This window comes from Phyllobates terribilis, unplaced genomic scaffold (genome assembly GCF_046119375.1).
Source record: "Phyllobates terribilis strain yellow unplaced genomic scaffold, ASM4611937v1 Scaffold_321__1_contigs__length_2177432, whole genome shotgun sequence".
NCBI classification, from domain to species: Eukaryota; Metazoa; Chordata; class Amphibia; order Anura; family Dendrobatidae; genus Phyllobates; species Phyllobates terribilis.
The window spans coordinates 94,947-225,000 of NW_027363081.1; the positions used below are offsets into that span (position 1 = coordinate 94,947).

Here is a 130,054-nt window from a genome sequence, read left to right on the forward strand (position 1 = left end):
CGGGGACTCCTTAGGACGGCGCGCGTGGCCCCTTTAAGAGAGGGGGAGCGCGCGCGCGCTCTAACCACAGGGACTGGGAAGCAGCGCGCGCTGCCAGCAGAGCGGGAGGAAGCCGCCAGGCACAGAGCGGAGAGGTGAGGGGAACGGCGTCCCTGCCTAGCAGGAGGCAGGGACGCCGACGCTACACTGGCCTTATCAGCAAAATCCTCAATGAAATCCCTAGAATAGTTTACAAGACCCAAAAAATGTCACAATGCCTTGTGTGTGGTTGGGATTGGGAAAGAAGCGATTGCCTCTATTCTTTCCTGCAATGGCGGTCTTTTTCCTGAACTTAACAATACTCCCAGAAACCTGACCTCAGTCTGCATCAATTTGATCTTTTTAGTGTTAAATTTCAACCCTGCATCATACAACAGTTCAAACATTTCTGTCAAAAGAGAAACATGTGACTCCTTATCCTCAGTAGACAACAGAATATCATCCACATATAGCAGTATGCAATCAGGCCTAGAAAATCTGGATAATACCTTTACCAACATCTGATGACAAACACTAGATGACAAATGTGCTCCTTGCGGTAACCTGCAAAACAGATATTGCTCATCCAAGAAAGTAAATGCAAACTTGTACTGACAGCTCTTTTCAAGAGGTATACTGAAAAAAAAACATTACTGATGTCTAGTACAGAGAAATATTTTACCTTTGCCATCATGTCATGAGTATCAGCGACAATAGGAGCAACGTTGGGAGTATGTTTATTAAACATCCGCAAATCCAATATCATTCGATATGTACCATCAGATTTCAATACACACCATAAAGGATTGTTACTTACAGAGTTAGCCTTAGGTATGACACCTTGAGCTAGCAATTCCTGTATGATCTTAGACATAGAACCAATTGAATCTGGAGGCAATTTATACTGACACTGTGGAGGAGGATCACGTCCTTCTACATTCACAATTACATCCTTCATTGTACCCACCTCATTCCTGAACTGAGCCCAAAGAGAAGGAAAGCATTGTACAATTTCAGTCACTACCTCATCACCACCAGTTTCAGGCAATAAATGATCTGATGACACAACATCATTCAAGCAAATACTTCCAACATGGCTAAATTCACTAGGGTCAATGACTACAGGTTTACGTCCATTAGAATCTTTCCAGATCACTGGATTCCCTAGATCAATTACCCATCCGAATCTCTGCATAAAATCTATGCCAAGTATATTCTCAGAATCACAACAATACCAAATATCAATTCCTGTTTTGAAAGAACCTGGTATTTCCAACACAACATTGGGAACGAGCTTTGCTTTTGTTTTTCCTTTTCCACTGAATCTGATAATATTACAACTTGGAGATTCTGGTTTTACCATCAAATCAAGGTTAGCAAGACTTAATTGTGCCCATTTATCAATAAGAAACACAGCACTTTGTTCTGCCAAAATCACACTGAGAAATGGTCTTCCACAGTCATCCAATATAACTCGAGTCACAAATTCCAATGGATGGGGTGTGGGAGCGTTCTTTGCTAGTCAGAGAGATGGAGGAGATGGGAGCAGACCAGTGTCCTTTTTAAAAGCACTGCCCCTGGAATCTGACTCCTGGTAGACTCCATGCTAGATAAGGAGGGAGTCACTGACTGTGGTGGCCCCTCCCCGGGCCGTGGCGATTGGTGACCCCCCTTCGCTGCCCCTTACTGACCAGTGATCCTAAAGCACCCGGAAGGGTCCAATGAAGCGAAAGGGACGGCTGCTACAAGCTGTCCCATGGATACATAAACACCGGGACATCCCACGTTACTTCCTTTCTTTGTTGGTCCCGGAGTCGAACGTCCCACCCACCCTCCCTGATATGAAGACTGCAAGAAGGACAATCATAAACTTTTCAAGTCACAGCGGCCTGAAATGGAAAGGACATGTTGGAAAGTTATTCTTGTTGGCCAACTTTCCGGTGAGGAGACACAGGGCATGCAGCAACAAGCGGAATTATTTTTGGAAATAAAATGCCTTTCTAATGGAATGAGTATAAAGAGTTAATAAAGCTGTGACCGATCCTCACCCATCCAGTTGTAAGAGTTACATTATTGTATTGTTAAGGAAGGGGTGGCGTTAGGGGGGCTGAGCATCTGGTTTTGGTTGGGGGTCCCCACATTCTTCACTGTCATCACTCTGATCTGTCCGAATAATGGAGCTTATGGTGACTGTGTTTGTGTATTGTCAGTGTGAGGGGATGTGGGAAAATGGAATGGAGGGGCGGAAGGTTTGATGGATGATTTTGGTATGAGTCCGTTTTTCCTTCCAAGCTTAACTGTTCCTGGTGTACCTGCCTCTGATTCTGCTCTTCAAAATTTCCTGCACTGCTGCTTCAAGTGTCCAGGTATACCACAAAAATAACAATTAATATTGTTCCTTTGTGTGATCCTTTTACCTCTATGTTCAGTGCAATCTCTGTTCCTAGATGTTAATATGGGTTTAGGATTTGGTTGAGTTTGCTCTGATGTCAGTTGTTTATCTTTTTCCTCATGAACTACAGCTATTTTTGCCTTGACCTGGTTCTGCTTATCGCTCATAAAAGCGATAACACGGCAATGTATGAAATATAGAGCTGTCTTCGTGTTAAGCTTTCCTTCTTTGTTTTTAAAAGTATAGTAAATTGGACAGAGCTGCTTTCAAGGACTGTTATTTCCAATTAAAATACTTTCTTTCTTAGGCAATGTTAGCCACCCATTTCTTCTGGGGGTGTAATAAAGTACTTGTTGCTTCAGGGGCCGTCACAGACTGTAGTGGGCCCCTGTGCAAGAAATTTTTGGGGGCCCCCCCCTGCCCTTCATAAGGCAACAAAGTTATGTAAACATAACCCCCCCATGTGCATCTCTCACCCCCCCATGTGCAGCTCTCATCCCCCCCATGTGCAGCTCACCCCCCGTGCATCTCTCATCCCCCTCCGTTCTCTCACCCCCCCGTGCATCTCTCACCCCTCCCCCGTGCATCTCTCACCCCTCCCCCGTGCATCTCTCACCCCCCGTGCATCTCTCACCACCCCCGTGCATCTCTCACCCCTCCCCCGTGCATCTCTCACCCCCCGTGCATCTCTCACCACCCCCGTGCATCTCTCACCCCTCCCCCGTGCATCTCTCACCCCCCCGTGCATCTCTCACCCCCCCGTGCATCTCTCACCCCTCCCCCGTGCATCTCTCACCCCCCCGTGCATCTCTCACCCCCCCGTGCATCTCTCACCCCCCGTGCATCTCTCACCCCCCCGTGCATTTCTCACCCCCCCCGTGCATCTCTCACCCCCCCGTGCATCTCTCACCCCCCCGTGCATCTCTCATCCCCCCGTGCATCTCTCACCCCCCGTGCATCTCTCACCCCCCCGTGCATCTCTCACCCCCCTCGTGCATCTCTCACCCCCCCGTGCATCTCTCACCCCACCTCGTGCATCTCTCACCCCCCCTGCATCTCTCACCCCCCCGTGCATCTCTCATCCCCCCGTGCATCTCTCATCCCCCCCGTGCATCTCTCATCCCCCCCATGTGCATCTCTCATCTCTCCCCTCCCCCCATGTGCATCTTCATCTCTCCCCTCCCCCATGTGCATCTCTCATCTCTCCCCCCCCCCCCATGTGCATCTCCCATTCCCCCCACTCCTAGTTACTTGTATTTAAAAAAAACAAAAAACTTGTTATACTTACCCCCATGCGATCCCTGCAGAATCCTGGCGCTCGTCCAAATCGCTGACACCAGGTTCTCCTGCCTTCCTGTCATGTGACGGCGCCGTCACATGACCGGAAGTCAGAGGAATCATGAAGGCGCTGCCGCAGCAGCGCAGCGCTGAGATGTCCTGGACCCGGCGCTTAGCATGGGGCCGGGGGGCCCCATGAGGAGAGAGACGCACAAGAGGGGGGCTCCGAGGGGGCCCCTACCGGCCGGGCCCCATACTGGAGTCAGAGCAGTCATGCCCTGATGGCGGCCCTGCTGGAGGGGCCCCCTCTCCCTCGGGGCCCCCGTTCAATGAACCGGCTGCACGGGCGGTAGTTCCGCCCCTGTGTTGCTTGGGGTCTGAGGGCAGACTAGAATTATACACTCAGACACTGGCTGTCTGTTATTTTATTTCTCCGATGCATCTTATTTATTTATTTAATTTGAACCAAAAATGGCAGATTTGGAGATAATTATCTCAATCTAAATTCTTGGAAGGGCTACCACGACAGTGTCTAACCCCAGCGTATGATACAGAGAGCAGCACTAACAGAATTGGTGCTGCCGGCAGTCCTCGGTGACACTGTCAGTGTCACTGGCAGTCACCAACAAAATGGCTCCACACTGTGATCCTAAATTTCATCCTCTCTTATCCTTTTACAAACACCCAGAAAGGGAGGAGAGGAGTGACATCACACACATGTACAGTGTCCAGTTTAGGACATGATCAGATATCAAAATCAAACATCAGAATGAAATACCCTGTCTGTCAAGTGATTCTGACTAGTGACTTTAAGTGGCTTTAACAACTGTAATAATAATAATAAAAAAAAAGTCACTGTTCGCTGATGGGACTTGAGCCCAAAATTCTGTGTCCAGAAACCAGTGCACTAACCACTGAGATATTACCTCAGTTGAAGAAACCTAACAGTTATATTTGGTTATATGATCTTCAGTGCAAACCTGATTGAAACTCATTGGGACTTATGCACAGACTGCAAGCAAGACAAATTCAAATGATGTGTGATTCTGATGTGTAAGTCTGATGTGTGACTTACTTCAAACTTCAGAATCACAATGACTTTTAGTCATCCTGAGTATTTTCATGGTTGATCTCATAAAACAAGACAGGATAGCTCAATGGTAAGGCATCAGCCTCTGAAGCTACAGTATAATGGCTCAAATCCTATTAGGAATATTATTATTTCATTATTATTAGAGTTGTAAAAGTCACTTGTCAGTCATGGTATTTAGCCTCAAACTGACATCAGAATGATATTTGATTTTGATATCCTAAAATGGACACTGTACTACAGAGACCCCTGTACAGGAATATTAGGGCTCCAGCGACATCACATCTATTATACAGAGAATAGCGCTATCTCCATAGCTCTGTACACAAGAACATAGAGCTCAGACAAAGTCCTCATATTCAGCAGCTTCTATTTTACTCCAACCCTCTTTACAGAAACAAGAGACGTCCAAGCGCAGTTTTACCGAGTGTCCAGAGTCAGTTCTTCTACAGTCTGATAAAGAGCCGCGGTGTCTCCGACCGAACCTGGGGAGTATACAGCTGTATACAGCATACACACGGCTCCGCTCCATACACACATGGCTCAGCTGCATACACACACGCCCCCGCTCCGTATACCTCGTACATACTCGGCTCTGCTCCGTACACCTCATACACACACGGCTCTGTACACACACGGCTCTGCTCCGTACACCTCGTACACACATGACTCTGTACACACACGGCTCTGCTCCATACACCTCGTACACACGCGGCTCCACTCCGTGCACCTCGTACACACACGGCTCCGCTCCATACACCTCGTACACACGCGGCTCCACTCCGTGCACCTCGTACACATACGGCTCCTCTCCGTACACACGCGCCTCCGCTCCGTACACCTCGTACACACAAGGCTCCGCTCCGTACACCTTGTACACGCGCAGCTCCGCCCCTTACACCTTGTACACGCTCGGCTCTGCCCCGTACGCCTCGTACACGCGCGGCTCCACCCCGTACGCCTCGTACACGTGCGGCTCCGACCATACGCCTCGTACACGCGCGGCTCCGCTCCGCACGCCTCAGATACGTGCGGCTCCGCTCCGTACACCTCGTACACGCGCGGCTCCGCTCCGTACACACGCGGCTTCGTACACCTCGCACACACGGCTCCGCTCCGTACACCTCGTACACGCGCAGCTCTGCTCCATACACCTCGTAAACGCGCGGCTCCGCTCCGTACACCTTGTACACACGCTGCTCCGTACACCTTGTACACACACGGCTCAGCTCCGTACACCTCGTACACACGAGGCTCCGCTCCGTACACCTCGTACACACGGCTCCGCTCCGTAAACCTCGTACACACGCAGCTCCACTCCGTACACACGGCTCCGCTCCGTAAACCTCGTACACACCCGGCTGCACTCCGTACACCTCGTACACGTGCGGCTCTGCTCCGTACGCCTCGTACACACGGCTCCACTCCGTAAACCTCGTACACACCCGGCTGCGCTCCGTACTCCTCGTACACGCGCGGCTCCGCTCCGTACGCCTCGTACACACGGCTCCGCTCCGAACGCTTCGTACACACGGCTCCGCTCCGTACGCCTCATACACATGCGGCTCCGATCCGTACACCTCGTACACGCGCGGCTCCGCTCCGTACACCTCGTACACATGCGGCTCCGCTCCGTACACCTCATACACACGAGGCTCCGCTCCGTACACACGGCTCCGCTCCGTACACACGGCTCCGCTCCGTAAACCTCGTACACACCCGGCTGCACTCCGTACACCTCGTACACGTGCGGCTCCGCTCCGTACACCTCGTACACGCGCGGCTCCGCTCCGTACACCTCGCACACATGGCTCCGCTCCGTACACCTCGTACACGTGCGACTCCGCTCCGTACGCCTCGTACACGCGCGGCTCCGCTCCGTACGCCTCGTACACGCACGGCTCCGGTCCATACGCCTCGTTCACGCGTGGTTCCGCTCCGTACGCCTCGTACACGCGCGGCTCCGCTCCGAACGCCTCGTACACGCACGGCTCCGCTCCGTACGCCTCGTTCACGCGCGGCTCCTCTCCGTACGCCTCGTACAAGCGCGGCTCCGCTCCGTACGCCTCGTACACGCGCGTCTCCGCTCCGTACGCCTCGTACACACACGGCTCCGCTCCGTACACCTCGTACACACGCGGCTCCGCTCCGTACACCTCGTACACACACATCCACACTGTAAACCCCTCCTGACCCCACACATAAACTTCAGCTCATCCAGCACCATGACAACCAGCACAGCAGAGTCCTGCATCCACTGAGGCCCCTGATCATGTGACCCCTGACTCCTCCCCTCCTGTGACCTCATCACAGCTCCTGTGCGCACAGAGCAGCCATATATGTGGTGGCAGCTCTGCAGGTGGAGGTATGTGGAGACCCCATTACTGGGCGCAGGGGGCATTAACCCCTTCAACACGGAGACTTTTGGGGTCTTGTGTTGCCCCTTTATAAGAATCATAAGGTTTTTGTTCTGTTTCCTGTAATAGATACATACGACCCAACTATGGAGACAGGAAGGGAGGAAACGTATTGTTCTCATAGTACAGGACCCCTTTACTGGCCCTGCAGTGTAATGCCCCCTTTATGCCCCTTATGTATTATGTATGATGCCCCCACACAGTGTAATGCCCCCATTATGCCCCTTATACAGTATATATGATGTCCCCACATAGTGTAATGCCCACATAGTGTAATGCACCCATTATGTACCTTATGTGAGATGTATGATACCCACACACAGTGTAATGCCCCCATTATGCCCCTTATGCAGGATGTATGATGCCCACACACAGTGTAATGCCCCCATTATGCCACTTATGCAGGATGTACTGTATGATGCCCCCACACAGTATAATGTTCCCGCAGTATCGCCTGAGGTCCTGTAGTTGGAATAATCCCTCTGGAAAATGGGTTTCCCTCTGCCTGCTCCCCTACATATAGACCCTCGAGCATGTACACATGCATGTAGGGGAGCAGGCCTTACTAGATATTGAGGCTTTGTACAGTAATATACCGCATGAGGATGGTATCAGAGGAGTAAGACATTTCTTGAAATCGAGATTAATAGAGTGTAGCAGACATAATGACTTCATGGAGGATCTTCTAAAATTCACTCTTACTCATAACTTCTTTCTTTTTGACAGGAAGTACTTCCACCAGCTCAGGGGTACTGCGATGGGGAGCCTCTGTGCCCCCCTCATATGCTAACATTCCTGGACTGGTGGGAGGAAAACACAATATTCATAGATGATCATAAGTGATGGCATTCATATATTGGGGTATGACATAGATATATTGACGACATTTTTATCATCTGGTCAGGAACGAGTGAAAAGTTTCTTGAATTTGTCAAGGAACTCAATATCCATAGAGTGGGCCTGAGATTTATATCAGAGTTTAAATATTACCAGTTGCCTTTCTTGCATATACTAATCAAGATTGAAAGGGATGGGACCGTAGGGACACTCATCTACCATAAACCTACAAGCACTAATAAACTATTGAAGTGGGATAACCACCACCCCATCCCCATAAAAAGAGGAATACCCAAGGGCCAATTTTTATAGTTGAGAAGAAACTGCTCTAATGTCACAGATTTTAATATACAGGCAATAGACATGAACACCAGATTCATGGAAAAAGGTATCCACAGTACATTTTGGATTCCACACGATTGTTTGCAGAAAATCGGGAGAGACAGACACTCCTACATACCTAACCAAGAGAGCAAGAAAAATATGGGATAACACAAGTAATAGGAACTTACGAGAATCAGAGTGACAATATCTTTAATATTCTCAGAAAACCCTGACCAACCTGGACCTGAGGGTGCTGCGTGATTTACTCCCACAATAACTTTCAGAAGGGTCGGTCAATTAGAGACCGTTTAGTGCATAGTTTCTATAAAAACCTGCAACCAAGGAGACATGGCTAGATAGAAGAGTCTGCGGTTTCTTTAAATGTGGATAAAGTTGTACATGTAATTGGATGAGACCATGTAAATCTTCTTCGAGTTCCTCTACAGGTGAAACCTTTCTCCAGAGGGATTATTCCAGCTGTAAAACCTCAGGACTTTTATATATGGCCACATGCACCTGTCCCCTAGATTATGTATGCATGACCAAGAGGCAGTCTAGGGGGAGGGGGCATTTGGGTAATATATGCCATGGTCAGGACACCCCAATTAGTGCACATCGAGGTGAAACCAGAAACATCTCCTTTTCTATCATTGCGATGGTTAAACACAGTGTCAGAGGAGGTGATCACAATAGATGTATCCTCAAAAAGGAAAGTGAGTGGATTTCCAGACTGGATTGACGAGCCCCTAAGGGACTCGATGAGCAAATTTCCTATGCCTGTTTTGTGTGAATACATCCATATTCTGAATTACACTTTTTGATTTTATACTCTACCCATTTCTACTCAGTTCCCTGTGAATCGGGTTCACATATTGTTTTACTTCATCAAGATATCTGAGCTTCTATATCAGAATTATTTCTTATCAGTTATATCCCAATTATACTATTTAGTAACTAACAAGTGTGGTGATCATTGTATATCTCCAATTATGTAATAAGGGTCAGATTTGGCCATTTAGGAATATACTGTGGGCCACCATCCCATATTTTATGTAGTGATAAAGTAGATCTACATGCCTATTGCATGATGAGAGGATGTGCAATACTTGTTTTTAGTCTCCCATGATGCTGATCTCAGAGACAGGACTTTTCTATATGGGAGGAATGCAATCCAGATTCAGTATGCGTCCGGATACATCTGGACATGCACAATCGCAGACAATGACCCTAGATGCTCTCTGGCATGGAATGCATAACTTGGGTCATGCGCAGTGAAGGGTACGTCGCAGCAATCAGTTTATCTGCCATTAAACTTTGTAGCACGTCACTTCCGGACGTGCACACTAGGAGATGGACATTATCGGACCTCTCGCGCATGAGAAGAAGCTCAAGCGCAGTACATTATTGTAGACAAGACTCCATTCTGTATATCCTATGACAATTCACTTCTAGGAAAGGGAATGGGTCTCCTAGTCTGTGGAGGGGTTTTGGATGAAGTGGGATTTTTAAACATGGACACCTGGCTATTAGACACACTATGCTAAACATCATGAATTAACATCCCTGAATCAAGTCTCCTGATGAACCTGTTGGGGAAACCCATTGAGGTGGATTGTTGAAACGTTCTCTGAAGAGTACCATACCCTTTCCTTTACATATACCTTGAGACATACGTGGTCCTATTTAATGTATCAGTGTTTTTTTTATATATACACTGCTCAAAAAAATAAAGGGAACACTTAAACAACAGAATATAACTCCAAGTAAATAAAACTTCTGTGAAATCAAACTGTCCACTTAGGAAGCAACACTGATTGACAATCAATTTCACATGCTGTTGTGCAAATGGAATAGACAATAGATATAAATTATTGGCAATTATCAAGACACCCTCAATAAAGGAGTGGTTCTGCAGGTGGGACCACAGACCACACCTCAGTACCAATGCTTTCTGGCTGATGTTTTGGTCACTTTTGAATGTTGGTTGTGCTTTCACACTCGTGGTAGCATCAGACGGACTCTACAACCCACAGAAGTTGCTCAGGTAGTGCAGCTCATCCAGGATGGCACATCAATGCGAGCTGTGGCAAGAAGGTTTGCTGTGTCTGTCAGCGTAGTGTCCAGAGGCTGGAGGCGCTACCAGGAGACAGGCCAGTACACCAGGAGACGTGGAGGGGGCCGTAGGAGGGCAACAACCCAGCAGCAGGACCGCTACCTCCACCTTTGTGCAAGGAGGAACAGGAGGAGCACTGCCAGAGCCCTGGAAAATGACCTCCAGCAGGCCACAAATATGCATGTGTCTGCACAAACGGTTAGAAACCGACTCCATGAGGGTGGTACGAGGGCCCGACTTCCACAGATGGGGGTTGTGCTCACAACCCAACACCGTGCAGCAGGACACTTGGCATTTGCCACAGAACACCAGGATTGGCAAAGTCACCACTGGCGCCCTGTGCTCTTCACAGATGAAAGCAGGTTCACACTGAGCACATGTGACAGATGTGAAAGAGTCTGGAGACGCCGTGGAGAGCAATCTGCTGCCTGCAACATCCTTCAGCATGACCGGTTTGACTGTGGGTCAGTAATGGTGTGGGGTGGCATTTCTTTGGAGGGCCACACAGCCCTCCATGTGCTCGCAAAAGGTAGCCTGACTGCCTTTAGGTACCGAGATGAGATCCTCAGACCCCTTGTGAGACCATATGCTGGTGCGGTTGGCCCTGGGTTCCTACTAATGCAGGACAATGCCAGACCTCATGTGGCTGGAGTGTGTCAGTAGTTCCTGCAAGATGAAGGCATTGAAGCTATGGACTGGCCCGTCGGTCCCCAGACCTGAATCCGATTGAGCACATCTGGGACATCATGTCTCGCTCCATCCACCAACGTCACGTTGCACCACAGACTGTCCAGGAGTTTAGTCCAGGTCTGGGAGGAGATCCCACAGGAGACCATCCGCAACTTCATCAGGAGCTTGCTCAGGCGTTGTAGGGAGGTCACATAGGAACGTGGAGGCCACACACAATACTGAGCCTCATTTTGACTTGTTTTAAGGACATTATGTCAAAGTTGGATCAGCCTGTAGTGTGTTTTTCCACTTTAATTTTGGGGGTGACTCCAAATCCAGGCCTCCATTGGTTAATAAATCAGATTTCCATTGATGATTTTTGTGTGATTTTGTTGTCAGCACATTCAACTTTGTACAGAACAAAGTATTCAATGAGAATATTTCATTCATTCAGATCTAGGATGTGTTATTTGAGTGTTCCCTTTATTTTTTTGTGTATATCAAGGTTATCTAGGGCTTCTGAGGGACAGCCACCGGTGAGTGGGGATGCTATTGTCATCTCGTAGGGTGCCAAACTCTGCACTTAGGCTGTAACAGCTTTGTTTAGGTACAGGATAGGGTAAGCCATTCAGCTTGTAGTTTTGCTAGTTTTAAGTATATATATGTTGTTAGTCCAGTTTTTAGTGCATATATTTTAATTTGGGGGGCGGAGGTTTCCCACAGTACTGCTCATTAGACACATAATTTTGTACCACCCATCTCACAGACTACCCCACGGCAATTAATAAAAACTCAGCACCTTTCTTGGTGCAGATACTAATGAACCCAGAATCTATGAGATATTTACCACACAATAGTTGGATAGGCAAAGGCATATCATCCATAGTGGCAGCCCATGTAGCCACTATAATGCCGGTGAATTGAGAGGGCTCGGTGTGGGTCAGCAACGGGCACCCTCTCCTTCCCAATCATCAAAATTTCAGCTATATACACATTCCCGTGACGGTAATACATTGAATAGGTTAATGAATCAGGAAATCGAAAGCTCACTGATCCATCATTCAGCATTCGCCTGTGAATCTGAGTCTCTGTGCACTGCAGGCACAATGATGTCACTACATCACACCTGTAGTATGGAGCCTCAGTACTCACACTGCACAGACCGGAACGGGGTTGGTTGAGTAGAGTGTGTGTGTGTTTTTTTTCTTAATATCAAGAATTATGGGGGCATCATATTAAGTGAAGGGCCTTTGGGGCTCTCATACAGAGTGGGCGGCAGGTGGGGGCCATTAAACTGTGTTGGGTGCTTTGATGGACTTTAATGGCCTCCATATTGAGTGCGTGTCCTCATTTTGTTTAGTAGGCTATTGTGGCCATAATACTCTATGAGGGGCTGTGGGGGCCATCATACTTTGTGGGTGCCATTATACTGTGTTGAAGCCTAATTCTGAGCAACATGGGCATACAGGAGCACAATTTCCTGGTGATGAGTCAGATAGGGATAATTAAGTGAGAAATACAAATTTTTGGTCTACCTGGTGGCTTGAATTGATATGGTGTTGTGTGACCAAAGGTAGACATCAGATGGCACGTTCTGAAGGAAAACAAAGATATAATAGCAGTGGGAATTCAGATTCCAAGGCGAGAGCATAGCAGAGACAAAGAGCAGAGAGTGGAGTAGAGAATGAGATCTTGTCAGGATCGGAGGTTGTGTGTAGGCAAGTACCGGGAGACTAGGTCACAGATGTATGGAGGAGACAGGTTGTGGATGGCTTTGTATGTCATGGGTAGGGCTTTATACTGGAGTCTCTGGGTAATGGGTAACCAGTGAAGGGATTGCCAGAGGGGAGACGCTGGGGAATAGCCAGGGACCAGGTGGATTAGTCAGGCAGCAGAGTTTAGTATAAATTGGAGAGGTGCGAGAGTGTTAGAACGGAGGCCACACAGAGCAGGAGTCGAGGCAGGATATGATGAGGGCATGGACTATGGTTTTTGCAGATTATAAGTAAGGAATGTACGGATCCGGGAAATATTTTTGAGTTGGATTCGGCAGGAAGTGGAAAGGGCTTGGATATGTGGTTTGAAGGAGAGATCAGAGTCCAAGGTTACCCCGGGGAAGCTAGCTTGCGGGACTAGGGAGAATGAGCAGTCATTATGGTGAGATGTGATCTTGAGAGTAGAGCGGAAAGTTGATCTTCTGTGATGATGGAGAAGCTGGTTTTGGAGGAGAAGGGCTGAGTAGATATGAGCAGGTGCTGGGGGGGTTGTCGGCCAAAGCTTTCTCTGATGTTATCAATCTTCTGCTTGAAGAATGAGGCAAAATCTTCAGCTGAGATGATGGGAGAGGGAGGATGTGCTGGGGGATGGAGGAGAGAATTGGAAGTGTTGAATAGCTGTTTAGGGTTGTGAGACTGGCAAGCTATGACAGATGAGAAGTATGTTTGTTTTGCTGCAGTGAGTGTGGACTTGAAAGTAGTAAGGGACTGTTTGATTGCGATGAAGTGCTCTTTGGAATGGGATCTTTTCCATCTCCGCTAAGCAACTCTGGAAGCCCGCCTCAGTTCTTTAGTCAGGCTAGTGTACCAGGGTTGCCTGTTAATTTTGTGAGCTTTGGTATGTCTGAGAGGGGAAGCCGATTTGAGAGATGCAGATATAGTGGTGTTACATAAAGCGGCAGCATCTGCATTGTGTAAGGAACTTATGTTTGCAAGAGGGAGAAGAGACTCGGAAAGTAAATGTAGATCAAGGTGTTTAAGATTTCTGCGAGGGTGTGCAGGTTTGTGGAGTGGGGATTGTGCAACTGGAGAGGAGAGGGAAGAAAATGTAAGTAGGTTGTGGTCAGAAAGAAGAAGAGGTGAGTAAGAGAGGTTAGATAGGGAACAGAGGCGGGTGAAGATGAGGTCCAGAGTGTGTACATCATTGTGCGTGTCTGTGGAGGACCATTGAGCGAGGCCGAAAGAGGAAGTGAGAGATAGAAGCTTAGAGGCAGCTGAGAGGGAAGTGTCAATGGGGATGTTGAAGTCACCCATGATGATAGTGGGGATGTCAGTGGAAGGGAAATGATAAGGACGATTCCTTATCTTAAACTAACAGGATTTAAGCAAGCAATTGTCTGGAGAGGAAGCTACAGTGTCGCCAAACTGGGACATGAGTTCTCCTATGAAGAACTGAAGATGAAATGTCGCAGCAAGGAGCGTGTAGCCCTCATTGAATGTACTTTGAGAGTACCAGTGAGGAGTCGTACAGATACACCTCAGCCAGTGACGTACCATATTTTTCGCACTATAAAACGCACCGGACCATAAGACGCACCTATAGAAAAAAAAATGTAAGCAAAAAATGTGGTCATGATGCACGGTTAAGGGAGATGGGGTCTGCTGCTGACACTGTTATAGGGGTAATGTCCCCCAATTCTGTTAATAACCCCCATCCTGGTATATATGGCCCCCTCCTTCCTGTTATACGTGGCCCTCATCCCCCTCCTGCTGTGCATGGCATCCCTCCATCCTGGTATGCATTGCACCCCAATCCCCCATCCTGCATGGAACCCCAACAATCCCCATCCTGGTATGCATGGCACCCCTCATCCCCATCCTAGTATGCATGGCACCCCTCATCCCCATCCTGAGATGCATGACACCCCTCATCCCCATCCTGGAATGCATGGCAGCCCTCATCCCCATCCTGGTATGCATGGCACCCCTCATCCTCATCCTGGTATGCATGGCACCCCTAATCCCCATCCTGGTATGCATGGCACCCCTCATCCCCATCCTGGTATGCATGGCACCCCTCATCCCCATCCTGGTATGCATGGCACCCATCATCCCCATCCTGGTATCCATGGCACCCCTCATCCCAATCCTGGTATGCATGGCACCCCTCATCCTGATATGCATGGCACTCCTCATCCCTCTTCCTAGTCTGCATGGCCCCTCTTATCCCTCATCCTGGTATGCATGGCCCCTCTAATCCCTCATCCTGATATGCATGTCTCACCTCATCCTGGTATGCATGGCACCCCAATCCCCCATCCTGGTATGCATGCCACCCCAATCCCCCATCCTGGCATGCATGCCACCCCAATCCCCATCCTGGTATGCACAGCACCTCAATCCCCATTCTGGTATGCAATGCATGGCACTCCCATTCCCATCCTTGTAGGCATGGCACCCTAATCCCCATCCTGGTATGCATGGCACCCCTCATCCTGGTATGCATGGCACCCCTCATCCTGGTATGCATGGCACCCCTCATCCTGGTATGCATGGCACCCCTCATGCTGGTAGGCATGGCACCCCTCATCCCTTTTCCTGGTATGCATGGCACCCCTCATCCTGATATGCATGGCACCCCTCATCCCTTTTCCTGGTATGCATGGCACCCCTCATCCTGATATGCATGGCACCCCTCATCCCTATTCCTGGTATGCATGGCCCGTCTCATCCCTCATCCTGGTATGCATGGCCCCTCTAATCCCTCATCCTGATATGCATGTCTCATCCTGGTATGCATGGCACCTCAATCCCCCATCCTGGTATGCATGGCACCCCAATCCCCCATCCTGGTATGCACGGCACCCCAATCCCCATCCTGGTAAGCACAGCACCCCAATCCCCATTCTGGTATGCAATGCATGGCACCCCCATCCCCATACTGGTAGGCATGGCACCCTCTATCTCCATACTGGTAGGCATGGCACCCTAATCCCCATCCTGGTATGCATGGCACTCCTCCATCCTGGTATGCATTGCACCACAATCCCCCATCCTGGTATGCATGGCACCCCAATCCATATCCCCATCCTGGTATGCATGACACCCCTCATTCCTATCCTGGTATGCATGGCTCCCCAATCCCCATCCTAGTATGCCCTCACACGAGCAAGCGAGCTGCCGGAATAGTCACTGCTCCCCACGCTGAGACTATTGACGTGACTTCACGTCAGTGACTATTCACTCTCCTTAATAGCGCTCACAGTGTAGCCGCAGCGCGGCTCCTGCAGTGGTTTGACAATCACACGTGCCTGCTATTAAAGAGCATGAATATTCTCTACTCCCCACACCCATGGGAGCGGGGAGTAGTGAATATTTATTCTCTTTAATAGCGGGCACACATGACCATCGAGCCGCAGCTGTAGCCGTGCTGCGGCAACACTGAGCGCTATTTAGGAGAATAAATATTCACTTCTCCCGACATCCATGGGCGTGGGGAGCAGCGAATATTCATTTTCTTTAGCAGTGGGCACAGTGTAGTCTGCAGTAGGTGGCTCCTGCCTCCTGTGGCCCACTACGTTGCCGCTCCCCCCACAGACCCCACCAGCCACAGTGTATGTGTGTGTGTGTAGTACAGACCAAAAGTTTGGACACACCTTCTCATTTAAAGATTTCTCTGTATTTTCATGACTATGAAAATTGTACATTCACACTGAAGGCATCAAAACTATGAATTAACACATGTGGAATTATATACTTAACAAAAAAGTGTGAAAAACTGAAAATATGTCTTATATTCTAGGTTCTTCAAAGTAGCCACCTTTTGCTTTGATGACTGCTTTGCACACTCTTGGCATTCTCTTGATGAGCTTCAAGAGGTAGTCACCGGAAATGGTTTTCACTTCACAGGTGTGCCCTGTCAGGTTTAATAAGTGGGATTTCTTGCCTTATAAATGGTGTTGGGACCATCAGTTGTGTTGTGCATACGTCAGGTGGATACACAGCTGATAGTCCTACTGAATAGACTGTTAGAATTTGTATTATGGCAAGAAAAAAGCAGCTAAGTAAAGAAAAACGAGTGGCCATCACTACTTTAAGAAATGAAGGTCAGTCAGTCCGAAAAATTGGGCAAACTTTGAAAGTGTCCCCAAGTGCAGTTGCAAAAACCATCAAGCGCTACAAAGAAACAGGCTCACATGAGGACCGCCCCAGGAAAGGAAGACCAAGAGTCACCTCTGCTTCTGAGGATAAGTTTATCCGAGTCACCAGCCTCAGAAATCACAGGTTAACAGCAGCTCAGATTAGAGACCAGGTCAATGCCACACAGAGTTCTAGCAGCAGACACATCTCTACAACAACTGTTGAGAGGAGACTTTGTGCAGCAGGCCTTCGTGGTAAAATAGCTACTAGGAAACCACTGCTAAGGACAGGCAACAAGCAGAAGAGACTTGTTTGGGCTAAAGAACACAAGGAATGGACATTAGACCAGTGGAAATCTGTGCTTTGGTCTGATGAGTCCAAATTTGAGATCTTTGGTTCCAACCACCGTGTCTTTGTGCGACGCAGAAAAGGTGAACGGATGGACTCTACATGCATGGTTCCCACCGTGAGGCATGGAGGAAGAGGTGTGATGGTGTGGGGGTGCTTTGCTGGTGACACTGTTGGGGATTTATTCAAAATTTAAGGCATACTGAACCAGCATGGCTACCACAGCATCTTGCAGCGGCATGCTATTCCATCCAGTTTGCTTTTAGTTGGACCATCATTTATTTTTCAACAGGACAATGACCCCAAACACACCTCCAGGCTGTGTAAGGGCTATTTGACCAAGAATGAGAGTGATGGGGTGCTACGCCAGATGACCTGGCCTCCACAGTCACCAGACCTGAACCCAATCTAGATGGTTTGGGGTGAGCTGGACCGCAGAGTGAAGGCAAAAGGGCCAACAAGTGCTAAGCATCTCTGGGAACTCCTTCAAGATTGTTGGAAGACCATTTCCGGTGACTACCTCTTGAAGCTCATCAAGAGAATGCCAAGAGTGTGCAAAGCAGTCATCAAAGCAAAAGGTGGCTACTTTGAAGAACCTAGAATATAAGACATATTTTCAGTTGTTTCACACTTTTTTGTTAAGTATATAATTCCACATGTGTTAATTCATAGTTTTCATATATATACAGTACACACCAAAAGTTTGGACACACCTTCTCATTTAAAGATTTTTCTGTATTTTCATGACTATGAAAATTGTACATTCACACTGAAGGCATCAAAACCCAGATGGGTGGTGACCATGGCGGCCATTTTGAAGTCGGCCATTTTGGATACAACTTTATTTTTTCAATAGGAAGAGGGTCATGTGACACATCAGACTTATTCAGAATTTCATAAGAAAAAGAAAAAAGTTTATGACCACTTATAAAATGTGTTCAAATTGCTGCCCATTGTGTTGGATTGTCAATGCAACCCTATACCACTGATTGCAACTCTGCAGATGAAATGCTGGCACAGGCTTCCAGTATCCGTTGTTTCAGATGCTCTACATCTCGTATCTTCACAGCATAGACAATTGCTTTTAGATGACCCCATAGATAAAAGTCTAAGGGGGTCAGATCTGGAGACCTTGGTGGCCATTCTACTGGCCCACGACAACCAATCCACTTTCCAGGAAACTGTTCATGCAGGAATGCTCGGACCTGACACCCATAATGTGGTGGTGCACCATCTTGGAAAAACTCAGGGAACGTGCCATCTTCAGTACATAAAGAGGGCAACACATCATCATGTAGCAATTTCAGATATCCAGTGGCATTGAGGTTTCCATTGATGAAGAATGGCCCCACTATCTTTGTACCCCATATACCACACCATACCATCAAGATACGAGATGTGCAGCATCTGAAACAACGGATACTGGAAGCCGGTGCTAGCATTTCTTCTGTGGTGTTGCGATCAGTGGAAGAGGGTTGCATTGACAATCCAACACAATGGGCAGCACTTTGAACACATTTTATAAGTGGTCATAAACTTGTAAAAAACTCATGAAAGAATACAGTTACATTAAAACCAAGCTCACCATTGTTTTTCTTATGAAATTCTCAATAAGTTTGATGTGTCACATGACCCTCTTACCATTAAAAAAAATAAAGTTGGATCCAAAATGTCCGACTTCAAAATGGCCACCATGGTCACTACCCATCTGGAAAAGTTTTCCCCCTCCCATATACTAATGTGCCACAAACAGGAAGTTGATATAACCAACCGTTCCCATTTAATTCAAGTGTATCCATATAAATGGTCCACCCTGTATATATTGCGTCTTATAAACGGTACTCGCAAATCAACTGGGAGCTGAGGTTACCAGTATGGTGCGGGATGTTTGGCCTACTTATAATGATTTGCTGGATTGTTTTAGCTTATAACAAAAGTTAAGTACCGACACGTGTAACCGATTCTTGACTCTGCATAATACAGAAGAAGCATCCATGAAGTGTTGTGCCTGCTATCTGATGTATATTAAGTTCTTGTAAAGTTTATTTTTGGACTTTGGTCTCCCTCATTCATCTCCATACCATCTGGTCTGGGTTATGTATATATGGTTATATTTATGTTTTATATTGGGATCTGTGATTTCAGTCTACTCCACTGTGTATAGGATGTCTATAGGTTAATAGAGTATAGTAAAGTTGTTATGGACGTGACTCAACCAATATTGTGTAGTGAGTCTGTTGTTCCTATAGTGACGGATGTTTCTTGTTGCTAAAACTGATTTTTTTTTTCATGTTAAACTTTTTTTTAAACTTTTTTTAACCCCTTAAGCCCCGCGGGTGGTTTGCACGTTAATGACCGGGCCAATTTTTACAATTCTGACCACTGTCACTTTATGAGGTAATTACTCTGGAACGCTTCAATGGATCCCCCTGATTCTGAGATTGTTTTTTCGTGACATATTGTACTTCATGATTGTGGAAAAATTTCTTCGATATCACTTGCGTTTATTTGTGAAAAAAACGGAAATTTGGCAAAAATTTTGCAATTTTCAAAATTTGAATTTTTAAGCCCTGAAATCAGAGCGATATGTCACACAAAAGAGTTAATAAATAACATTTCCCACATGTCTACTTTACATCAGCACAATTTTGGAACCAAAATTTTTTTTTGTTAGGGAGCTATAAGGGTTAAAAGTTGACCAGCGATTTCTCATTTTTCCAACAAAATTTACAAAACCATTTTTTTAGGGACCACATCACATTTGAAGTCACTTTGAGAGGTCTTTATGACAGAAAATACCCAAAAGTGACACCAGTCTAAAAACTGCACCCCTCAAGGTGCTCAAAACCACATTAAAGAACTTTATTAACCCTTCAGGTGCTTCACAGGAATTTTTTGAATGTGGAAGAAAAAAATGAACATTTAACTTTTTTCACAAAAATGTTACTTTAGACCCAATTTTTTTTATTTTCACAGGGGTAACAAGAAAAAATGGACCCCAAAATTTGTTGTGCAATTTCCCCTGGGCACGCAGATACCCAATATTTGGGGAAAAAACACTGTTTTGGCGCACGGCAGGGCTCGGAAGGGAAGGAGCGCCATTTGACTTTTTGATTGTAAAATTTGCTTGAATAATTAGCGGACGCCATGTTGTGTTTGGAGAGCCCCTGTGTGCCCAAACTTTGGAGCTCCCCCACAAGTGACCCCATTTTGGAAACTAGACCCCCCAAGGCACCTTTCTAGATGCATAGTGAGCACTTGGAACCCCCAGGTGCTTCACAAATTGATTCGTAAAAATGAAAAAGTGAAAAAAAAAACACTTTTTCATTTTTACGAATCAATTTGTGAAGCACCTAGGGGTTCCAAGTGCTCACTATGCATCTAGATAGGTGCCTTGGGGAGTCTAGTTTCCAAAATGGGGTCACTTGTGGGGGAGCTCCAATGTTTGGGCACACAGGGACTCTCCAAATGCAACATGGTATCCGCTAACAAATTGAATGAAAAATCGGTTCAAATTGTTAGCGGACACCACGTTGCGTTTGGAGAGCCCCTCTGTGCCCAAACTTTGGAGCTCCCCCACAACTGACCCCATTTTGGAAACTAGACCCCCCAAGGCACCTTTCTAGATGCATAGTGAGCACCTGGAACCCCCAGGTGCTTCACAAATTGATTCGTAAAAATGAAAAAGTGAAAAAAAAAACACTTTTTCATTTTTATGAATCAATTTGTGAAGCACCTGGGGTTCCAAGTGCTCACTATCAATCTAGATAGGTGCCTTGGGGGGTCTAGTTTCCAAAATGGGGTCACTTGTGGGGGAGCTCCAATGTTTGGGCACACAGGGACTCTCCAAATGCAACATGATATCCGCTAACAAATTGTCGGCTCAAATTGTTAGCGGACACCATGTTGCGTTTGGCGAGCCCCTGTGTGCCCAAACTTTGGAGCTCCCCCACAAGTGACCCCATTTTGGAAACTAGACCCCCCAAGGCACCTATCTAGATGCATAGTGAGCACTTGGAACCCCAGGTGCTTCACAAATTGATTCATAAAAATGAAAAAGTGTTTTTTTTTTCACTTTTTCATTTTTACGAATCAATTTGTGAAGCACCTGGGGGTTCCAAGTGCTCACTATGCATCTAGATAGGTGCCTTGGGGGGTCTAGTTTCCAAAATGGGGTCACTTGTGGGGGAGCTCCAATGTTTGGGCACACAGGGGCTCTCCAAACGCAACATGGCATCCGCTAACAATTTGAGCCGATTTTCCATTCAATTTGTTAGTGGACACCATGTCGCATTTGGAGAGCCCGTGATGTGCCTAAACAGTGGAGCTCCCCCACAAGTGTCCCCATTTTGGAAACTATACCCCTCAAGGATTTTATTAAGATGTATAGTGAACATTTTGAACCCAGAGGTACGGCACAGAATTTGTTTACATTAGGTCATCATATTGAATAAGTTGTCATTATTCTTGAGCGCAAGTGCTCGCTACTTGAGTTTGCATCGGGTACTCAGGTATGCACCATGTACAGCGTGTGCTCGAGTGACATGCTCGAGTCCCTGCTCCGCATGTTTCACGGTTATTAGACACCCAAAAAAAAACATGCGGGGATCGCTCATGCATGGCAGGCAATCCCCGTAAAGTTTTTTGGCCGCGAAGCATATGGGGCAGAGACTCGAGCATGTCACTCAAATACCCACGATACTCAATGCATACCAGAGCACCCGATGCAAACTCAAGTAGCGAGCACTTGCTCTCAACACTAGTCACCATATCGTCATCTTTTTTTCTTACTTTTGAAAAAAATCCCAACCCCAGCCCTAACCCTAGCACAACCCTAGCCCTAGAACAACCCTTGCCCTAGCACAACCCTAGCCCCAGCACAACCCTAGCCCCAAACCCTGCCCTAACCCCAGCACAACCCTAGCCCCAAACCCAGCCCTAACCCTAGCCCAATCCTAACCCAAGAGTTTATTTTTGGCGCCGTTCCTTGTGCGGTATAAGTGATTAGACGACTTTATTCTTCGGGTCGGTGTGATTACAGCAATGCCAGAATCATATGGGGTTTTTATGACTGACAGCTGTCACACACTAAAAGACGCATTTTTTGTAAAATCTAGTTCTTGTATCGCTATATTTTGAGAGCTATAATTTTTCCACATTTTGGCAGACAGTCATGTGACGGCTCGTTTTTCGCGGGATGAATTGACGTTGTTATTGGTGCCATTTTCAGGCACGTGACATTTTTTGATCGCTTTCTATTCCGATTTTTGGGAGGCAGAATAAACAAAAACCAACAATTCAGGAATTGTTTTTTTTCTTTTTTTTTTATTCTGTTCCACGTGTGGTAAAATTGATGAGGTAGCTTTATTCTTCGGGTCAGTACGTTTACAGCGGTACCACATTTGTATCATTTTTCTATGTTTTGGCGCTTATACACAATAAAAGCTATTTTATAGAAAAAAATATTTTTTAGCATCGCTTTATTCTGAGAGCTATAACTTTTTTATTTTTCGGCTGATGGAGCTGTATGGCGGCTTGTTTTTTGCGGGACGAGATGACGTTTTCAGCGGTACCATTTTTATTTATATGCGTCTTTTTGATCGCGTGTTATTCCACTTTTTGTTTGGCAGTATGGTGATAAAGCATTGTTTTTTGCTTCTTCTTTTTTTACCGTGTTCACTGAAGGGGTTAACTAGTGGGACAGTTTTATAGGTCAGGTTGTTCCGGACGCGACGATACCAAATATGTGTACTTTTATTGTTTTTTTTTTTTTTTATAATAATATTTATTGATGGGTACATTATATTTTTATTTTTGGTGTATTTTTTTTATTTTTTTTTTATATTTTTGCACATTTTTTTTTTTTTTTTCCACTTTCACACAGTTTATACACTTTATTACTTTGTCCCACTCTGGGACTTTCACTGTTTTTTCTCTGATCGCCTGCATGGCACAGGAATGCAGCACCATCCCTATGCCATGCAGGCTGTCAGAAGTGCACAGTGTGAAGATTGCTTGGAGATGCACTGCGCATGTCCAAGCAATCTTCCTGCTCTCTGGTGACCCGGATGTTGTCATGACGACATCGAGTCGTCATGGCAACACCCGGGAAGCCTTTGCAGACTGCGCTGGAAGCCGGAAGAGGAGGTGAGTATCGTCGATCACCTCCCCTTGCCCCCGCAATGCCGCGATCGACTTCGATCGCAGCATCGCGGGGGTTAATGTGCTGGTAGCGGTGCAGGACCGCTCCCTGCACATAGTACCGGGTGTCAGCTGTGACAATCAGCTGACACCCGGCGGCGATCGCGCCCGCACAGCCTGTGTGCGCGCCCGATCGCCATGACGTACTAATACGGGTCTGGCTCTTAAGTCCCAGGGCACAGACGCGTATTAGTACGTCAGATGTTGTTAAGGGGTTAAACAACTCTCCTTAGTGCGATCATACAACATACAAGCCTCTGATTGCTCAGATAATGCACTGTACTACTGTAGTGCTGTGTATCATCACTGACTGTCACTGTAATACTAATGGCCCCATACACATGAGATAAGTGTTAGCCGTCTGCCAAATGACCGTTCAGCCATCTCTCCCGACTCCCCCAATCACACAAATATTCCAGCTTTCCTGTGGTCTGTATGAGAGTCACCTCCAGACTCCTCTAGCGGAGGATTATCTACAGGAAGAACAAACAGATTAGCCTCTGAAATTCAGGCCCCCAAATATATTATATAGTCAACCAACTTTCATGCAGCTTTAGTCTAATGTGTATGGGCGCTTTAAAAAGTAACTTATTGAATGCCACCTCGGGCCCGGCCCTAATAGACTTTTGTACATTAAAGGCCCAGGCACCATTATTAGGCATTTATATATCGTAGTACCTAGCAGGCCCCATACTATCAAGACCTTGGGGGAGGAGGGACATTCAGCAAAACTCTACCAAACCTTCTTAGATGCCATGTTTGTTTCTGTCAGCAGCAAGTGGTTAAACTGCCAGGGTTTTTGTTGCAGCCACACCTGTGCCATCCCTGCGGTGTACATCTATGTTCTGATGCCCAAAAGAGGTTTTTTGTTTTTCTTAAATGTTTAACGTATTAAAAATAAGAAAATTTCTTTTTTCATGTTTTTTTCTTTTTACAAGAATTGTTGGTACCAATTTTCTTTTGAAACATTTTAATATCTGCTTTATTTCTGGTGTTTTTCTTGCAATATAGGAAAGCCTAATGTCGTCCTCATCATGAAGTAGTTATTTCTCATGTCACGTGTAATGAATATCTACTGCAGTATTGCTAATGCCGATTCCAGTGTCGGTAAATGAGACGATAATTAGCGTTATGGAAGATGAGTCTATGAGAAACGTGATCAGCTACAGACTCCGAGGAAGAAACTGCTTGTTGTCTGTGGCCTAAAATATATAGGTTTTATTACTAGATGTAAAGAAGAAAACTAAATACTGTAAAATAATAACTCTCATATGTTTCCCCTTATTATCTCCAGTAATTGTATTATTACACAGGATTTTTATGATGTTACATCTGCTCATCTTCTTCTCATTCAGGTCTCTATAATATCAGATCCTCTCAGTGAAGATCTTCTAGATAAGAGAATTTTCCTGATTTACCCATCAAGGATGAATATGGACAGAGACAAGATGGTGGAGAGGATATTACACCTCACCCTAGAGATCCTCTTCCGGCTTACTGGAGAGGTGAGAGATTCTGATGACGTCACATTACATCATTATCTATGGGAATAACAGATGGACAGAACTGGAGAGGTGAGGACTCTGGAAATGTCTGGAGTGAGATTTATTAATGTGTCTCCATAACCAGGATTACACAGTAGTGAAGACCTCTAGAGAGCGCTGTCAGGACCCTGTGTCTGAGGGATGGAGAAGACCCCTGAGCCCAATCACAGGTCCTCCACCTCACCCCCTGATACATGAGGACATCAATGACCAGAAGATCCTAGAACTCACCTACAAGATGATTGAGCTGCTGACTGGAGAGGTGACACTGCTGGGAATGCTGGGACATTATACAGTAACACTATTAAGGATTGGGGGATGACTGTATCATTGTATGTGTCAGGTTCCTATAAGGTGTCAGGATGTCGCTGTCTATTTCTCCATGGAGGAGTGGGAGTATTTAGAAGGACACAAAGATCTGTACAAGGTCGTCATGATGGAGGTTCCCCAGCCCCTCAAATCACCAGGTAATAGACAGGACTAAATACACACGGCCTATAATTATCTGTATGGGTCATTCCACATCAAGTGGACCAGTTTTAAAAATCGTCCCTACTCGACCTTCTCCGATTTTGCTGAAAATTTCTAAGGATGTACATGTATGTTTGAAAAGAGGTTCTGTAAATTTTTAGGGCCAGATCTCAAATACATTGGGCACTGTTGACCTTTCACTGGAGGTTCCACCAAGCCTGCGGCTTCAGCTAAGAGGATTTTGCAAACTTTGGCACATAGCCATTAGAGTTCTACTGTATACTGGCTATGATGCTGAAATTTGGCATACTAGCTCAACTTTTGCTGCTAAACACGATAAAATTATTACCGGCTATGACAAAACAATATTTCGGCCGCAATTTTGTGTCAAAGTAGCTTGTAAAACGCGTTGCATAAAATTTATGCCAAACTTTGCCCATATATAACTCAAGACCAAAAACCAATAGTAACTGGTGCTTTGCCCTGTACACAAAACATCTACATGACTTTGCATTGCTGCAATATCATGGTCAAACCATATGTATTTGTGGAAATATTCACACCCACATATGATGAAAAACTTAAAAAAAACGAATTTTACCTATTTTTAGGTCAAATTTCTCAAAAAGGGTACCCCTAAAATGTATTAATTCTGATATCATTAGAAAGAGCACATTTTTCTCTACAAGGATCATTGGTTTTTTTTTGGAGTCTCTCAGTTTAAGGAAAGAAAAATGCCACTGAACATGGTGTTATTTATGCGCGTAATGCATTGATTTTGTGTTTGATTTTCAGATTCTTATCACATGTTACAGAGTTGTATTGTTGCTAGCAATGTCTATTATAATCAAAAACCTATAAACCTTTTTGTTTATGAAAAGTTATTGACTATTGTTACATTTTAATGCATATATTATTTCTTTTTTAGCGATGGAGAATGAAATTGATGAAGAATCGGCCCAGTGCTCTATCGGCCTTGCGAACAATTCGAAGTGCCACCTTAAGACATTCACCCATAGCAAGGATGAGTTGAAATTGTTTACAAGCTTTGGATTGGATGAACAGAAATTGCTGGGTCGACGAGTGGGACTAAATTTTGACGAACATTCACAAATCTGTTTACACCATGAAACTTCATTCTTGACCAAATATGAGCATTTGCAAAAATCGTGTTGCAATCCTTTTGGGAAGAAAGGTCATAACACCAAAAAGAATTTGCGAGCTATCAATTTGTTAGCAGCTGACCAGTTGAACGAATTTACAAAGAATGATGTGAAGCCTGGCCAGAAGATGTGTGCATCATGTCGAAAAGAATTTGCTAACAGGAAAAAATCAGCTGATCCAGTTTCCTCTGAATCAGATCCAGATGGAATGTAATGTTCTCCTGAAAGTCTAAATTCAAGCTTAACATCCATTGGCATCTCTCCTCTGAAATATCCACGGGTAAGCCAGCGGGATTCACTTGGATATGCAAGGAGAAAGATAAGCCAGGTACAAAATGCATTTTCTAGCAAGATTGCTTCAATTGGAGGGCTTGAGCCGAAAGACATTGAGCAAACAAAAACAGCACAGTGCAAAATGTGTCTGGATTACAATCACCTTTTGGCAGATTTGAAGCAAAAGCTGCAGGTGTCCAGTCGGGCAGAAAAGGTCCAAATCTTGACATTGCACCTAAAAGTTGGTCCATTAAGGCTATATCAGACGAATTCGGTGTCTCTGAACGAATGGTCAAACAAGCTCGAAAGCTTAAATGTGAACATGGGATCTTAGCCTTACCTAGAATCAAGTGTGGCAAGAAAGTTTCTGAGGAAGTGAAGAAAAAGGTGCAGGCATTTTTTTGAGGATGATGAATTCAGTCGAATGTGCCCTGGTAAAAAAGACTATGTATCAGTGCGAATAGCAGGAGAAAAAAAGCAGATGCAAAAGCGACTATTACTGAGCAATATGAGGGAAATGTTTGTTGCCTATCGGGATCGGAATGGCCCTGAAATTGGATTTTCCAAGTTTTGTGAGCTTCGGCCAAAGTGGTGCATAACCTTTGGATCTGCTGGAACACATTCCATTTGTGTGTGTACCATTCACCAAAATGTCAAACTAATGCTTGCAGCATGCCCAATCAATGATGACTACAAAGAGCTCATATGCAAAATGGTCTGTGGAATTGAATCCAAGGACTGTATGCTTGGCCGTTGTGATAAATGCTGTATGCTAGTCAATGTGTTTGTCAACAGTGACCCTGAAGATATTATTGAGTTCAAACAATGGATTCACACTGATCAAGACACGCTTGATACCAAACAACTGACTATAGAAGATTTCATTGAAGAATTGGTTTTGAAAATTTTTAAACTTTGTAGCCATCACTACATCGCCAAGCATCAAAGTAGCTATTTAAAATCGTTGAAGGAAAATCTGAGAGCTGGAGAGCTTGTGATCCTTATGGACTTTGCTGAAAATTACTCATTTATTGTTCAAGATGCCATTCAAGGTTTCCACTGGGAAAATAGTCAATCTACAGTACACCCATTTGTAATTTACTTCAAGGAGTTAAATGGTGAAGCTGCGCAGAACATCAGCTTGTGCGTAATCAGTGATTGCTCACGACATGACACAGTTGCAGTCCACACTTTCTTAACAGTAATTGTGGAGTATCTCAAGACTCTCATCTATGGGATTCGTCATATCCACTACTTCAGCAATGGATCTGCAGCCCAGTACAAAAATTTCCAAAATTTTCTCAACTTGTGCCACCACAATGCTGATTTCAAGACAGCATTATTACAATTCTTAATAGGATTATAATACCAATTCTTAGGGAATTGGTTGTGGTATAACCACCATGGACCAACGCAAGGGTTTGAATAGTGCAGTTACCATTCATTGCTTATTAATAAATAACACCATGTTCAGTGGCATTTTTCTTTTCTTAAACTGAGAGACTCCAAAAAAAAAACAATGATCCTTGTAGAGAAAAATGTGCTCTTTCTAATGATATCAGAATTAATACATTTTAGGGGTACCCTTTTTGAGAAATTTGACCTAAAAATAGGTAAAATTTTTTTTTTTTTTAAAGTTTTTCATCATATGTGGGTGTGAATATTTCCACAAATACATATGATTTGACCGTGATATTGCAGCAATGCAAAGTCATGTAGATGTTTTGTGTACAGGGCAAAGCACCAATTACTATTGGTTTATGGTCTTGAGTTATATATGGGCAAAGTTTGGCATAAATTTTATGCAACGCGTTTTACAAGCTACTTTGACACAAAACTGCGGCCGAAATATTGTTTTATCATAGCCGGTAATAATTTTATCGTGTTTAGCAGCAAAAGTTGAGCTAGTATGGCAAATTTCAGCATCATAGCCAGTATAGAACTCTAATGGCTATGTGCCAAAGTTTGCAAAATCCACTTAGCTGAAGCCGCAGGCTTGGTGGAACCTCCAGTGAAAGGTCAACAGTGCCCAATGTATTTGAGAGCTGGCCCTAAAAATGTACAGAACCTCTTTTCAAACATACATGTACACCCTTATAAATTTTCAGCAAAATCGGAGAAGGTTGAGTGGGGACCACTGGTCCACTTGACATGGAATGACTCGTATGTAAAGAATGAATTCAGTCTCTGTATGTGTTTCCTCCAGATGAATCCAGTAAGAGGACAACACCAGAGAGATGTCCCCGTCCTCATCTTCCACAGGACTGTAAACAAGAAGATCCCAATGTTCCTCAGGATCATCAGGTAGATGGAGAGTAGGTGTCATGAGATCTCCCCTATGATGTGTAGACGGCTGTGAAGGTCTTGTGCTCAGTCTTGTTTTATCCACCAGTATTATATGTTTTATACTTGTGTAATGAGAATGGTGGAGATGGCAGGATTAGAGCTGATCATAGATGGGACTTCTCCACCTGTCTGTGACTTTTACAATATTTGTTTCAGCGTGAAGATCTGACCCATATTAATACTACAGAGACATATGTGAGGGGTGATGAGCGGTGTAAAGAAGAGATTCCTACATATGACTACCCAGGTGAGTAGTAACCACTAAATGCAGAGAAGTCACAGATTCTTCTCAGTCACCGGCTGTGGCTGCTTTATCAGTTCGGTAGTCCGGCTGTATCACAATCGTGTGATCACCATTTTGCCGCTGGAGCATAACATTCGCCTCCATCTGAAAATGTTCAAATGACTTTGTGAATTATGAAAGCCCTGTTCTGTAGAACTTACAACCTGAAGGATCCACCTACCCCGTGGGATTAGGAGACGCTGACTGTTACCTGCCCAGATCTGTAAACTATAAAGCCAAATGACAGCGCACGTAGAATGTGCTGACAAGTGAGAAAATCATTTGAAGAAAAATATTATGATGGGCCTGTAAGAGAAAGCGGAGGGTAATGATTAGTGTTGAGCGATACCTTCCGATATCAGGAAATATCGTATCGGATTGGATCGGGCCGATACCCAAAAAGTATCGGATATCGCCGATTCCGATACCGGAAACCAATGCAAGTCAATGGGACACAAATATCGGAATGAAAATAAACCCTTTCTTTCCTTGTAGGTTAATTCTACATGAAGTAAAACAACTAAGAATAATGTAGAATGACATGAAAAGCCGGCAATTCATCAGCGGCATTCACCGGTACCCGACAATTTACAACAGAAAGAATAGAGCTTCACACATAGATTAGATAGATAGAAACATGTCAGTCACATATATATGAAGTACAGTGACAGTGTTGCTTACTGTACTTGTCATTTAGTGTAAAGGATTTATTAAAAAAAATATTAGTGTTTTCGTGCACCGTCTCTTTAAAAAAGCCGGCCGGCAATTCAGCATCTGTACCCGACAATTTATAACAGACAGAATAGAGCTTCACACATAGATTAGATAGATAGAAACATGTCAGTCACATATATAAGAAGTACAGTGACAGTGTTGCTTACAGAACTTGTCATTTAGTGTAAAGGATTTATTTAAAAAAATAATAGTGTTTTCATGCACCGTCTCTTTAAGAAAGCCGGCCGGCAATTCAGCATCTGTACCCGACAATTTAGAATAGAAGGAATAGAGAATCACACATAGATTAGATAGATAGAAACATGTCAGTCACATATATATGAAGTACAGTGACAGTGTTGATTACTGTACTTGTCATTTAGTGTTAAAATAAAGGATTTATTTTAAAAAAAATTGGCGTGGGGTTCCCCTTAATTTTAGGCTCTAGCGGAGGTTAAGCAGACAGCTGGGGCAAATGTTTGAAGCCTGGGAAGGGGGTAATACCCACGGAGCTTCCCAGGCTACTAATATCAGCCCCCAGCTGAATACCTAGCCTTTACTAGCTATTAAAATGGGGGACCCCCCCAAAAAAATGACGTGGGGTCCCCCCTAATTTAATAGCTAGCACAGGCTAGGCAGACAGCTGGGGGCTGATATTAATAGCCCAGGAAGGGTGCCATGAATATTGGCCCCCTCCCAGGCTAGAAACACCAGCCGTCAGCCGCCCCAGAAATGGCGCATCCATAGGATGCGCCAATTCTGGCACTTAGCCTCGCTCTTCCACGCTGCCCTGGTGCGGTGGCAGGGGGTAATAGGGTTGGGGTTGATGTCAGCTTATAATGCCAGCTGACATCAAGCCCAGGTTAGTAATGGAGAGGCGTCTATAAGACACCCCCATTACTAACCCCATAGTCAAAGTTAAAAGAAAACACAAACACCCAGAATAAAGTCCTTTAATTGAAATAAAGACACAATTCTTTATTGTTCTAAATTAAACCATACTTACCATCACGCCCATTCCAGCTGAAGCCAACGATCTCCTGCAATAAAAGAAAAATAATAAAGCAACCTCATCCTTACCTTTCCATGGTTCCCAGGACAGCTTCAGCTCTGCTACATCGAGATGACAGGCTGGACCGCAGCAGAAAGCTGCCATCCAGCCTGTCATCCCGCAGACACTGAGAAGCGCAGGCATGCTTGCGCTCCTCAGTGTCTCTCTGTGACGTCATCCAGATGAGCCGAGTTCATGTCCAATGAACTCAGCTCACCTCATGCACGTCACTGACAGCGTGGGAAAATTCTCCTGCACTCAGCGCTTCAGCGTGAGAATTCTCCCACGCTGTCAGTGACATACATGAGGTGAGGTCATGTCCAATGAACTCAGCTCACCTCATGCACGTCACTGACAGCGTGGGAAAATTCTCACGCTGAAGTGCTGAGTGCAGGAGAATTTTCCCACGCTGTCAGTGACGTACATGAAGTGAGCGGAGTTCATTGGACATGACCTCGGCTCATCTGGATGCCGTCACAGCCAGACACTGAGGAGTGGAAGTATGCCTGCGCTTCTCAGTGTCTGCGGGATGACAGGATGGATGGCAGCGTTCTGCTGCGGTCCAGCCTGTCATCTCGATGTAGCAGAGCTGAAGCTGTCGTGGGAGCCATGGAAAGGTAAGGATGAGGTTGCTTTATTATTTTACTTTTATTGCAGGAGATCGTTGGCTTCAGCTGGAATGGGCGTGGTGGTAAGTATGGTTTAATTTAGAACAATAAAGAATTGTGTGTTTATTTCAATTAAAGGACTTTTTTCTGGGTGTTGTGTTTTTTTAAATACTTTACTAGAAATTCATGGTGGTCATGTCTAATATTGGCGTGACCCCATGAATTTTGGGCTTAGGGCCAGCTGATAATGCCAAGCTGGCCTTAACCCCTTTATTACCCAGTGAGCCACCGCACCAGGGCCCTGGATGAGTTGGGTACAGCGCCAGAAGATGGCGCTTCTATGAACGCGCCATTTTCTGGGGCGGCTGCGGACTGCAATTTGCAGCGGGGGTGGCCCAGAAAGCTTGGGTCTCCCTGCGCTGCGGATTCCAGCCCCCAGCTGCCTAGTTGTATCTGGCTGGGCACAAAAATAGGGCGAAGCCCCACGCATTTTTTTTTTAAATTATTTCATGAAATTCATGGAATAATTAAGAAAAAAAGGGCTTCCCTATATTGTTGTGTCCAACCAGGTACAAATAGGCAGCTGGTGGTTGGGGGCAGCCCATTCCTGCCTGCTGTACCTGGCTGGACACAAATATAGTGCGAAGCCCCACGTCAATTTTTTTTTAATTATTTCATGAAATAATTTTTTTAAAAAAGGGCTTCCCTATATTGTTGTGTCCGGCCAGGTACAAATAGGCAGCTGGTGGTTGGGGGCAGCCTGTTCCTGCCTGCTGTACCTGGCTGGACACAAATATAGGGCGAAGCCCCACGTCAATTTTTTTTAAAATAAGTCCTTTATTTTAACACTAAATGACATTTGAGGAGTTAATAAAGATGCAGTCCCTAAATTATTATTTATTTTTTAATTAATTTTTCCCAAAACTTTTGACGTGGGCTTCGCCATATTTTTGTATGCCAGCCAGGTACAGCATCCAGCTTCTATGAACGCGCCATTTTCCGGGGTGGCTGCGCACTGCAATTTTCAGCGGGGGGAGGGGGGGGGCAGAAAGCTTGGGCCTCCCTGCGCTGCAGATTCCATCCCCCAGCTGCCTAGTTGTACCTGGCTGGACACAAAAATAGGGAGAAGCTTCACGTATTTTTTTTTTTTAATTATTTCATGAAATTCATGAAATAATTAAGAAAAAAAGGGCTTCCCTATATTGTTGTGTCCAACCAGGTACAAATAGGCAGCTGGTGGTTGGGGGCAGCCCGTTCCTGCCTGCTGTACCTGGCTGGACACAAATATAGTGCGAAGCCCCACGTCAATTTTTTTTAAATCATTTCAGGAAATTCATGAAATAATTTAAAAAAATTGATGTGGGGCTTCGCCCTATATTTGTGTCCAGTCAGGTACAGCAGGCAGGAACGGGCTGCCCCCAACCACCAGCAGCCTATTTGTACCTAGCCGGACACAACAATATAGGGAAGCCCTTTTTTTCTGAATTATTCCATGAATTTCATGAATTTAAAAAAAAAAAAACGTGGAGCTTCGCCCTATTTTTGTGTCCAGCCAGGTACAACTAGGCAGCTGGGGGCTGGAATCTGCAGCGCAGGGAGGCCCAAGCTTTCTGGGCCCCACCCGCTGCAAATTGCAGTCCGCAGCCGCCCCGGAAAATGGCGCGTTCATAGAAGCGCCATCTTCTGGCGCTGTACCCAACTCATCCAGGGCCCTGATGCGGTGGCTCACTGGGTAATAAAGGGGTTAAGGCCAGCTTGGCATTATCAGCTGGCCCTAAGCCCGAAATTCATGGGGTCACGCCAATATTAGACATGACCACCATGAATTTCTAGTAAAGTATTTAAAAAAAACACAAACACCCAGAAAAAAGTCCTTTAATTGAAATAAACACACAATTCTTTATTGTTCTAAATTAAACCATACTTACCATCACGCCCATTCCAGCTGAAGCCAACGATCTCCTGCAATAAAAGAAAAATAATAAAGCAACCTCATCCTTACCTTTCCATGGCTCCCACGACGGCTCCAGCTCTGCTACATCGAGATGACAGGCTGGACCGCAGCAGAACGCTGCCATCCAGCCTGTCATCCCGCAGACACTGAGAAGCGCAGGCATACTTCCACTCCTCAGTGTCTGGCTGTGACGGCATCCAGATGAGCCGACAATGAACTCGGCTCACCTCATGTACGTCACTGACAGCGTGGGAGAATTCTCCTGCACTCAGCGCTTCAGCGTGAGAATTTTCCCACGCTGTCAGTGACGTGCATGAGGTGAGGTCATGTCCCATGAACTCGGCGCACCTCATGCACGTCACTGACAGCGTGGGAGAATTCTCACGCTGAAGCGCTGAGTGCAGGAGAATTTTCCCACGCTGTCAGTGACGTGCATGAGGTGAGCTGAGTTCATTGGACATGACCTCGGCTCATCTGGATGACGTCACAGAAAGACACTGAGGAGCGCAAGCATGCCTGCGCTTCTCAGTGTCCGCGGGATGACAGGCTGGATGGCAGCGTTCTGCTGCGGTCCAGCCTGTCATCTCGATGTAGCAGAGCTGAAGCTGTCCTGGGAACCATGGAAAGGTAAGGATGAGGTTGCTTTATTATTTTACTTTTATTGCAGGAGATCGTTGGCTTCAGCTGGAATGGGTGTGGCGGTAAGTATGGTTTAATTTAGAACAATAAAGAATTGTGTCTTTATTTCAATTAAAGGACTTTTTTCTGGGTGTTTGTGTTTTTTTTAAATACTTTACTAGAAATTCATGGCGGTCATGTCTAATATTGGCGTGACCCCATGAATTTCGGGCTTAGGGCCAGCTGATAATGCCAAGCTGGCCTTAACCCCTTTATTACCCAGTGAGCCACCGCACCAGGGCCCTGGATGAGTTGGGTACAGCGCCAGAAGATGGCGCTTCTATGAACGCGCCATTTTCCGGGGCGGCTGCGGACTGCAATTTGCAGCGGGTGGGACCCAGAAAGCTTGGGTCTCCCTGCGCTGCAGATTCCAGCCCCCAGCTGCCTAGTTGTACCTGGCTGGACACAAAAATAGGGCGAAGCGCCACACATTTTTTTTTTTAATTATTTCATGAAATTCATGGAATAATTAAGAAAAAAAGGGCTTCCCTATATTGTTGTGTCCGGCTAGGTACAAATAGGCAGCTGGTGGTTGGGGGCAGCCCGTTCCTGCCTGCTGTACCTGGCTGGACACAATTATAGGGCGAAGCCCCACATAATTTTTTTTTAATTATTTCATGAATTTCCTGAAATAATTAAAAAAAAATTGACGTGGGGCTTCACACTATATTTGTGTCCAGCCAGGTACAGCAGGCAGGAACGGGCTGCCCCCAACCACCAGCTGCCTATTTGTACCTAGCCGGACACAACAATATAGGGAAGCCCTTTTTTTCTTAATTATTCCATGAATTTCATGAAATAATTAAAAAAAAAAAACGTGGAGCTTCTCCCTATTTTTGTGTCCAGCCAGGTACAACTAGGCAGCTGGGGGATGGAATCTGCAGCGCAGGGAGGCCCAAGCTTTTTGCCCTCCCCCCCCCCGCTGAAAATTGCAGTCCGCGGCCGCCCCGGAAAATGGCGCGTTCATAGAAGCTGGATGCTGTACCTGGCTGGCATACAAAAATATGGCGAAGCCCACGTCAAAAGTTTTGGGAAAAATTTATTAAAAAATAAATAATAATTTAGGGACTGCATCTTTATTAAGTCCTCAAATGTCATTTAGTGTTAAAATAAAGGATTTATTTAAAAAAAAAATGGCGTGGGATCCCCCATAATTTTAGTCTCTAGCGGAGGTTAAGCAGACGGCTGGGGCAGATGTTTGAAGCCTGGGAAGGGGGTAAAACCCACGGAGCTTCCCAGGCTACTAATATCAGCCCCCAGCTGAATACCTAGCCTTTACTAGCTATTAAAATGGGGGACCCCCCAAAAAAAAATGACGTGGGGTCCCCTCTATTTTAATAGCTAGCAAAGGCTAGGCAGACAGCTGGGGGCTGATATTAATAGCTCAGGAAGGGTGCCATGAATATTGGCCCCCTCCCAGGCTAGAAACACCAGCCGTCAGCCGCCCCAGAAATGGCGCATCCATAGGATGCGCCAATTCTGGCACTTAGCCTCGCTCTTCCACGCTGCCCTGGTGCGGTGGCAGGGGGTAATAGTGGTGGGGTTCATGTCAGCGCCAGCTGCCATGAAGCCCAGGTTAGTAATGATGGCCGTCTATATGACACCCCCATTACTAACCTACAAAGTGTTAAAAAGAAAAAACACACTACACCCAGAAAAAAATAATTTATTTGAAATAAAACACCATTTTATTTAATTCTTAGTTTACTAAAAAAAAAATAGTTACCTGTCCACGTTCCTGCGCTGATCTCCCATGCACAGCTGTCACATCTGGAGATGGTGACAGCTGTGCATGGCTGCTGTAAGCTCACGCTGCCGGGAACACGTCCGCTCCCGGCAGCGGGAGCCACTGACTGAGGTCACCGGAGTGCATTCAGGCAGCGCAGCTCCGGAGACCTCCTTTACGGCAGTGCTGTACCGTGGGAATTTCTCACGATACAGCAGTGCCGTAAAGGAGCTAACCGGAGCAGCGCTGCCTGAACTCCGGTGAACCCTTACGGCCCCGTCATTCTAGCGGCGGCAGCGGTTCAGAGCGGTCACATTCTATGTGGCTGCTCTAAACTGGAGATCTTCGTGGGACACTCGTGGACTACTACGGAGGGGTAAGGATAAGGTTGTGGTTTATTATTTTATATTTTATTACAGGAGATCGATGGCTTCGGGGAATTAGGTGTCTAGGTGAGTATAGGTGTAGTTTTTTATTTTTTACTTTATTTTAGGTGGCGATCGGCGGGGACAGGTAATGTATAAACTAATTTATTGTAGGCAACCACTGGCCACCAATGACATGTATTTAACATTTATTGGGGACACAGTAGGGCAATTTAAATAGCAGGATCAGGCTGATGGGAACTACTGCTCCCATCGAGCTGATCCTGCTGGCAGGAGTGGACGGGGGACAGACATAGGCCGATGGGAGTAGTAGTGTCACATCGGCCTATGTCTGCCCGCACACACACCCGCACACACACCCGCACACACACACCCCGCACACACACACCCCGCACACACACACCCCGCACACACACACCCCGCACACACACACCCCGCACACACACACCCGCACACACACCCCGCACACACACCCCGCACACACACCCGCACACACACCCGCACACACACACCCCGCACACACACACCCCGCACACACACACCCCGCACACACACACCCCGCACACACACACCCCGCACACACACACACCCCGCACACACTAATCATGACGGGTCCGGGAGGTGAGGCTGACCTGTGCGGCCGTGGGAAAGTTGATGTGAGTTCATGCAGTCAAGCATGAACTCACATGAACCCTCTGAGGGCACCGCGGCTACTTCAAATGAACAGCTGATCGGCATCACCTGATACCTCAGCTGTTCATTTGAAATAACCGGCGGGAAAGCGCAGCACAGAACGGGAAAGCCGGCGGTGAAGTCTTTTCACTGCCGGCTTCCCCGCCCGGGTCCTTCGCTCCTTGGTGCTGCGCTCCCCGCCCGGTCCTAATTTACGATCGGGATGGGAGGTGGCGAGGGGAGCGGAGGATCGGGGTGGGAGGCTGCGGGGAAGCAGTATGGGGCTGCGTGATTGTTTAAAAGCCGGCGGCTTTTTACCGCGCGCCGGCTTTTAAACAATCAGGAGAATTCTCCCCCGCTGGGATGGCATTCTGATGACAAGCTGGATCGCAGCTGAGCGCTGCCATCCAGCTTGTCATCCTTCAGAGACACTGCAGAGCGCAGGCATTATGGGAACTTCCGATTCCGGTATTCGATATTATAAAAGTATCGGAATTAAGTATCGGAATTCCGATACAGTGAATATCGGCCGATACCCGATATTTCAGTATCGGAATGCTCAACACTAGTAATGATGCAATCACAACAGAGTTTCCTTTTATCTAAACTTTAAAATTTATTTTAAATCTAACTTCAAACAGGATTGTGATAAACTATACAGAAAACATTACACCTGTGCCATGATATATCTCTAAGCTGTGCGTGGCTGATGGCTGTAATATACATTTACTCACGCCTGCAGGAGATGTGTTGGCTCCAGCCCTGGTTTCATGGATTCACTCAACGTCATAAATTCCATTATGTTTTCGATCCTAATTCAGATTACTGCACAGTCTCTCCTGAAATGGGGGCGCTAATACTTTCTCTAAACTCCAGTTTAGTGTTGGAGGTCTCCCTTCAAACATACTTTGTTGTTAGGGATCTAACATAGAATACATTTTTTTTTTTACAGGTTGTGGTGGGATCGGCCGGCCTCACTTATGTGAGACTCTAATACCCTGGTAGTCTTTGAAAAAAGTTCTCCATTGCTTTTTCAAAATGTCCGAGATCTAAATTTAAGACACCTCAGCTCTGCACTATTATAAAAAGTTCTCTTTGAATGTCTATTTTTTCTTCTTGAAACTCATCTGATAGAAAATATTGTCCCTTACGATAGTTTAGATTGCCAAGAGCCCCCGAGCCCCATACTCTAATTACCCCAGAGAGGTTTCACCATTAGTTACTCATTTATTACTGATGAAGACTGTTGAGATTGATCATTTCAATAGATGTGTTATTGTCTATACTCACAGTTTTTGACTACAGTAGTTGGTGCCCAAAATATTCTGATTTAACCCCTTCCTGCAGCCAGTTTTGTGTTGTTAATCAGGTCCCATTTTTCTAATCTAACTTGTCACTTTATGTGGTGATAACTTTGAGATTCTTCACAAATGATAATAGGAAACAAATGGACCTTACAAATTATTTTCCAGCTTCTCTTGAATCTGACAATCCCCTATATACAGCTGTACACTTCTGTCTGGGCACATGGCTGGTTAAGAAGGGAAGGAGCGCCATTTAGCTATTTGAATGCAGATCTTGCTGGAATAGTTTGCAGACACAATGTATTGGGGGCACTGTTCATGGTCACCTGGCATCTAAAAAGATGGCTACCACGAACAGGCTTGGCGCTATCTACTCCATTTTCTAGATACCAGGGATTGTCTTGCTCATCACCATTTAACCCCTCTACATGGATCTGGACTTACACAGAGACCCCTAAGCTTGGGCCACAGTGTTACCTGCTGTTCTGTGGTGTGAGATGGGAAGAAGAATAGTCAGGTAGCCGGGTCAGAACATGGAGGTCAGAGAAAATACAAAATCAGAAGACACAAGAGTAATCAATAAGCAGGCTGGGGTCACAACAGGAAACAAATACACAAGCTGGGAGCTGAGGACAGAGGACTGACCCAGAGGAGAACAAGGCTGTATCTGGCCGCTTCCAGCAATATGCTTCCAGCTTTAGTAGGGTGCAGTGCTTTCCAATTGGCTGAAGTAGATTACTTCAGCTGGACCGCTCACACACCCATATTGCCAGACAGGATGATTCCAGGGGAGGAGTCCTGAGGAGATAATTTGCATATTCCCACTGCATTTTGGGGTAAGTGAAGAGTCTCCGCGAGCTCAAAGAACACTGGATTTTGGCTGTTGGAGCTGAAAAGAGGACATCGGTAAACCAGGGGAGGAGTCCTGAGGAGATAATTTGCATATTCCCACTGCATTTTGGGGTAAGTGAAGAGTCTCCGCGAGCTCAAAGAACACTGGATTTTGGCTGTTGGAGCTGAAAAGAGGACATCGGTAAACCAGGGGAGGAGTCCTGAGGAGATAATTTGCATATTCCCACTGCATTTTGGGGTAAGTGAAGAGTCTCCGCGAGCTCAAAGAACACTGGATTTTGGCTGTTGGAGCTGAAAAGAGGACATCGGTAAACCAGGGGAGGAGTCCTGAGGAGATAATTTGCATATTCCCACTGCATTTTGGGGTAAGTGAAGAGTCTCCGCGAGCTCAAAGAACACTGGATTTTGGCTGTTGGAGCTGAAAAGAGGACATTGGTAAACCGCGCGCCGGCAGGCATTTTGAGGCCTTTTTTTTTAAGCTTTTTTCACTGTTTTCAGAACATTAACAGTAAGAACATGGAAGAGTCCAGGAGCCATTTGGTGAGCTGCATATCCTGCTACATGTTCACAGACTTGCCAGTGGAAAAGCCAAACTTCACATGCCAGAAATGCAAGCTTGTGTCCCTGTTGGAGGAAAAGTTGCGAAATCTAGAAGAGAGGTTAACTACCTTGAAAATCATTAAGGAAGGTGAAGAGTTCTTAGACAGAGCAGAATTATCTCTTCATGATTCAGAAATAGAAGAAATTCGAACTGCACCTGACGAAACAGAGGAATGGAAGCATGTGACCCACAGAAGCAGGAGGATCGAGAGGCAGTCAACACCCATACTGCTCAGGAACCAGTACCAGGCTCTCACGCAGGAGAACCATGAACAAATACAGCAAAATAAGACTTTGCCAGCAATGAATAACCTTGTAAGCCCTCAGAATCCTCCTGGATGGAGAAAGAAAAATGTTGTGAAGAAAAAACGGAGAGTGGTGGTCATGGGGGATTCCCTGTTAAGAGGAACAGAGGCCGCTATCTGCAGACCAGACATAACCTCAAGAGAAATGTGCTGTCTTCCAGGAGCAAAAATTACAGATGTGTCTGACAGGATATCAAGACTCTTCAGACCTACAGATCACTACCCATTCCTGCTAATACATGTGGGGACAAATGACACCGCAAGAAAGGACCTGGAAACCATCTGCAGTGACTTTGAAGACTTAGGCAAGAAAGTGAAAGAATTGGGAGCGCAGGTGGTCTTCTCATCCATCCTCCCAGTGGATGGCCATGGAACAATGAAGTGGAATAAGATTCTACAGGTGAACAACTGGCTATGTCGATGGTGCCGTCAACAAGGATTTGGATTTCTGGATCATGGAATGAATTACCTATACGATGGACTACTTGCTAGAGATGGGGTGCACCTTACGAAGACTGGAAAACATGTATTTGGAAGTCGCCTTGCTACACTCATCAGGAGAGCTTTAAACTAGAACAATGTGGGAAGGGAAGCAAAAGGCCAGAAAAAGCCATACAGCTGACAAATACTATTGAGATCTCTGCTACTGGAAGTGGAAAGGAAGAACAAAGACAAAACAATTTAAATAATAAAAATATGGGAGGAAGAGAAACCAATCACAAACTAAAATGTTTTTATACAAATGCACAAAGCATGGGCAACAAACAAGGAGAATTGGAACTACTAATGCAGGAAAAGAAATATGATGTCATTGGAATCACTGAAACTTGGTGGGACGATACACATGATTGGAATAAAAGGCTAAAAGGATACAACTTATTTGCAAGAAACAGACTTGATAAACGAGGAGGAGGTGTCGCATTGTATGTTAGAAAAGCGTATATCTGCACAGAGATTGAAGCTTCAGAGACTGGGAGTTCTGTGGAAACTGTTTGGGTAAGAATACAAGGAGAGAACAACGGAAAGGACACCATTGTAGGCATTTACTACAGGCCACCTGCGCAAGCTGAAGATAAGGATGAACTCTTTATGTATCAAATGACCAAGTTCTCCAAAAAATATGACGTAGTGGTCATGGGAGATTTCAACTATCCAGACATTTGTTGGGAATCTCTCTCAAGTAAAACTAACAGGTCAAGCAAATTCTTATACTCTCTTGCTGACAACTTTATCTTCCAAAAGGTAGGGGAGAAAACAAGGGGATCTGCTACTTTGGATCTAATCCTTATAAACAGGGAGGAAATGGTTGAGGAGGTAAAGGTGGCTGGGACCCTAGGAGGCAGCGATCATGCTATTATAGAATTTTGGATAACTAGAGGAGGAAGACATGTGAAGACTCCAACTTCAAGGTTAGATTTTAGAAAGGCAGATTTTAAGAGACTCAGAAAGAGAATAGGAGGGATCCAATGGCTGGATGTCCTTAAGGACAAAAATGTCCAGGAAGGATGGGAAATTTTTAAAAATGAGATTCTCAAGACACAATCGTTAACAATCCCGAAAAGTAGGAAGAATGGGAAGCATTTAAGGAAACCAGGATGGATGAACACAGAACTTAAACACATGCTAAAAAGAAAGAAAGAAATGTTTATTAAATGGAAAGAGGGAGGCATATCTAAAGAAGATTATAATGCAGTCTGCAGATCCTGCAGGGACGTATCAGGTTAGCTAAAGCTGACAATGAATTAAGGCTGGCAAGAGATGTCAAAAGCAATAAAAAAGGATTTTGGGGGTATGTCAAAAGTAAAAGAAAAGTCAAAGATGCTATAGGATTTTTACAGGATGAAAATGGAGAAATGGTAAGAGAGGATGTTGAGAAGGCCGAACTTTTTAATTCCTATTTTGCATCTGTTTTCTCTCAGAAAGAAAATGTAACATCAACTGATCTTCACTGTCCTTTTAAAGGAATAGAGGAATCCAAGTTATCTGTAAACAGAAAGATTGTGAGGGAATATTTAGCTAACATAAATGAGTTCAAGTCTCCAGGTCCAGATGAATTACACCCCAGAGTACTGAAGGAGATCGTAGAAGAAATTTTAGAACCACTCTCCATAATCTTTGAAAATTCTTGGAGAACAGGAGAAGTCCCAGAAGACTGGAGAAGAGCAAATGTTGTTCCTATCTTCAAAAAGGGGAAGGAGGTGGACCCAGGGAACTATAGGCCGGTGAGTCTGACTTCTATACCAGGAAAGATCTTTGAACAAATTATTAAACAACATGTATGTAAGTACCTGGATAAGAATGAAGTGATTAACCAGAGTCAGCATGGGTTTGTAACTAACAAGTCATGTCAGACTAATTTAATTTCCTTCTATGACAGAATCACTGACTGGGTGGATCATGGAAATGCTGTAGATATAGTATATCTTGACTTCAGCAAAGCATTTGACAAAGTATCTCACGCCATCCTTATTGAAAAAATGACCAAGTATGCAGTGGACCAGGCAACTGTTAGGTGGATTCATAACTGGCTTAGTGATCGGACTCAAAGGGTGGTTGTAAATGGCTTCACATCCAGCTGGATGAATGTCTCAAGTGGGGTACCACAGGGCTCCGTCCTGGGACCTGTATTGTTCAACATCTTTATCAATGATTTAGATGAAGGAATTGAGGGTAAACTGATTAAATTTGCTGATGACACAAAGCTAGGAGGGATAGCTAATACTAGAGAAGAGAGAGAGAGGATTCAAAAAGACCTAAATAAACTGGAGCAGTGGGCAGCAACCAACAGAATGGTTTTTAACAGGGAAAAATGCAAAGTACTACATCTGGGCAATAAAAATGAAAAAAGCATATACAGAATGGGAGGAATAGAGCTAAGCAACAGTACATGTGAAAAAGACTTAGGTATACTAATAGATCATAGACTGAACATGAGTCAACAGTGTGATGCAGCAGCAAAAAAGGCAAATACAATTCTGGGATGTATTAACAGAAGCATACAGTCTAGATCACGTGAAGTCATTATCGGTCTTTACTCCTCTTTGGTCAGACCTCATCTGGAATACTGTGTACAGTTTTGGGCACCACATTTTAAAAAAGACATAGACAAACTGGAGCAAGTTCAGAGAAGAGCGACCAGAATGGTGACTGGTCTGCAAACCATGTCCTATGAGGAACGGTTGCAGGATTTGGGAATGTTTAGCTTGCAAAAAAGAAGACTGAGAGGAGACTTAATAGCTGTCTACAAATATGTCAAGGGCTGTCACATTGTAGAAGGATCATCTTTATTCTCATTTGCACAAGGAAAGACTAGAAGCAATGGGATGAAACTAAATGGGAGGAGACACAGATTAGATATTAGAAAAAACTTTTTGACAGTTAGGGTGATTAATGAGTGGAACAGGCTGCCACGAGAGGTGGTGAGTTCCCCTTCAATGGACGTCTTCAAACAGAGGCTGGACAGACATCTGTCTGAGATGATCTAGTGAATCCTGCTTTGAGCAGGGGGTTGGACCAGATGACCCAGGAGGTCCCTTCCAACTCTACCATTCTATGATTCTATGATTCTATGATCTGCGAAGGCACGGGGAGAGGTAAGTATCCGGCTGCCGGGGCTCTGAGAAAGCACGGGGAAGGGCGGGCGCTGACACCGCTCTCCTCTGCCCATAGCCCGGCGGGCCGGATAAAAGTCCTCCGCGGGCCGTAGTTTGAGGACCCCTGACTTAGGACAACAATACGTGAACACGTCCTAGGTATTGAAGTGGCGGTAAATGAAACTGATATTTCTACGTTAAAAACTATTCCCAAGCATTTTAGAATACACCATAAGTGTGACGCATCTAACTTAAAGTTCAGTGTATTGACATGATCACCACTAATATTAGGGACGGTAGAGTGAGCAAACTATTAGCCCAGAAAGAGAGCAGATGGATTTGGGACTTTAAAAACACTCCATCCATTGGGCTTGAACGAAAATATTAGTTATGCCCCATTTCTCTGATCACCTATATCCACATTGTTTTAGCTATTTTGTCTTACCTTTTTATCTAGTATGGTTGGGTAATTTTTTTGTATTTTAATGTTTTTCTATTTCTTTAGTGTTCCTCCATGAGAGTTTGTCGTCTTTTTCTACCAAATATTCATAAAGGCATTACATGGTGATTGGCATGTTTGTATACGTGATATCTCCATTTCTATCTATGAATGATGTTGAGGACTTCCATTCTGCTATTGGATAACATGGACATAATTGCTGGCGCTGTATTGTCTCTCAAGATCTGTAACTTTTTTCTGTGTGCGCATTTTTTGTCCATACAGTTATTATTGTATATCTTTCGCATTTATAGATCGATATTTTGAGAGATATTTTCTTATATCTGATTATGCATTTATACTATGATCTCATATAATCATGTTATACTTCATGCTTTTCTTAGATATACTTTATTTGTTTTGTCATGGCCAATTAACTTCTCTGACTTATATATAATTGTCTATCGCCTATACCCCATAGATATACAGTACAGACCAAAAGTTTGGACACACCTTCTCATTTAAAGATTTTTCTGTATTTTCATAACTATGAAAATTGTACATTCACACTGAAGGCATCAAAACTATGAATTAACACATGTGGAATTATATACTTAACAAAAAAGTGTGAAACAACTGAAAATATATCTTATATTCTAGGTTCTTCAAAGTAGACACCTTTTGCTTTGATGACTGCTTTGCACACTCTTGGCCTTCTCTTGATGAGCTTCAAGAGGTAGTCACCGGAAATGGTCTTCCAACAATCTTGAAGGAGTTCCCAGAGATGCTTAGCACTTGTTGGCCCTTTTGCCTTCACTCTGCGATCCAGCTCACCCCAAACCATCTCGATTGGGTTCAGGTATATATAACACATTTGAGATGTGCTATTATTGACAGTTTACCCCATTATGTTAGTTTCTTTTTCTCTCCGGTTGTATTTGACTATATGTCTGTGGACTGGGCGGTACGCATGGCTTCACTGTTCTCTGTGGTGTCCTCACTGGCCGTATCAATATGTGCTCCATGACACGCGGTCACGTGGTTCCCCACGTGCTTGCGGCATCATGGATCACATGACGCGTTTGCCGTGGATGCGGCGGTGTAGTGGTGATTGCCATGTGTCATGCCACACCCTCCCCACACCCATTGGCGGAGAGACTACACACCCCCTTTTCTATTGGCTCAAGGGTTTCTAAATCCTACCCGCCTTCATTGACGCCACCTCCTGACGAAGGCAGCCGTGCCAAAACGCGCAATAAGGTGAGCGCCATTGAAGAGCGTGTTCACATCCACTGTGGCTGTAAGTATTCTATAGGATTCATGCTACACTCTTTTTGCTGCCGTTTTTTAATCTTTTTTCCTACTTAGGTGCATTTTCTAGGCTTTTATATCTATTAGGATATACTTTTACCCTGTAGCCTAAGGGGTCAGGGCACTGATACCACTTATAAAGATCTGCTTCCCCCGGTATGAGCTATCTATATTAGTAACTATATATAGACAGCGGTATGACTAACCTCTTATATAGCAACTACTTCTGACCTACCTCATAAGCACCTGCACTTTTATTGAAAGCTTCACTGTATTTTAACAATAAATTCTTATTTTTTTGGCAGGGCAATTATGTTTTTACATCAGAAAATAATCATGTTAATTTGTCTTATGCTCCTCATTAGTGCTCCTCCATTGTTTTACTATTAACTGCCTCTGCAATTCATATTTTTTTCCTGTATAAATTATAATTAATACAATTTTGTAATTTTTTCACTATTATATGGGACTCTGACTCAAAGTTTTTTCCTCTTGTTTCTTATGTATGGAGGACTATGTGGGGCCCATTATACTGTATGGAAAGCTATGTGGGGCCCATTATACTGTATGGAGGACTATGTGGGGCCCATTATACTGTAGGGAGGACTATGTAGGGCCCATTATTCTGTATGGAGGACTATGTGGGGCCCATTATACTGTACACTGGTTGGGCCACGACTTTGTCAAAGTTTTTCATTTTGGCCCTCTGCATGTTTTGAGCTTTACATCCCTGATCAGTATGGGTAATGTACATGGAAATGGCAATAATGCAAAGCTGGCAATTGGACTTTGCTACAAGCCTCCTAATATAGCTGAAGATGTAGAGGATGATATGCTGCAACAAATTAAAAAGGCAGCAAAAACAAGTTGTAGCGTCGGCGTCCCTGCCTCCTGCTAGGCAGAGACGAAGTTCCCCTCACCTCCCTGCTCCGTCCTCGGCGCCCTCCTCCCGCGCTGCTGGCAGCGCTCGCTGCTTCCCGGGCACTGTGCTTAGGGCGCGCGCGCGCTCCCTCTCTCTTAAAGGGGCCGCGCGCGCCGTCCTAAGGAGTCCCCGGCCAATTGCCGGTGGAGCTCCCATATATAAGGCACCTCCTCCAAAATGGAGGTGCCCGAGCAAAGTTGTTGCAAAGCCTTTCACCTCTGCTTCAGCCCTCAGGTTCCGTTGCCAGTCTGTTTTCCAGCTCTGTCTACCTGCTTGCATTCCCTGCGGTCCGACAGTCTGCCTACCAGCATCCGCCAGTCTGTCTATGGACCAGTCCGCCTGCGGTTCAGGAAGCACCTGCCTGATACCTGCCAGATACCTGCCTGATACGTGCCTGAGACCTCCTGCCAGCCAGCCGAGAGACTCTTCCCCGCTCACCTGGGAGCGCTCACCTGCTACCCGCCAGCTAGCCTACCTGGAGGTTCTGCCGTCACTTGCCGTGACCACCTGACAGCCAGCCGTGAGACTCTTACCCGCTCACCTGGGAGCGCTCACCTGCTTCCCACCTGCTAGCCTACCTGGAGGCTCTGCCGTCACTTGCCGTGACCACCTGCCTGTCTAGTGACTCTTACTCTGCTGTCACTTGCCGTGACCACCTGCCTGTCTAGAGACTCTTACCCTGCTGTCACTTGCCGTGACCACCTGCCTGTCTAGAGACTCTTCCCCTGCTGTCACTTGCCGTGACCACCCGCATGTCTAGAGACTGTCCCCGTCACTTGCCGTGACCTCCTGCCCTTCTTCCCAGAGACTGTTCCTGTCACTTGCCGTGACTACCTGCCCGCCTTCCCTTGGAGCCACCCGCTTCCTTACAAGGACTGCCCCTTTGTATAGTAGCTCAGAGGTTCCACCTCCCAGACCCGTTACAGTTTGCTCGGGCCATGGAACCCGGTGGCACCCAAGCTCCCTCACTCTCGGACCTATGCCATGAACTATCCCGTCAGAGGTCCCAACAGGAGTCCATCCTGAGTCACCTGCGTAGTGTTAACTCCCGCCTGGACACACTGACTGCCTCATCGGGAGCTGCTTCCACTCGCACAACTACTACCCTGGCAGCGTCGCTGCCCATCAATACCATGGCATCCCTTCCCAGTCCCCGCCTTTCCGCCCCGCCTCGTTTTGGTGGAGATCCCGGTCAGGCACGAGGCTTCATTAACCAGTGCACCCTGCACTTCGAACTTTTGGCACACCAGTTTTCCACCGATCGAGCCAAAGTGGCCTCCATCATGTCCCACCTCACTGGGGAGGCGCTGGCTTTGCTAAATCCTCTATGGGAGAGAGGAGACCCCCTGGTGTCTAACCTGCCAGCCTTTCTTACGGCCTTCCGGAAAGTCTTCGACGAACCGGGACGAAAGACCTCTTCCGCCTCATCTCTGCTACGCCTCCGTCAAGGTAGTCTCACCGTGGGCCAATATGCCATATGGTTCCGTACCCTTGCTTCGGAGCTTGCCTGGGATAACGACGCCCTGGTGTCCGTCTTCTGGGAGGGTCTATCCGGCCGGATTAAAGATGAACTTGCTGATCGGGACATTCCTACCACTCTCAACGACCTAATAACACTTGCCACCCAGATTGACATCCGGTTCCAGGAGCGTACCAAGGAGGTCACCCGTGAGAGGAGGTTTCCTCGCCTTGCTCCTACCTTCCGGAATCCCGTCACTTCCTCTGTTACTCCCCAGGCGCACTCACCCGAGCCTATGCAGGTCGACCAGACCAAGTTGGTCAAAACCCGTCAAGAGTCACGCCGTGCCGAGGGGAGCTGCTTCTACTGTGGCAGTAAGGAGCACCGGATCCGTTCCTGCCCGGAGAGGTTGGGAAACGCCTGTGTCTAGGATCGCTCAGAGAGGTCGTCCTAGACAAGAATAAACCCTCTCCATCTCTGATGCTGTCGGTCTCCATCATCTGCGGGGAGAACCGTTAATTTGAACTAGCTCAACTTGACTCTGGAGCTGCCGGAAATCTAATTTCTCAGTCCCTGGTAGAGAAATTCCGCATTCCCACTAAACCTCTGGCTGAACCCTTATCTGTCACCTTCGTGGATGGGGGTCTCTTACCGCATCCCATCCAACTTATCACCGAACCCATAACTCTGCAGGTGGGAATGCTGCACTCTGAGAGCATCTTCTTCCATGTTCTACCTGGACTCTCTCATGCCCTTTTGCTTGGCCTACCTTGGCTCCAGAGACATGCACCCGTGCTTGATTGGCAGACTGGAGAAGTCCTTCGCTGGGGACAGGACTGCCATAAGACTTGTTTAGTTCCCGTTCGTCCTGCCCGTCCTTCTCCTCTCCCAGCCAATCTACCCGGCCTGCCGGTACCCTATTGGTCTTATGCTGATGTCTTTAATAAAAAGGAAGCAGAGACATTACCTCCTCATAGACCATACGATTGCCCTATCGACTTGGTACCTGGCGCTACTCCGCCCCGAGGGCGTATCTACCCTTTGTCCGCTGCTGAGACCCGATCCATGTCTGAATATATCGAGGAGAACCTGGCCCGGGGATTTATCCGGAAATCTACTTCTTTGGCGGGAGCAGGCTTCTTCTTCGTTAAAAAGAAGGACGGCTCACTCCGTCCCTGCATAGAATATAGAGGCCTTAACCAGATCACGGTGAAGAATAAATACCCCCTTCCTCTCATTCCTGAATTATTTGATCGTCTGAGGGGTGCTAGAATCTTCACCAAGCTGGATCTCCGTGGGGCCTATAACCTGGTTCGTATCCCTCAGGGGGATGAATGGAAGACGGCATTTAACACCCGGGACGGCCACTATGAATACCTCGTAATGCCCTTCGGTCTCTGAAATGCTCCCGCCGTCTTTCAAGAGTTGGTCAATGATATCTTCCGTAACCTTCTCTACTCATGCATGATGGTATACCTGGACGACATCTTGGTCTTCTCTCCGGATCTCCCCACACACCGGAGGGACGTTCGTCAGGTCCTGCTCAGGCTCGGGCAGAACCACCTCTACGCAAAATTTGAGAAGTGCCTCTTTGAACAGACCTCGCTTCCATTTCTGGGCTACATCATCTCTCAGACCGGTTTACAAATGGATCCTGAGAAACTTTCTGCCATCCAGAAGTGGCCCCGACAGGAGGGGTTAAAGGCAATCCAGCGGTTCCTGGGCTTCGCCAACTACTACCTCCTCTTCATTCCGCACTTCTCTTCCCGGACTGCCCCTATCTCTGCGCTCACCCGTAAGGGTGCTAATCCCAAAGAATGACTGCCCGAGGCAGAGGAGGCCTTCCTGTCTTTGAAACAGGCTTTCTCTTCCGCTCCTGTGCTGCACCGTCCGGACAGCAACAAACAATTCTTCTTAGAAGTAGACGCTTCCTCCTCCGGAGCCGGAGCGGTGCTCACCCAAAAGTCGTCTTCCGGAAGAATGGTAACCTGCGGCTTCTTCTCCTCATCTGAGCGCAATTATTCTATAGGAGACCGAGAATTGTTAGCCATTAAGTTGGCACTGGAAGAGTGGCGTTACCTGCTCGAGGGGGCTCTTCACCTGGTAATAATCTACACGGATCACAAAAACTTGGCTTATCTCCAGAGTGCCCAAAGACTTAACCCGCGCCAAGCCCGGTGGTCCTTGCTCTTCGCCCGCTTTGATTTCATTCTTCATTTTCGCCCGGCAGACAAAAATATCAAAGCTGATGCCTTGTCCCGATCCTTTTTGTTCTCCGATCTAGAGGAGGAGCCAAAGCACATCATCGACCCCGCCAAGGTAATGCAGGTGGCTCCCGTGGACCTAAATCAACCACCCGGTAACACATTCGTAGCAGTACCTGATCGTGAGAGGGTCCTACACTGGGGACTTTCGTCTAAGCTAGCTGGCCATGCTGGCCAGAAAAAGACCCTCCTGCTTATTACCCGGCATTACTGGTGGCCTACCCTGCACAAGGACGTAATAAACTTTGTCTTAGCCTGTGCGTCCTGCGCCCGCAACAAGGTTCCTAGACATCTGCCAGCCGGCCGCCTTCTGTCTCTTCCGATACATGCTGCCCCGTGGCAGCATATAGCCATGGACTTTATAACGGATCTCCCCGTCTCTGCTGGTTGTACGGTCATTTGGGTGGTCGCTGACCGCTTCTCTAAGATGGCTCACTTCATTCCCCTGCCGGGTCTTCCGTCTGCCTCTGAGTTGGCTAAAGACTTTATCCATCATATTTTCCGTCTCCATGGTCTCCTTCTCCACATCGTATCCGACCGAGGAGTTCAGTTCACCTCTCGCTTCTGGAGAGCCATGTGTAAACTGCTGGGGGTCACCTTGGACTTCTCCTCTGCTTATCACCCACAGTCCAATGGTCAAGTAGAGCGGATTAACCAAATTTTAACCAGTTACCTCCGGCACTTTGTTAATGCCCACCATTCCGACTGGGTGGATCTTTTACCGTGGGCCGAATTTTCCTATAATAATCACGAGAGCGAGTCTTCCTCCAAATCCCCGTTTTTTATTGTCTACGGTCAACATCCTGGGATACCGTTTCCCGTCTCCGCCTAGGTGGATAATCTGTCCGCGGAATCTCTTGTTAGCGAATTCTCCTCCATTTGGGATAGTACCAGATCCGCACATCTTCATTCCTCCGAGCGGATGAAGAAACAGGCTGACAAAAGACGTCTGGATCCACCCCAATTCTGTCCTGGAGATAAAGTCTGGCTCTCGTCCAAATATGTCCGGCTCAAGATTCCTTCCTACAAGCTAGGGCCTCGGTTCATCGGCCCACTGGAAGTTATCAAACAAATCAACCCGGTGGCCTATAGATTGAAACTCCCGGCCAACTTGCGGATCCCTAACTCCTTCTAGGTGTCTCTCCTCAAACCTGTGGTACTTAACTCTTTTTCCAAGTCTACAGGTACGCCTCCTGCTCCAGTTTCCGCTGAGGACGAGTTTGAGGTAGAGAGCATTCTGGCCACCAAAAGGGTAAGAGGAAAGACCTTTTTTCTAGTGGATTGGAAGGGGTTTGGTCCTGAGGAGAGAACGTGGGAGCCCCGGGAGAACATCCATGCCCCGCTCATCCTTGATAAATTTCTCTCTGGCCTAAAAAAGGGGGGGCCTAAAGGGGGGGGTACTGTAGCGTCGGCGTCCCTGCCTCCTGCTAGGCAGAGACGCCGTTCCCCTCACCTCCCTGCTCCGTCCTCGGCGTCCTCCTCCCGCGCTGCTGGCGGCGCTCGCTGCTTCCCGGCCACTGTGCTTAGGGCGCGCGCGCTCCCCCTCTCTTAAAGGGGCCGCGCGCGCCGTCCTAAGGAGTCCCCGGCCAATTGCCGGTGGAGCTCCCATATATAAGGCACCTCCTCCAAAATGGAGGTGCCCGAGTAAAGTTGTTGCAAAGCCTTTCACCTCTGCTTCAGCCCTCAGGTTCCGTTGCCAGTCTGTTTTCCAGCTCTGTCTACCTGCTTGCATTCCCTGCGGTCCGCCAGTCTGTCTACCAGCATCCGCCAGTCTGTCTATGGACCAGTCCGCCTGCAGTTCAGGAAGCACCTGCCTGATACCTGCCAGATACCTGCTTGATACCTGCCTGATACCTGCCTGAGACCTCCTGCCAGCCAGCCGAGAGACTCTTCCCCGCTCACCTGGGAGCGCTCACCTGCTACCCGCCAGCTAGCCTACCTGGAGGTTCTGCCGTCACTTGCCGTGACCACCTGCCAGCCAGCCGTGAGACTCTTACCCGCTCACCTGGGAGCACTCACCTGCTTCCCACCTGCTAGCCTACCTGGAGGCTCTGCCGTCACTTGCCGTGACCACCTGCCCGTCTAGTGACTCTTACTCTGCTGTCACTTGCCGTGACCACCTGCCTGTCTAGAGGCTCTTCCCCTGCTGTCACTTGCCGTGACCCCCCGCCTGTCTAGAGACTGTCCCTGTCACTTGCCGTTACCTCCTGCCCTTCTTCCCAGAGACTGTTCCTGTCACTTGCCGTGACTACCTGCCCGCCTTCCCTGGGAGCCACCCGCTTCCTTACAAGGACTGCCCCTTTGTATAGTAGCTCAGAGGTTCCACCTCCCAGACCCGTTACACAAGTCATGGTCAAAAGTGTTGGATCCCTTGAAATTGTTCCAGAAAATGAAGTAATTCTCCCAGAAAATTATTGCAATTACACGTTTTGTTATACACGTTTATTTGCGTTTATTGAAACAGCACAAGAAAACAGAGAAAAAAAAGGCAAATTGAACATAATTTCACACTAAAACCACATAAAATAGGTCGGACAAAATTGTTGACACCTTGCCAAAATTGTGGGTAAGCAACTTTGTTTCAAGCATGTGAAGCTTGTTCAAACACAATTGTGGCAAGTAACAGGTGTGGGCAATATGAAAATCACAACTAAAACCAAATAAAAAAGGGAGAAGTTGATTCAATCTTTGCATTATGTGCATATGTGTGCCACTCTAAGCATGGAGAAAACAGAAAAAGGAGAAGAGAACTGTCTGAGGACTTGAACCAAAATTGTTGAAAAATATCAACAATTTCAAGGTCCATCTTCAGAGATCCGCATGTTCCTTTGTCAAGGGGGGAAGCATAATCAATAAATTTACAGCCCATACAGTCAAATATGGTGGAGGTTCAAAGGTGTTTTGAGGTTGTTTAGCTGCCTCTGACTGTGTGCAAGGCATCATGAAATCTGAAGATTAGCAAAATATTTTGGGGCACAATGTAGTGCCTAGTGTCAGAAAGCTGGGTTTGCGTCCTAGGTCATGGGTCATCCAGCAAGACAATGACCCCAAACATACTTCAAGAAGCACCCAGAAAATGGATGGAAACAAAGTGCTGGAGAGTTCTGCCCAGCAATGAGTCTGGGTCTAAATCCCATTGAACACCTGTGGAGAGATCTTAAAATTTCTGTATTGAGAAAAATATTAAAATTTGAAAGTCCTCAGTGGTTGATACCATCTTTTCAGTTAGCCATTAGTCAGTAAGCTTTCAAGACTACTCAGGTCTCATCATCAGACATAGTATAACACAAAATCTGAAGAGTCACATAATTATGCACAACAGGGCACAGGAATAATGCAATAGATAAGACAAGTGACGTGAAGCAGAACTATCAGTTTCGGAAAGGGATAAGCAGTTGTGGCCGTAAAAATGTGTGGCCACAAGTAGATCTATTCTTTTTTTGTGTGGCGATGAGAATTCATCCTTGTTTTAAGTTTTTGCCCTGTCTCCCCTACATACAGACCCCCAGTTGGACATTTGGTACATATAATTAAGTACATTACATTAGTTGTGATGCAGCTGAAAGTACCTGGGATCTTGTGGTCCTGATGTGAGTTGGGAATCTTTATCTTGTCCGTGGTCATTATAAATGGACAGGTTTTACATATACAGTTGGTGAGGATGAATTTTGTAAGTTTCACCACAAAGGTGAAACTATCCTCCCGGTCAGTTTGCTTTCCCTCCTAGTACATTTTCATTCTAACAATGTTTGGTTTCTGGGACATTATACTTGTTCCTTTTATTTTTGGTTAGCTTGCCTTCTTTGCCCTATATGAATGTTTTTGTTTCTCACTCAGAGTTTTGTGTGTTGCGGCCTCCCCTCTGGTTCCTCAGGAGGTATGAGAAACTTCTCAACGGCTTATTAGTTAGTTAGGTCTGTGGTGGCATTTTTAGTTGAGCAGCTAGGGCCTTTCTTGTCTGTACAGAGACTAGTTGGGTGTAGTTGCGGCATTCTCCCCAGTGTGGGTTCTCCGGTGGTTATCAAAATGCGCTTTCTGGTTAAAACATTTCTCACATTTTGAACATGAAAAAGGCTTCTCCCCTGTGTGAATTCTCTGGTGCTTATCAAAATCAGATTTCTAGTTAAAACATTCTCCATATTCTGAACATGGAAAAGGCTTCTCCACTGTGTGAGTTCTTAGATGTTTGCTAAGAGTTGATTTCTCTGTAAAACATTTCCCACATTCTGAACATGAAAAAGGCTTCTCCCCTGTGTGAGTTTTGCGATGTTTGATAAGATTTGATTTCGCTGTAAAATATTTCCTACATTCTGAACATGAAAATGGCTTCTCCCCTGTGTGAGTTCTTAGATGTTTGCTAAGAGTTGATTTCTGTGTAAAACATTTTCCACATTCTGAACATGGAAAAGGCTTGTCCCCTGTGTGAGTTCTCTGATGTATATTAAGACATGATTTCTGTACAAAACGTTTCCCACAATCTGAACATGAAAAAGGCTTCTCCCCTGTGTGGGTTCTCTGGTGCGTAAGAAAACTAGATTTCTTGTTAAAACATTTTCCACATTCTGAACATGGAAAAGGCTTCTCCCCTGTGTGAGTTCTCTGATGTTTGATAAGAGTAGATTTCTTTGTAAAACATTTCCCACATTTTGAACATGGAAAAGGCTTCTCCCCTGTATGAGTTCTCTGATGTTTGATAAGAGTAGATTTCTCTGTAAAACATTTCCCACATTTTGAACATGGAAAAGGCTTCTCCCCTGTGTGAGTTCTCTGATGTTTGATAAGAGTAGATTTCACTGCAAAATATTTCCCACATTCTAAACATGGAAAAGGCTTCTCCCCTGTGTGAGTTCTCTGATGTTTGAAAAGATTTGATTTATGTACAAAACATTTCCCACATTCTGAACATGAAAATGGCTTCTCTCCTGTGTGAGTTCTCTGATGTTTGATAAGAGTTGATTTCTCTGTAAAACATTTCCCACATTCTGAACATGGAAAAGGCTTCTCCCCTGTGTGAGTTCTCTGATGTGCGATAAGATTTGATTTCTCTGTAAAGCATTTCCCACATTCTGAACAGGAAAATGGCTTCTCTCCTGTGTGAGTTCTCTGGTGCCTAACAAGACTTGTTTTCTGATTAAAACATCTCCCACACTTGGAGCAAGAAAATCTATTCTTCGCTGTGTGAATTTTTTGATGTTTAAGAAAAGACTTTCTGAGAGGAAAACTATTTCTATATTCTGAATGTGAAAATGGCTTCTTTGCATTAGGAACAGTTAGTTTTTTAATGCTTATTTTGTGACTTTGAATTTCCTTAGTAGTCGGTAATGAATCAGAAGACAGGACCTGTTTCAAAGGATCAGATGACAGATCTTTGCTGTGAAGGGATGATGGTAAATCTGGAGAAATGTCATTCATTTTAATTGTATCCTGTGGAATCTGAAAATTAACTGATTTGAAAATTGAAGGTGTCAGCTGTTCCTCTGATCTCCTGGTACAGACATCTGCCAAGAATAAAACCAATTATTATTTTTTAATAAAAAATCCTTGAATTTTATATTTTTGAACATTTCTACTTAAATTGTCTGTAAAAAAGGCAAGTTCTATAAAAAATATTCACTTATTCACCAGGACAATGACCATCTAATAGAAAACCTCATAGGATGAAGCGGTGGAGCGTGGTGTTCAACTGTTTGTTCATTCTGCCTCCCAAATATGGAGTTAAAGGTACAGCTTCTGTCCAGCCACTAAGATTAGGGTTGCTGGGACCAGTAGTACCATCCAGTCTGGCAGTATGGGTGTGTGCTGTCCAGCTGAAGTAATCTGCTCCCTGCTTCAGCTAATTGGAAAGCACCTACTAAAGGTGGAAGCATATTGCTGGAAGCTGCCAGATACAGCCTTGTTCTCCTCTGGTTCAGTTCTCTGTGCTCAGCTCCCGGATTGTGTATTTGTTTCCTCTTGTGACCTCGGCCCGTTTACTGATTACTCTTGTGTCTTCTGATTTAGTATTTTCTCTGCCCTCCTGGTTCTGACCCAACTACCTGACTATTCTTATTCCCATCTCACACCACAGAACACCAGGTAACACCGTGGCCCAAGCCTTGGGGTCTCTGTGTAAGTCCAGATCCATGAAGAGGGGTTAAACGGTGATAAACAAGACAATTCGTGAGATCTGGAAAATGAAGTAGATGGCACCAAGCCTGTTTGTGGTGGCCATCTTTTGAGCTGCCAGGTGACCACGATACATTGTGTCTGCAAACTATTTCAGCAAGATCTATATTCAAATAGCTAAATGTCGCTCCTTCCCTTCTTAACCTACCATGTGCCAAGATAGTAGTGTTCAGCCGTACATAGGGTATTGTAGGATTCAAGGAAAATAATTTGTAAGGTCCATTTGTTTCCTATTATCATTTGAGAAGAATTCCAGAGTTATCACCATATAAAGTGACACATGTCAGATTTGAAAAATGGGCCCAGAGAGGAACACAAAACTGGCTGCAGGAAGGGGTTAAATCAGAGAAATTTGGTCACTAACTACTATAGTCAAAAACTGTGACTATAGACAATAACGCATCTACTGAAATGATCAAACTCAACAGTCTCCATCAGTAAGTAGTGAGTAACTAGTGGTGAAACCTCTCTGGGGTAATTGGAGTATGGGGCTCGGTGGCTCTTGGCAATCTAAACTATCGTAAGGGCCAATATTTTCTGTCAGATGAGTGCCAAGAAGAAATATTAGACGTTCAAAGAGAACTTTTTATACTACTGCAGAGCTGAGGAGTCTTAAATTTAGACCTCGGGCATTGGGAAGACATAATGGAGACCTTTTTTAAAGACTACCAGGAAGTTATAGAGTCACATAAGTGAGACAGGCCGATCCCACCACAATCAAACTGTCATACAGAATAAACCTATAAAAAAAGACATTTTTTATTCTATGTTACATCCTCAACAACAATATAAGTATAAGGGGAGAACTCCAATATTAAATCGGAGTGGCACTCATTTATGATGGACCATTAGAGCCACTATGAGTACTGACCAGAAGAGTAGAGAAAGTATTAGCGCCCCCATTTCAGGAGAGATTGTGCAGTAATCTGAATTCTTTAGGATTGAAAACATAATGGAATTTATGACGTGGAGTGAATCCATGAAACCAGGGCTGGAGCCAACACATCTCCTGCAGGCGTGAATAAATGTATATTACAGCCATCAGCCACGCACAGCTTAGAGATATATCATGGCACAGGTGTAATGTTTTCTGTATAGTTTATCACAATCCTGTTTGAAGTTAGTTGGTTTTAGAAGAAATAGAAAAGTCAGGATAAAGGGAAAGTCTGTTGCTATTGTACAGAAATTCACACTTGGCCTCACTGCACATTTAATGTTGTCGATCATAAAAGTGAAGTTTGGCCACAAAGACTGGACCTGGTCTTGTAGGGACCATATGAGGACATTCAGAAAGTTTTTGCATCGCCATATTTTGATAGCTATAATTTTTCCATATTTCAGCCGACAGAGTCATGTGACGGCTTGTTTTTTGTGGGACAAGTTGATGTTTTTATTGGTACTAATTTTGGGCATGTGACTTTTTTTTATCGCTTTCTATTCCGAATTTTGGGAAGCAGAATAAACAAAAAACAACAATTCAGGAATAGTTTTTTTGGGTTCTTTATATGCCGTTCCACGTGTGGAAAAATGTATAAGGCCGCTTTATTATTCGGGTCAGTACAATTACAGCCGTACTACATTTATATTGTTTTTTTAGGTTTTGGCGCTGTTACACAATAAAAACTATTTTTTTTTTGCATCGTTTTATTCTGAGAGCTGTAACTTTTACATTTTCCAGCTGATGGAGTCGTATGGCGGCTTCTTTTTTGCTGGACAAGATGACGTTTTCAGCGGTACCAATTTTATTTACATTCATCTTTTTTATCGCGTTTTATTCCACTTTTTGTTTGGCAATATGATGATAAAGCAGGTCGTTCCTGACGCGGCAATACCAAATATGTGTGCTTTTATTGTTGTTTTTTTTTTCCATATATTATTTTTAATATATCTTGTAAAAATATATATTTTTTAATATATTTTTACAACAGGCTGATCGCAGTTATAAGGTATAGCAGAGCAGGATCACTGCTATAACTTTTAAACTGTCAGCTCTGCAGACACAAGTTACTTTGATCATGCACTGCGCATGATCAAACTTAACTTGCTGGGGCTGGTGACCCAGATGTTATCATGACGACATTGGGTCACCATGGCAACGATCTGGACCCCGCTGCTGTCCCTCTGCGCACTCACTAAGTGCTGCCGGGAGCGGTGCGGGCACTGCGTGCCAGGTGTCAGATGTCAGAATCAGCTGACCCGGGTGGCGATTGCGCCCGCACAGCCTGTGTGCAGGTGCGATCGCCATGTAGTAATAATACGTACCTGGTCCATAAGGTCCAGAGTACAGAAACGTATTATTACTTACAACGTCAGAAAGGGGTTAACAGTTTTGTGTAGGGGAGAATGTTGTGGTTTAGAGGAAGAATGGTGACCACACGATTGTGATACGGCCGGACTACACCACCGATAAAGCAGCCACAGCCGGTGACTGAGAAGAATCTGTGACTTCTCTGCATTTAGTGGTTACTACTCACCTGGGTAGTCATATGTAGGAATCTCCTCTTTACACCGCTCATCACCCCTCACATATGTCTCTGTAGTATTAATATGGGTCAGATCTTCACCCTGAAACAAATATTGTAAAAGTCACAGACAGATGGAGAAGTCCCATCTATGATCAGCTCTAATCCTGCCATCTCCACCGTTCTCATTACACAAGTATAAAACATATAATACTGGTGGATAAAACAAGACTGAGCACCAGGGCTGTGGAGTCGGTAAGCCAAACCTCCGACTCCTCAATTTCCATGACACTGACTCCACGACTCCCTCATACACGGCTCACGTTTAAGGGATAAATTTACAGTAGCACAGATTAATCTCAGCTAAATGTCTAGACCCTTAGATCAGGAATAGGACAGACATTTATAGGACATTTCATAACTTTCCCAAATTCTTATGAAAAAATATTCCCCACAAACTGCATTGAACTACTGTACCCAATTTATTATATATTTTAGGAGTCGGAGTCGGTCCATTTTATACCACTCTGACTGCACCAAAATGGGCTCCGACTCAGACACCACAGCCCTGCTGAGCACAAGACCTTCACAGCCGTCTACACATCATAGAGAAGATCTCATGATATCTTCTCTCCATCTACCTGATGATCCTGAGGAACATTGGGATCTTCTTGTTTACAGTCCTGTGGAAGAAGAGGACGGGGACATCTCTCTGGTGTTGTCCTCTTACTGGATAGAACTGGAGAAAACACATACAGGGACTGAATTCATTCTTTACATACAGATAATTATAGGTCATGTGTATTTAGTCCTGTTTATTACCTGGTGATGTGAGGGTCTGGGGAACCTCCATCATGACATCTTTGTGTCCTTCTAAATACTCCCACTCCTCCATGGAGAAATAGACAGCGACATCCTGACACCTTATAGGAACCTGACACATACAATGATAATGTCACCATTGCGATCCCTTCATAGCTTTACTGTATAATGTCCCAGCATTCCCAGCAGTGTCACCTCTCCAGTCAGCAGCTCAATCATCTTGTAGGTGAGTTCTAGGATCTTCTGGTCATTGATGTCCTCATGTATGAAGGGGTGAGGTGGAGGCCCCGTGATTGGGCTCAGGGCTCTTCTCCATTCCTCAGACATAGGGTCCTGACAGCGCTCACTAGAAGTCTTCTTCACTACTGTGTAATCCTGATAATGGAGAAACACCTTAATAAATCTCAGTACAGACATTTCCAGAGTCCTCACCTCTCCAGTTCTGTCCATCTGTTATTCCTATAGATAAGAATGATGTAATGTGACGTCATCAGAATCTCTCACCTCTCCAGTAAGACGAAAGAGGATCTCTAGGGTAAGGTGTAATATTTTCTCAGCCATCTTGTCCTTGTCCATATCCAGTTTTGATGGGTAAATCAGGAAAACTCTCTTATATAGAAGATTGTCACTGAACGGATCGAATATTGTAGAGACCTGAATGGGAAGAAGATAAGTAGATGTAACATCATAAAAATCCTGTGTAATAATACAATTACTGGAGATAATTAGAGAAAAATATGAGGAGATTTATTATTTTACAGTATTTAGTTTTCTTCTTTACATCTAGTAATAAAACCTATATATTTTAGGCCACAGACAACAAGCAGTTTCTTCCTCGGAGTCTGTAGCTGAATACGTTTTTCATAGACTCATCTTCCATAACACTAATTCTCATCTCATTTACCGACACTGCAATCGGCATTAGCAATACTGCAGGAGATATTCATTACACGTGACATGAGAAATAACTACGTCATGATGAGGACGACATCTTCATCTTCTACTACGGCTCTAGAAACATATTTAGCCACAGTCCGTCACTGACTACATCTCCACCGGCCGTCTATATGAATGTTTCCCGTCTTCCCCGGACTGTAATCTTCTATCTCGTTAGATTTTATGTCTGATTCACACACAGAAGTTTGATGCATTTATAAAACCTTTTTTGTTTGCACAAATATTGGGGCAGAAATTATTTGATACCAAAGTCTCCATGTACAGTTTTTTATGGGGTTTATTTCTGGACTCAGGCTTTCCTATATTACAAGAAAAACACCAGAAAAAAAGCAGAAATTAAAATGTTTCAAAAGAAAATAGGCACCAACAATTCTTATAAAAAGAAAAAAAACATGCAAAAAGCAGAAGACACATTTTGTTATTTTCTAACACCTTAAACATTTGTTTTAAAATAATTAAATCCTTTGAGCAGCAGAACATAGATGTTCACCGCAGGGATGGCACAGATGCCGCTGCAACATAATCCCTGGCAGTTTAACCAATTGCTGCTGTGAAAAGCAAACATGGCATCTCAGAAGGTGTGACAGAGTTCAGCTGAATGCCCCTCCTCCCCCAAGTACTCGATAGTATGGGGCTACCTAGTTACTATGATACTTAAATACCTAATAATGATATCTGGGCCTGCAATGTACGAAAGTCTATTAGGCCGGGCCAGAGGCAGCGTCCAATGAGTTACATTTTAAAGCCCCCATACACATTAGACTAAAGTTGCATGGAAGTAATGAATTCGGGGTTGCCTGACTATATAATGTATTTGGGGGCCTCCCGACAGATGATGTCAGGGCAGAGAAGGATCTGGGATCCTGAATTTTAGAGGCTAATTGTTTGTTTTTCCTGTAGATAATCCTCCGCTAGAGGAGTCTGGAGGCGACTCTCTCATACAGACCCCAAGAAAGCTGGAATATTTGTGTGTCTGGGGGAGTCGGGAAAAATAGCCATCTGCCAAATGACCGTTCAGCCAACACTTATCTCGTGTATGGGGCTGTTAAGTACACTACTCAAAAAATAAAGGGAACACTTAAACGACACAATGTAACTCTAAGTCAATTACACTTCTGTGAAATCAACCTGTCCAGTTATGAAGCCACACTGATTGTGAATCAATTTCTCCTGCAGTTGTGTAAATGGAAAAGACAGCAGGTAGAAATGATAGTCAATTAGCAAGACACCCCCTATAAAGGAGCGGTTCTGCAGAACATTTCTCTGTTCTCATCCTTTTTGGTTGTTTTGGTCACTTTTGCATTTTATTATTGCTCTCACCCCTAGAGGTACAGTAGTATGAGGCGGTGTCTACAACCCACAGAAGTTGCTCATGTAGTGCAGCTCATCCAGGATGGCACATCAATGAGAGCTGTGACAAGAAGGGTAACTGTGTGTCAGCACAGTGTCCAAAGCATGGAGCATATACTGTACCAGGAGACAGGTCAGTACACCAGGAGATGTGGAGGGGGCTTTAGGAGGGCAACAACCCAGCATCAGGACCGCTACCTCCTCCTTTGTGCAAGGAGGAACAGGCCACTAACATTTATTTGTCAGCTCAAACTGTCAGAAACAGATTCCATGAGGGTGGTATGAAGGCTCGAAGTCCACAAGTGGGTGTTGCGCTTACAGTACAACATGGTGAAGGGTCATTGGCATTTGCCAGAGAACACCAAGATTGGCAGATTCCACATTGGCGCCCTGTGTTCTTCACGGATGAGAGCAGGCTCACACTGCACACATGTGACAGACATGAAAGAGTCTGGAGATGCTGTGGAGAACGTTCTCCCACACTACTGGTTTGGCAGTGGGTCAATAATGGTGTGGGGAGGCATTTCCTTGGAGGGCCGCACAGCCCTCCATGTGCTAGCCAGAGGTACCCTGACTGCCATTAGGTACTGGGATGAGATCCTCAGATCCATTGTGAAACCGTATGCAGGTGCAATGGGCCCTGTGTTCCTTCTGATGCATGACAATGCTAGGCCTCATGTGGCTGAAGTGTGTCAGCAGCTCCTGCATGATGAAGGCATTGATGCTTTGGAATGGCCTGTCCATTCCCCAGACCTGAATCCAATCGAGCTCATCTGGGACATCATGTCTTGTTCCATCCACCAATGCCACGTTGCATCACAGACTTTAAATTGGCGGAGTCATATTTCCCGATTCCGAAGACCATATGCTGCCACTGTACTTAGCAGGCCCAGTCCAGATGGTATGGAGATAAATGAAGGAGACCAAAATCCAAAAATAAACTTTACTTTACAAGAACTTGATGACAAGTACAGTATATATATCAGATAGCAGGCACAACACTTTATTAATGTTTCTCCTCCATTATGCAGAGTCAAGAACTTTATGGTTACATGTGGTGGTACATAACTTTTGTTAAAAGCTACAACAGTCCAGCAAGCCATTATGGGAAGGTCCATCATCCCTGTGAGGACCATACAGGTTGAGATGTGTCGTTACAGCCCCTCAGGGCAACTCAGAGCTCCCAGTTGATTTGTGAGGACCTCACTGGCTGAGGTGCATCGGTACGACTCTTCACTAGTACTCTCAAAGTCCATTCGATGAGGGCCACACACTCATTGCTGTGGCACTGCATCTTCAGGTCTTCTTAGGAGAACGGATGTCCCAGTTATAAGACACTGTAGCTTCCTCTCTAGTATAGACAACTGTTTGTTTAAATCCTGTTCATTTAAGATAAGGAATCCTTCCTTAACTTAATTCCCTTTAAACCTTTACATGCCACTGTGAGTAAACACCCATGGTCAAAATTACAAAATGGGCCGATGCAAAAGTTTGGACACCTTGCATGTAACTAGTGTTGAGCCACCCCCGTAGTGTTCGAGTTCGGTCCAAAAGCTGACAAACTGCTCAGAAGACATAACTAACACATGGAAAAGTGACAAGTACATATAGTCATGCGAAAATAAAAGAGGTGGAGGAGTAAAAGGAGGGGGAGACACAGATATAGGCATGTCATGCCCTTCTAAAATCCAAAAAGTGAGAAGCCGACACGGCCAGTCCGCTCCTGCCCGTGCCACCTCCGTGTCGCCGGGTTTGTGCCAGAGCCGCGGTGAACCCTGACAGCCAGCCCCCCTCTCCCAATACTGGTGCCTGTCCGCTGGTGGGTCGAGCGAGCCCCCCTGTGGTGGAGGCAGCTCTAAGCTTTTTAATTTAAATTGTCTCTCTAATTTGAATGAATACACTTTAAATCCATTTACAAGGATCTATTGGAGGGCAAGTCTCATGCCAGCAGCCGCGGTAATTCCAGCTCCAGTAGCGTCCACTAAAGCTGCTGCAGTTAAAAAGCTTTTATAAGGATCGAGCTCGGCTGTCCACCGCAAGGCATCCTACTGCCAGTCCCAGCCCCTATGCCTTGGGGTGCCTCCTGATGCTCTTCACTAAGTATCCCATGGTCCCGAAGCATTTCCTTTGAAAAAATTAAGTGTCTAAACTACAGGTGGTGCAGCTTGCTTAACAGCCGGGATAATCCGCTTACTAGCAGACACTGCTACTAGGCACAAAGTATTTCCTGGGCTAGATGCAGTTAAAAATTTGTAATTAGATACTCTCGTTGGATGCTGAGAAAGCATTCCATAGAGTCTCCTGGCATGCCATATATGATTCTCTTAAAAAGCTTGGGGTAGGGGTCTAGGGGACCCTTTTATAGCCAAAATCACGGCCCTGTATCGCAATACGTCACCTAGGCTGAAGATAAATGGAACTGTAGCACCCTGAGGGCTCGGTTGCTAAAGACGTATTGCACCTCACCCAGAGGTGTGATATCTCACTCTCAGGTAAGGATGGAGTGTGGATCAGGACCCGACACCTGCATGCATTACACCACATTGCCGTGGGGCAGGGCGACCAATATGCCCCTGAGATGGGCACGACAGTCCCTGTCCCTGGCTGGAGTGGGGGGAGGGAACACTGAGGAAGGGGAACCCTGTAGTGCAGGAGCAGGGAGGAAGCAGTTCCTGGGTGCATTGAGAAGGGAGTATAAAAGGTGGGCACCATCTTAGTTCAGTGCAGAGAAGTCTGAGCAGAAGTGGCAGGGAGCAGGGGCTCTGCATGAGCTCTGCTCCGGAGGCGGGCCTAGTAACAGAGGCCCAGGCCTGGAAGAGGGAGAAGGAAGGAAGAGGAGCGGAGAAGGCTCCAGGAACGAGGAATGAAGGGATCCCAGGGGTGCGGACGGGCGAGTCGCCACCGCACGCCCGAATCCACCTGCGTGGAGGGGTCAGGCCAAAGGGGGAGACCGGTCCCCGAACTAGTGGAGGCAGGAAACGACCCTCAGCTAGAAACCGGAGGCTCTGACATTTTATGTGGCGCAGCCCCTCGCTACACCCGCTAGGAAGGCACCACATAGGGTCAGGGAAACTGGCGCCAAGTTTACCAAGAGGAGGCCCGAGGCAGCCGGACAGAAGTGTTGGTAAGAAAGGCCAGACAAAGGACACACAAAGGGGGTCCTGTGAAGTGCTCCAAAGTTATCTGGGAGTTGTCTGAGCCCCTCACCTGGTGAGCACAGTACGACGTGGGCAGCCGTTACCTGCAGACGTGGTCTGGATAATAAGAACTGTGAGTAAAGGCCCTGAACTGCATCACTGACTCCGTGTCGTTACTGCTGCTGCCCTGCACCATCACCCCCATCCTCCGCATACACTGCCCTGAGGCTATACTCCTCCCGTGGGGAGTTATGCTACGCTCTGCTGCACCCACAACACCAGCCTCAGTGGTCTGCCCTGTAGCGGCGGTTCACTCTGACCGCAATCCACGGGTGGCGTAGTCGGACATTTAAACATGAAAACCACATAAATAGTTCCGCCACTGGTTTGACCGCCCTGAGCCACGGAACTGGGTAGCCGCCACGAAGACTACAACCACCAGCATCCACCAAAAAGGGTCCGGCTCCGGGTGTCCCAAGGCCCAGGGGGTGCGTCAGAACATTTTCATCACCTTTCACAATCACCAATGGGACAAGGCAGTGATGTCCTCTGTCCCCTCTCTTATACATCCTAGTGACGGAGCACCTGCTCTCATCAATTTGCCATAACCCCAATATTAGGTGGATTGAGGTGGGAGGCACCGAGTACAAGTGCTCTCTATTTGCTGATGATGTCCTAGTATATATCACTCAATCACATATATCCATCCATGCTGTTATGGCTGAAATAGATCACTTTGTTACATGGTAAAATTTTAAAATCAATGCAGCGAAGTCTGAGGCCCTCGATGTCTCCCTCCCCAAATCCATATAGGATTCCATCCAGTCCAACTTTCCCTTTGCCTGGCCCTCACAGGGTATCAAATACTTAGGAATTCCTATTCATAGAGACCTCTCCCATCTATGTTATCTTAATTTTGGGCCCTTTATTGAACAACTCCATACAGACCACGGTTGGCAAGTTAGAACTGTAAGATTCACTACGTGAACCACTGGTGTTTTGTGGAAAAGCACATGTACACTGCGTTCCAAATTATTATACAAAAAGTGTTTAGGAGTGATAAGGGAAGAATTTGTTTGTTTGTCAGTTAAACTCATTGATGGTGATGTGTGTCAGGGCTCTTTATATCACTGTAAGCAATTGCAGACACCTGTGCTAATTAGTTTGGCAGGTGTGTCCAATGAAAGGCAAGACTACTTAAGAAGGCTCTCTCACATTATTAAGCAGCCTACATTTTCTGCCAAAATGGGAAAGAAAAAGGATGTGTCGGCTGCTGAGAAGCAACAAATTGTGGAGTGTTTAGGTCAAGGCATGACTACAATCAACATTGTGCGATGATCAGGATGAAGTGTCTTGGCAATCAAGAAGTATGTAGCTGATTCACAGTACACACGTGTGCGTGCTGATAAGGACAAATTGAGGACTCTTTCCTACAGGCAATTACGTCAGGTTGAAAGAGCAGCGGCAAAAAAGCCTTGTCATAGCAGCAGACAAGTTTTTGAAGCTGCTTGTGCCTCCAACGTCCCCCGAACAACAAGATGCAGGGTCCTTCAGAGGTTTGCAGCTGTGCATGCGCCATCCTGTCGACCTCCTCTATCCACTTCACACAAGCAGAAACGGCTCCAGTGGGCCAAACATTACATGAAGACTGATTTCAAAACTGTTTTGTTCACGGATGAGTGCCGTGCAGCGCTCGATGGTCCAGATGGATGGAGTGGAGGATGGCTGGTTGATGGACACCCCACGCAAACACGGCTACAGCGCCAACAAGGAGGAGGTGGAGTAATGTTTTGGGCTGGAATCATGGGGAGAGAGATTGTCGGCCCCTTTAGGATCCCTGAAGGCGCTAAAGATGAACTCCATAATGTATGTGGATTTTCTCAAACAGCACTTCCTGCCATGGTTCAAGAAGAAGAACCGTGTATTTCACAGCAAGATCATTTTTCTGCATGATAATGCACCATCTCATGCTGCACATAAAACATCTGCATCTCTGGCTGATATGGGCATAAAAGGGGACAAACTTATGGTGTGACCCCCATGCTCCCCTGACCTCTACCCCATTCAGAACCTTTGGAGCATCATTAAAAGGAGTGTCTATGATGGCGGGAGGCAGTTCACATCTAAGCAACAGCTCTGGGAGGGTATTCTGTCCTCATGCAAAACAATTGAAGCAGAAACCATCCAAAACCTGACAAATTCAATGGACGAGAGAGTTCAGAAGCTCCTTTCGAACAAGGGGTCCTATGTGAAAATGTAACATCACCTAGAATAAAGTTTTGAGTTGAAAACTGTTTGATTTCAGTTTCTAACAACCTGCTAATGCTTATAATTTCAAAAATGACCATTTTTTTGGTCTTTATTAAAATGAAAAGGTTGATCGAAAAGTTTGGGGGATCTAAGAGTGTGGCAACCCAGTAGTCATGATTACTTCGAATTCTGACAATATGAGGGTCATGCTGCAGGTAGTGCAGCAAGAAGGCACTTATGTGCCTTGCGCATCTCGGAGCCCCAAAATTATTTTCCGGGCTAGATGCAGCTAAAAATTATTTTTAATTTTAAATCTGGTGAAGCTTTAGTATAGATGGCCTAATAGGATCAGTGCTGCACACTGCTACAAAGCCCAAATTATTTTCCAGTCAAGATACAGATAAACATGATTAGTAATTTGAAAGCTTAAAACGGTTGGTAGGGTGATTTTAACCAATCATCAAGCTTTTACTCTCCCCAGGATGACACAGGGGTAGAAAAGTCGTTTCGGATCCATGATTTGTTCATCTTTATGAACGTGAGTCTGTCTACATTATCAGTGGAGAGCCGCGTGCGCTTATCTGTCAGCACACCACCAGCAGCGCTGAACACACGTTCAGACAGAACGCTGGCTGCGGGGCATGACAAGATCTCCAAGGCGTAAGTGGCTAGCTCCGGCCATTTATCCAGATTGGAAGCCCAAAAAGAGCAAGGGTCCAGTGACACAGTCGTGGCTTCAATGTTTACTTGGAGATACTCCTGTACCATCGTCTCTAGGCGTTGACTATGTGTCAGACTTCTTGTCTCCTGTGGCCTTGCAAAGGATGGGCTAAAAAAGTGGTGAAATGATTCCGCAAAATTGATGTTACCAGCAGATACTGTGGTTCTGTCACGGTTTGAGTGCTGAACACTTGACGGTCCCACGGTTGACAAGTTGGAACTGTGAGATTCACTACGTGCACCACTGGTATTTTGTGGAAAAGCACATGTAAGATTCTGCAACAGTCTCTGCTGATACTCCTGCATGCGTGCATCCCTTTCTATGGCAGGAATAATTTCTGCAAATTTACTTTTGTACCGGGGATCTAACAGTGTGGCAACCCAGTAGTCAGGATTATTTCTAATTCTCACAATTCGAGGGTCATGTTGCAGGTAGTGCAGCAAGAAGGCACTCATGTGTGTTGCGCATCCAGGAGCACCAAGTCCCTGTTGTGTTGGTGGCGAGGTAACAATCATGCTTCCTTCCTCTGTCCTCTCCCCCCAACCTCGCACAACAGAAATGTGATCAAGGTCTCCCTCATCTGATGAGTCTTCCATCAGTTCGTCCTCCACTTCTTCCTGGGCTCCTGCACCTTCCTCACTAGTTTGGCTGCTACCATGCGCCCTGGTAAAACCATCTCCCCCACCCTCACATGCCTGCCGCCTTGGTGCTGCCGACCGTCTGGACCTTGCAGATGTTAGCCCTTCCGCATACAACTCCTCCTCCTCTACTTCCTCCACCTCCTCTTGTGCCACCACCTGACTCCGAATTCTGTTTAACATGTGCTCCAGCATGTAAATCACCGGAATAGTCATGCTGATAATGGCATCGTCAGCACTAAACATCTTCGTCGCCATTTCAAAACTGTGCAGAAGGGTGCATAGGTCCCTGATCTGAGACCACTCCTCCAGCGTGATTTGCCCCACCTCTGAATCTCGTTGGCCCAGGCTATACGTCAGAACGTATTGCACCAGGGCTTGTCGGTGCTGCCACAGTCGCTGCAACATGTGCAGAGTTGAATTCCACCGGGTAGGCACATCGCATTTTAGCCGGTGAAGTGGCAGGCCCAACGACTTCTGTAGAGATGTAAGTCGCTGAGCTGCGGGATGCGAACGGCGGAATTGAGCACACAGCGACCGTGCCCTCTGCAGAAGGCCATCTAGTCTGGGATAGTGGGCTAAAAATTGCTGGACAACCAGGTTCAACACGTGAGCCATACAAGGCACGTGTGTGACATTGCCCCGGCGAAGGGCCGCACCCAGGTTTGCAGCATTGTCGCACACGGCCTTCCCTGGTTTCAGGTCCAGTGGAGACAACCATTCATGAAATTGGTTCTCCAGAGCTGACCACAACTCCTCAGCTGTGTGACTCACATTTCCCAGACATTTCAATGTAAAAACCGCCTGATGACGTTGAGCCCTACTGCCAGCATAGTAAGGAGGTGTGCAGGATCCCTTCTGCGCAGTTAGAAAGCTTGTGGCATGACCAGACAGGCTTTGGGTGCAGGTGGAAGACCGAGAGGAGGTTGAGGAGGCAGAAGCAGTGGTGGAAAAATGACATAAAGAGGATTGACGCACAACTCGTGGGGACGGCAAGACTTGGACAGCAGCCCCTTGTCCTGCTGTCACCATAGTTACCCAGTGCCCAGTCAGCGACATGTAACGCCCCTGTCCATGCCTACTCGTCCAAGTGTCTGTGGTGAAATGCACCCTGTCACACACAGAGTTTCTCAAAGAAGCGGTGATGTTGTGTGCGACATGCTGGTGGAGCGCAGGCACACCTTTCTTTGAGAAGTAGTGCCGACTGGGCATCTGGTACTGGGGCACTGCGACGGACATAAGGTCTCGAAAATCCTCTGTGTCCACCAGGCGGAAAGGCAGCATTTCTGTAGCCAAGAGCTTGCAGATGGTGAAATTCAACCTCTTAGCTTTCTCATGGCTAGGAGGAAATGGTCTTTTACTTGTCCACATCTGAGGGACCGAGGGCTGGCTATTGTGCTTAGACGGGGTTGATAAGGGTGTCCCCGGCAAACTGCCGGTCTGTGAGGAAGATGCAGGCGGACATGTTAGGTTGCCTTGATCCAAGGTGGTGCTATCGATGTCGGACAGCGCTCAAGACCAGCTGGTGTTACCACCTCCAAAGAAAATGATGACCTGCCAATCACGCTGGCTGTTGCGGGTAAAGAGGTGGCAGGTCTGCGCCCCAAAACAGGTGTGACTGCTGTCCCCCCAGTCACAGAGGATGAAGAGGCCGCGGATGCACAAGATATGGCAGACGGTGATTGGCCCGGCCGGCTAGACCGCATTGTAGCACACTGAGCTTCCCACTGCAACTTATGCTTCATGTCCATGTGCCGGTTCATGCATGAAGTACTCAAACTATGTATTTTTTGGCCTCTACTTAGCTTTTGCTGACAAATGTTACAGATAACATGAGTTGGGTCATCTTTATCGATCTGAAAAAATGCCCAGGCTATGCAAGGCTTAGCACCCATGCGACCTGAAGAGCCACCACGACTTGTGGTGAGAGGCAGAGTTGTGTTTGAGGATGCAGTTGTTGACGTGCTTCCAGTACTACGTCTCTGTCCAGGAAGGCGCAACCTGACCTCGTCGTCACTAGCATCTTCCTCCACCTCCTCTGCTGACCTCATCTCTTGGCTGACTGTGGGTTGACAGTAAGTGGGATCTCCGACCTCATCATCATCACCCTGTGCGTTATCACACCCGTCGTCCTCAGAGCCAACCTGTTCCTGCCCTGACAAAAAACTAAAGTTGTCGCTCCAATCAGGTATTTGAGTCTTATCATCGTCTTCCTCATTGTCTCCACCAACAGGAGTTACAGTTTGGGAATGAGGGTCTACATTATGGTCAGAACCTTCTGCGTCTGGTCCTGGATCCGACTCATAAAGATTCTGGGCATCAGTGCAGATCATTTCCTCGTCTGGATTCACAGAAGCGCTGGAGTCGACCTCTGATTCCCAGGCTATAGTATGAGTAAACAGCTCTGCAGACTCAACCATCTGTTCTACCTCATACTCAGACGGGCAGCTGGAGATTTGGGAGCTGTGAGGAAGCAAGTGCGATTTGGGTGACACCTTTGAGGACTGGAGTATTTGTGATGTTGAAGTTGATGTGGAGGAGAGCCCACTTAAAGGAGCACTTGATATCCGTTGAAGCACCTGCTGTTTTTGTGCCTCATCTGGAATTTGTAGCAATTGGCGTGGCCGTAAGAAAGGGATCTTATCACATTGTCCGCTAAAAGAAGTAGACATTTTAGTTTGGCTGGAAGATGGTCTTTCTTCTGCACCTACCCCACGGACACAACCTTTTTTCCCCTTCCCAACACGCCTATTCCCCTTTCCACCAGCAGCAGGCCTTTTTCCACTCATTTTGGTGGTTAACTAATTCACAACTCTGGAGTTGTTTGCACAAAAAAACAATGGATGGTAACCGAGCAGAGCTGAGTGGCCAAACTGTGGTATTAGGCCAAAACTATTGGCTGGGTTAGATGCAGAAAAAAATTATTTTTAATTTGCAACCTGATGGAGGTCAGTATAGATGGACTAATAGACCAAGTCCCACACACCGCTAGAAGCCCAAATATTTTTTCAGAGCTAGATGCAGAAAAAAATTATTTTTAATTTGCAACCTGATGGAGGTCAGTATAGATGGACTAATAGACCAAGTCCCACACACCGCTAGAAGCCCAAATATTTTTTCAGAGCTAGATGCAGAAAAAAATTATATTCAATTTGCAACCTGCTGGAGGTCAGTATAGAAGGACTAATAGAACAAGTCCCACACACTGCTAGAAGCCCAAATATTTTTTCAGAGCTAAATGAAGAAAAAAATTATTTTTAATTTGCAACCTGATGGAGGTCAGTATAGATGGACTAATAGACCAAGTCCCACACACCGCTAGAAGCCCAAATATTTTTTCAGAGCTAGATGCAGAAATTTTTTTTATTCAATTTGCAACCTGATGGAGGTCAGTATAGATGGACTAATAGACCAAGTCCCACACACTGCTAGAAGCCCAAATATTTTTTCAGAGCTAGATGCAGAAAAAAATTATTTTTAATTTGCAACCTGATGGAGGTCAGTATAGATGGACTAATAGACCAAGTCCCACACACTGCTAGAAGCCCAAATATTTTTTCAGAGCTAGATGCAGAAAAAAATTATTTTTAATTTGCAACCTGCTGGAGGTCAGTATAGAAGGACTAATAGAACAAGTCCCACACACTGCTAGAAGCCCAAATATTTTTTCAGAGATAAATGAAGAAAAAAATTATTTTTAATTTGCAACCTGATGGAGGTCAGTATAGATGGACTAATAGAACAAGTCCCACACGCTGCTAGAAGCCCAAATATTTTTTCAGAGATAAATGAAGAAAAAAATTATTTTTAATTTGCAACCTGATGGAGGTCAGTATAGATGGACTAATAGACCAAGTCCCACACACTGCTAGAAGCCCAAATATTTTTTCAGAGCTAGATGCAGAAAAAAATTATATTCAATTTGCAACCTGCTGGAGGTCAGTATAGAAGGACTAATAGAACAAGTCCCACACACTGCTAGAAGCCCAAATATTTTTTCAGAGCTAAATGAAGAAAAAAATTATTTTTAATTTGCAACCTGATGGAGGTCAGTATAGATGGACTAATAGACCAAGTCCCACACACCGCTAGAAGCCCAAATATTTTTTCAGAGCTAGATGCAGAAAATTTTTTTATTCAATTTGCAACCTGATGGAGGTCAGTATAGATGGACTAATAGACCAAGTCCCACACACTGCTAGAAGCCCAAATATTTTTTCAGAGCTAGATGCAGAAAAAAATTATTTTTAATTTGCAACCTGATGGAGGTCAGTATAGATGGACTAATAGACCAAGTCCCACACACTGCTAGAAGCCCAAATATTTTTTCAGAGCTAGATGCAGAAAAAAATTATTTTTAATTTGCAACCTGATGGAGGTCAGTATAGATGGACTAATAGAACAAGTCCCACACGCTGCTAGAAGCCCAAATATTTTTTCAGAGATAAATGAAGAAAAAAATTATTTTTAATTTGCAACCTGATGGAGGTCAGTATAGATGGACTAATAGACCAAGTCCCACACACTGCTAGAAGCCCAAATATTTTTTCAGAGCTAGATGCAGAAAAAAATTATTTTTAATTTGTAACCTGATGGAGGTCAGTATAGATGGACTAATAGACCAAGTCCCACACACCGCTAGAAGCCCAAATATTTTTTCAGAGCTAGATGCAGAAAAAAATTATTTTTAATTTGCAACCTGATGGAGGTCAGTATAGATGGACTAATAGACCAAGTCCCACACACTGCTAGAAGCCCAAATATTTTTTCAGAGCTAGATGCAGAAAAAAATAGATGGACTAATAGACCAAGTCCCACACACTGCTAGAAGCCCAAATATTTTTTCAGAGCTAGATGCAGAAAAAAATTATTTTTAATTTGCAACCTGATGGAGGTCAGCATAGATGGACTAATAGACCAAGTCCCACACACCGCTAGAAGCCCAAATATTTTTTCAGAGCTAGATGCAGAAAAAAATTATATTCAGTTTGCAACCTGATGGAGGTCAGTATAGATGGACTAATAGAATGATGCTATGCCTAAAAGATTTTACTTCACTAGGTGCAGTAAAAAAATTGGTATTCTATACACAGGTGTTATATCTTGCAACACAGATAGGCTACTCCACTGACTAACACACTCTGCAATAGGCCAAAAAGGATTAGCTTTGCTAGATTCAGCCAAATGCTGTGAAAAAAACTTGCACAGCACTGGCACAGACCTGCCTGGCAAAAACTGATAGGAACTCATGTAACCTAGTCCTGAAAAGGACTGCAATTACAATTAGTCTTTACTCCCACAACCTATCTATTTAAGAGCACAGACCTCCCTGATAAAAGTCGTAGGAAATGCTGTAACCTAGTCCTTAAAAGGACTGCAATCACAACTATTCCCTACTCCCAAGCTATCTGTAGATTTGTGCGAAAATTGGCTTGAAATTAACAAGGTATAGCGCACACAGCAACAGCAGTGCCGTATAACACGCAGCTGCAGCAGTGAGAAAATGGTGGCGACGGGGAAAATGGCTTGGTCTTATAGGGCAAGGACATGTGACATACACTGCCAATGACACATGCCCTTGCTTGTGTGAAAAAAAGCACTTCGCTCCGTGTGTGCGCTGCTGATAGGCTGACAGATTGCACCTCCCCACTGCAAATGCGGGAAAGAGAAAAAAAAATGGAGATCTTCATTGTTCCTGCAGAGATCCATCCCCTGCCCCTTCCCCCACCCCGCTGTACACTCAAACTGCGTATTAACATTAATTTTCATCATTACTGAGAAAAAATCCAGTTATGATTTTGGTGCACGAACAGTTATCGAACATAACCTCGAACAGCCGAATTTTTCTCAAATTGTTCGTGTTCGCCAACCGGCTCGAACACCGTCCAAAACAGCTCGAATTTGAGATTGGCGAACAGTTCGAGTAGAACAACGCTCATCTCTACATGTAACACCACCTTTTGCAAATATCACAGCTTGTAAACGCTTTTTGTAACCAGACAAGAGTTTTTAAATTCTTGTTTGAGGAATTTTCATTCATTCTTCCTTGGAAAATTCTTCCAGTTCTGTGAGATTCCTGGGTCGTCTTGCATGCACTGCTATTTTGACATCTAGCCACAGATTATCAATGAGGTTCAGATCAGAGGACTGTGAGGGCTATTGTAAAACCTTCATCTTATGCCTTTGAGGTTGTCTATTGTGGACTTTGAACTGTGTTTAGAATCCATTATCCATTTGAAGAAGCCATCCTTTTTTCAACTTCAGCTTTTTTACAGATGGTGTTTTATTTGCATCAACAATTTGTTGAAATTTCATTGAATCCATTCTTCCCTCTACCCATGAAATGATCCCGTGCCATTGGCTGCAACACAACCCTAAAGCATGATTGATCCACCTCCATGCTTGTGAAGGTTGGCAAGATGTTCTTTTCTTGAAATTCTGTGCCCTTTTTTCTCCACATATAACTTTGATCATTGTGGTCAAAGAGTTGTATTTTAACCTCATCAGTCCACAGAACATGTATCCAAAATGCATCAGGCTTGTTTAGATGTTCTTTTGCATACTTCTGACACAGAATTTTATGGTGAGGACGCAGGAGAGGTTTTCTTCTGATGACTCCTTCATGAAGGCCATATTTGTGCGGGTGTCTCTGAACAGTAGAACAATGTACCACAGCTAAAGAGTCTTCTAAATCTTTCTGAAGGTCTTTTGCAGTCAAGGGGGGTTTCTGATTTGCCTCTCCAGCAATCCTATGAGCAGCTCTCACTGAAATTCGGCTTGGTCTTCCTTGCTGTTAACAGCCATTACCTAATTACATTTCGAACTGAGGAAAGAGTGTAAAGATAAGTGCCCTAAAATATGTATGCATATCATATATACAGTACAGACCAAAAGTTTGGACACACCTTCTCATTTAAAGATTTTTCTGTATTTTCATGACTATGAAAATTGTACATTCACACAGTTGTGTTGTGCAGAAGTCTGGTGGATACACAGCTGATAATCCTACTGAATAGACTGTTAGAATTTGTATTATGGCAAGAAAAAAGCAGCTAAGTAAAGAAAAACGAGTGGCCATCATTACTTTAAGAAATGAAGGTCAGTCAGTGCGAAAAATTGGGAAAACTTTGAAAGTGTCCCCAAGTGCAGTTGCAAAAACCATCAAGCGCTACAAAGAAACTGGCTCACATGAGGACCGCCCCAGGAAAGGAAGACCAAGAGTCACCTATGCTTCTGAGAATAAGTTTATCCAAGTCACCAGCCTCAGAAATCGCAGGTTAACAGAAGCTCAGATTAGAGACCAGGTCAATACCACACAGAGTTCTAGCAGCAGACACATCTCTTCAACAACTGTTAAGAGGAGACTTTGTGCAGCTGGCCTTCATGGTAAAATAGCTGCTAGGAAACCACTACTAAGGACAGGCAACAAGCAGAAGAGACTTGTTTGGGCTAAAGAACACAAGGAATGGACATTAGACCAGTGGAAATCTGTGCTTTGGTCTGGTGAGTCCAAACTTGAGATCTTGGTTCCAAACACCGTGTCTTTGTGCGACGCAGAAGAGGTGAACGGATGGACTCTACATGCCTGGTTCCCACCGTGAAGTATGGAGGCGAAGGTGTGATGGTGTAGGGGTGCTTTGCTGGTGACACTGTTGGGCATTTATTCAAAATTGAAGGCATACTGAGCCAGCATGGCTACCACAGCATCTCGCAGCGGCATGCTATTCCATCCGGTTTGTGTTTAGTTGGACCATCATTTATTTTTCAACAGGACAATGACCCCAAACACACCTCCAGGCTCTGTAAGGGCTATTTGATCAAGAAGGAGAGTGATGGGGTGCTAAGCCAGATGACCTGGCCTCCACAGTCACCAGACCTGAACCCAATCGAGATGGTTTGGGGTGAGCTGGACCGCAGAGTGAAGGCAAAAGGGCCAACAAGTGCTAAGCATCTCTGGGAACTCCTTCAAGATTGTTGGAAGACCATTTCCGGTGACTACCTCTTGAAGCTCATCAAGAGAATGCCAAGAGTGTGCAAAGCAGTCATCAAAGGAAAAGGTGGCTACTTTGAAGAACCTAGAATATAAGACATATTTTCAGTTGTTTCACACTTTTTTGTTAACTATATAATTCCACATGTGTTAATTCATAGTTTTGATGCCTTCAGTGTGAATGTACAATTTTCATGGTCATGAAAATACAGAAAAATCTTTAAATGAGAAGGTGTGTCCAAATTTTTGGTCTGTACTGTACATAAATATATGTGTTTCTTCATACTACCATGTATGCGAATGCATATATATATATATATATATATATATATATATATATATATATATACACAGGTGCATCTCACTAAATTAGAATATCATCAAATAGTCATTTGATTTCAGTTCTTCAATAAAAAAAGTGAAACTCATATTATATAGAGTGATTGCAAACAGAGTGATCTATTTCACGTGTTTATTTCCGTTAATGTTGATGATTAAAGCCAATGAAAACACAAAAAAGTCATTATCTCAGAAAATTAGAATAATTAACAAATAACAAGGCTTCCTAAGCATTTAAAAAGGTCCCTTAGTCTGTTTCAGTAGGCTCCACAATCATGGGGAAAACTGCTGACTTGACAGATGTCCTGAAGACAGTTATAGACACACCCCACATGGAGGGTAAGCCACAAAAGGTCATTTCTAAAGAAGCTGGCTGTTCACAGAGTGCTGTATCCAAGCATATTAATGGAAAGTTGGGTGGAAGAAAAAATTGTGGTAGAAAAGGGTGCACAAGCAACCGGGATAACCGCAGCCTTGAAAGGATTGCTAACAAAAGGCCATTCAAAAATGTTGGGGAGATTCACAAGGAGTGGACTGCTGCTGTAGTCATTGCTTCAAGAGCCACCACACACAGACGTATCCAGGACATGGGTTACAAGTGTCGCATTCCTTGTGTCAAGCCACTCATGACCAACAGACAAGGCCAGAAGCGTCTTACCTGCGCCAAGAAGAAAAAGACCTGGACTGTTGCTCAGTGGTCCAAGGTGTTGTTTTCAGATTAAAGTAATTTTGCATTTCATTTGGAAATCAAGGTCCCAGAGTCTGGAGGAAGAGTGGAGAGGCAACAATCCAAGCTGCTTGAGGTCTGGTGTGAAGTTTCCACAATCAGTGATGGTTTGGGGAGCCATGTCATCTGCTGGTGTAGGTCCACTATGTTTTCTCAAGACCAAAGTCAGCGCAGCCGTCTACCAGGAAATTTTAGAGCACTTCATGGTTCCCTCTGCCGACAAGCTTTTTGGAGATGGATATTTCATTCTCCCGTAGGATATGGCACCTGTCCACACTGCCAAAAGTCCCAATACCTGGTTTACACACAACAGTATCACTGTGCTTGATTGGCCAGCAAACTTGTCTGACCTTAACCCTATAGAGAATCTATGGGGTATTGTCAAGAGGAAGACGAGAGACCCCAGATGCAACAATGCAGACGAGCTGAAGGCTGCTATCAAAGCCACCTGCGCAGTGCCACAGGCTCATCACCTCCATGCCACATTGCCGCATTGATGCAGGAATTGATGCAAAAGGAGCCTGACCAAGTATTGAGTGCATTTACTGAACATACATTTCAGTAGGATAACATTTCGGATTTTAAAAACATTTTTCAAGCTGGTGTTATAAAGTATTCTAATTTACTGAGATAATGACTTTTGTGTTTTCATTGACTGTAAGCCATAATCATCATTAATAAATATAAACACTTGAAATAGATCTCTCTGTTTGTAATGACTCTATATAATATACGAGTTTCACTTTTTGTATTGAAGAACTGAAATAAATTAACTTTTTGATGATATTCTAATTTAGTGAGAACCACCTGTATATGCATATAATTGCCTTATGTGCCTATATCCCCATGTGTCCCCACACTTATATATGTCCACATGCACGTGAATATAATTGTGCCTCCACACATATATAGTTGGCCCCCTTATAATAATTCCCCCACTGTTGAGATATGCCCAGGACAAGAAAAGTCTGGGCATGTCAGAAGAAGATGGACAGATGTCCATCTATTGCCTGTGACTATACGCTGACATGGTTAATAATTACCATTTCAGTAGAGAGTCACACTGCTAGGACAAAAGGATCAAAGAGATCCTTGTCCTGGCAATAGCCACTGCCTGCAGGGGTCCAGACGCCCATACTGATATAATCATATCAGTGTGGGCGCCCGGCACTTCAAAGCGCCCTGCCGCCGGGTGCACACAGCTGCATACAGGGATGCCTGTGTATCCAATGTCATCATAACGCCATGCTGGCACTCGCGTCCTGCATGCACGGCAGGAGGAGGGCGGAGGTCGTGGCAAAACGGCAGTACTTGCACTCTCTACTCTTCTACTTTCCTGCCTGCCTCCACCTGACCTGCCTCTGTTCCCCTACTCTCTGTGTCATCCTCTGCCTGCAGTCCCTTCATCTCCTCTGCTCTCCAGCCTCAGCCCTGCTCCCGTCCTGCACTGTACTCCGCAGCAGCCCCTTCATCCATGGCCCCCTCCTCCTCTCTGTGTCATCCTTTGCCCGCAGTCCCTTCGTCTCCTCTGCTCAGCAGCCTCAGCTCTTCTCCCGTCCTGCACTGTACTCTGCAGCAGCCCCTTCATCCATGGCCCCCTCCTCCTCTCTGTGTCATTCTTTGCCCGCAGTCCCTTCATCTCCTCTGCTCTCCAGCCTCAGCCCTGCTCCCGTCCTGCACTGTACTCCGCAGCAGCCCCTTCATCCATGGCCCCCTCCTCCTCTCTGTGTCATTCTTTGCCCACAGTCCCTTCATCTCCTCTGCTCTCCAGCCTCAGCCCTGCTCCCGTCCTGCATTGTACTTCGCAGCAGCCCCTTCATCCATGGCCCCCTCCTCCTCACTGTGTCATTCTCTGCCCACAGTCCCTTCATCTCTTCTGCTCAGCAGCCTCAGCTCTGCTTCCGTCCTGCACTGTACTCCGTAGCAGACCCTTCATCCATGGCCCCCTCCTCCTCTCAGTGTCATCCTCTGCCTACAGTCCCTTCATTTCCTCTGCTCTCCAGCCTCAGCCCTGCTCTCGTCCTGCACTGTACTCTGCAGCAGCCCCTTCATCCATGGCCCCCTCCTCCTCTCTGTGTCATCCTCTGCCCGCTGTCCCTTCATCTCCTCTGCTCTCCAGCCTCAGCCCTGCTCCCGCCCTGCACTGTACTCCGCAGCAGCCCCTTCATCCATGGCCCCCTCCTCCTCTCTGTGTCATCCTTTGCCCGCAGTCCCTTCATCTCCTCTGCTCTGTAGCCTCAGCCCTGCTCCCGTCCTGCACTGTACTCTGCAGCAGCCCCTTCATCCATGGCCCCCTCCTCCTCTCTGTGTCATCCTTTGCCCGCAGTCCCTTCATCTCCTCTGCTCTCCAGCCTCAGCCCTGCTCCCGCCCTGCACTGTACTCCACATCAGCCCCTTCATCCATGGCCCCCTCCTCCTCTGTGCCATCCTCTGCCCGCAGTCCCTTCATCTCCTCTACTCAGCAGCCTCAGCCCTGCTCCCTTCCTGCACTGTACTCTGCAGCAGCCCCTTCATCCATGGCCCCCTCCTCCTTTGTGTGTCATCTTTTGCCCGCAGTCCCTTTATCTCCTCTGCTCTCCAACCTCAGTCCTGCTCCCGTCCTGCATTGTACTCGGCAGCAGCCCCTTCATCCATGGCCCCCTCCATCTCTCTGTGTCATCCTTTGCCCACAGTCCCTTCATCTCCTCTGCTCTCCAGCCTCAGCCCTGCTCCCGTCCTGCACTGTACTCCGCAGCAGCCCCTTCATCCATGGCCCCCTTCTCCTCTCTGTGTCATCCTTTGCCTGCAGTCCCTTCATCTCCTCTGCTCTGTAGCCTCAGCCCTGCTCCCGTCCTGCACTGTACTCTGCAGCAGCCCCTTCATCCATGGCCCCCTCCTCCTCTCTGTGTCATCCTTTGCCCGCAGTCCCTTCATCTCCTCTGCTCTCCAGCCTCAGCCCTGCTCCCGCCCTGCACTGTACTCCACATCAGCCCCTTCATCCATGGCCCCCTCCTCCTCTGTGCCATCCTCTGCCCGCACTCCCTTCATCTCCTCTACTCAGCAGCCTCAGCCCTGCTCCCTTCCTGCACTGTACTCTGCAGCAGCCCCTTCATCCATGGCCCCCTCCTCCTTTGTGTGTCATCTTTTGCCCGCAGTCCCTTTATCTCCTCTGCTCTCCAACCTCAGTCCTGCTCCCGTCCTGCATTGTACTCGGCAGCAGCCCCTTCATCCATGGCCCCCTCCATCTCTCTGTGTCATCCTTTGCCCACAGTCCCTTCATCTCCTCTGCTCTCCAGCCTCAGCCCTGCTCCCGTCCTGCACTGTACTCCGCAGCAGCCCCTTCATCCATGGCCCCCTTCTCCTCTCTGTGTCATCCTTTGCCTGCAGTCCCTTCATCTCCTCTGCTCCCCAGCCTCAGCTCTGCTCAAGTCCTGCACTGTACTCTGCAGCAGTCTCTTCATCCATGGCCCCCTCCTCCTCTCTGTGTCATCCTTTGCCCACTGTCCCTTCATCTCCTCTGCTCTCCAGCCTCAGCCCTGCTCCCATCCCCTTCATCCATGGCCTCCTCCTCCTTTCTGTGTCATCCTTTGCCTGCAGTCCCTTCATCTCCTCTGCTCTCCAGCCTCAGCCCTGCTCCCGTCCTGCACTGTACTCCGCAGCAGCCCCTTCATCCATGGCCCCCTCCTTCTCTGTGTCATCCTTTGCCCGCAGTCCCTTCATCTCCTCTGCTCTCTAGCCTCAGTCCGGCTCTCGTCCTGCACTGTACTCTGCAGCAGCCCCTTCATCCATGGCCCCCTTCTCCTCTCTGTGTCATCCTTTGCCCGTAGTCCCTTCATCTCCTCTGCTCTCCAGCCTCAGCTCTGCTCCCATCCTGCACTGTACTCCGCAGCAGCCCCTTCATCCATGGCCCCCTCCTCCTCTCTGTGTTATCCTTTGCCCGCTGTCCCTTAATCTCCTCTGCTCTCCAGCCTCAGCCCTGCTCCCATCCTGCACTGTACTCCACAGCAGCCCCTTCATCCGTGCCCCCTCCTTCTCTCTGTGTCATCCTTTGCCCGCAGTCCCTTCATCTCCTCTGCTCTCCAGCCTCAGCTCTGCTCCCGTCCTGCACTGTACTCCGCAGCAGCCCCTTCATCCATGGCCCCCTTCTCCTCTGTGTCATCCTCTGCACGCAGTCCCTTCATCTCCTCTGCTCTCCAGCCTCAGCCCTGCTCCCGTCCTGCACTGTACTCCACAGCAGCCGATTCATCCATGGCCTCCTCCTCCTCTCTGTGTCATTCTTTGCCCGCAGTCCCTTCATCTCCTCTGCTCTGCAGCCTCAGCCTTGCTCCCGTCCTGCACTGTACTCTGCAGCAGCCCCTTCATCCATGGCCCCCTCCTCCTCTCTGTGTCATCCTCTGCCTGCAGTCCCTTCATCTCCTCTGCTCTCCAGCCTCAGTCAGCTCTGCTACCATCCTGCATTGTACTCCGCAGCAGCCCCTTCATCAATTGCCTCCTCCTCCTCTCTGTGTCATCCTCTGCCTGCAGTCCCTTCATCTCCTCTGCTCTCCAGCCTCACTCAGCTCTGCTACAATCCTGCACTGTACTCCGCAGCAGCCCCTTCATCAATTGCCTCCTCCTCCTCTCTGTGTCATCCTTTGCCCGCAGTCCCTTCATCTCCTCTGCTCTCTAGCCTCAGTCCGGCTCTCGTCCTGCACTGTACTCTGCAGCAGCCCCTTCATCCATGGCCCCCTTCTCCTCTCTGTGTCATCCTTTGCCCGTAGTCCCTTCATCTCCTCTGCTCTCCAGCCTCAGCTCTGCTCCCATCCTGCACTGTACTCCGCAGCAGCCCCTTCATCCATGGCCCCCTCCTCCTCTCTGTGTTATCCTTTGCCCGCTGTCCCTTAATCTCCTCTGCTCTCCAGCCTCAGCCCTGCTCCCATCCTGCACTGTACTCCACAGCAGCCCCTTCATCCGTGCCCCCTCCTTCTCTCTGTGTCATCCTTTGCCCGCAGTCCCTTCATCTCCTCTGCTCTCCAGCCTCAGCTCTGCTCCCGTCCTGCACTGTACTCCGCAGCAGCCCCTTCATCCATGGCCCCCTTCTCCTCTGTGTCATCCTCTGCACGCAGTCCCTTCATCTCCTCTGCTCTCCAGCCTCAGCCCTGCTCCCGTCCTGCACTGTACTCCACAGCAGCCGATTCATCCATGGCCTCCTCCTCCTCTCTGTGTCATTCTTTGCCCGCAGTCCCTTCATCTCCTCTGCTCTGCAGCCTCAGCCTTGCTCCCGTCCTGCACTGTACTCTGCAGCAGCCCCTTCATCCATGGCCCCCTCCTCCTCTCTGTGTCATCCTCTGCCTGCAGTCCCTTCATCTCCTCTGCTCTCCAGCCTCAGTCAGCTCTGCTACCATCCTGCATTGTACTCCGCAGCAGCCCCTTCATCAATTGCCTCCTCCTCCTCTCTGTGTCATCCTTTGCCCGCAGTCCCTTCATCTCCTCTGCTCTCCAGCCTCAGCCCTGCTCCCGTCCTGCACTGTACTCCGCAGCAGCCCCTTCATCCATGGCCCCCTCCTCTCTGTGTCATCCTCTGCCTGCAGTCCCTTCATCTCCTCTGCTCTTCAGCTCTTTCAGAGTGCTAGGCCGCTGCTTAGAAGAACCCATGGCTGCGTGGTTTGGCACAAGGTTAGAGGAGGCTGGGTTTTTATAAACTTGGGAAATTTGCATCACCTGGCCTTTCCTAACGATGATAGTGAACAAGCCATGACACTAAGGTATGTGCGCACGTTGAGTATTTGCTGCAGAAATTTCGGCACAGTTTCTGCATCTCTTGGCAGCAAAACATAGCGGCTAATTAAGGTCAAAAACCTTGGTCAAACTGAGTCAACAGTTATGATGTAGTGACATCTTTGTGCCTGCAGTGCACGGAGTCTCAGACTCACAGACAAAAGCTTTCAACTCCTGATTCACTATTCTATTCAATGGTGTCGATGTCGCTGAAACTGTGATGATGGGGAAGGAGAGGGAGGTCCGAGATACTGTTGTGGCGAAGTTTAAAGCCGGATTTGGATACAAAAAGATTTCCCAAGTTTTAAACATCTCAAGGAGCACTATGCAAGGGATGATATTGAAATGGAAGGAGTATCAGACCACTGCAAATCTACCATGACCCAGTCGTCCCTCTAAACTTTCATCTCGAACAAGGAGAAGACTGATCAGAGATGCAGTCAAAAGGCCCATGATCACTCTGGATGAACTGCAGAGATCTACAGCTGAGGTGGGAGAGTCTGTCCATTGGACAACAATCAGTCGTACACTGCACAAATCTGGCCTTTATGGAAGAGTGGCAAGAAGAAAGCCATTTCTCAAAGATATCCATAAAGTCTTGTTTGAAGTTTGCCACAAGCCACCTGGGAGACACACCAAACATGTGGAATAAGTGCTCTGGTCAGATGAAACCAAAATCAAACTTTTTGGCCACAATGCATAACAATATGTTTGGCATAAAAGCAACACAGCTCATCACCCTCAAAACACCATCCCCACTGTCAAACATGGTGGTGGCAGCATCATAGTTTGGGCCTGCTTTTCTTCAGCAGCGACAGGGAAGATGGTTAAAATTGATGGGAAGATGGACGGAGCCAAATACAGGACCATTCTGGAAGAAAACCTGTTGGAGTCTGCAAAAGACCTGAGACTGGGATGGAGATTTATTTTCCAACAAGACAATGATCCCAAACATAAAGCAAAATCTACAATGGAATGGTTCAAAAATAAACGTATCCAGGTGTTAGAATGGCCAAGTCAAAGACCAGACCTGAATCCAATCGAGAATCTGTGGAAAGAGCTGAAAATTGCTGTTCATAAACACTCTCCATCCACCCTCACTGAGCTCGAGCTGATTTGCAAGGAAGAATGGGCAAGAATTTCAGCCTCTCGATGTGCAAAACTGATAGAGACATACCCCAAGCAACTTGCAGCTGCAATCGCAGCAAAAGGTGGCACTACAAAGTATTAACTCAAGGGGGCCGAATAAAATTGCACGCCACACTTTTCAGTTTTTAATTTGTTAAAAAAGTTTAAAATATCCAATAAATTCCGCTACACTTCACGATTGTGTCCCACTTGTTGTTGATTCTTCCCCCAAAAATTAGAATTTTATATCTTTATGTTTGAAGCCAGAAAAGTGGCAAAAGGTAGAAAAGTTCAAGGGGGCCAAATACTTTCACAATGCACTGTATATCAAAAAAATACACTGATGCATTAAATAGGATCAGATATGTCTCAAGGTATATATAAAGGAAAGGGTATGGTAGTCATCAGAGAATGGTTCAATAATCTGCCTCAATGCGTTTTCCCAACAGCTTCATCAGGAGGCTTGATACAGTGATGATAATTCATGATGTTCAGCATAGTGTGTCTAATAGCCATGTATAAATATCCCACTTCATCCAAAACCCCTCCCAGACTAGGAGACCCATTCCCATTTCTAGAGGTGAATTGTCATAGGACATACAGAATGGAGTCTATCTAGAATAATGTACTGCGCCTGCGCTACTTCTCATTAGCTAGAGGTCCAATAATGTCCATCCCCTAGTGTGCATGTCCGGAAGTGACGCGCTTTACACTGAAATGCCGGATAAACTGATTGCCACCGCCCCACTCGTATCCGTGACTGCGCATGCCCGTAGTTATGCACTCCATACCAGAGAGCATCTATAGTCATTGTCAGTGATTGCGCACGCCTAGATGTGTGTATTCTACACCGGAGAGCATTACAGTCTCCTATCTATGACTGTGCATGCGTTCCACTCAGGAGCGCATTATGAATTTGGATTGCGTTCTAGCAATATAGAAAAGTCCTGTCTCTGAGATCAGTGTCAAGGGAGACTAAAAACAAGTATTGCACATCCTCCCATCATGTAATAGGCATGTAAATCTACTTTATTACTACATAAAATATGGGATGATGGCCCACAACATGTTCCTAAATGGTCAAATTTGACCCATATTGCATAATTACAGATACACAAGGATCACCACACTTGTTAGGTACTAAACAGTATAAGTGTGTGATATACAGTACAGACCAAAAGTTTGGACACATCTTCTCATTTAAAGATTTTTCTGTATTTTCATGACTATGAAAATTGAACATTCACACTGAAGGCATCAAGACTATGAATTAACACATGTGGAATTATATACTTAGCAAAAAAGTGCGAAACAACTGAAAATATGTCTTATATTCTAGGTTCTTCAAAGTAACCACCTTTTGCTTTGATGACTGCTTTGCACACTCTTGGCATTCTCTTGATGAGCTTCAAGAGGTAGTCACCGGAAATGGTCTTCCAACAATCTTGAAGGAGTTCCCAGAGATGCTTAGCACTTGTTGGCCCTTTTGCCTTCACTCAGCGGTCCAGCTCACCCCAAACCATCTCAATTGGGTTTAGGTCTGGTGACTGTGGAGGCCAGGTCATCTGGCGTAGCACCCCATCACTCTCCTTCTTGGTCAAATAGCCCTTACACAGCCTGGAGGTGTGTTTGGGGTCATTATCCTGTTGAAAAATAAATGATGGTCCAACTAAACGCAAACCGGATGGAATAGCATGCCGCTGCAAGATGCTGTGGTAGCCATGCTGGTTCAGTATGCCTTCAATTTTGAATAAATCCCCAACAGTGTCACCAGCAAAGCACCACCACACCATCACACCTGCTCCTCCATGCTTCATGGTGGGAATCAGGCATGTAGAGTCCATCCGTTCACCTTTTCTGCGTTGCACAAAGACACTGTGGTTGGAATCAAAGATCTCAAATTTGGACTCATCCGACCAAAGCACAGATTTCCACTGGTCTAATGTCCATTCCTTGTGTTCTTTAGCCCAAACAAGTCTCTTCTGCTTGTTGCCTGTCCTTGGCAGTGGTTTCCTAGCAGCTAATTTACCATGAAGGCCTGCTGCACAAAGTCTCCTCTTAACAGTTGTTGTAGAGATGTGTCTGCTGCTAGGACTCTGTGTGGCATTGACCTGGTCTCTAATCTGAGCTGCTGTTAACCTGCGATTTCTGAGGCTGGTGACTCGGATAAACTTATCCTCAGAAGCAGAGATGACTCTTGGTCTTCCTTTCCAGGGACGGTCCTCATGTGAGCCAGTTTCTTTGTAGCGCTTGATGGTTTTTGCAACTGCACTTGGGGACACTCAGGGCCGGCGTCAGCACCCGGCGCACCCGGGCAAGTGCCGGGGCCCTGAGCAGGCAGGGGGGGCCCACTGGCAGTCGCGCACCCCACTGGGCTATGGGCGGAGGAGAGCGGTGCCAGCGCCCGCTCCCTCCCGCTTGCTCAGGGCCCGGCTGCCGGATACTTACCTCTCCCCGTGCCTCCGCAGATCCGCTGTCTTCCTGCTCTGCGCTCCCTGTGACGTCTCAGGTCAGAGGGTGCGGTGACGTCTTTCCACCGTGCGCTTCCCTGAGCCGTCACAGGGAGCGCAGGGCGGGAAGACGCTGACAACGCTGGAGTCCAGACCCGAGCAGCGGGCAGCAGGTGAGGAGGAGGGAGGTATTTAATTTTTTTTTTTTTAATGTATGGAGGCATGGGGCATTATATGGGGGGGTGACATACTGCATGGGGCATTATGGAGAGAGGGGGTGACAGCCTGCATGGGGCATTATGGAGAGAGGGGGTGACAGCCTGCATGGGCATTATAGAGAGAAGGGGTGACAGCCTGCATGGGGCATTATAGAGAGAGGAGGTGACATCCTGCATGGGGCATTAAGGAGAGAGGGGGTGACATCCTGCATGGGGCATTATGGAGAGAGGGTGTGACATCCTGCATGGGGCATTATGAAGAGAGGGGGTGACAGCCTGCATGGGCATTATAGAGAGAAGGGGTGACAGCCTGCATGGGGCATTATGGAGGGAGGGGGTGACAGCCAGCATGGGGCATTATGAAGAGAGGGGGTGACAGCCTGCATGGGGCATTATGGAGAGAGGGGGTGACAGCCTGCATGGGGCATTATGAAGAGAGGGGGTGACAGCCTGCATGGGGCATTATGGAGAGAGGGGGTGACAGCCTGCATGGGGCATTATGGAGAGAGGGGGTGACAGCCTGCATGGGGCATTATGGAGAGAGGGGGTGACAGCCTGCATGGGGCATTATAGTGAGGGGGTGACAGCCTGCATGGGGCATTATAGAGAGAGGGGGTGACATCCTGCATGGGGCATTATGGAGAGAGGGGGTGACAGCCTGCATGGGCATTATAGAGAGAAGGGGTGACAGCCTGCATGGGGCATTACAAAGAGAGGGGGGGGTGACATCCTGCATGGGGCATTATAGAGAGAGAGGGGGTGACATCCTACATGGGGCATTATAGAGAGAGGGGTTGACAGCCTGCATGGAGCTTTATAAGGGGGGGACAGCCTGTATGGGGCATTATGTGGGGAGTAACAGCCTGTATGGGGCATTATGTGGGGGGGGGGGGTAACAGCCTGCATGCAGCATTATATGGGGACCAGTATCCTGTATGGAGCGTTTTATGGGGGCCAGTATCCTGTATGGAGCTTTATAAGGCGGCCAGTATCCTGTATGGAGCGTTATATGGGGGCCAGTATTCCGTATGGAGCCTTATATGGGGGCCAGTATTCCGTATGGATCCTTATATGGGGGCCAGTATTCCGTATGGAGCCTTATATGGGGGCCAGTATTCCGTATGGAGCCTTATATGGGGGCCAGTATTCCGTATGGGGCCTTATATGGGGGCCAGTATTCCATATGGGGCCTTATATGGGGGCCAGTATTCCGTATGGGGCCTTATATGGGGGCCAGTATTAAGTATGGGGCCTTATATGGGGGCCAGTATTCCGTATGGGGCCTTATATGGGGGCCAGTATTCTGTGTGGAGCGATTCGCCCGTTTCTGAGCTTTTGTAGAATTTACAATAGATATCACTCATGTAATGTAAGTATTAAAACTTTGCATTGTACTATATATATATATTTCTCTGCGGTATCTGTGCATCATGAATCATGGTATGTGTTAAAGGGGCCCACTGAGACTCTTTCGCCCGCAGCCCAGAAAAACCTGGAGCCGGCCCTGGGGACACTTTCAAAGTGTTACCAATTTTTCGGATTGACTGACCTTCATTTCTTAAAGTAATGATGGCCACTCGTTTTTCTTTACTTAGCTGCTTTTTTCTTGCCATAATACAAATTCTAACAGTCTATTCAGTAGGACTATCAGCTGTGTATCCACCAGACTTCTGCACAACACAACTGATGGTCCCAACTCCATTTATAAGGCAAGAAATCCCACTTATTAAACCTGACAGGGTACACCTGTGAAGTGAAAACCATTTCCAGTGACTACCTCTTGAAGCTCATCAAGAGAATGCCAAGAGTGTGCAAAGCAGTCAGCAAAGCAAAAGGTGGCTACTTTGAAGAACCTACAATATAAGACATATTTTCAGTTGTTCCACACTTTTTTGTTAAGTATATAATTCCACATGTGTTAATTCATAGTTTTGATGCCTTCAGTGTGAATGTACAATTTTCATAGTCATGAAAATAAAGAAAAATCTTTAAATGAGAAGGTGTGTCCAAACTTTTGGTCTGTACTGTATGTAACATCCCTATGTTTCTGTATGACGAACTCCACCCCAGGACATTCAGAACTTATCTTAGAAAATTCACCAAAATGGGGATGAAAACCATAATAACATAAAAACCTTCCCTGGATCCATCTTAAACCCATCAGCCGATAAAATGAACCCCATGAATGAAATTTCCTGGACAGAAAAAAAAAAACACATTTCTCAAGTTTAGCAAAAATTTTAGAAAAAAATATGTTTTAGGCTGCGTGCACACGATGCATTTCCGCAGCGGAAACGCATCAAAAATGCATGGTAATCCGCACCCCATGGTCCCCAATGGCATTCCGCAATGTCAATGCACATGCTGCGGATTTTTCCGCAGCGTTTCTGCAGCGCTCATAAATCCGCAGCATGTTCATTAATTTTGCGGAAGCGCAGCGGAAGTGCCGCCACTGACTTGCATTGAGACGCATATAATCCGTGTCTGTACATCTGTACAAGCGGATAATATGCGTTTCAATGTGCGTATGGTACCCAGTTTTGGAGGAGAGAAGACTCTCATCCAGACCTGGGTACCATTGTACCTGTAAAAAAAACAATAAAATAAAAAATAAAGTTGATATTCACCTGTCCGGCGGCCCCTGCAACGCTTCTCCTTCCAGGACCTGAGATGACGTCGCGGTCATGTGACCGCAGGCTGTCTCGCGAGATGCCGGCAAGCCAGGAAGGAACCAGGAAGGAGCGCGACAGCACACGCGGCGGCATCGGGGGTGAGTATAGCTTTATTTTTTTATTTTTACGGTCACACTGTATAAATTCATGCCGTTTGCATGGATTTATATAGTGTGACCTAGTTGTCCAGCACTTTCCAAGTGATGCTATCGCCTGGAAAGTGCTCGTCAGTCAGCATGCGGAAACACATGTGTTAACGCATGTGGATACGCATGTGAATCCGCATGTATTCTGCAGGAAAAACGCATGCACAATCTGCATGCGTTTTTTCTGCCAGGGAGATGCAGAAATGCTGCAGAAATTTTCTGCTTCATTTCTGCATCGTGTGCACGCAGCCTAATTGTATCGTGTTAGCCAGTAGATAGAAAAATATTAAGATTTGAGAGTCCTCAGTGGTTGATACCTTTTAATGGCTAACTGAAAAGATGGTAAATTGCAAGCTTTCAAGACTACTCAGGTCTCTTCATCACGCATACTATAACACAATCTGAAGAGCCACATATTCATACACAGCAGGGCACAGGAATAATGCAATAGATAAGACAAGTGATATGAAGCAGAACTATCAGTATTGGAGAGGGAGAAGCAGTTGTGGCCATAAATATTGACGCAGCTCATAGATAAGGAGTGTGAACGTTTTATTGTCCTGTGATTGAGGTCTGGTCCATGATTGTGATGCTCCCAAAATGGTCTGAGGAGCACATTCCTTAGTTGATGTAGAAAGACATAAATACATGCGATATACATACATTCATTGCTGCTCTGAGTGTGTGAAAGACTAAGATGTAGTCTTTCCCAGATGTGGTAACGACTAAGTGAACACAGAGGGAAGAGGGAAAGGGAGCCCAGACACTAGGGAAAGGGGGAAATGGATATCTCCTAGTCTGGTCACCCTGTCTCAACTACCGTCACTATATTGGCTCTTCGCCAATTGCCGCACGCGTGCCTCACCCTGGCTTTCCCTGGCGTATGGCTAAGGCTAGGGAAGGGAGGAGATGAGCACTAGTCGATCTCACTAAACTCTATAGACAACAAGGGTAAACAAACAGGGGGGAGATTGCTTAGCTTTAGATGAAGTCCAGACAAATGCACACTTGGCCTCAAGCTCCAGAGATGACGCAGTACTTCTCTTGCAAAGCCTTCACAAGTAGAAATGAATATAGCCGGCACCTCCCTCTCAGACACACCAGTTATTTATACACCCAGGCCAGAGAGCTAATTAGCCAGAGGGAGGTAGGAGCTAGGTCTTAGAGACAGCCTCTCATCTAAGATGTCTGTAATGCCAAACATAGAGATCTCCTGCAACCAACTGCAGGGTGACTACCTGTCACCTCTGATACACCCGTGACAGTAGGTCAAAGATTGTCATAAGATTGTACTCCCAAATTTTTTTGTCTCTCTGAGATTTGAAGTTACATTTTAATATAAGTAATTTCATGTCCACGATGCTGTGATCAGGGATAAAAAATGTTTGGCCACAGGTAGCTCTATTCTTTTTTCTTTTATTGGGTGGCGATGAGAATTCATCCTTGTTCTAAGTTTTTGCCCTGTCTTACCTACACACAAACACCCAGCTGAACATTTGGCACATATAATTAAGTACACTATATTAGATGTAATGCAGCTGAAAGCACCTGGGATCTTGTGGTCCTGATGCGGGTTGGGAATCTTTATCTTGTTAGTGGTCATTATAAATAGACATGTTTTACATTTTTTCTGGCTGCAGGGAAAAGTTCCTGTAGCTGTTGGAGAGGACTGCCTAAATCACAGAAGTGGGGGGTCTGGAAATATAGATTGCAATCGGGCATCTTTTTGTAATAATGGTTGTAATTTCCATGAAGCTCCCATTAGCACCTCCAGATTTGGATTTTAGGTGACTATGAGAGGCACCCAGTTGCTTTCTTGCTTAGTTTTGAAATGTAGATGATTCCTTGATAATCTGGTTTTCAATTGTTGTTTGGTGGTAGCCCTGGTTCAAAAAGGTGTTTCTGAGGCCACCAAGGTGTTTGCCTCTGTCCATAGGGTTGGAACATATCCAACATTATCGGATGGCCTGGCTGTAGCCAATAGAGATTATGTGTTTTGTATGGAAACGGACCCATTTAGGGGATGTTGGACGGTCAATTGGCTTCTGGTACATGGACGTCTCTATTTCATTGTTCTGTAACTTAATGATGGTGTCCAAAAAGTTAATTTCAGTACAGAAGTAGTTGAGTGTTAAGTTGATGGTGGGATGAAATTGATTAAAGTGTTCAAGAAACTTCTTTAGATGTTGCTCAGAATATGTCCAGATGATTAAACTATCGTCAATGTAACAGTAGTAGGCCAGAGGCCTGATGTGACAGGAGGACAAGAAGTCACACTCAAGCTTGGTCATGAAAATTTGCATACTGTTAAGCCATTATACTTCCTATTTCTGTACCAGTCTCCTGTAGAAATATGTGGTTATCAAATTCAAAGTAATTGTGGGTGAGGATGAATTTTGTAAGTTTCACCAAAAAGGTGAAACTATCCTCTCTGTCTGTTTGCTTTCCCTTCCAGCAGCTTTTTCCACAGTTAGGTTTCTGGGAGGTTATACTTGTTCCTTTTATTTTTGATTCTCCTTAGCTTGACTTCTTTGCCCTATATGAATGTGTTTTAGTTTCTCACCCACAGTTTTTGAATCTTACTTCACACTTTCCTTTCCACTTGTTGACAGTGTGTTGCGGCCTCCCCTCTGGTTCCTCAGGAGGTACAAGAAAACCCTCAATTGCCTACTACGAAGTTAGATCTGAGGTGGTTTTTTAAGTTGTGCAGCTAGGGTCTTTTTAGTCTATACAGAGACCAGTTGGGTGTAGTTGCGGCATTTTCCCGTGTGGGTTCTCCGGTGGCTATAAAGATGGGCTTTCTGGTTAAAACATTTTCCACATTCTGAACATGAAAATGGCTTCTCCCCTGTGTGAGTTCTCTGATGTTTGACAAGATTTGATTTCTTTGCAAAACGTTTCCCACATTCTGAACATGAAAATGGCTTCTCCCCTGTGTGAGTTCTCTGATGTGCAATAAGATTTGATTTATTTCCAAAACATTTCCCACATTCTGAACATGAAAAAGGCTTATCCCTTATGTGAGTTCTCTGATGTTTGACAAGATTTGATTTCCTTGAAAAACATTTTCCACATTCTGAACATGAAAATGGCTTCTCCCCTGTGTGGGTTCTTTGGTGTATTACAACATCTGATTCATGGTTAAAACATTTCTCACATTCTGAACATGAAAAAGGCTTCTCCCCTGTGTGAGTTCTCTGATGTTTGATAAGATGTGATTTCTCTGTAAAACATTTCCCACATTCTGAACATGAAAAAGGCTTCTCCCCTGTGTGAGTTCTCTGATGTGAATTAAGATGTGATTTACTTGCAAAACATTTCCCACATTCTGAACATGAAAATGGTTTCTCCCCTGTGTGAGTTCTCTGATGTTTGTTCAGATCTGATTTCCCTGTAAAACATTTTCCACATTCTGAACAGGAAAAAAGCTTCTCCCCTGTGTGGGTTCTCTGATGTACGATAATATTTGATTTCCTTGTAAAACATTTTCCACATTCTGAACAGGAATAAGGCTTCTCCCCTGTGTGAGTTCTCAGATGTCTGATAAAACTTGATTTCTCTGTAAAACATTTTCCACATTCTAAACATGAAAATGCCTTCTCCTCTGTGTGACTTCTCTGGTGATTAACAAGATCTGATTTCTGGTTAAAACATTTCCCCTGCTTGAAACAAAAAAATCTATTCTCTGCTGTGTACGTTTTTTGATGCTTAAGAAAAGACTTTTTGAGAAGACTATTTCCATATTCTGAACGTGAAAATGGTTTTGTTGCTTTTGGAGCAGTTTGTTTTTTAATGTCTCTTTTGTGACAATGATTTTCCTTAGTAGTCAGCAATGAATCAGAAGACAGGACCTGTTTTAAAGAATCAGATGACAAATCTTTGCTGTGAAGGGATGATGGTATATCTGGAGTAATGGCATTTACTTCACTTGTATCCTGTGGGATCTCAAGATCATCAGATTTAAAAATTGAAGATGTCAGCTGTCCCTCTGATCTCCTGGTACAGTCATCTGCCAAGAATAACACAAATTATTTTTTAATAAAATATCCTTGAATTTTAAATTTTTGAACATTTCTACTTAAAGTGTCTGTAGAAATGGCAAGTTATGTAAAAACATTGAATGATTTACCAAGACAATAACAGTTCACAGCCTAATATAAAACCTCATAGGATGAACCAGTGGAGCGTGGTGTTCAACTGTTTGTTCATTCTGGATCCTAAATATGGAATCAAAAGCCACCAAACAATGTTATGTAGGTGAAAATAATACCAATAAAAACTTCTACTCATCTCACAAAAAACAAGTCCCCACTCAGGTCCATCATCTGTCAGTGGAAAAACAGAGGTTTCCACATTATTAGTGTCTCAAAGGCTCTTGAAAAGCAACATGGCTTCCATAAACCAATCCAGCAATATCCACTCCCCCAAAGTCAGATCTCCCCCTCACTTCTGAGCCTTGCAGTGCACCCAAAACACATTTATCATCCATGTATTTGGCATTACTATAGTGAGAAGAACCCACTTAATTTACGGTGTGTGTCTCCTGGAGTACAATCTCGGCACTAGGTGTTGGGTAATAAAATGGCATATTTGCAATTTTCACTCTCCAACATCCACTGCGTGCTAATTTCCGGAAAGTGGCTGTGCAGTCAAAATAGTCACTACTCCTATAGATTAATTCACTGAGGGTTATAATATTCAAAATGGAGTCACTTTATGAGAATTTCTACTGCTCTGGTTTTCTGCCATTTTGTTATATTAGGGCTTCTGCAAATGGTGTGACCCATCTCCTCTGAGATCCGCTGCTGTGACGTCTGCTTCTTTCACCATACCTGTCCTCATTCATTCTGCAGAAAATCTGACTTTGTGGTGTATGTAATCAAATGCCCATGTTGTCTACTATTCGTAGGGGAAACTACTCAACACATCAGGGACCATATTGCCAGCCATAAATCCACGATTCTTTGCGGCAAAACCTTGTTACCACTATCCCATCATTTCTCCAGCGCCAGGCATGCAGTATCACAACTCAGGTTCCAGGTGATCGAACAAGTACCCAGATGAGGTGCTGGATACACACCCAAAAGACACTGACAGAGGGTCTCAACCATGAAATAGATTGGCTAACTTGATTATCTTTTTTTCAGACACACTAGATCAGCTCTACAACCTCTCCTATTCCTCCTCTCCAGGTGAGTTCCAGAAACCCCCTTCCTCTCTCCCCTGGCTTCCCCCTCCAATCTCAGTCTCCACCCCTTCCCCTCTCCCCTTCTCCTCACCCTCTTACACACAGCTCCCATATATCATTCTAGCAAACCTAATTACATACAAGGGGCATGGCCTCACACTATTTAGTTTCATACATTCCTTACACACCCCCCCCCATTATTCCTTTCATCCACGGCACTAATTGACCCAACCAGCACAATTTTATTCCCCCACCCAGATCAACCTCACTTTTGCCCCTCATCGATACGCCATGATGACAACATAACAGAACTGTGTATGTATAATAATTCACTAGCGCAGGAATAAGGCTGGAGATATACTAATGAGATACTAAAACATTTGTATATTTTATCAGTTTAAAATGGATTACACCACGAACGTGCCATAATAAGCACTTTTCTCTTCAAGTCATCCCTGGACTGTTTCCAGAGGTAATTGATTTAACTAAAAGTTACAATTCCTAATAAAATTATATGTTTTTTATTCTAACCTATTTTACCTTACCTATATTGTTTCTTTGATTCTCCAAGTCAAGGGACCAAAAAGATCACTTGGACAATCGTAACTCGCTTCCTATAAAGCTATCTACCAACATCCTCTTTTTCTTCCAGGTAGGTGTGGTACCACCAAACCCTTACCTGTAGACATAATTTTGGAATTAACTAATTTTCAATATTTTAGTTTTCTCTACCACCGAGAAAATACACCAACACAGAGGACCACTAACCATCCTTCCTTCCTCACCAGCAGGTAAGATCGGTTACTCCTCAATCAGACCTGCTATCTTCACACCACATTCTAAACCATTTGTCTTCAAACTAGGAAAGAAACTACTGAACCTCAACCGGACAAATTATCTGAAATACAGGAGGAAAATTACTATCCCACCACTCTACCCTCCACATTTGACCGTATCTCCGACAGGCTATATTTTATCCTATTTATGCCCCAGATTTTACTTTTGTAATGTATTTTAAACCAATACTAATACATTCGCATATTTTATCTCATTAGTATATCTCCAGTCTTATTCCAGCGCTAGTGAATTATTATACATACTTTGTACATTCACTTTCCCCGACAGTGTGAGGATACTGTCCCACTTGCTGCAGGAATAATAGGCCTACCTGCCAGCGCTACTCCTCTCTAAAAAAAATTACCATAACAGAACTATCGCATATAGCCTAACGCGCATGCGCAGTCTTCACCAGACGCCATGGATATGCTACATATGTGACACGGCCATACGGGGGGACAGGTCCGCCTCAACAGACCCACTCTCCCTGCCACATCACCTGCCGGTGATGCAACTTCCAGGGGGGGGGGGGAGTTTGAGCGCACGCACTTACGGTCTGGCGGTAATCACGGAAACATACATAAACCCTCCAACCGCAACAAGAGACAGATGCACAAGATGAAGGTGCGGGAGCGCCTGTTCACAGCTCCATTAAAGGTACCCACCCAGCACATTTTGAGCCGTCAGGCAAGCCACCTGGCCACAAGACTCTATACTGATCTGTTTGGGGACCTGTACTCCCTATATGTCTCTGCCCTGTTACTTAATAAGCTTTATTACTTATCTGAGTGGGGACCTATATTCCTCATATGTCTCTGCCCCATACCTAACATAACTTTATACGCATCTATTTGGTGACCCATTTTCCTTATGTCTCTGCCCTGATACCCAACTTCTTTACCACCTAAGCTCTATCATTCTTCTCCTTGGCCCTCCTCCGGCTCCTTTGCTCCTCCACTTAATCATTAATCTTTTTGCTTCCATTGTCCCATCTTTTTACCAATGACTTACCATGAGGCCAGAATATCAGCAATGCTTACCTGCAGGACGGATGTCCTAGAAGCCGCTGAAGATTGTCACACAATTACAAGTACATTCATGATGAGCATATGAAAGGCTCATATATATATATATTTACATATATACAGAAATTATATACAAGTGTCTTCACATTTATGTATTGTTTCTCTTTTTTCACAGCGACATTACGAATAAGACTCTGACAGGGTCGAAACATTAAAATTGATATGTGTCGCATATCCCTGCACCTTTTTAGGTCAGCGCTTATGTCTGAATCACCATATGTGAAATAAACTGTTTGCATACCAAAAGGATTGTGCGGTGAATCATTACCTACAGATATTCATCCTGCAGACTGCGCTGGTAATGGAGGAGACGTCAGAACCAGAAGCTCTGGAAGGCGCAGGCTCTGTCCAGCCACTAAGATTAGGGTTGCTGGGACCAGTAGTACCATCCAGTCTGGCAGTATGGGTGTGTGTGCTGTCCAGCTGGAGTAATCTGCGCCCTCCTTCAGAGAATTGGAAAGCACCGCACCCTACTAAAGCTGGAAGCATATTGCCGGAAGCTGCCAGATCCAGCCTTGTTCTCCTCTGGTTCAGTCCTCTGTGATCAGCTCCCGGCTTGTGGATTTGTTTCCTGTTGTGACCTCGGCCCGTTTACTGACTACTCTTGTGTCCTCTGATTTTGTATTTTCTCTGCCCTCCTAGTTCTGACCCGGCTACCTGACTATTCTTCTTCCCATCTCACACCACAGAACAGCAGGTAACACCAAGGCCCAAGCCTAGGGGTCTCTGTGTAAGTCCAGATCCATGTAAAGGGGTTAAAGAATGTTGAGCCAACCAATCCCTGGGCTCTAGAAAACAGAGGAGATAGTGCCAAACCTGTTCGTGGTGGCCATGTTTGAGCTGCCAGGTGACCATGAACAGTGCTCCCAATGTATTGTGTCTGCACACTATTCCAGCAAGATCTGCTTTCAAATAGCTAAATGGCGCTCCTTTCCTTCTTAACCTGCCATGTGCTCAGACAGTAGTGTACAACCGTATATAGGGTATTGTGCGATCAAGAGCCACCATGGGCAGCACGGTGGCTCTGTGGTTAGCATTGCAGCCTTAGAAAAATCCGGAATCCCCGGCGAAACGCGCGTCAGGGATGACTCCTAATAGTTTCATCAGACAGTATTATGCCATATTTGACCGCACTATAGAGTGCAGTGTTACAGTGCTGCATAAAACCAGATTTACCCTGTTTTAGCTGTCAGCTCTGTTAGATCTGACAGACTGTTGACATAGTTGAAATTGTCTCTCACGCTGATCATACCCACACACGTGTTGACAGCGTGGGAGAGGCCGATAGTGGCATATGCTAGCCGCATCTGATATCTAAATCGGCAGAAAGAGTGTTGGATCTCCTGCACAACCAGGAGATCGTGACTTAGTTGGATCGCTTGCTTCTCCTGCTGACCATCAATTCTTGTGCAGACAGCGTGAGAGAGACTGTCAGTGGCATAGCTGAGCCGCTTGTGCTCTTAAGCTGGCTAAGCCTGTTATATTGCCGGAGTTATTTCACTGCCGACAGCACTACTGGAGATGCGAGTGGAATTATTAAGGATCCATTACACAGATTGTGTGACAGGTGTAATAGTGTGCCCTCATAACCTCTGTACAAGGGCTCATTACACTTATATCTATCAGACCGGCCACACTTTTGAAGTCACTTTATAATATGGGGAGTGTATCCAACGGGCTAGGAGAATTTTTTACTATTGAATTCACACAGGAAAATTGATCCTTTATTTAATAAAATCTCTCCTGGCTGAGGATACTATCATAATTCAGCACACCCTTGATATAATCTATGGCATTCATTTTGTAAGCATAAACTCAGCCATCAATTATAAGGGACATTGGCTAGGGGCTTATTTTATTAATAATTTGATTCACCGTCTGACTATCAGTAATTTAGTGGATCAGGACTCCATTTATATAATCATGATCCATGATACATCCCTAATGGGATGTATGATTTACTAGGTTTTAATATTATTATTTCATAAAGAATTTCACTTTTACTCACACCCTTTTCCGTTTCCTAATTGTTTACTTGTAATTTGGTGGTGTTCACCTTTGTGAGTACTGTCTGATGAGATCAGACAATACTTTGACTATAGAATTGCAGCCTTGCAGCGCTGGGGTCCTGGGTTCAAATCCCACCAATGACAAAATCTACAAGGACTTTGTATGTTCTCCCCGTGTTTGCGTGGGTTTCTTCCGGGTTCTCCGGTTTCCTCCCACACTCCAAAGACATCCTGATAGGGAATGTAGATTGTGAGCCCCAATGAGAACAGTGCCGATAAGGTCTGTAAAGCGCTGTGGAATTAATGACGGTATATAAGCGAGTAAAATAAATAAATAAGCTGGAAAATAATTAGTAAGGTCCATTTGTTTCCTATTATCCTTTGTGAAGAATTCCAAAGTTATCACCATATAAAGTGACACACGTCAGATTTGAAAAATGGAGCCTGATTAGGAACACAAAACTGGCTGCGGAGTGCGAAGGAACCTGTGAAAAAAAATATTTTTTTTTATTCTATGTTACATCCCCAACAACAACCTATGTATAAGGGGAGAACTCCAACACTTAACCGGAGTTGGACTCATTTATGGTGGACCATTGGAGCTACTATGAGTCCTGAGCAGAACAGTAGAGAAAGTATTAGCGCCCCCATTTCAGGAGAGATTGTGCAGTAATCTGAATTCCTTAGGATCGAAAACATAATGGAATTTAGGACGTTGAGTGAATCCATGAAACCAGGGCTGGAGCCAACACATCTCCTGCAGGCGAGAATAAATGTATATTACAGCCATCAGCCACGCACAGCTTAGAGATATATCATGGCACAGGTGTAATGTTTTTTTATGTAGTTTATCGCAATCCTGTTTGAAGTTAGTTGGTTTTAAAATAAAGTGTAAAGTCAGGATAAAGGGAAACTCTGTAGTTATTGTACAGAAATTCACACTTGGCCCTCACTGCACATTTAATGTTGTCGATCATAAAAGTGAAGTTTGGCCAGAAAGACTGGACCTGGTCCTGTAGGGACCATATGAGGACATTCAGCAGCACAGAAGGGAGAGAAGGTAGATTCATCCAATAAGATATCAGGGATCTAGGAAGCCAACAGCATCATTACCCTCCGCTTTCTCTTACAGACCCATCATAATATTTTTCTTCAAGTGATTTTCTAACTTGTCAGCACATTCTACGCACGCTGTCATCTGGACAGGTAACGCTCAGCATCTTCTAATTCCAGGGGGTAGGTGGATCTTTCAGATTGTAAGTTCCATAGAAAAGAGCTTTCACAATTTCCCCAAGTAATTAGAACATTTTTCATATGGAGGCGAATGTTATGCTCTAGTGGCAAAATGGCGATCACACGATTATGATATGGCCAGACTACATCACCGATAAAGCAGCCATAGCTGGTGACAGAGAAGAATCTGTGACTTCTCTGCATTTAGTGGTCACTACTCACCTGGGTAGTCATATGTAGGAATCTCCTCTTTACTCCACTCATCACCCCTCACATATGTCTCTGTAGTATCAATATGGGTCAGATCTTCACCCTGAAACAAATATTGTAAAAGTCACAAACAGATGGAGAAGTCACATCTATGATCAGCTCTAATCCTGTCATCTCCACCGTTCTCATTACACAAGTATAAAACATATAATACTGGTGGATAAAACAAGACTGAGCACAAGACCTTCACAGCCATCTACACATCATAGGGGAGATCTCATGACACCTTCTCTCCATCTACCTGATGATCCTGAGGAACATTGGGATCTTCTTGTTTACAGTCCTGTGGAAGAAGAGGACGGGGACATCTCTCTGGTGTTGTCCTCTTACTGGATAGATCTGGAGGAAACACATACAGGGACTGAATTCATTCTTTACATACAGATAATTATAGGCCGTGTGTATTTACTCCTGTCTATTACCTGGTGATGTGAGGGGCTGGGGAACCTCCATCATGACGCCCTTGTACAGATCTTTGTGTCCTTCTAAATACTCCCACTCCTCCATGGAGAAATAGACAGCGACATCCTGACACCTTATAGGAACCTGACACATACAATGATACCGTCATCCCCCCAATCCCTTAATAGTGTTACTGTATAATGTCCCAGCATTCCCAGCAGTGTCACCTCTCCAGTCAGCAGCTCAATCATCTTATAGGTGAGTTCTACGATCTTCTGGTCATTGATGTCCTCATGTATCAAGGCTTGAGATGGAGGCCCTGTGATTGGGCTTAGGGGTCCTCCCCATCCCTCAGACACAGGATCCTGACAGCGCTCACTAGAGGTCTTCTTCACTACTGTGTAATCCTGGTTATGGAGAGACACATTAATAAATCTCACTATAGACATTTCCAGAGTCCTCACCTCTCCAGTTCTGTCCATCTGTTATTCCCATAGATAAGAATGATGTAATGTGACGTCATCAGAATCTCTCACCTCTCCAGTAAGCCGGAAGAGGATCTCTAGGGTGAGGTGTAATATCCTCTCCGCCATCTTGTCTCTGTCCATATCCATCCTTGATGGGTGATTCACAAAAATTCTGTCAATATAGAAGATGTCCACTGAGAGGATCTGATATTGTAGTGACCTAAATAGGAAGACAATGAGACGATGGAACATCATAAAGAATTCCGTGTAATAATACAATTACTGGACACAATAAGGGAAATATATCAGGAGATAGAAGGTGTAGATGTTGTATTCTCTAGTCTTGTATGGATTTGAACATAAGTTGAATTGCAGAAAAAGACATCTCCTCCATGCTCTCAATCACTGGCTAAGTTGAGCACTGCTTAGCCAACTGATTAGCGGTAGCTGTAATCAAAAGTACGCAGGAAATACAGAGACTGGTGGGGGACCCAAGCAGCAATGGTATTCTTATTGGTTTACAACATTCTGCTTTTTACCCTGTCATGTACTAATGAAACCTATATATTTTAGGCCACAGACAACAAGCAGTTTCTTCCTCGGAGTCTGCAGCTGAATAAGTTTCTCATAGACTTATCTTCCATAACGCTAATTATCGTCTCATTTACCGGCATTAGCAATACTACAGGAGATATTCATTACACGTGACATGAGAAATAACTACATGATGAGGATGACATCTTCTACTATAACTCCAGAAACATATTTGGCCAGAGTCCTTCACTGACTACATCACCACTAGTCATCTATATGAAAGTTTCCCATCTTTCCCAGGCTGTAATCTTTTTATCAAGTTAGATCTCATGTATAAAAGTTTGCTTGTAAGAACACCAACACAGGAGTGATTTGATGCTAATGTCTCCATGTACAGTGTTTTTTTTTTTCTGGATATGTCATAGAAAATATTAAAAATCTCTGAAGTTAATCGCCCCCCTCCCTCCTTCCCTCTGTCATTTGCAATCTGAGCTGACACTCTTAGGTGTAGGATTGTACAAATTACACTGGTCAACAAATTTTAACTTTTTTTCTGTTTCCTGTTTTAAAACATGTTGTCCACGTATTTTGAGGCGCTGATTTCAGAAATGTAAATCAGAATTTCGGTAGCATGTACCATTCCCGAGATATTTTAATTTTACGATTATGATTAGGACAGTACGTAGTGCATAATAAATTGGCACTTATATTAAACTTTTTATTTCAGAAGTGTATTTTTTGTAGAAATAAACAATGGAATTCATAATATGGACTCTCTTTATTATAATATACAGCACTTAAGTCCTGTCCAATCATGCACTGCATTAGTTGTGCACTCTCAGGCACGTCCAGACTCAACTGTCAGACTTTGGTCTATTTCCAAGTAGCATTATATAATAACAGCAGTAACGACGCTGTAATCTTCATGAGTTTCTTCTGTTTTGAGAAAATTTCATAAGGAGCAAAACTGTTTAATAAGTAATGAGTTGTAGAATGTCGCATCAATGTCGCAATAGTAGTGATCTCTTTTGTTATACATGTGGAGATTATACCCTTAAAGCCCAGAAAAGGAGTATAACTGCAGTTGTTAAGAAGACATAGGAGTTATATTTTGGATGCAAAATTTGTGACCAAGACAGAGCAAGGGCTACTCATATATGCTGCTCATCTTGCGCTACGAGTTTGAGGTCTTGGCTGAAGGGTGTGCGACCATAGATGCCGTTTGTCATTCCAATGATCGGGAGGGAGCAGAAGGACCATATAACCGATTCTTCCTTCGGCATGACGAATGTATCCGGTTTTTCCTTCTAAGAACAGGAGGTCTATTGAATATCCCAAGCTCGCTTCTGCAATTAGACCACTGGAACACGATGAAAGTCTGCCAGTTCCAAAACCACCGCCGGTGTGGAGAATAGAAGAGGGCGATGAAATGATGGTTGATTCATTAGAGATGGAATCTGCTGCTGATTCAGATTTCGAACCATCAATATCAACTGCTCCACGTTTAATATCTCAAGCAAGACTCAACGATCTGGTCAGAGATTTGGGTTTATCAAAGAGTCAGGCAGAACTACTTGGATCAAGGTTGCAAGGGTGGCATCTGTTGCAGCTAGGTACAGAAATTTCAGTATTTTGCAGTCGTCATGAAGATTTAACCAAATATTTCAGTCAACCTGACAGTCTCACTTTTTGCAGTGATATTACTGGATTGTTTTCTGTCCTTGGAGTTGACCATGACCCAAGAGAATGGCGACTGTTCATTGATTCATTGGCCTTAAGTTTTAAGGCTGTCTTGCTACACAATGGCAATGTCTACTCTTCGATACCTATCGGACATGTCGATCAGTATGAAGGAGACCTATGAGAATATGCAGATGCACATTCAATACTCAAGGTACAAATGGAATATATGTGGTGATCTCAAGGTAGTTGCAATTTTATTAGGTTTACAGATGGGATACACTAAGTACTGTTGTTTCCTTTGGGAATGGGACAGTCGCGCAAGAGACTCGCATTATATCAGGAAGGACTGGCCACTACGCAATAAATTTATTCCAGGGCAGAAGAATGTTAAACACGAACCATTGGTAGATGAAAAGATGATATTCCTTCCACCTTTGCACATCAAACTGGGATTAATGAAGAACTTTGTCAAAGCAATGTACAAGCAAACTGAAGTCTTTGCTTACTTGCGACAGAAGTTTCCATGCATCAGTGATGCAAAGATAAAAGAGGATGTTTTCATTGGCTCACAAATCCGAGAGCTAGTAAATGATAGTAAGGCTAAGTGCCCACGATGCAGAAATGCTGCATATTTTTTCCACATCTCCCTGGCAGGAAAAAAGCATGCGTTTTTTTACATACGTTTTTCCTGCCAGGTAGAAGCGCTTGTCAAGCGTTTCTGCATGCATTTCCGCATGCGGGTTATCAAGCTCTTTTCCAAGCGATTTTAGCATCACTTGGAAAAGTGCTTGACAACTTGATCACACTATATAAATCCATGCAACCGGCATGGATTTATATAGTGTGACCAAGTAATAGTAAAAAAAAAAAGAATAAGAATGGTAAAAAATAAAAATTATACTTACCTTCCGATGGCCCCCGGTCTCCTCAGCGATGCGACCGGTGTATTGGGCAGCTCGCGATGGTCTAAAAGGACCTTCCATGAGCCGCCCAACACACCGGACGAATCGCTGAGGAGACCGGGGGCCACCGGAAGGCAAGTATAATCTTTATTTTTTATTTTAAATTCTTTTTTTCACAGGTACTATGGTACCCGGGTCTGCTTGAAAAACGCATAGTGGGCATGCAGCCTTTCTTTGATGGTCTTCTGCATGGTGCAGAACATGTAGCATGGTCGGCCTTCAAGAATGTCGTTTTCAACTTTCTAGGCAACTACAAGGTGCCAAACTATGCTGAACAGTTTGAAAGTTTTCTTCAGGCTTACAAGTCAATGAAGTGCAACATATCACTTAAAATACATTTCCTTCATTCACACATTGACTTTTTCCCAACAAACCTAGGCACTGTAAGTGATGAACATGGTGAAAGGTTTCATCAAGACATTTCCCAGATGGAAAAAAGGTACCAGGGGAGGTGGAGGCCCTCGATGCTGGGTGACTATTGTTGGAATCTTGCCTGTGAATTATGGGACAGTGATTATAAAGAAAATCAATGGCAAAACATTTCTAAACTTGATCGCTGTTTCTGACTTTTGAATTCGGAATATCACATGCCACCACAAATTTGACAGTATTCAATGCATACATAATTGCATTTTTCTCAAAAATCTTACGTGATAGAGCAATTCTGAAGTTATTTCTCAGCATGACAATTCCGATAAGATTCACCCAATTTCATGCCGGAAACAAAAGCCTTATTGAACAGTGTTACCTATAGTGTGAAGTGAACCAGCCTAATCAACATGCAGGCCGTCCCTTGTGAAGTAAGAGGATTAAAGTAGACACCTCACAAGGTTTTCCAGTAAGACAAACAGCTGACAGTCTCCAAGACTTAGACAAGAAACTAATACCAGTAGGAAATTGAATGTGGCCAAACAGTGAATCAGCTTAATTAACATGCAAGAGGTTCTTGTAGGGAAAAGACTATGAGGATGTGTATTGTGCATAGACAAAGAGTGCAGATTAACCTATCTGTTCAGACAGGAAAAGGTCTATCAAGGATAAAAGGGATCTCTCACACTCTTTAGAAATAGCCATGTTCACCCAGCATACACATTCCTTTCATCAGCAGAGCTTCAGCAGTCAGGAAGTCTCCGAATGAAAATATAGAATATTAGAATTTACAAAAATCTGATATTAATGACACATACATTTCCAGCACCGGGGCTAGCCAGAGAAAAGGATACATATTTTCTCATAACTGTAGCCCCTCTGCCAATGAGCCATAAAGGCACAGTGGCCACATAACTGACAACAGCTATGCCATTTTTGGTCTCTAAGTAAAAATAAAATCCTGATGGAAAGTATGGTGTCAATCTACAACTTCTGCGATCATCCAGAGAGGCGTTATCACATAAGTTGGGGATTCCATAAAATCATGAAGTGCTGAGACCAGCCCACAACCTGGTCCATGTATGAGAGATACACATCATGTATGCAGGAACCCCCATTTACAAAATGGCCATTTGAAGTGCTCTCCTTCAGCTAAACTGAATCGTCTCTGCGATCGGTGTAGCAAGTTCTCTTGTTAATCCCTTTTATTTTCTGTAACTATATGCTGTAGGTACTGTGGGAGTATTTTATCTAGAGGCTTAATGACCGCGGTCACCGCTACGACCGGGCCTAGCCAATGCTAGCCCCTGTTTCAGCTAGATGTGTGTCCTCGGACACACATTCATACCAACATAGTAATGTAGGTTGAATAAAGACCTAGGTGAATCCAGTTCAACCTTCCTTATCTTTTTATACATCCTACAGTCTTGTTTGCTTTTGTGGCTGCTGCTTGACATTAAGTACTGCTGCTCAGCTTACTTGTACCCAGAATACCCAAGTCCTTCTCCTGTTCTGTAGTCCCAAGTATACTCCCATATAATGTATATGCAGCAACAGAATTACTCCGACCTAGTTGCATTACTCTACATTAAACCTCATCCGCCAAGTGTTTGCCCATTCAGTCATCTTATCCAGATCGTTCAGCAATATCATAATGTCAAGATCAGATTTTAACATTCTACATAGTTTGATGTCGTCAGCAAAAACTGACACTTTACTCTCAATCCCATCCCCAAGGTCATTAATAAAGAGGTTAAAAAGAATCGGTCCTCGTTCAGATCCCTGCGGCACCCCACTGCTGACTATATCCTAAAATGTAGTATATCCCTCCATGTTTGTCACCCAGTCATGGCTTTCATCCAGCTAGGTTTCCGTAATACCCACAACATCGTATTCTGTGACCGATATAAGAGTCTCCAGTTCATTCATTTTGTTTGCGAGACTTCTTGCATTTGCCAGCAGACATTTAATATTATTAGCACATTTATTACACCTACTCAGCTCCCTACTTTCCTTGCATATCCCAGCCCCTCCTAGATCCTCATTCACCCTACTACCTCACTCCCATCTTGTCCGTGTGCCACAATACACGCTGCCGACCAATCAGAGGCCATCAGATGAAGTCAGCGTACACGTGACTAGAGGCGCATGGAAGTGACATCATGCGCTCCAGTCGCTTGCACGCTGAAGTCAGCAGCCAGCTCCATAAAAATATGCAGCGCGACAGAGTGAAGGCGAGTATAATGTGTTGTTTTTTTTTTAAATCAATGAGTACATGGTACCCTAGGCCATAGTACTACATGCACGACTGTGGGCTGTGCATTACGTTACATGCACGACTGTGGGCTGTGCATTACGCTACATGCACGACTGTGGGCTGTGCATTACGCTACATGCACGACTGTGGGCTGTGCATTACGCTACATGCACGACTGTGGGCTGTGCATTACGCTACATGCACGACTGTGGGCTGTGCATTACGCTACATGCACGACTGTGGGCTGTGCATTACGCTACATGCACGACTGTGGGCTGTGCATTACGCTACATGCACGACTGTGGGCTGTGCATTACGCTACATGCACGACTATGGGCTGTGCATTACACTATATGGAGGACTATGGGCTGTGCCTTACGCTACATGGAGGACTATGGGCTGTGCCTTACGCTACATGGAGGACTATGGGCTGTGCATTACGCTACATGGAGGACTATGGGCTGTGCATTACGCTACATGGAGGACTATGGGCTGTGCATTACGCTACATGGAGGACTATGGGCTGTGCATTACGCTACATGGAGGACTATGGGCTGTGCATTATGCTACATGGAGGACTATGGGCTGTGCATTATACTATATGGAGGACTATGGGCTGTGCATTATACTATATGGAGGACTATGGGTTGTGCATTATACTATATGGAGGACTATGGGTTGTGCATTATACTATATGGAGGACTATGGGTTGTGCATTATACTATATGGAGGACTATGGGCTGTGCATTATACTATATGGAAGACTATGGGCTGTGCATTATACTATATGGAAGACTATGGGCTGTGCATTATACTATATGGAAGACTATGGGCTGTGCATTATACTATATGGAAGACTATGGGCTGTGCATTATACTATATGGAGGACTATGGGCTGTGCATTATACTATATGGAGGACTATGGGCTGTGCATTATACTATATGGAAGACTATGGGCTGTGCATTATACTGTATGGAGGACCATGGGGAGTGCATTATACTTCTGCTATGGGGTCCCATGACTTCTAAGTTCGTACATGGTAAGTATAAGGCTATGTGCCCAAGATGCAGAAATGCTGCATATTTTTTCCGCTTCTCCCTGGCAGGAAAAAGGCGTGCTGTTTTTACATGCGTTTTTCCCGCCAGGTAGAAGCGTTTCTCAAATGTTTTTGCATGCATTTCTGCATGCAGGTTATCAAGCGCTTTTCCAAGCGATTTTAGCATCACTTGGAAAAGTGCTTGACAACTTGTTCACACTATATAAATCCATGCAACAGGCATGGATAGTAGTGTGACCAAGTTAGTTAAAAAAAAAAAAAGAATAACAATGGTAAAAAATAAAGAAGATTATACTTTCCTTCCGATGTACTCCCGGTGTTTGGTCTGCTCCGTCCGGTGTCTTGAGCGGCTCCCGGTGGTGTGAAGGACCTGTGATGACGCCATTGAGTCATGTGACAGGTCACATGACTCAATAACGTCATGGCAGGTCAGTCACAACAACGCAACCCATACAGCAGACCAGACGGAGCGGAGAAAACACCGGGAGGACATCGGAAAGTAAGTAGAATCTTTTTTTTTTTTATTTTAAATTCTTTTTTTTACAGGTTCTATGGCAGGGTTCCCCAACTCCAGTCCTCAAGGCCCACCAACAGGTCATGTTTTCAGGATTTCCTTAGTATTACACAGGTGATGGAATTATTGCCTGTGCAGGTGATGCAATTATCACCTGTGTAATACTAAGGAAATCCTGAAAACATGACCTGTTGGTGGGCCTTGAGGACTGGAGTTGGGGAACCCTGTTCTATGGTACCTGGGTCTGGAGGAGAGTCTCCTCTCCTCCAGACCCGGGTACCATCCGCACATTGAACCGTGTGATATCAGCATGTGCAGATGCAGTGATGCGGATGTCATGCGGTCCAATGCAAGTCAATGGCGGCGATTACGCTGCGTGTTTGCAAAATTAATGGACATGTTGCGTATTTTTCCGCAATGATAATCCGCAGCGGAAATTTCCGCAGCATGTACACAGCACATGCGGATTATCATGGGGGAACATGGGGCAAGTATTACCAAGAGTTTTATAAGTGTTTTCGCTGCAGAAATTCTGGAGCAAAAACGCTTGAAAAACGCATAGTGGGCACGCAGCCTAGGGCTGCGTGCCCATGATGCGTTTTTGGTGCGTTTTTTGGTGCAGATTTGCAGCGCAGAAAAGACATTCTGCAAGTTCTGTGCACATGGTCAGGATTTTTTCTGCGCGGATTTAACTCGCAGAAAAAATCCTGACATGACCAATTATTGTGCGTTTCTGCATGCAGATTTGCCTATACAATGCAAATGCATTGGGAAAAAAAAAAAAAAGCGTCAAAAACGCATGTAAAAACTGCATGCGTTTTTCTGCCAAGGAGATACAGAAATGCTCAGGAAAATTTCTGCTTCATTTCTGCATTGTGGGCACTAAGCCTAAGGGTCCGTGCCCACGATGCGTTTTTCAAGCGTTTATGCTGCGGAATTTTTGCAGCGGAAACGCTCGGGAAACGCTTGGCAATCCTTCCCCCATGGTCCCCAATGGAATTCTGCACTTTCAATGCCCATGCTGCGGGTTTTTCCACAGCGTTTTTGATGCGCTCAAAAATCAGCAGCATGTCCATTATTTGTGCGCTTACGCATGCAGAATTGCCATCTAAAATACATTAGAAAACGCATGGCAAATCCACATGTGCAAAACGCGCGAAAAACGTGTGTCAAATTCCGCATGTGTTTTTCCGGGCAAGGAGATGCAGAAATGAAGCAGAAATTTTCTGCATCGTGGGCACATAGCCTTATAGTTCATTTTTTTTTCTATACATTAAACGGGGGATATATATACCAAGATAGGGGACATATCAGGATGAAGGGGGAGGGGAGGGTCAGTCGAAATCTTTGCACCGGGGCCCATCAGACCCTACTTACACCACTGATTATAAGGTGTGTGTGTGGGGGGGGGGGATTATGGCACTATGGGAACATTATACTGTGTGAGGGCATCATACATACTCCATAAGGGGCATAATGGGGGCATTACACTGTGTGGGGGCATCATACATACTGCATAAGGAGCATAATGGGGGCATTACACTGTGTGAGGGCATCATACATACTCCATAAGGGGCATAATGGGGGCATTACACTGTGTGGGGGCATCATACATAATGCATAAGGGGCATAATGGGGGCATTACACTGTGGGGGGCATCATACATCCTGCATAAGGGGCATAATGGGGGCATTACACTGTGTGGGGGCATCATACATCCTGCATAAGGGGCATAATGGGGGCATTACACTTTGTGGGGGCATCATACATCCTGCATAAGGGGCATAATGGGGGGCTTTACACTGTGTGGGGGCATCATACATACTGCATAAGGGGCATAATGGGGGCATTACACTGTGGGGGGCATCATACATCCTGCATAAGGGGCATAATGGGTCATTACACTGTGTGGGGGGCATCATACATCCTGCATAAGGGGCATTACACTGTGTGGGGCATCATACATCCTGCATAAGGGGCATAATGGGGGCATTACACTGTGTGGGGGCATCATACATACTGCATAAGGGGCATAATGGGGGCATTACACTGTGTGGGGGGCATCATACATCCTGCATAAGGGGCATAATGGGGGCATTACACTGTGTGGGGGCATCATACATACTGCATAAGGAGCATAATGGGGGCATTACACTGTGGGGCATCATACATAATACATTTAAGGGCATACTGGGGGCATTACACTGTGGGGCATCATACATAATACATTTAAGGGCATAATGGGGGCATTACACTGTGTGGGGGCATCATACATCCTGCATAAGGGGCATAATGGGCGCATTACACTGTGTGGGGGCATCATGCATCCTGCATAAGGGGCATTACACTGTGTGGGGGGCATCATACATACTGCATAAGGGGCATAATGGGGGCATTACACTGTGTGGGGGATCATACATACTGCATAAGGGGCATAATGGGGGCATTACACTGTGTGGGGGATCATACATACTGCATAAGGGGTATAATGGGGGCATTACACTGTGGGGGGGCATCATACATCCTGCATAAGGGGCATAATGGGGGCATTACACTGTGTGGGGGCATCATACATCCTGCATAAGGGGCATAATGGGGGCATTACACTGTGTGGGGGCATCATACATCCTGCATAAGGGGCATAATGGGGGCATTACACTGTGTGGGGGCATCATACATCCTGCATAAGGGGTATAATGGGCGCATTACACTGTGTGGGGGCATCATGCATCCTGCATAAGGGGCATTACACTGTGTGGGGGGCATCATACATACTGCATAAGGGGCATAATGGGGGCATTACACTGTGTGGGGGATCATACATACTGCATAAGGGGCATAATGGGGGCATTACACTGTGTGGGGGATCATACATACTGCATAAGGGGTATAATGGGGGCATTACACTGTGGGGGGGCATCATACATCCTGCATAAGGGGCATAATGGGGGCATTACACTGTGTGGTGGCATCATACATCCTGTATAAGGGGCATAATGGGGGCATTACACTGTGGGGCAGTAAAGGGGCCCTGTACTATGAGAACAATACGTTTCCTCCCTTCCTGTCTCCATAGTTGGGTCGTATGTATCTATTACAGGAAACAGAACAAAAACCTTATGATTCTTATAAAGGGGCAACACAAGACCCCAAAAGAGTCTCCGTGCTGAAGGGGTTAATGCCCCCTGCGCCCAGTAATGGGGGTCTCCACATACCTCCACCTGCAGAGCCGCCACCACATATATGGCTGCTCTGTGCGCACAGGAGCTGTGATGAGGTCACAGGAGGGGAGGAGTCAGGGGTCACATGATCAGGGGCCTCAGTGGATGCAGGACTCTGCTGTGCTGGTTGTCATGGTGCTGGATGAGCTGAAGTTTATGTGTGGGGTCAGGAGGGGTTTACAGTGTGGATGTAGCAGAGCCGCGTGTGTACGAGGTGTACGGAGCAGAGCCGCGCGTGTACGAGGTGTACGGAGCAGAGCCGCGTGTGTACGAGGTGTACGGAGCAGAGCCGCGTGTGTACGAGGTGTACGGAGCAGAGCCGTGTGTATACGAGGTGTACGGAGCGGAGCCGCGTGTGTACCAGGTGTACGGAGCGGAGCCGCGTGTGTACGAGGTGTACGGAGCGGAGCCGCGTGTGTACGAGGTGTACGGAGCGGAGCCACGTGTGTACGAGGTGTACGGAGCGGAGCCGTGTATGTACGAGGTGTACGGAGCTGAGCCGTGTGCGTACGAGGTGTACGGAGAGGAGCCGTGTGCGTACGAGGTGTACGGAGCGGAGCCGTGTGCGTACGAGGTGTACGGAGCGGAGCCGCGCGTGTACGAGGTGTACGGAGCGGAGCCGTGTGTGTACGAGGTGTACGGAGCAGAGCCGTGTGCGTACGAGGTGTACGGAGCAGAGCCGTGTGTGTACGAGGTGTACGGAGCGGAGCCGCGTGTGTACGAGGTGTACGGAGCAGAGCCGTGTGCGTACGAGGTGTACGGAGCAGAGCCGTGTGTGTACGAGGTGTACGGAGCGGAGCCGCGTGTGTACGAGGTGTACGGAGCAGAGCCGCGCGTGTACGAGGTGTACGGAGCAGAGCCGCGTGTGTACGGAGCGGAGCCGCGTGTGTACGGAGCGGAGCCGCGTGTGTACGAGGTGTACGGAGCAGAGCCGCGCGTGTACGAGGTGTACGGAGCAGAGCCGCGCGTGTACGAGGTGTACGGAGCGGAGCCGCGTGTGTACGAGGTGTACGGAGCGGAGCCGCGTGTGTACGAGGCGTACGGAGCGGAGCCGCGCGTGTGCGAGGTGTACGGAGAGGAGCCGTGTGTACGAGGTGTACGGAGCGGAGACGCGCGTGTGCGAGGTGTACGGAGAGGAGCCGTGTGTACGAGGTGTACGGAGCAGAGCCGTGTGCGTACGAGGTGTACGGAGCAGAGCCGTGTGTGTACGAGGTGTACGGAGCGGAGCCGCGTGTGTACGAGGTGTACGGAGCAGAGCCGCGTGTGTACGAGGTGTACGGAGCAGAGCCGCGCGTGTACGAGGTGTACGTAGCAGAGCCGCGTGTGTACGGAGCGGAGCCGCGTGTGTACGGAGCGGAGCCGCGTGTGTACGAGGTGTACGGAGCAGAGCCGCGCGTGTACGAGGTGTACGGAGCAGAGCCGCGCGTGTACGAGGTGTACGGAGCGGAGCCGCGTGTGTACGAGGTGTACGGAGCGGAGCCGCGTGTGTACGAGGCGTACGGAGCGGAGCCATGTGTGTACGAGGTGTACTTAGCGGAGCCGCGTGTGTACGAGGTGTACGGAGCGGAGCCGCGTGTGTACGAGGTGTACGGAGCGGAGCCGCGTGTGTACGAGGTGTACGGAGCAGAGCCGCGTGTGTACGAGGTGTACGGAGCGGAGCCGCGCATGTGCGAGGTGTACGGAGAGGAGCCGTGTGTACGAGGTGTACGGAGCGGAGACGCGCGTGTGCGAGGTGTACGGAGAGGAGCCGTGTGTACGAGGTGTACGGAGCAGAGCCGTGTGCGTACGAGGTGTACGGAGCAGAGCCGTGTGTGTACGAGGTGTACGGAGCGGAGCCGCGTGTGTACGAGGCGTACGTAGTGGAGCCGCGCGTGTACGAGGCATTCGTGCGGAGCCGCGCGTGTACGAGGCGTACGGAGCGGAGCCGCGCGTGTACGAGGCGTACGGAGCGGAGCCGCACGTGTACGAGGCGAGCGGAGCTGGCCGTGTACGAGGCGTACGGAGCGGAGCCGTGCGTGTACGAGTCGTGCGGAGCGGAGCCGGGCGTGTACGAGGCGTGCGGAGCGGAGCCGGGCGTGTACGAGGCGTACGGAGCGTAGCCGGGCGTGTACGAGGCGTACGGAGCGGAGCCGCGCGTGTACGAGGTGTACGGAGCGGAGCCACGTGTGTACGAGGTGTACGGAGCGCAACCGCGCGTGTACGAGGTGTACGGAGCGCAACCGCGCGTGTACGAGGTGTACGGAGCGGAGCCGCGCGTGTACGAGGTGTACGGAGCAGAGCCGCACGTGTACGAGGCGAGCGGAGTCGGGCGTGTACGAGGTGTACGGAGCGGAGCCGTGCGTGTACGAGGCGTGCGGAGCGGAGCTGGGCGTGTACGAGGCGTGCGGAGCGGAGCCGGGCGTGTACTAGGCATACGGAGCGGAGCCGGGCGTGTACGAGGCGTACGGAGCGGAGCCGGGCGTGTACGAGGCGTACGGAGCGGAGCCGCGCGTGTACGAGGCGTACGGAGCGGAGCCGCGCGTGTATGAGGCGTACGGAGCGGAGCCGGGCGTGTACGAGGCGTGCGGAGCCGGGCGTGTACGAGGCGTGCGGAGCGGAGCCGGGCTTGTACGAGGCGTGCGGAGCGGAGCCGGGCATGTACGAGGCGTACGGAGCGGATGCTGCCCCTCTCCAGGAGCGATCACAGCAGCACGGCATGAGACGTTCTTGTACTACACAGACTGTCTTGTCAGAACACAGCTCGTCAGGACATAGCCTTGACCTCCAGCGACAGCCGGACAGTCCCATTGGATCGGGGACGGTTGGGAGGTTTCTGTATATAAGTTGTGGGTGATAATTGTAGAATTATTAATGTCTCAGCATAAAAGGATGGACCTGAGTGTTTGTGCCGGGGTCCACATGCATGGAGGGGTTGAGGCGGTGCTGGCTGTATTATGCAGACGGCATCTGCCTGTAACAGTAGTAACCAGAAACTACTAGAAACTCTGCACCAAAATGAAGCAAATCCTTATTCTGGGACCTTCGCCTTGTACGTAACACCCCCGGATCCGGTACAAGCCGGGCAGATGTTCTCATTCATGTCATTTTCTGCTTAAGGTTCTGCGGTTTTCTGGCCAACTATAAAAAAGAAAAAGCGTAAAACAATATTTGTTTCTGCTGCATTGACATAAGTACAATCTTTCATTACATATAAATCTATTACACGTCGGGTCAATGCTGTAAAGGACAGTAAAGTGCCAGGGTTGTCGTTGTGGTTTTTGGGTCTCTCTACTTCCCTCCCAAAAATGCAATCAGAAACTTGTTACTACTGATCTCTCCACAAGAAGAAGCCGACAACTCCATCAATGGGATCATTTTATAAAATTAGGTCTTCGCAAGATGAAAATGGTCTCACAAACCACATTTTTTTTTTAAATGTTCATAAAAAAAACCAAACAAACAAAAATAATAATAACCTTACTTTGATTTTTTCCCCATTTTTCAATACTTTATGTGCTAAATTGAATGTTGAAATTCCAGACAACAACTAGTCCCACAAAACACAAGCCCTCCGTCTATGTGAATGAAAAAACAAAGTTATATTTATGGGGAAAAGGGAGGAAAAAAACAAAAAATTGCTCTTGTCAGAATAATGTAATTGCTATATATATATTTTTTTAAAATTGAATAATTTTACCCCAAAATTGTGATCTGTTATAATATTATCATTCTTCATGCGAGATTAATCATTAGTCTGTGAATAAATCCAAACATCTGGGAGATGTAGAACAATATATCTGTGATTCTCTTCTGCCAGGATAAGCGCCTCCTTTCTGTCCTTTCTGTGATGGAGAAAACGCTTGAAAGATTCAGAAAGTCCGATGAGTTTTTGGAGCTTATTGTAAAGGGTCTTAATGACGACCTGGGAAAGAAACCACCAGAAACAAAGGATCCAACCAGGTAAGTTCTAATGATCCCATCTGATAAAATGATCAGCTTTATTTCCATGGGATTGTTCTGTAGGAGAGATGGGACCTGCAGCATTTTGATCCTGAACTTCACTATGTATAGATGTAGCAAAGCTTCATGTGACAATTCACACAGCGCATTGATAAATTGTCTCAGAAGGTTAGCTCTCATAACAGAATTAAGATCACTTATAGTGGAACTAAACTTACAATTTATTTTCAGAATTGTGAAAATTCTGGCACTTTGCAAAGCACTTCATTAGTTTCTTTGGCGTCATATCCATAAAATGATGATATTAAAGTGGCCTCCAGACCCTGCTTTTCCCCAGTGCAGGAGCGTTGCTGGGGTCCTAAGAGATCAGGGACCCCAGCCCCAAAGTACATGTTTCCCCATATAACCTCCCTGCCACTTAAAAGAGGATTTATACATATATAATTACAGTATACCACTGCTGCTAATCTAAAATACATTATACAAAGACCAATATTCCCAAAATTACTACTATACAAGGCCAAAATGATCCTGCTACACAATGTCCTCTACCATCACCACCACACAGTGAGTCCATATATGAGAGAAAACCCCGCAGGGTAAAAGACCATCAAAGGAGTCCAGGGAGTATAAAATCTATCATATTTATTCAGCAATAGAAGAATAGGATGATGGGGGAAGGGACACAACACATATGTGATTGTTAGACATGTAAGCAAAAAAAAGCAAGGCACGCAAGGAAGAGGCCATTCCAGGTATAATGGCTGTCTATAGTATCATCATGGGTATACTAAAATATCCCAAAATAGACACCGCATATATTCCACTGGGGGCAACAGTCATCATATGCAGGTGCATCTCACTAAATTACAATATCATCAAAAAGTTAATTTATTTCAGTTCTTCAATACAAAAAGTGAAACTCCTATATTATATAGAGTCATTAGAGACAGAGAGATCTATTTCAAGTGTTTATTTCTGTTAATGTTGACGATTATGGCTTACAGCCAATGAAAACACTAAAGTCATTATCTCAGTAAATTAGAATAATTAACAAAAAACACCTGCAACGACTTCCTAAGTGTTTAAAAATGTCCCATAGTCTGTTTCAGTAGGCTCCACAATCATGGGGAAGACTGCTGACTTGACAAATGCCAAGAAGGCAGTCATTGACACCATCCACAAGGTCCCAGAGTTCCAATTTTCCTTTGGAAATCAAGGTCCCAGAGTCTGGAGGAAGAGTGAAGATGCCACAGTCCAAGCTGCTTGAGGTCTAGTGTGAAGTTTCCACAATCAGTGATGGTTTGGGGAGCCATGTCATCTGCTGGTGTAGGTCCACTGTGTTTTATCAAGACCAAAGTCAGCGCAGCCATCTACCAGGAAATTTTGCAGCACTTCATGCTTCCCTCTGCCGACAAGCTTTTTGGAGATGGAAATGTCATTCTCCAGCAGGACTTGGCCCCTGTCCACACTGCCAAAAGTACCAATACCTGGTTTACACACAACAGTATCACTCTGCTTAATTGGTCAGCAAACTCACATGACCTTAACCCCATAGAGAATCTATTATAGAGAATCTATGGGGTATTGTCAGGAGGAAGATAAGAGACACCAAACCCAACAAAGCAGAGGAGCTGAAGGCTGCTATCAAAGCCACCTGGGCTTCCATAATACCTCAGCAGCCACAGTCTGATCGCCTCCATGCCACTCCGCATTGATGCAGTAATTGATGCAAAAGGAGCCCCGACCAAGTATTGAGTGCATTTACTGAACATACATTTCAGTAGGCCAACATTTCGGATTTTAAAAACATTTTTCAAGCTGATGTTATAAAGTATTTTAATTTACTGAGATAATGACTTTTGTGATTTCATTGGCTGTAAGCCATAATCAGTGGCGTACCGCCAATGGTGGCAGGCCACACCACTGCTATGGGGCCTGTGAGCCTCGGGGGAGTGAGGAGGATAGGTGAGTATTGGGGGGATGGGAGGTTGCGGCGGTGGAGGAGCGGGCACACGCAGTAGCGGCTGCTGTAGCTACCACGTGTGCCCGCTGCTAAAGGGACACAAATATTCCCTCTTCTCCACTTCCATGGGCGTGGAGAAGAGGGAATATTCATTCTCTTTAGTAGCGGGCACGGAGGAGCGCTGAGCCGTGGCTCCTGCTTACAGTGCCCGCTACTAAAGAGAATGCATATTCACGCTTGTCAACTCTCATAGTCCCGGCGTGGAGAGGAGTGAATATGCCGGCAGCAGCAGCTCACCTCGGCAACTGAGGGCGCACGCTGCTCAGATACCAACATGAGCTGCTGGCAGACAGAACACAGCAGCTTTGGAGCAGAGGTGAGGAAGGAAGGTGAGTATAAGTGTTTATTTTTTGTGTGTGCAGTGATGGGGCCACACATACCAGGATTAGGGGGTGAGGAGGCCATACATACCAGGATTGTGGGATGACGGGGCCATGCATACCAGGATTGGGGGATGAAGGGGCCATGCTTACCAGGATTGGGGGATGAGGGGGCCACACATACCAGGATTGGGGGATGAGAAGGCCACACATACCAGGATTGGGGGATGAGGAGGCCACACATACCAGGATTGGGGGATGAGGAGGCCACACATACCAGGATTGGGGGATGAGGAGACCACACATACCAGGATTGGTGGATGAGGAGACCACACATACCAGGATTGGGGGATGAGGAGGCCACACATGCCAAGATTGGGGGATGAGGAGGCCACACATACCAAGATTGGTGGATGAGGAGGCCATACATACCAGGATTGGGGAATGAGGAGGCCACACATACCAGGATTGGGGGATGACGAGGCCACACATGCCAAGATTGGGGGATGAGGAGGCCACAGATACCAAGATTGGTGGATGAGGAGGCAATACATACCAGGATTGGGGAATGAGGAGGCCACACATACCAGGATTGGGGGATGACGAGGCCACACATACCAGGATTGGGGGATGAGGGGGCCACGCATATCAGGATTGGGGGATGAGGGGGGACACGCATACCAGGATTGGGGGATGAGGGGTGCCATGCATACCAGGATTGGGGATGAGGGGGGCCATATATACCAGGAATGGGGGATGAAGAGGCCATGCATACCAGGATTGGGGGATGAAGAGGCCATACATACCAGGATTGGGGGATGAGGAGACCATTCATATTAGGATTGGGGATGAGGAGACCATGCATACCAGGATTGGGGGATGAAGGGGGCCATGCATGCCAGGATTGGGGGATGAGGGGTGCTATGCATACCAGGATTGGTGGATGAGGGGTGGCCATGCATACCAAGATTGGGGGATGAGGGGAGCCATGCATACCAGGATTGGGGTTGAGGGGTGCCATATGTACCAGGATTGGGGGATGAGGGGTGCCATACATACCAGGATTGGTGATGAGGGAGCCATACATACCAGGATGGTGAAATTTTCCAGTAGCTGCTGCATTTCTCGCCCTAGGCTTATACTCAACTCAATACGTTTTCCCAGTTTTTTTGTGGTAAAATTAGGGGCCTTGGCTTATACTCGGCTCGTCTTATTTAAAACATACGGTATTTTAAAATCAGTGAGTACGTGGTGCCCATAATACTGCAGGACTGTGTGGTGCATTATACTATATGGGGGCTGCATTTTACCCTTTGGGGTGTGAAATATGCTGTATGGAGGACTATGGGGAGTGCATTATATTCTATTGAGGACCATGGGAAGTTCATTATAGTATATGGAGGATTATTGGGGGTGCATTATACTATATGGAGGATTTTGGAGGGTGCATTATACTATATGGAGGATTATGGGTGGCATATTATACTATATGGAAGTCTATGTGGGGCCATTATGATATTTTGAGGGCTATGTGGGGGGCCGTTATACTGTATGAAAGCAATTATACGGTGTGAAGGTTTGTGTGGGGTCCATCATACTGTTTGGAGGGCTGTGTGGGGCCATTATACTGTTTGGAGGGCTAGTGTGGGCCATTATACTGTATGGAGGGTTGTGTGGGGCCATTATACTGTTTGGAGGGCTAGTGTGGGCCATTATACTGTATGTAGGCCATTATACTGTATGGAGGGCTGTGTGGGAGTCACAGTTGGGGGAATCATACTGTGTTAGGGTCACCATACTTTGCCTTGGGAGTTGAAGTGGGGTACAATAAGGTCATTATACTGTTCATGTAGAGGCTAATGTGAAGGAATGCACCATGGGGGTATCATACTGTGTTTGGGGGGCACTTTTATTGGCATCATACTTCATGGGGGCAATGAAAGAGGGATCTAGGACTTCAGTAGGAGGAACATTAGAAAAGCGAAGTAAAGGCTGGAAAGTTGTGAGATCGGCTCTTCTGTGACACAGACAAATATTTAGTTATTTTTTTGGTGGGGGGTCCAATTAGAGCTTCTGCTATGGGGTCTCATGATTTCTATGTGCGCCCCTGGCCATAATCATCAACATTAACAGAAATAAACACTTGAAATAGATCACTTTGATTGTAATGACTTTATATAATATATGAGTTTCATTTTCAGCATTGAAGAACTAAAATAAATAAACTTTTTGCTGATATTCTAATTTAGTGAGATGCACCTGTATATATAAGGGGTGTGGGTGCCATCATGCTATAAGGGGCTATGGGAGTCATCATGCTATATATAAGGGGCAGTGGGGCCATCATATTATATAAAATGGGGAGTGGGTGCCAGAATACAGTTTATAAGGGGCCGTGGGGCCATCATACAGTATGAAGGGAGCTGTAGGGGCCATAATATAGTTTACAAGTGGGTGTGGGGGCCATCATACAGTATATATTGGGCTGCGGGGGCCATCATACAGTACTGTATATATGGGGCTGTGAGGGCCATTATACAGGATATAGGGAGTTGTAGGGACCATCTTGCCAGTTATAAGGAGTTGTTGTGGACCATCATACAGAGCATAGAGAGCTGTGGGGACCATCAGACAATGCATAGGGAGCTGTGGGGACCATCATACAGTGCATAGGGAGCTGTGGGGACCATCATACAGTGCATAGGGAGCTGTGGGGACCCTCATACAGTGCATAGGGAGCTGTGGGGACCATCAGACAATGCATAGGGAGCTGTGGGGACCATCATACAGTGCATAGGGAGCTGTGGGGACCATCATACAGTGCATAGGGAGCTGTGGGGACCATTATGCAGTGCATAGGGAGCTGTGGGGACCATCATACAGGGCATAGGGAGATGTGGGGACCATCAGACAATGCATAGGGAGATGTGGGGACCATCAGACAGGGCATAGGGAAATGTGGGGACCATTATGCAGTGCATAGGGAGCTGTGGGGACCATTATGCAGTGCGTAGGGAGCTGTGGGGACCATTATGCAGTGCATATTGAGCTGTGGGGACCATTATGCAGTGCATAGGGAGTTGTGGGGACCATCATACAGTACATAAGGAGCTGTGGGGACCATCATACAGTGTATAAGGAGCCATGGGGACCATCATACAGTGTATAAGGAGCCGTGGGGACCATCATACAGTGCATAAGGAGCTGCGGGGACCATCATACAGTGCGTATAGAGCTGTGGGGACCATCAGACAATGCATAGGGAGCTGTGGAGACCATCATACAGTGCCTAAGAAGCTGTGGGGACCATCATACAGTGCATAGGGAGATGTGGGGACCATCATACCGGGCATAGAAAGATGTTGGGACGATTATGCACTGCATAGGGAGCTGTGGAGACCATCATACCGAGCGTAGGGAGCTGCGGGGACCATCATATAGTACATAAGGAGCCGTGGGGACCATCATACAGTGTATAAGGAGCCGTGGGGACCATCTTTTAGTGCATAAGGAGCTGCGGGGACCATCATACAGTGCATAGTGAGCTGTGGGGACCATCATACAGAGCGTAGATAGCTGTGGAGACCATCATGCAGAGCGTAGATAGCTGTGGGGACCATCATACAGTGCATAGGGAGCTGTGGGTTCCATCATACCGAGCGTAGATAACTGTGAGGACCATCATACAGATCATAGAGAGCTGTGGGGACCATTATGCAATGCATAGGGAGCTGTGAGGACCATCATACAGTGCATGGGGGAGCTGTGAGGATCATCATACAGTGTCTAGGGAGCTGTGGGGACCCTCACACAGTATCTAAGGAGCTGTGGGGACAATCATACAGTGCATAGGGAGCTGTGGGGACTATCGTACAGTATCTAAGGAGCTGTGCGGACCATCATACAGTGTGTAGGGAGCTGTGGGGACCATCATACAGTGTATAGGGAGCTGTGGGGACCATCATACAGAGCGTAGGGAGCTGTTGGGACCATGATACCAGTGCATTTGGAGCTGTGGATACCATCATACAGTGCATAGGGAGCTGTGGGGACCATCATACAGGGCATAGAGAAGTGTGGGGACCATTATGCAGTGCATACGGAGCTGTGGGGATCATCATACAGGGTATAGGGAGCTATGGGGATCATCATACAGTGCGTAGGGAGCTGTGGGGAACATCATACAGTGCGTAGGGAGCTGTGGGGACCATCATACAGAGCATAAGGAGCTGTGGGGACCATCATACAGTGTCTAGGGAGCTGTGGGGACCATCATGCACAGCGTAGATAGCTGTGGGGACCATCATACAGTGCATAGGGAGCTGTGGGTTCCATCATACAGAGCGTAGAGAGCTGTGGGGACCATCATACAGTGTGTAGGGAGCTGTGGGGACCATCATACAGTGCATAGGGAGCTGTGGGTTCCATCATACAGAGCGTAGAGAGCTGTGGGGACCATTATGCTGTGCATACGGAGCTGTGGGGAGCATCATACAGGGTATAGGGAGCTGTGGGGATCATCATACAGTGCTTAGGGAGCTGTGGGGACCATTATACAGAGCGTAGATAGCTGTGGGGACCATCATACAGTGCATAGGGAGCTGTGGGTTCCATCATACAAGGCATAGGGAGCTGTGGGGACCATCATATAGAGCATAGAGAGCTGTGGGGACCATTATGCAATGCATAGGGAGCTGTGAGGACCATCATACAGTGCATGGGGGAGCTGTGGGGATCATCATACAGTGTCTAGGGAGCTGTGGGGACCCTCATACAGTATCTAAGGAGCTGTGGGGACAATCATACAGTGTGTATGAAGCTGTGGGGACCATCATACAGCGTCTAGGGAGCTTTGGGGACCATCGTACAGTATCTAAGGAGCTGTGGGGACCATCATACAGTATATAAGGAGCCGTGGGGACCATCATTCAGTGCATAAGGAGCTGTGGGGACCATCATACAGAGCGTAGATAGCTGTGTGGACCATCATGCAGAGCGTAGATAGCTGTGGGGACCATCATACAGTGCATAGGGAGCTGTGGGTTCCATCATACAGTGCATAAGGAGCTGTGGGTTCCATCATACAGAGCATAGAGAGCTGTGGGGACCATTATGCAATGCATAGGGAGCTGTGAGGACCATCATACAGTGCATGGGGGAGCTGTGGGGATCATCATACAGTGTCTAGGGAGCTGTGGGGACCCTCATACAGTATCTAAGGAGCTGTGGGGACAATCATACAGTGTGTAGGAAGCTGTGGGGACCATCATACAGCGTCTAGGGAGCTGTGGGAACCATCGTATAGTATCTAAGGAGCTGTGCGGACCATCATACAGTGTGTAGGGAGCTGTGGGGACCATCATACAGTGTATAGGGAGCTGTGGGGACCATCATGCAGAGCGTAGGGAGCTGTTGGGACCATGATACCAGTGCATATGGAGCTGTGGGTACATCATACAGTGCATATAGAGCTGTGGGGACCATCATACAGAGCATAGGGAGCTGTAGAGACCATCATACAGTGCATAGGGAGCTGTGGGGACCATGATACCAGTGCATATGGAGCTGTGGGTACCATCATACAGGGCATAGGGAGCTGTGGGGACCATCATACAGTGCATAGGGAGCTGTGGGGACCATCATACAGTGAATAGGGAGCTGTAGAGACCATCATACAGTGCATAGGGAGCTGTTGGGACCATGATACCAGTGCATATGGAGCTGTGGGGACCATCATACAGTGCATTGGGAGCTGTGGGGACCATGATACAGTGCATATGGAACTGTGAGTACCATCATACAGGGCATAGGGAGCTGTGGGGACCATTATGCAGTGCATACGGAGCTATAGGGATCATCATACAGGGTATAGGGAGCTATGGGGATCATCATACAGTGCGTAGGGAGCTGTGGGGAACATCATACAGTGCGTAGGGAGCTGTGGGGACCATCATGCAGAGCGTAGATAGCTGTGGGGACCATCATACAGTGCATAGGGAGCTGTGGGTTCCATCATACAGAGCATAGAGAGCTGTGAGGACCATTATGCTGTGCATACGGAGCTGTGGGGACCATCATACAGGGTATAGGGAGCTATGGGGATCATCATACAGTGCGTAGGGAGCTGTAGGGAACATCATACAGTGCATAGTGAGCTGTGGGGACCATTATACAGAGCGTAGATAGCTGTGGGGACCATCATACAGTGCATAGGGAGCTGTGGGTTCCATCATACAGGGCATAGGGAGCTGTGGGGACCATCATACAGTGTCTAGGGAGCTGTGGGGACCATTATGCAATGCATAGGGAGCTGTGAGGACCATCATACAGTGCATGGGGGAGCTGTGGGGATCATCATACAGTATCTAAGGAGCTGTGGGGACCATCATACAGCGTCTAGGGAGCTGTGGGGACCATCGTACAGTATCTAAGGAACTGTGGGGACCATCATACAGTATATAAGGAGCCGTGGGGACCATCATTCAGTGCATAAGGAGCTGCGGAGACCATCATACAGTGCGTAGATAGCTATGAGGACCATCATACAATGCATAGGGAGCTGTGGAGACCATCATACAATGCATAGGGAGCTGTGAAGACCATCATACAGTGCACAGGGCACTGTGGGGACCATCATACAGAGCATAGGGAGCTGTTGGGACCATCATACAGAGCATAGGGAACTGTGGGGACCATCATACAGTGTCTAGGGTGCTGTGGGGACCCTCATACCGTATCTATGGAGCTGTGGGACAATCATACAGTGTGTAGGAAGCTGTGGGGACCATCATACAGTGTCTAGGGAGCTGTGGGGACCATCGTACAGTATCTAAGGAGCTGTGGGGACCATCATACAGTGTGTAGGGAGCTGTGGGGACCATCATACAGTGTATAGGGAGCTGTGGGGATCATCATACAGAGCGTAGGGAGCTGTGGGGACCATGATACCAGGGCATATGGAGCTGTGGGTACCATCATACAGTGCATAGGGAGCTGTGGGGACCATCATACAGTGCATAGGGAGCCGTGGAGACCATGATACAGAGCGTAGGGAGCTGTGGGGACCATGATACAGTGTATAGGGAGCTGTGGGGACCATTATGCAGTGCATATGGAACTGTGGGTACCATCATACAGGGCATAGGGAGCTGTGGGGACCATCATACAGGGTATAGGGAGCTATGGGGATCATCATGCAGTGTATAGGGATCTGTGGGGACCATCATACAGTGCGTAGGGAGCTGTGGGGACCATCATACAGTGTCTAGGGAGCTGTGGGGACCATCATACAGAGCGTAGGGAGCTGTGTGGACCATCATACAGAGCATAGGGAGCTGTGGGGACCATGATACAGAGCATAGGGAGCTGTGGGGACCATCATACAGTGTCTAGGGAGCTGTGGGGACCCTCATACAGTATCTAAGGAGCTGTGGGGACCATCATACAGTGTGTAGGGAGCTGTGGGGACCATCATACAGTGCATAGTGAGCTGTGGGTTCCATCATACGGAGCGTAGAGAGCTGTGGGTTCCATCATACAGAGCGTAGATAGCTGTGGGGACCATCATACAGTGCATAGGGAGCTGTGGGTTCCAGCATACATGGCATAGGGAGCTATGGGGACCATCATACAGAGCATAGAGAGCTGTGGGGACCATTATGCAATGCATAGTGAGCTGTGGGGACCATCATACAGTGCATGGGGGAGCTGTGGGGATCATCATACAGTGTCTAGGGAGCTGTGGGGACCCTCATACAGTATCTAAGGAGCTGTGGGGACAATCATACAGTGTGTATGAAGCTGTGGGGACCATCATATAGTGTCTAGGGAGCTGTGGGAACCATCGTACAGTATCTAAGGAGCTGTGGGGACCATCATACAGTGTGTAGGGAGCTGTGGGGACCATCATACAGTGTATAGGGAGCTGTGGGGACCATCATACAGAGCGTAGGGAGCTGTGGGGACCATGTTACCAGTGCATATGGAGCTGTGGGTACCATCATACAGTGCATAGGGAGCTGTGGGGACCATCATACAGTGCATAGGGAGCTGTGGGGACCATCACACAGAGCGTAGGGAGATGTGGGGACCATGATACAGTGCATATGGAACTGTCAGTACCATCATACAGGGCATAGGGAGTTGTGGGGACCATTATGCAGTGCATACGGAGCTGTGGGGACCATCATACAGGGTATAGGGAGCTATGGGGATCATCATACAGTGCGTAGGGAGCTGTGGGGACCATCATACAGTGTCTAGGGAGCTGTGGGGACCATCATGCAGTGTATAGGGAGCTGTGGGGACCATCATACAGTGTCTAGGGAGCTGTGGGGACCATCATACAGTGTGTAGTGAGCTGTGGGACTATCATACCATATACAGGGTGCTATGGGGGCACTCAGGACATTATTTCTTTTAAATGGGTGCATCATCAGAAATTTCTTCTTTCACCACCCCGAAATCATCGTCCATAGACTTGAAGAAGAACTTTGTAGTTGGGTGTAGTTTGATTGTGGCTTTAAGGGGGCATTATTACTTAAAGGGGATACTCAACAGTATTTGTTGCTTGGAGGGAACACTTCAGATATTGAAACTTTCATAAGAGCATATCTGGCATTATTACTTGCTAGGTAGCACAGTGGGGTCTTTACTACTTTCTATGGGACGCTATTATTTTTATAGGTCCCCTCTATCTGGCACACAGTCTTTGTAGCATTAATTGGTGGAGGGTAATCATAGTAATGACATAATTTTTGAAGTATTGAGGTTCCCATTCCACATCGGAAGAGCAGGCAGCATGGGGAGGTTGTGCAGGGTGGGAATAGATGGGGACGGTGCTGGAAATGTGAGAAGTCAGATGGTCTTTGTACAGTGTGTTTTTTATGTAGAGGCAATGGTCATATCATAATACTATGTACTCACTGTGTAGTGTTGATGGTAGAGGGCATTGTGTAGCGGGATTATTATTGCCTTGTATAGAAGTAATTTGGGGAATATTGGTCTTTCAGTTGTGTATTTTAGGTTAGCAACAATGGTGTACTGTAATTATAGATGTATAGGTCCTCTTTTAAGTGGCGGGGAGGTTGTATGGGGAAACACCTACTTTGGGGCTTTGGCCCCTGATCTTTGAGGACCCTAGCAACGTCCCAGGATACAGGGGATATCGGGGGGGCACAAAGTGTTCTGGAGGTTTCCTTTACAGTATGAAGCATTTTCCGCACAGTATCCTTCCTGTGTAATATACTCCAGGACTGGTGAGGCGCACTGTCGCTCCCTATTTCGCCATAACTCGGCCTCAGCACTGCAGTGCTGATCAGCAGGTCTGCTTACTTGTTCTTCGGTTTCGCGCACTATGTCTTCCACTACTGGCGCCCTTGAACCCTTGCACTCGTGACTCCCACTAGTACATCATATTCAGTGCTGCTTTGGGGTCCGTAACTCGGCGTCCAATCCAAGGACCCTTCTCTGTAAGGCCACTCTGTCTCATCGGTCCAAAAAAGTCGGGCGCACTTCATGGCCGCCTCATATAGAATGAATGGAGCAGCATTTTAGCATGCGTACCACCGTTCCAATCTAAAGAGGATGAAGGTTCCTGTAGATTGGAGCTTGTTTTCCTTGGACAACCCCTTTAATTTTTCACACCCTGTTTCTGCATTAAGTCTATTTTTTGGTAAATATTCGATGACCTGGTGTAACTTGTGATGTGTTGTTCACCTGAGGTTGTGTTGACCTCATTTTATAACTTCTAAGGACCAGACTTTTTTTAATATATCCTGAATAGAACACAATAGAATTGTATGGAAAACATTATTGTGTTCTTCACAATTCAAGGCGACGTGTCCTTATGAGATCTTTTTCTTGAAGGTATATGGCCCTCAGGTTCTTTATCACCATGCAATCTGAAGAGCCAACTTAGACTAAGAGTGGCCACCACTGGGCATACACCATGGTGCAGCAAGGGCTAGCAATCTGTCCCTCCAATTGTGTGGGTACTTATTGCTTAGGGAATGTCAGTCCAATTCTTCTTTTTAAGAGGGTTCACTGTCTGTGCATCTCTGTGCCCGAAGAATATTAACCTGGTGTTACTGTATTACTGCTGTTCCAAGTGGCAAGCACATGGTTCTCTTAGAGACAGGACCCTTGTTTAACCCCAAGTAGACTTGAATTGGAAAGGCCACTGGTCTGGAGCAGGACTCTGGTTGTGTCCGGTGATGGCGGCATGCACGGTTTCTATGGACGTGTCTGTGTGTAGTCAGAAAAGCATTTCAGTGGTGGCCTAATAACTGCAAAGACCGACGGAGGTGTTGGACAAAGGTAAACGAGTGGCTGCAGAACGGTTGGTAAATGTGGCCACTTCATGGGAATATTGGCCACTGATGACTGAGGCCTCCCTCCTGGTCTGGTCCTGGAGCCCCCCGGCCACTTGTTGAACATCTTTCCTGTTTTTTACTGTTACACAAGCCCCTGTGTCTCCTGTATTCTGCGGCTGCGTCCCGTTCTTCAGTCTTCTTTCTGTAGCATGGTGTGTACGACGTCCTGGATGCAATGTTACTGCTCCATCACAGACTGAACCCCAGAACAATTGGTACCAGAGTTCTCTCTGTGTATGGAGCCCCCATATTTTGTGATTACTCTTATCATTCTCACTGTGTAAGGTGAAATCCAGGAGAAAAACACACAAAACAATATATATATATATATAATTAATTTTTTTATTGAAATAGCAATAAGCAACATTGTAATGAAAATATTACTGGTCCTTTAAGAAATTAAACTATGGTCACAGTCACTCTCAGATTGGCCCCGGTGGAGACCACAAAACGAGCTGCGGTCATTGGGGACCACCTGAGAGTCATTGGGACCCAAAGATCCAGAAGAAGGCAAAGAAACCCCCCAAGAGAATTCTGATTCAGGGGGGAAAAAAATTCCTTCCTGACCCCATTTCTGGCGATCGGATATTTCCCTGGATCTCGTGTATCCCGCTGCATATTGCTGTATATAACATAGGCTTACGTCATGTGAACAATGGCCAAATAGCTGTTGGCTGAGAACTCGTCCTGTATGATAAAATCTGCGATGGAGGTTCCTAATACGGCTTCCAACGAAGATGTGAAATCATCCAAATGTGTATAAGAACTAGCGAGTGATAAAGGAGACAATGGCTGGTAGGTAATAAGTCATTACCTGTCTGCCAATATCTTCTTCTGGAAGACTTCAAGATATCATGGATTACATATTACATATTATTCTGAAAGCGAACCATGTAATACCACATGTGTCCTGGAGAGGCCGCTATGTCCAGCAAAACA

At 46.2% G+C, this 130,054-nt stretch overlaps 1 protein-coding gene and 1 pseudogene across 1 annotated transcript; both read right to left on the reverse strand.

The window, feature by feature from the left end:
* Positions 1-53,786: 53,786 nt before the first annotated feature.
* On the reverse strand, positions 53,787-101,186 carry LOC141221139 (uncharacterized; annotated as a pseudogene).
* A 21-nt stretch (positions 101,187-101,207) lies between these two features.
* Positions 101,208-101,721, reverse strand: LOC141221140 (oocyte zinc finger protein XlCOF7.2-like). Its single transcript, XM_073666489.1, has 3 exons — positions 101,620-101,721; positions 101,413-101,536; positions 101,208-101,329 (listed from the first exon to the last, which is right to left on the reverse strand). The coding sequence occupies exons 1-3, from the start codon at positions 101,641-101,643 to the stop codon at positions 101,208-101,210; spliced, it is 270 nt and encodes an 89-aa protein (XP_073522590.1). The 5' UTR covers positions 101,644-101,721.
* Positions 101,722-130,054: the final 28,333 nt, after the last annotated feature.

Excerpts from the sequence above, each read along its gene's own strand:
- LOC141221140 (XM_073666489.1), bottom strand. The coding sequence starts at position 101,643 with ATGATTGAGCTGCTGACTGGAGAG. Across the intron at positions 101,537-101,619 it reads TTGAGCTGCTGACTGGAGAG|GTTCCTATAAGGTGTCAGGA; the intron begins GTGACACTGCTG and ends TGTATGTGTCAG. Across the intron at positions 101,330-101,412 it reads CCAGCCCCTCACATCACCAG|ATCTATCCAGTAAGAGGACA; the intron begins GTAATAGACAGG and ends TGTTTCCTCCAG.